Consider the following 144,179-nt stretch of genomic DNA (forward strand, 5'->3'; position numbering starts at 1 on the left):
CAGAGGTCAAAATGTAGCCATTTTTCAATCTTTTTTTGGCTGTCAAAACATTTCCCCATGTTCAGTGCTTTGAAAACAGCTGTTAGAAATACAAAAAGCCAGTAATTTTTATACTTCATTTTTTATTTTTTATTTTGGGCTTTATTATCTTGCTCTACTAGTGGTTGGTGTAACTACATACTGAAGTTTTTTTTTTAAGAATAAAGAATTGTTGCTTGGAGAATTTGTTTTTGAATTCCAAGGCACAGGAACTTCTGGTTTAAAAGTAAAATTAAACACTTCTTCAGAAAACCTTGCTTGGTAGCCATAAGACAGGCTATTTTTAGCCACAGCAGGAGTGAAGAAAGGATAATTACACATCATGTAAGATCAGAAATTCCTGTCTATTCCAGACATCTGTCCCTGCTTTTCTACTTCTAACAGCTCTGTCCCCTCCTGGATGAGGAGATGGAGAGCACTGTGTGGTTGTAGAGAAGGGATACATTCAGCACACTTGAGTTACTGAATGTAACCACAACCAAATCATCTTTCAGGATGTGGACTCTGTAGAGCCCAAAAGAATGGCAAGAGTGATCTTCTAAAGGGAAGATGGGGATGGCTGGGATAAAATGTTCCTCAAATGGGGATGGCTGGGATAAAATGTTCCTCAAATAGGGATGGCTGCATTGCTGGCTTAAAAATATCTTCCCCTCTTGCTGCCTTAGGAGGAGAATGATGACTCCTGAGGTTTGATCCTAACTCCTCTACCCAGCAGGGCTACAGACTCCAGATAAGGAGCCATTATGGTGACATGTGTACACATGGACCAAGATACCAGTAATCAAACCTTCTGCTTCTTGAGTGAGCCCAAGGCACTTATGATTAATCTCACTTACTTTGACAGTCATGAGGCTGAGATAACCTGACTTCTAAGTTTTTCTCCACAGGCTGTAACCAGCTTTCTCAATGGTTACCTGTGGGAAAGAGTAAGTGGCACTGCCTTTAACAGCTGGCTTATGTAACCTTACCCCTCAAATATTTCTGAGAGACTTCAGAAAACATGGTGATATTCCTGACTGGGGTGGAACACCATGCAGGGCTGGTCAAATCCCAGGAATAAATCATAAAAAGTTGGCTGTCAGAGCTGCAGCCTCCAACTCAGACCAGAAAAGTACAAAAGACTACTGAAAAACAAGCAAGGGAAAAGAAAGAAGAAAAGCACCACATTTCCCCTTGATTCAGTCAACAAAAGTGCACTTTATGGGCTTCATGGGCATGTTTTAATTTGCTGATGTAGGCAATGGGATGAGGCTCTGCAGCCAGAGGAGGAGTGGAGACCCAGCTGGAGCCTCCTTGGGCCATGGGGCTGATTCTGGGGCATCTTGCAGCACTCCTGCCAGCCTTTCCAGGCTGGCACACGTGTGTGTCCTGGCAGGTGACAGGGATGCTAGTGGCCTGGCAGGTGGCTCTGCCAGCAAGAGAGCTGCAGGAAGGGCACTCTCACAACCAGCCAAGACTAAGGATATCACTTGGGAGATCAGCATACAGGATTTTATTCAACACAGTCTTTATATGCACAATGAAGCAAATCACGTAGCTCAAGGGTTTGCAATTTAGGTGGCAAAATCTTTTGGTTTTATTTTTAAGAGGAACTGTGCTTGCACCAGGCTGATTTTAGAAGCTGGTACCTCAATTTGGCCTTTTTACTCTTTGAAATCCAAGACAAAATTTAATGAAGAGCTGAAATGACCAATCCCGCAAGATATGACTATCAGGAAAGATATGAGCTGAGCCTATCAGTCGTTGCCCTAGCCAAGACAGAACTCCGACATTATTTAGGAATGTTTGGGAGATTTAGTATCTGCTTGGACTCTAGTAGCTAATCCAAAGTTCTGTGCCTTTACCTTTACTTTACCTTGCATTGGTAGTAACTGCCTGAAGTGATATTAGGATTTACTCTTATGCTAGAGCTTCACGGGTCACTGGCTTGCTTTATAGTCTGAAAGAATGCCAAAAGTATAGTAGTGAAATCAGGGGAAAAACTTAAAAAAAAGCCCAAATCCAGAAAATGGAATGTAGCAAAATAATTATTAGGAAATCTGAATATGTTTAAGAAGGTTTTATTATCTGTTTTTACAAGATATCTATTTGGCAGTAGTGAGGTAATTACTGTGTGCAGGGACTGAATGATTTCAGAAGTCATTTAAGAAAAATAGTTTGATCTTGCACAGAAGCAGATAAGGAGTGCTATAATGTTTTCTCCCTGTAGGTTTCCTGTGGAGACAGTAAAAAAGGCCTGGTAGATAATAACACCTTCAAATACAATTAAGGATCTTTTCTCCCTACTGTATGACTGATCTCACCTTCATTAGTTTTCATACTAAGCTTTATAAACAACAACAATCAGAACTATACAAGTTTTTGTTTTTAAAAACAATGTTTCTCATTCAAAATGAATGTGATGTAATCAAGTTTGTGACACATCACCTGGAAGCTGGAAGGTTTTGGCTGGGAATAAATAATAAGCAAAGTCAGCACTGGTACTTTGCAGGAACATCACCCAACAAAAACCAGTCTAAAAGTGAGCTACTCTGAGCCATCCAATGTCCTCAAACTGCAGATGTAGGATGCTCAGCAACAGTCAACATGATAGTTTTTTCCTGTATTTTTAATTATTTGCGGATTTAGTTTAAAGCAAATGGCAAAAATCAATTCAAATGAATCTTCTAGCATGTCAAACTGTACCTTTACAGAAAAGGGAGCAGAACAAAGGTTTTTGCTGTCTAGGTCAGAACAATCCAGTTCACCTCCACTACAGTCATCACATTCTGCAGGCTATATCAATATTTCAGAGAAAGGAAAAAGACCAAAGAAGTAATTTAAGACCTCAGCAGTTTATAGGAAAACTCATGTATCTTCAAAGCTTTCCAGGTTAGCAGTGTTTGCAGGATCAGTCTTGAAATCTGCTGCTGACTTATTTGGCAAAAGGGAGATAAATCCACTTGTGTGATTGAAATGCCATTTAGCCACACAAAAGTAAACCAACCACACATACTTGCAAACCCATACTTATGAAACTCTCAAAAGAATTTTCTTGCAGGATGGAGAAATTTGGGATTCAAATAAAGAGAAGGTTAATTGTGCCCATTTGCAGGAGATCCTGTACAGGTGCCATCAACAGAGGGGAGCAGAGAATAGCCTCTGCCTAAAGGAATACAAACATTTTTATTAACAATCCAAGCACTAGAGATGGCACAAACAAGGCCCAGGTCAAAGTCTTCCCAATGTCTGTGAGCTGGGAGCCTCCTCAGTGCCCCCACCCTCTATCACTGGCATCATTATCCTACGGTAGTTTAGGATCTGAAATATCTCTATATCTCAGAAAGCTTTTTTCAGACCACTTTTTTTTTTTTTTTTTGGAAACTGATGAATTAATTAACAAAATCATCATATGAGCTGTGAGATATTTACTCACTGACTCCTACTAAATGAGGCTTTCCTGAAAACTTGAGAGGACGGCTCTGTTGTCCCTCTTTCCTCTGCACCTGAGACAGCTAAATGCACCATGAAGACCTTACTGAGTTCCTGCTCCAAGCCTCATCCTGGTCAACACAGAGATTCCTTTTGACCTTCCTGGAAGTTGGATTAGGCCTTTAAAAGTCATACATTTTAAAACATTCCATGAAGGTTATGTTTGCTTTAAAACCACGGTGAAGTAAATGCAAAACTGTATTAATATTTAACATTGGCTTATAAAAACTAGGAACTTGTAGTCAGGACAGCTGGTAAAAGTTTAATCCACATCATCATTTCAAAATGAAAATGCAGAGGAGGAAAAAATATCACATTTTCACTTTCAGAATCTAGTTATTTTTCTTTTATATCCAGTTTTGTTATTTCTATAGCCATATCTGTTAAATAGCCATGAAAAATATTTTTCATTTATGCAATTTTTAAGACGTGCTTTTCTGATTTGGTGGTACTGATTATAAATACAGAAATCAAAACAGGAAAAAAGGGTCAGAGAGGAACAAAAAATAGAATAGATTAGTTAAAAGGAAAAAAAACCCACAAATATAGTGCTTGTGGACTGTATTTAGGAGTTGGCCAGAAGTCTAATGTCTTGATAGATGGTTCTGAGTGCACAATTTTATTGCTGGTACACAGCACACTTTGTTCCTTTTGTTTGACTAAACTTGCCAACTTTGGAAATTAGTGACATGGGCATTCAAAATGTTGGAGAAGTGGTCAGACTCTGATATACATATTCATATCCCAGCAGTAAATGATGTCAGGAAGTTTCAGATGCAGGAAAAATGCATTCTTTCGTTCAGCACAGCTTTAATATAAGTTTCATAAGTACTTTCACCGTTCGAGCTAGAGTGCCTCTTAGATAGCACACAGGGGAGACATCATTTACAGAAATGTTTCTTTGCTTGAACCAGAAGTCCAAATCTGCTCAGTTCATTTAAAATGTTTTTTTCCTCTAGAATAAATGAATAAGCAGTTCCTTTTGTGGTTTTTGCTTGGTGATTTGCTATTATTCTTCTAGCAGAAAAAGGATTGGATTGTTATATGAACAGATGTGTTCCTCCTCCCTAGCCCCTTACCCATTCTCTCTCTTGGAAAACAGAGGTGACAGGCCTGGTGTTCGACTAAGAGGCTATAAATCTTCTGGGGATATGCTGTTATATCTTTGCACATAAAAAGTATTGAGGAGGGGAAACAGGTTAAAAAGCAAAAAAGTCTTTGTAATAAATCATACGCTGTGCTTGCTTTTTAACCCTTAGAAGCACAGGGCTGCTTTAATAAATTGCCAGCGCAGAGACCCTTCTGCTTCGTGGCGGCCGGGAGTCAGGGGCGCGATCGGGTGTGTGGGACGGGAGCTGCCCGCACTCCGCTCCGCGCGTTCCTCGCAGCGGCCGGGCACAGCCTGCCCAGAGGAACAGGCCTGCGGAAAGCAAACGCTGATCGGGCCGCAGCTTCCCTCCCTCCCTCCCTCCGCGCCCGGCCCCGTCCGACCGACAGGTACCGAGCGGGACCGGCCGGGCCGCAGGGGCCGGGGCCATTGAGCGGCGGGGGCGATGCTGCGGGGGCGCAGGAGGCGGCGGGGCCGGGGGCGGCAGGAGAGCGGCGAGGCCGAGCCGTGTGTGTGCGTGTGTGACAGTGTGAGTGTGAGGGTATGTGAGGGTGTGTAAGCGGGGGAGCATGAGGGTGTCTCAGGCTGGGTGTGTGAGTGCGAGGGTTGTGTGAGGGTATGTGGGGGTGTGCGAGTGCGAGGGTTGTGTGAGGGTACGTGAGGGTGCGCGGGTGGGTGTGTGTGTGAGGGTGTGTGAGGGTGTGTGTTGTGGGAGCTGCCTCCCAGCCCCCGGACGCGGCGCAGGAGGCCCCGCACGGCACCCGGGGCCGCCCCCTGCGCGCCCCGTCGGGGCGGGCGGGCGGGCGGGCGGCGGTGGCGGGGAGATGGCGGGGCGGCGGCGGGCGCTGCCGCGGCTGCTGCTGCGCTGCCTCCTGCTGGGGCTGCTGGGCGGCGGCGGCGGGGGCCAGCCCGGCGGCGGCGAGTACTGCCACGGCTGGGTGGACGGGCAGGGGGGCTACCACGAGGGCTTCCAGTGCCCCGAGGGCTTCGACACGGCGGCCGCCACCATCTGCTGCGGCTCCTGCGCCCTGCGCTACTGCTGCGCCGCCGCCGAGGCTCGCCTGGAGCAGGGCGGCTGCACCAACGACCGGGAACCCTCGGAGCCGGGAGTCACCGCCCGTGAGTGCCCGGCCGCGGGTCCCGAGGCGGGCGGGACGCGGTCCCCGCGGAGCATCCCCCGGGCCGCTGCGGGGTGGGCTGGAGGCGGGCGGGGCTCCAGGTGCGCTCAGGTGCGGCTGCGGGGCGGCCCCGAACCGGGACGGACCGGGGGCCGCAGCTCCGCGCTCCTGAGGGCACCGGCAGCAGGATCCCTCCTGACCGCATGGTGCACTTGTATTTTAAGTTCGCATCGGCAAATTCTGCTGTGTCTGTCTAACTTTACTGCTGCCGGAGGTGTGAGTGGGCCCCGGGGCTCTGCGCGCACAGCCCACCGTGCTAGTGGCCGTCAGTTTCCCAAACAAAAGAAATCCGGCAGCGCATACGGAGACTGGTTTCCCAAGTCACACGCTCTGCGCTTATCTTCCACCTTAGGAAAGGAAGCGATTTAGTAGCATCTGCAGCATTTGCGCTTCACCTGCAGATTCAAGCTGTTACACTGCACAGTCCCGGCGATTCGGGGGATGAGAGAGGGGGAGAGGAGTGAGATTCTTGAGCCATACCTAACAAGAACCAGTGAAGGGGACACGATGTAGACAGCTTTTACCTTTGGTAACTATTAAAACTGTAACAGAAATAAAACCCCTACGAGATTTGAACTCTGATTTTGTTTCAATACTAATGGTGTTCTGTCTTCTGAGCAGATTGTTATGTTATTGGGACTGAAATAATGTCGGGCTTCATAAACACTGTGGAGTTTATTTCTTCACAGGAGACCTGTTACTTAAGTGGGCTAATTTGCATGGCTTTTCTTCTTTCTTCTCCCAGAACCAATCTACGTTCCATTCCTCATTGTTGGATCAATATTTATTGCCTTCATTATCGTGGGCTCGCTGGTAGCAGTTTACTGTTGCACATGTTTAAGACCTAAACAGCCATCACAGCCAATCCGATTTTCTCTGCGGAGCTATCAGACCGAGACTCTTCCCATGATCTTGGCCTCTACAAGCTTCAGGACCCCATCCAGGCAGTCCAGCACCGCGACCAGTTCCAGTTCGACCAGCAGCTCGGTTCGCAGGTTCTCCTTCCCCCGGGCAGAGCCAGGCTGCCTTGTGCCGTCCTCACCTCCTCCCTACACATCTGGCTGCTTCCAGACAGCCCACACAGTCCACCTGACCCAGCCATCAGGATTTCTGGTGTCTCCACCATACTTTGGGTATCCTCTCCAGCCAGAGCCTGCCCTGGTTGGGAAGAGCTGCTCTGATTTTACTCAGAGCTGAAGGAACTTGTGAAGAAGTAAAGCAACCTTTGCAACCACAGAGGCTGCTGCTGTTGGGTGTCACACTGATGTGCTCTGTGGCTGCAGAAGTCAGAACTGTTCCTGTGGGTGAGTTGCCCTTGAAAAGTGAGGGGTCTCACTTGAGATTGCCTTTCCCAAACTTGGATCACACTTACAAAGGAATTGTAAAACACTCCAAACAGTTGCTCTAAAACTGGACTGCTCTGCCTAATTTGTGCAGAATGTGTTCAGAGACAAGTAAAAGAACCGTGTTGGGATGAAGGTACTCACTGTTATAAATGACATTTTACCCTAATGCAGTTAACTTAGTTAACAAACAGTGGCTGCTTTCCACTGATAATAATCAGACTAGTTCTATAAAGCAGCAATAAACCTGAGAAGTAACAGAGGAGTGATACTTACTAAAGAGGATTCTTGAAAACATGCTGCTTACCACTTCCATGAGCAATGAAAGTAAGAGGAAGAATTTTATTAGATATCAAAATGCAGAGGTTTTTTAAAAATACACATAATCTACCTGAACTTACACTGCATATTTGTATTAGCAAACTTTAACGATGGTAGATAAAACTAGTAGTAATTAGGCTAGTTGAAGATCAGACAGTCTCACATAGCCAAATTATCTATGAGGAAAGCGGAATGTATTCAGCAATATCACCAATAACTTCACATAAAACTCTAAAAATAGCGGTCTACTAAAGCATTCTTCAGAAGGAAGTATTTATTGTCAGCTTTTTGCTCAGCAAGTGTAAGTTGGACAAACTGATCATGAAGTTCTGTTTGTAAAATTAGCCATGTATAAAATGTAAAGACAAGTTTGTAATTTAAAATGTATTTACACCATTGACATCACTAATTATTTAGTAGTAGCACACAAAAAAAACCCCAATAAACTGTGTGGTTGAAATGCTGTGTCATCAGTATGACTCTGTACAGGTAGTATTTGTTGAATTTGGTTGGTGTAACTCTTTTTGTATTTTTTTCCTGTTAAAATAGTTTATTCTGCTTTTTAAAATTATTTACAGCTTTAACTACACCTGTTGTGCAGATTTAATATAATACGAAATTTTGACTATATAGCAAACTAATAGATTCATTTATGTTTTTTACTTGCGGCTGCAGTGAAAAAGTGTTGAAAACGCCACTGATTAGTTGGGTATTTTGGATAAAACATCCTGTGCTAGGAATAAATTCTGTTTGCCCTTCTACATTCCTTCACCTAAGTAAACCAACAAACCAAATGGAAGAAGAAAAAAAAGCATCTAAACCAAATACATGCAGTAAGCAAATGGAAAATACACAAGTAAAAAATGCAGTCATTAAGGGGCTTCTCTGTATACTTGTTTTTTGTGAAAAACTGAAGTCATTCTGTGGGTCAGAATCTACAATATCAGAGGCTGATCTTTCCTATTTTATCAGCCTCAAACTCCCTGTGTTTAGGATTTGTCGAAGGACATTATAGCTGACCTATTTAACAAGTAGTTTAGAAAAGCTTCATTGGTTCTTTCTCACGAGTTGAATACATTCTCATAGAAAATATCTAGTCATCAGTAGTTATGACAAAAATTTTTCAAAACAACCCTTTTAGTAAGTTTTTAACCTCACAATTAACATTATAATCCAGCAGACAATACTGCTAGAAATGCAAAAAGACAGGTTGTATACAATGATGTTTTAAGTAATAGGCTCTAGCTTGAATGATGTAATTGTTAATTACAACCCAAATCATGATACACAGCTGTGTATATGTTTTGCAAGATACTAAAGTTAAAGTATTCAGGATATTAATTGAAAGTTTAGTGTTCTGGCCTGTAATTTTATTGTAGGAACAATCTTCAAGAAAGAAAATTTTTGCTTGCCTTTTATGAGGTTTCACAGGACTCTTCACTGCATATTTTGAATGGCTATGGATGGGACTGTTTGTCAAGTAACTTTTTTAAAAAATCATTGAATATTTCAAGATGTATCAGCTGTCTTGTTCAGAAGCATACTGTGAGATGTACTGATCACTCATGTATACAGCAGAAACAGCAAACCAACTCAACTGTATTTTTACAAATTATAGTTAGTCTCCAATTAGAAGAAATCTTTATCTAGTAAACCAAGGCAATGCAGACCCATTCTGGAAGCAGAAACTTGATCATTTTTAACTAAGGAGGGGCAATTTATGTACCTTTAAAGAGCAATTAGTCATCAGAGCCACTGACACAGGTGGTGAGTGGCTGAAATTCAGTGTTTTCCTGAAAGAAAGACTGTACACAGCAAAGTTGTGAGTTTGGCTCAGTCACTGCCCGTTACCACTTGGTGCTGTACAGGCCAGGCTGCTTCAGTGTGATGGTCTCAGAGAGCTCTGCAGTCAGTTATCAATGCTTTAACACGGGGCAGATTTTTGCTACACTTGCATGTAGCCTTCAATGTTAATGACTATTCAGCCTAAGAAGAGCTGTGAAGTTTGCCATGTAGCAAGAAACTCAGCCTAGCAGGGAAGACCCCTCTGAGCCACTTCCTTTCTTCCCCTGATGCTGCATAATGGGTTTGTCCTCATAGAATGGTTGAAGAACTTGACACACAGGAATAATTTCATTGAATCCGACGTAGATTGTCTGTAAGTTTACACAGTGCTAAGTACTTCACAGATCAGTAGCCAGACTGCAACAAATCCTGCAGATGTGGCTCTTAGGGTGGGAAAGATCAGCTGTAGTGAAAATAGCTGTGCTGTGCTACCTGTAAAATAGTTGAGGTGGAGATTATGCAGCATCTGCAAATAGACTGACAAAGAAGAAACTATAAACAAACAAAAAAAGTTTGTTATTGTTCATGTAGTTACAGTAGCAGTGACCTATATAGCTGAAGGGGAAAGGAGGTGGCCAGAATAAAGCCCATGGATAGAAACAATTCTGCCTGTGCCAGTAGTTTCCGACCCAGATGGATTTGGTGTGCAGGCGAGAATGCTGAATTTCCTTCCTAATGGAAAGAGCCTTTTGGCACTAGATACTCCTATGATTTATAGGAACAGGAAATTTTCCTAAAACTTGCAGACAGAACAGAAATGACATTGTGATAGCACTTTAATGACTAATGAAATGGTTTGAAGGGCTGGATGTATGCTTGAACTGAAAGCAATTGCTTACTATCAGAAGTAACATTTACAGGCAGTACTTGCTTTACTGCCATGTTAACAAAGTAGATTTAACTATTTCTTTTGGAATTCTGATTTTAGTTCATACTCCTTTTTACTAGCACTACAACAATCTAAAATCAAAATGAAAGAATATTCACACTCATTAAATTGATTACTGTCATTCACACACAATGCAACAAATGCTTTGGTTGCCATTAACTGGTAATGACTTAGATGAAACCCAAGCCTTCTGTGGATAATGAGCAACAGTGGCATGCCATTTATTTTGTGTTTCCACAATTTGGGATTCTGAAGTGTGTATCTCCAAAATGCATCAAGACTTTCCAGTGCTAGGAAAAAATTACAAGTACTTGCAAGAATGTCTGAAGGATTCTGTTTGAAACTAGGTAAGCAGTACAGTATGTGGCTATGAAAACTCACGGATTATTTCTAATACTAATCCCACTGGAATAAAAAAAAAAAGTCACAATTTCAAAAGTATTTTGTCATTACTGCTCAGTTACAGCTTGACATAAGGACATTAAGGAACATTAAGGAGTTGAAGTTGGTTTTCAGTGCTGTTTTGCTGCCTATTGCAATGTACTGTCTGGACTTGAACTCCTCTGAACAATGAGGGAGCCACTGCCCCATAATATCACATAAAGTTTTTGACTCACAGTTACACCAAGGCTATAATTCCATGCTATCCTCTTTTCATTAGCAAAGGCAGACAAGGAAATGCCTTTCTGTTCTTTTTATTCTTTCCATCTATGGCTTGTGCAAATTCAGGAGGCTGTAGTGTAAATCAGGTTAGTGAAATGATTTTAGCTTAAAAATAATGTTTGCTGTAAGAAAGAAGGGAAAGGATTTGAGAGGGAGCATGGATCATTATAAACTGGATTACAAAATGAATAATTTCAATGGCCTTATGACTGCCAGTATAAGAGAGATGGTAAAATATTATGAGGTGCAATATCCTTAAACCACCTCTGCTACTACAGGCTTGATCTTGCAAAACTAGCACTATCTAACATGCATGTATTATCAAACCTGCTTGGACCGAATAAAAAATAAATTCATTGTCTAGTGTATATATAAAAATCAGTCACTCAGCTACTAACAAAACTCAGTTAAGGTTTGGATAGATTGATTTCTTTTCAGTGGTGGGCTCTGTTAGAGGAATGAAATACCAGCTACTATCAAAGCCAAAGGATACAGTATTTACCACTGTTGTCTGAAAAGGGGAGTGATGTTTCCTTATTCTTACTCTTATCATTCTTGAACTACATACTTCTCTTTCAAAATAGGGTATCACCACCAGAATATGTTAAGGCTTGGCTAGAAGTCACTAAATTGCAGACTCCTGTGCTCTTTAATTTTTTTTTAAACTTTTCTAGACTTCACATGAGAACTGAAAAACATATCTCCAAAAAGGCATTAAAAAAACCAAAAACCAACCCCAACAAACCTTATAGCAATTTTCTACTTTTTGAGTTTACCTTAAAAAATGCAAGAACTTGATGACATTTGTGAAACAATATTTCTGGTATGTCTCATTTTAAAGCATTCAAACCCAAGAATGATAAGATATGTTTTCCTCTGAAAGTAATCCCTAGCATTTCCAACCAATAAAGTCAACAAAGCTTCTTAATTTAATGGCAAAGTTTATTCATTTTTTAACAATTAAATGACAAAACATTTAAAATTTGCAGTTCAAAACATGCACATTCACCAAATGCCAAATGACATTTAACACTGCATAGAACTGAATGTGTTACTAAAAGAACTATTTAAAAAACACAGTGCATTTAACATCCAGTTAAAACTAAACCTGAGAAACTACCATAAACACCGAGTCAAAAAATCTTCATTCATGCAGCTTCATAGTTTCCACAACAGTTTCAGCAGTAATGGCTTAGTGGAGCTGTAAAACCTCACTTCATCTTGAATGCAAATTTTGCTGTTTCAGACTGACCGCTTTCTGCAGCGGTTAATACATATCAAACACTGAAAATCGTTATGAAAAATTATGTTGAAGTAGAAAAACAATATTAACGCATTTATGGCTTCTATGCTACATTAAAAAAACACCATAAAATATGACTTAAAAAAACCCCAACAAAACAAACTTGTTCTGGTCACAGCTTTGCAATTACAAATCACACTCTACATGGAAATACTTTTATTTCAGTATCAACCCTCAAAAGTGCCCAACTTTGCATATCCTTGCTCAGATGAGTAGTCCTTATACTCACAAGCAGTCCAGTTGAACCCTATAAGAGTAGTGGTTTGCATAAGCAGGAACCAGGTTTGGAATGCTAAAATATTCCTTTGTTTAATAAAGATCTGTTGGTTAACAGCGAGGAAACTGGGGGAGCGAGGGCAGAGAGGGGGAAGGAGAAACTCATTTGTGGAGTTTTGTAACCAGTGAAAACACCCAGTACCAAGGAAGCTGAACTGACAAACTCATTTGCTTACACGGCACTAGCTTCTCAATATATTATGAGCAGACTTTTAACGAAGGCATTAAAAAACAGGGATAAACAACCACCATGCATCGCCTCAGAACACTTAGTGCCTCATGCAGACAGAATGATAAATTCATCAGAACTACAACTGCTTTTACACAATACACAAGAAAAAAAGGGAAAAACTTTTCTCCTTAAATTTAACACATATTCCAAATTACTCTTCATTCAAGATGGGTTCAAATGTCATGATACACATCTTAAGACACTTAATGCTCATCTTTGTAACAAGGTGAATTTTATGGATGCATGTGGACATATAAGAATCTTCAGCTATCTCTTAGCGTTTCAAAATATTTTATTTATCATTTTATACAAATAGAATGATGACTAAGTATAAATCTGTTGAAACTGCTTTGCAAAAATATGTGTAAAATTAGGAAATGGCAAGAAAAAATTCCAGATACAAATTGTCAATAGGTTTGTTAAAATTTTTTCCAGTTACTCTTTCGAATAATTTCTATATATATGTATGTATATATTTAAAAATAATCAAGCAAAAGTATTTATATAAGATACCCGATTTTTTAGTGGCACAGGTTCATCTTTTAGATGGAAGTTTTTAATATTAACTTGCAGTGCCCATGAAAGAGATGGAAAAGTCCACGTGAACTCTCTATTTAATACACTTTTGAATTTTGGAACAGTAAGAACAGAGGCATTGTTACGAGCATTTCCGCCTCAACTGTTCTTTTTTCCTTTAAACAAACATCAGCAGAATCCCCTTATTTTAACAAAGGTATGACATACTAACAGGATGGAACTAGATTATATTACTGTGTACTTAATATGAAAATAAAGTGCATATTGTATACTTGGCCTGATTTAAAAATGGGCACACATAGATAAGATAATCTTGTATTTTAAAATGGAATTGTATGAGCAATCAAAACCCACTATTTTTGCCACATTTGTCTTTTCTGCTATTTTTAAGAAGTGGTATCTTTCAACCACTAATTATCAGAAAAAGTACAAGACAGGGGAAAAAATCATCAGAAGTAGTAAAAAAATGCACTTTGTGAAATACTCTTTCAAATTCTGAAAAGATGTAAGCATGAAATTCTGTGATAAGATTATCTTACAAACCTTTAAATTAGTCTAAATTTAGGATCTGGAGTTGTTTCAGTAATTTTCTTCCTTTTTAAGGTAGTTAATTTGGGATGTACTGTGTGTTGTTTTCTTCAAACTGTATTACAATGGTAAGACAGAATTTTATTTCATAGGAAGAATAAGAGACCATGTAAATATCTCACTGCATGTATTTCACAGTGTATTCTAATCCATATCTGCATAATTAGCAATTCAACCAATTAGAACAGAAAAAAAATTTCCCATGAAGAGACTATGTATGGATTAATTTTATATGAATTAAGTACACAGAAAGATTATAAAGGAGCAACAGTGTCATGGTTAATTTCAGAAATGTTTTGAAGGTGGTCATTGTCCCTTGGATGACAGCAAGTAGGGATCCCTGTTTTAGGAAAGGGGCATGCCCCCGAATTTTTTCTTGCCTTAGGTCAAGTGATTTGGCCCTCCCATATTGATCCATCTATTTATCTATGCCTGCAATGGCTTTTCTGAAGGCAGTTCTTGTCTGCATGACTGACTAGCAGTACTGTTTCTAGTTCCCTTTCTCCTTGTGCCTGCTGTTTAGAGATCACTCCGGGCTAGTGAGAGGAAGACACTGCATAGCAGGGATATGAAATGCAGACTGCCTTGCCACTGATACACCTTCCTAAATACGGACTTTCATATACTGCCTTCTGTTGGGTTTTCTCTGTGTAATTTTAAGTTTCTCTCAGAATGGAGGATAAGAAACTTGGATAGTGAGATTAATTACATGTTAAGCATTTAGCTACATGAAAGGCAAGGAGGTAAAGTCACCTTTAGTATATGACAAATGAAGGAGGGCAGAGAAAAGATGGGACCAGATGACTTGTTATGATTTGGAGAGCAAAGAGGAAATACTCAATTAAACAGATCACTGGGGATATTGTTGTTCTGCTTTTCCATCTGGTTGATCTCCATTGAAAGGAAAAAAAAGATAATTCCTATGCAATTCACAAAAATTTACTTAACAGTATAACCAACTGCTACTATAGAAAATAGTATTTTTAATGTAATTGTGGTGGCCTTTAAACCCAGAATTAAACATGGACTAAAGAGAGGCAAGAATTAGCTAAATTTTAAAGTTCAAGTAGCCTTTCTTAGTTTGAAACCTGACGGTTGTTGGATGGTAATAGAGATATACCAAGTGTAACTAGTTAAAGCATGTATCACAATGTTCTCATTTAATACCGTCCTCTTTTTTTTTCCCTCATACCAGGTGTGTATCTTTTCCTGAAGTCACTTCCTCTCCATTTTAATTAAAGGTGAGAGTATATAAGTATTCTGCATGACCAATAAGTTGTAAAGAGACTGCTGCAATGTATTTCACACCTTTATAGGAAGTGACTTTAGTGCAAATAAACCAGTACATACCACAGACTAGCAAAGGGCATGCTTTGCTCTGTATTTCAATGTATGCATTTCAAATAATCCTAGTATAAAAATGTTGAAAATTTGATTAATTTTAAAAAATAAGTTTAAACAAACTTTCTTTTGAACCTACAGTATAAGCAGATACAACTAAGCATCACAAAAATAATTAAGTTTGCTAAAGGGAAGTAAGGCAGAGCAATTCTTAAAAACTGAATAAAGTATTACGTGTACTCCATCATACAAGTTGGCAGCCATATTCAACATACACAATACTAAATGAAAATAAGGGGAAAGCTTGTATAAGGCCAAAGGTGCAAAGACTTGCAGTTTTGAAAGCAAATGCCAAAAAGGCCACTCAAATTAGACTCACTATACCTTCTCCTCAAGTGTGGAGACTCAAGCATGCAGTTCTGAGATCAGGACTGGAGATAGTTTCCTTTCAAACTGTTTCTAACAGAAAACATTTATGGAACTTCTTTGGCAAATGTTTTTAGATTAGTTTGACACAAACATCTATGAGCATCTTGACTCAAAATCGTTCTTAAAGAAGGTGAATTAACACCATTAAGATACTGGGTTTTTTTCAGCACTTGTTGAAATCAAAGGCTTGTTATCAAATATATTTAAATATATTAACACTTAAAAACCTTCACAGATGCTAGTTGATCTGTCAATGTAAAGTACATTTAGCAATCTGACCACTGCCTTTCTAGTGTATGACCAGTATTGATCCAATTTCATTGTAAAATAAGCAAGCTGGCAAGATACAAGGTAAATTCCAATCTGTTTACAAAGGCTAAGCAAATACTTGTTAAAAATTTAGAGATGGTGTGTTACAGTATAGTTGCACAGTGCTTATGTCTACTGAATACACAAATCCAAACTTTATGGAACAAGACCATCATAGATCTTTCAATGTCTGATAACTGGACCATGGTCACAGCTCCCAGCAAAGATCTAGTAGCCTGTCTCACAAAAGTAACAACTAAGGCCTAGATGTCCAGCTGTGTTCCTTCACCACTCCTCAGGCCTTTGCTTTGTGGTATCGTAAGCTCTTATGACTTCAGACTGGGAAACAATCCCATTTTCATCTTGAGAGAAGGCGTAGCCATCTGCAGATATAAAGTGAAATAGAAACAAATTAGGTTTGATAATTTTAATTTTTTTAAAAACTTTAATAAAAGCAACTTAACAAAGGTGAACAGAAGGGAATAAACCTCTTTTCAACCATAAGTAAAATACTGTGCCATTTCTTACAGAATTTTGCAGTTATAAAACAGCCAAAAGAGCTCTGCACAGTACCTTAGGTATGAAGGGCAACTTAACCACAGACAAAGAATATGGTCTAATGGGTTTAGGATATTAATATTTGTCAGTGAACACTTACGAAGCAAATTTTGCTGCAAAGAGTCAGAGCGATACAAGTTCACGTGGTTCTTCTTAAAAACATTCTTCAGTAGTTGGGCTCTTTCAGTTAAGCTAGAGACAAAGTAGACACACAAAAAATATTTACTTACTAATTACCCTATCTCTTTATGTTTGAGTCTGCTCAATGGGAATTAATTGTTAAATGAGAAGTGTCCACCCTCCTATTTCTTTCTATATTGTGCCTAATGAATTATTAAGATGATGATTAAAAGCTTGCACGAGGACAGATTATTAAGTTCTGACCCCTGGTAATGATTTTACTTGTCATAGTGCGGGCAAAATATCTGTCTGAAACACTGCTGTGTGCTGACAACACAAATAAATTAATAATACTGTGAACCTTTGAGTGTGATTCCTTTAGAAACACACAATGTAAAGGGAAGGCACTGTCTTCCTTGATGTAGCACAGCTTGAATAGTGCCAGCCTGAATTAGTCTTTTTTATCTTCCATAGAAAGTGTTCCCAGCCTCTATTGACACAGTACCCAAAGGGATGGGAAATGAGTGGAAGGCAAGCCACGTTCATGGTTATCAGCTGTGTGTACAGAAACATTATTTCCATTAAAAGTGTTCTAGAAAGGAGCTTTCCCCAGGAAACTCTACAAGGTGTTTTTCTGGAGATCATACCCAAATAAAAGACTACTATTGCTGCTAAGGTTGACCACCTCAGCCCATCTCCTTCCTTCCCAGCACTACTGAGTTTGTTGTGTTGTATGATTACTGTGCTTTAGTGTGACTCAAGGTACTCCCCATTTCAGCCCAAGTGGAAAACAGGAGCATTAAACATTTTTTAAATTGAGGCTCAAGAGTCAGCCAAATGCTGCAAACTATAGTGAAATGAGTAGCAAAGGTATTGGGTTTCCTTTCTGTCTTTCTTGCACTAAAGTTCTCTCTAATAGGAACATACATTACTAAATAAATACCAGGTACATGAGCCATAGCTAAGAAAAATTTCAAAATCTGACAGTTTTAATAACATATTAAACATGTGCAAGGGACTGTATTAAAAAAACTCAAAAAAACTCTTCAGTGTCCTCTTGATTTGTTATTCACTGTGAATTACAACCTGCATTTCAAGAAATACCAATCTATCACTTAAACACTTCAAATGCTGAAAAATCCAGCCCCCTCTCCATGTAAACTGGTCTAAAATTAGTTCAATTTAAAAAGAGATGTATCTTATGTATAATGTGAATAGACAGTGATTTGATATTGCTACAGTTTTGCTGGATTAGCAAAGTTGTCTCTTGTGCAATGATGTAGTAAGAAAAACAGATTTCACACACCTTATGTTACCAAGTTTTGACTACTCAAATTACTTCTTAATATTATTGTCAATTAGCTCAACAGACTTACCTTCCCAGACTATCAACCAGACTAAGTAGTGCAAGGAAGGGAACTAGACTGCTTTCCTTACTAGATTACCATTCAAGACACTAAATTAGAAATGTTCATTCTTTCTGTTTAGAGCTGGAGAGACTAATGGTTTATCTCATCTTTCTGTTCCCCTCTAGTCTGGTGGTTAAAGCATATGGTGAAAGCTTGGCTTTTTTAAGTTGGAAAAGGAAAATAAACCTACTATTTCCACACCCATAGAGGAATGCTAACTGGAAAATCTACAGGGTAAGATGATAGGCTGGGGAAACTGCTTCTGTGGCCGTGTTTTGAATGAAAAGATGGAATGAGACTTCCTTGTAAGAAAAACAATTAGGTACCAATTCCAGGAAGGTAGTTGGCATCTACTGACTGAATTAAGAATGGAGAGGCTGAAGTACTGCAACACATCTTACTCTCAGTGCTTTCCTAAGCTAACTCTCTGGAGATTTTTTTTCATCCTGCTTGCTCCTCTATGCTGTGTAGGAGCTTTCTTTTTTAGTTCAGAGCTGTAAACCGTTTAAGTGACAACATTAATAAAAAATTAGGGACTGAAATCAAAACTGTAAGAATACAGAGACTGAATAAATAAATCAGTATTTTCATGTAAAACTGGAAGCCAAGGAGTGGAAGACTATGGATACACTTAGTTACAGTTATCAGCTGCATCTCCTTTGCTATACATCTGTGAAATCCTTATTAATGTGAGCTGAAATAGAAAATTTCTATGAAATGTTTGACATAAATAAAAAATTCTTAAAAAACTAAATAAAAATATTTTATTTAAAACATTATCATGTCTATTGTACCATTCTTGGTACCATCATTCCTTGCTTGTATTCCTGAATGGAATGTTCAGATTGAATCAGAGAATCACTAGGCTGGAAGAGACATTCAAGATCATCGAGTCCACCCCATGCCCGAACACCTCAACTAAACCATGGCACCACAGGGAGTGCCACATCCAGTCTCTGTTTGAACACATTCAGGGATGGTGACTCCACCACCTCCCCAGGCAGACCATTCCAGTACTTTATCACTCCTTCTGTAAAATCTTTTTCCTAACATCCAACCTATATTTCCTTGGCACAGCTTGAGACTGTGTCCTCTGGTTCTGTCAGTTGCTGCCTGGAGAAAGTGACCAGCCCCCACCTGATTACAACCACCTTTCACGAAGTTGTAAAGAGTGATAAGGTCATCCCTGAGTCTCCTTTTCTCCAGGCTAAACACCCCCAGCTCCCTCAGCCGTTCCTCACAGGGTTTGTGTTCCAAGCCCCTCAGCAGCCTCGTTGTCTCCTCTGGACACCCTCAAGTGTCCCAACATCCTTCCCAAACTGGATATAGCACTCAAGGTGTGGCCTCACCAGTGCTGAGTACAGGGGAAGGGTGACCTCCCTGCTCCTGCTGGCCACACTGTTCCTGATCCAGGCCAGGATGCCTTTGGCCTTCTTGGCCACCTGGGCACACTGCTAGCTCATGTTCTGGCTGCCAACGAGTACCACCAGGTCCCCTTCTGCCTGGGCACTGTCCAGCCACACCATCCCCAGCCTATAATGCTGCAGGGCGTTATTGTGGCCAAAATGCAGGACTGGGCACTTGGACTTATTAAACATCATCTTACTGGACTCTGCCCACCCATCCAACCATTCCAGGTCTCTCTGCAGAGCCCTCCTACCCTCCAACAGATCAACACACATTCCCTGCTTAGTGTCATCTGCAAATTTACTCATGAAAGACTCAACGCCCTCATCCATGTCGTCAATAAAGGCATTGAACAGAAGTGGCCCCAGCACAGACTTCTGAGGACACTGGCCCCAGCTGGATGCAGCAGCGTTCACCAGCACCCTCTGGGCCCGGCCATCCAGCCAGTTCCTAACCCAGCACAGAGTGCTCCTGTCCAAGCCATGGGCTGCAGCTTTTCCAGGAGTGTGCTGTGGGAGACAGGGCCAAAGGCCTTGCTGAAGTCCAAATAAACAACATCTACAGCCTTTGCATCCACCAGCTGGGTCACCTGGTCATAAAAGGAGACCAGGTTGGTCAAACACAACCTACCCCTCCTAAACCCGTGCTGGCTGGGTCTGATACCCTGGCCATCCTGTAAGTGCTGTGTGATGACATTCAATATAAACTGTTCCATAACCTTACCAGGTACTGAGGTCAGGCTGACTGGCCTATAATTGCCAGGATTCTCCTTCCCACCCTTCTTGTGAATGGGCATCACATTGACCAGCTTCCAGCCATCTGGGATCTCACCAGTGAGCCAGGACTGTTGGTAAATACTGGAGATCAGGTTCGCAAGCTCATCTGCCAGCTCCCTCATCACTCTGGGATGGATCCCATCTGGGCCCACAGATTTATGAACATCCAAATGGTTCAGCAGCTCTCTGACTGCCTCCTCCTGGATAACAGGGGAACTATTCTGCTCCCTGACATCATCAACCAACCCAAGAGGACAGTTGTCTGGAGGACAAGCCATCTTCCCACTAAAGACTGAGGCAAAGAAGGCGTTAAGCACTTCTGCCTTCTCCTCATCTGCAATTACTGAGTCCCCTCCCTCATCCAATAGAGAAAAAAGGCTGGTCTTACCCTTCCTTTTGCCATTAATACATTTATGAAAACATTTTTTATTCCCCTTTACAAAAGTTGCCAAATTAAGTTTGAATTGACCTTTGGCCTCCCTAATTTTTTCCTACATGCTCTAGCAATCCCCTGAAATACTTCCTGAGAGACCTGACCCCCCTTCCAAAGATTATACATCCTCTTTTTATTCCTAAGTTCCTTCACAACCTCGTTGCCCATCTAGGCTGGATGTTTGCCTTGTCAACTCATCTTTTGGCACACAGGGACAGTCTGTTCCTGTGCCCTCAAGGTCTCTGTTTTGAAGCACACCCGCCTTTCCTGGACCCCTTTGTTTCTAAGGGCTGCTTCCCAAGGAACTCTCTGAATAAGTCTCCTAAATAGGCCAAAGTCTGCCCTCTGGAAGTCCAATGTGAAAGTCTTATTGATGTTCCTCCTCATTTCACCACATTTCATTGCTTAAATGCTAAGCAGTGAAAAGACTACCTTAAATTTTTACAAGAACATGAAGTATGCACATATCTTAATTAATGTATAATGAAGTTCCCACTGCACAGATCTGATTGCTGGTAAAGAAAACACAAAATACATAGGAAATATACTTGAGAAAAGTATTAAATTCTGCTCCTTTTCTATACTTGAAATGCTGTGGGCTCTCTATTACAAATCACCCTGTTGCCATTCAAAAGCATATTTAAATATCTACTTGTGAAGCCAAGAAAACATGGTTTCATAATTAACCAATGTTAGATCACAGTAACTAAATGCCTGTGGCTCATTATGTGTACCTATATGGACAAGCAGAATAATTACTAATTTTGAACATTAGATGTATACCTTTACAGGCAATTAAACACAGTTATAGAAAAAATATTATTTTATGAATTCCTGTAACCCTCACAGTAAAGAATTTCTTCCTAGTATCTAAACTAAACCTACCCTCTTTCAGCCCTATCTCTACATGCCCTTATAAAATCTCTTGGCTTTCTTGTAGATTCCCTTCTCAGTAAACATTCAGATACACACTGATTACAACAGCTATCCAATACAAGAATCCTGACCTGTTATCTGTGGAAGCTGAGGCTTCTATTTTGTGTTGTAGTATTTCTAAGATGGGAGTGGACAGAGAGGAAAAGTTTCTGAGTTATCTTTCTCACTGTTTCCCAGTTATCTTTTAATCATGCAGTGATTTATATATTCTTAGGTTATTCTGGCATTTAATGAGAATAAATCCCTTCTGCTATAACAGAAAAAGGTACTCCCACAGATATGCATACACTAAAATAAAAAAGTCTCATGTCATCTCAAGCAGATGTAGAGGACATTCCTCACCCATTTAACTACTTACTCTGTACTGGTAACTAATAATCTGAGCTTCTGCAATTTAGAAGACTCAAGAGTGTTTACAAAATTTGAATCAAATTTTAGATGCAAGTAAGTCAGTTCATCAGACCATTTCTTTAACAATGAATACTTTCTCTATAAAAGGTAAAGTTTTGGCTCTATCACCTGAATTTTAATACATTAAAAAAATAATGGAGGGAATAAAATCTTGAGAGATATTGACTTGTGTAACATCCAGTGATTTGCATATAAGGTGGATGCTTGTATCCTTCAGAAATGCTTGTCAAAAAGTAACTTTGTGGAGAAGAATTAGATCTAAGAAAGACATTCTGGCAGGTAACTAAACAGCTGTCATGGAGCCTTCATAACTATTTAACTGTGGGATAAAAAGATAATTACAAAAGTGGTGGTGAAAACACCAAGTTCATTTTACCTATATAAGAAGGGATTTGGAAGACATGCTGTGTGTAGAATGAGGGAAAAGCATCCTGCCTAGACAGCTGAAGTTAAAGTAGCTGAATTGGAATACAAGGGAAATCTTGTGAATGCAAGTATAAAATACTAAAAAGGTAGGTTACCTTACTTTTTTCTATACCCACAAGATGTTCCCCTTTTAGCACCATATTTGCTTTCTTTTCTGCAACTTATTCTTCTACAGCTTTTGCTCTTTGCAAAAGAGGACAGAGCATACATTGCTTCAAAGCTCAGCACACTGATAGCTGAGTGGGTTAATTTGGAGGAAGAGATTTCCCTCAATCTGATTGAATGACCATTGCCACCGGAGGAAAGCATCTGAAGCAATCAATTTACAGCACCTTTAAAAGCAAGAGAACTTAATCTTTCAAGCAATGGTTAGGTCTGGCAATGATGAAGGAAAAATAAGCTTGAAGGAGGAATTGCCACCAACTAGGAGATTCTACAGTACATCCAGTGTGAAGCTGCTGCTACAAAGAGAAATATAGAGCCCGAGAGGAGACGGCATGCAGGTGTGTCCTCTTCTGTAGCCCACCACACTAGACTAGGTGCTCCATGGGTGTCAGGATGAGCTTCCAGGCCTCTTGAAACCCCAGTTCCTTGTTACCAGGAAAGATGAACCCAACTAGAGACAAAACATTATTGTGAAAGTGCTCACACAAACCCCATTAAAAATGATGGTTATCACCTTGTATCTGATGTAACTTGATCTCAACCTGGTAAATCCTAGTAAACTGATTCCCACTGGACTGGAAGAGGGATACAATAAGATTGCCAAAGTAGCTTTATGAACAAAAGGTACTTTCTGAAAATTGAACCTATAGTAAAAGAAATGGCTGCGTTTTTTCTGGTCTCTTTCTGTGTATAGCTTGGTAGGAAAAAAGCCTTCTTGGCTATGCTTTTTGCCATGAAGATACTAAAAGAACAGCAGTCCAAATAAAAGAAAGAACAGGAAAATCAAGTATCAGCAGTTTTGGCTTTTTTTTAGACTTCACAAAACTCATGAAAATGAAGACAAGAAAAGAAAGCTCTAGCTCAGCCAGACGGCACTAATGAATTGGAAGGGGGGGAGAGGGGGATTTTGTCATCTCATACATTCAGTGAGTGCTTGCTACAAGTTCAGCTTGGGGTTAAAAAGTCTGAAATATTTTAGTGAGTGCACACCTTTATGCTGAGTTTACATGTAGAAAATGTCCAGTTTTTCAGTTTTACCTTCTCCCTTTTAAATTATCTGCCTGGTTCATGAAAGAGGACATAACAAGGGAATTCTTGTGGAGTCTTAAGTTAAAAATTTTACTTACTTAATATAGGTTATTCAAATTAGTTTGCTCTGGACTGGAATTAAATAAAAAACCAGCTTGTTAAATTCAATTTCAGAAAATACTAGATACATTTTTTGTTTTTTCCTATGCTACTCAGCAGCTTTTATAGAATTTAATTTTTGTTTCTTCTGCTTAGGCCCTGTTTATGGCTATACTAGAAAATGATGCAGATTTAAACTCATTTTGTTCTAACCCATTTTCTTCTTATTTTGTTTGTGATTCAATTGTTAACACAGTCAAAAGTCACAGAATTAAAATTGCACCTCAAGCTTGTTTTATACATAAGAACCAGAAACCAGTCAGCTACAAAGAAACACATCAGTTAAAGCTTTTGGTAAAACCTCTATGTAAGCCTATGAAAAAACACATAGGTTCAGTAGACCTGAAGGTCCTTCACAGATGCTTTTCATTTGTACAGCTTTTGAAAACTTTTCGCCTTTGATACATGTATAAAGCTAAAAATATTTAGCTTTGTTTTTTAAGACAACGTTCTACAGATTTTTACTGTACCTCTTGCCATGCACAACTGCCCCAGGATCCTCAGACTTTGCTTCCAACTCCTGAACTTCATCTACCAGTGTCTTGTAAGTAGCTCTCTTTACTCTGTAAGTACATACAAAATACTGCCACACTTACTCTTCTTGAAAGTAGAACAACAGATAATTTTAATGCTTGTATAAATATTCAATTTATAAATCCATCTCCCCCTTAAAACTAAGGAGAAATATAAAAAAACAAATCTAAAGAACATATTTTATCATCTGTTCTTGCAAATTAGAAAGAGAAAATATTTATTAATAAAACACTACAATTATTTGAAACTTTAAAATAGCTACAAGTCTTGTTAATGAAGTTTTTAAAAAACAATGATGGTAAAAAAGAATTTTATAAAATCACCAGAATTTATCTTAATTTGTTTTTTATTATATTAGTAATTAGAACACACATTTAAAAGTCAGTACTCTCTTCTGTAAACACTGGCATTTCCGTACTCACACTTTGTATACTATATCAAGAAGTAAAGCTGTCATAGGAATACACAGAAGTCCCATCCAAAACACTCCAGAGCTGAACATCATAGCTGCCTGAAGAGAAAATGCACAAAATGCGATGTCATGACAAGAACTAGCAAAAAAAAAAAAAAATCTTAGAAATATCAAGTAGTTTGTGGAGGCTATCAAAAGCAAATTTACATGAATCATTCTAGTCCGACTAACGTGAAATAGAACTTGAACTCCTTTCTAAAATCCCCTGAGTAGCAACATAAATCCAGTAAATAGTAAGCACTATTTCATGTCAAGAAGCTGGTAGAAAGATACACTGCTTAGCTCTTTGCATGGGGGTATCACCCCTCCACAATGCTGCTCTATGCCACTGATTGCAGGCTTTTCCATTAAAATCAGATTTATGAAAAATCCACCCTTTTCCAACTTTCTCAATACATCACGAGCATAGTTTTTCAATTTGCAATCTACTCTAACAGGATGTAACAGTTTCTGACCCTTCATTTGGATACTGGACACTGTTACAATTACCCTGCAATATAACTTGGATCAAAGTTTTCTCCCACAGAACTTGCTGTACCACAGTTCCCACACTGCCAGAGACTCCTGTTAAACAGATTGCTTAAAAACAAGAAATAAGGAAACAACTATTTATGTAATTACGAAAATATGCAACATATTGTTAAATGAAGATCTAACACCTTAATACATGGTGAAATATTTGAAAACCACGTAATCGTTTTTATCTGTGTATTTGTTTCTTCTGTACACCACTATATGTAATACATAGGAATTTCTTCTGTTCACAACTTGTAGAAATACTAAAACAACTCTGCAGAAATACTAAAAACTAAAACATATTGAATGGCCAAAACAAACATCACAATATATGGACATCAAAGAAAAAATCTCTTTACCCTTGTAATTCACACTGAAATGTCTACATTGATAATATGATGGATGCAAAGAGTATGATAAATACTTACTGAAGCATGTTACTAGGGGTTTGAATTGTAGTCAGTATTAGAAATAATTTTATAATGTAATTTGATTGCAGAGAAGTTGAAAGTAACACCACTACACAACAGTAGTGTAGTGTAGTTTCAAATCCTTTGTTTCATTACTTGGAGACTAATTTCTTTCACAGGTTAAGCCTCAGTATGTAAAATAAATAAGCCGAAATTTTACTAGTTTTAATTAGCAGACAAATAGTAGATAGTTTGCAGTAGCTGAAGTCTAATTTCTCAACATGCATACATGAACATTTAAGAATTATACTCTAGTTAATATATGAAAATAGAAGTTAATTATTTTCAGAAAAAAACCTAATTCTCATATAAGCAAAAAGTTCAATTTTCCTTGTTTTTGTATCCAAATTCCTAATGGCATTGATTCTTTGGAAAGCATTAGAATGTACTTTAAAAATATGGTAACCTTCCCATGACTATGTTAAAAGGACATAATATTGCTCTGAGATTCTACTAACTACTTCTGTCAACAGCTGCCAGCAAAGGTGTAAACACTGAGAAGTGGCAGGTTCAGAATAAAACAATTCATATTTTCAAAAGGGGAAAAAAAAGGAGAAAATTTTGTATCAGGAGGAAATGTATTAGAGAAAAAATGTATTAGCAGTCACTTTATAAGCAAAACCTGACTTTTGACATATTTGATGAAATACTAATTTTCTAGAACAGGAGCTAATATGAAATGTCTATCATAAATGCATTTTGCAAGACATTTTATAATTAACTAGCAATTAGACAGTTCCCTTAAAAAAGAAAAAAGCATAATAATACAATTTGAACTAATTATGATTATTACTTCCTATTATTAACAACATTTTTTTATTTATAAGAATATGGCAAAGAGCTGTCCTTGTGTTAGCCACCCGGTATTAAATGTTTGCTGGTGAAACAGCAAAAGTGATAATGTAGGTCTTAGGATGTTAATTCTGACCATTGTAATGCTAACTATGAATGAAAGAACAACTGGCGCCTACTATTCACTCCATCCAGCCTTTGGCTTTACAAATGAACAACATGAATTGAGGTAAAAAAAAAAGTTTTTCTGCATCATATTTGAAAGCCTGTCAGATTTTTTTTCTTTTACAGAGTTAATCCAAACCTAAAAGATTTAAAGCCGACATTCGCATTAAAGACAGAGGCCCTCTTTGTATTTTTTGGATGAAGAGGGGAAAAAATAAAATCCCACAGAGGTATTTCCTTCCTTTCTGTACAAGAAAGCTCCCCCCTCACTCTGTAGAAAACATTTTTGTCTCTAACTTTTCACATCTCTCCACACATAGGCAGGTCATCTGGGAAATGGCAAACCAATCCCTCTCAGACAATGGCACTAACAGGAGCAGCCTGTTCTGGGGACGGACTCTGGCTGCCTCTGTTTGTGGTTTACAAATTGTTCCTAATGTGAGAGATTTGTGGTCTATGCCAAGTCTTCCCCCTTTAGGCCTTGTGAAACCAAATGGAATCTGCCACAAAAGTGGCTCCCAGGGGAATTCAGAAGTAATCCAAAATGAGAGCTGGGAAGCCCAGTTTATTGTAGGACTTACAAATCCCGCAGGGAAGATAAATAATTTGTTGTGTGTGTAGCTCATGCTCAATATTAAGACTTTCTAAAATAAATTAACATTTTTTTAAGTTTAGATTTTTATATAGGTTCTCATTTTTCAAAAAAGAAAAAATTGCTGAGGAATGCTCCTTTTCATGATTTAGTGGCAGACAAGAAATCCTGGCTGCAAAACATTTTTAAAGCACTACTGAAGATGTAGTGTTAGGAAATTACATGTCAGAATGAACAGAGAATATTTGCTTTTTCCTCATTATGAAATGATCTGCCAAAACAGCTGGCTCAGATTTTAAAAAGCCTTTAAAAATAAGAAGAGAAAGATGAAAACAGTGGTAAAATTCTTGCAGCAGAAAAGTTCACCCTTTTCAGTTTATCTATTTCAAGTATCATCTAGGTATGTATCTCCTTCCTATAAACTACAAAGCTATAAAATACCTCAACATCATCAAACCAGCAAAAGTTTCTATTTTCAACCTACCAAAAAAACTTCATTAGTAGTAGTTATGTGCATGTGTTCGCCTTCATATACGCCAAAGTACTTACAGTTGTAGAACTAAAACAGATCTGCATTAACTTCCAGTGCAATGAAGCTCCTACAAGTAAATTTGTGTATTGCCTCTGGTCTTTGCTATGTAGAGTTTAAAAAATGTCTTCTAGCTCCTTTTAATTGGGAACTGTGTTACTTAGAATTGCAAAGAATTAAGTTCCTCTCTATTAGGATCTCTGGTTATTAGGTACATTAACCAAGACAGACCACTGGAAGCAGAGAAGATAAATTGGGCAGTTCAAAGATCAGCTCTGCTGTTCCTGTTTGAGAGAATGAGAATGTAACTACTGAATATGGAGAAGGATCTTTGAAGTATATCTGGGAATAGCAGATTCTGGCTCACAAATAAATGTCTGCTACTAGACCAAGTACAATTAAACGTGAAGGTTTGAGGAGTAAAAATGGAAGTTACCTATTGGGAATTAAATGGAAAAATAAAATCCCCTTAGAGAACCCCTGAAGTGAAAGACAAAAAGAAAACTTTAAATATAAATTATTAAATAGTTAATATATGTTAGTATCAGAATGGTAACATAATTTTAGGCTCCCAGGTGAGGACAGATGACTAAAATGGATATGTTTTATGTGATGAACTCTGATTAAATTAAAAAAATAATCAATAAATCAATTTTTTTTAAAAGTAATAATATTCTCCACAAATGTACACTGGAACTTTTTTCCCTAAACAAGATGTTCACATAGGTATAGAAAGGAAGACATACAGACTACTGATTTTTGTTTTGTAAAGACTCATAGGTCTTAAAAGACAAGCTGGGAAAACTTGGAAGGGGGATGAAAATGTGCTAAAACTGTAGGATAATGCCTCTAAGGGCCTTCTGCTGAGGATGGGAAATATTCTGGACTAAGAAGGAAAAGCCTAGCTTTTATTGTTGAATTCTTTCAATGTTCTTGCAAATTTAGTACACCAGTTATTCCCCCTGAAATGAAGACACAGAATTTGGATAATATTTTAATCCAGACTGGTAAAAAAGCAGTGCAACAGGAAAAAAAGACTAAAAAAGACCAACTACCCTAGACACCTAGATATTAGTCACTGAAGAATGACTATATTCCACATATTCCACAAATTTTGTGATAATGAAGTGATGAAGTGAGAATTGATAGACTTTGGTATTTGCTTACCATACAGAGCTCAAAGCCATTTTTTGAAATGCAGATTGCCAACTCAGTTATCTGCCAGGTTCCCTTAAAAGCATGGCACAGTAATTCTCTTGTTTGGAGGAATTTAGAGAAATCATTACTTCCCAAATTTTAGGGGTGTTATTTATAACTCTCCCTGCTAACACTGAGGAAAAGCACCATAGAATTTTTTCTTAAATATACAACCATTAAAATGTATTTATTATGCTGTATTCTGCAAAACTTATTAAAAATATTCAACTGTTTTTTAAAAGTGCAAGAGACAAGTATGCATTAATAGCACCTTTTACAACTGGAGGGACAACACAGCAGGGTGCAAAAGCTCCAAGATCCTCACAGAGAAGCTGCTGATGTATGGGCTGGATGGACTCTGAGATACACTGAAAACGGGCTGAATGGCAGCTGGTGATCAGTGTCAGGCTGGCTGGAGGCCAGTAACTGAAAGTATACCCCAGGGGTCAATACTGGGTCCAGTTTCATTTAACATCTTCATTAAAGATCTGGATGAGAGGCAAAATGTACCCTCAGGAAGTTTGCTACTGACACAAAATGGGGGGAGGAGTGGCAAAAGCAGTAGAGGATTGTGTTGCCATCCAGAGAAACCTCAAAGGGCTGACAGGAACCTCATGCAGTTGAACAAGGAGGAATCCAAAATCCTGCACATGGGAAGGATCAACCCCAGGCAACAGTATATCCTGGGGGCCACCCAGCTGGAAAGCAGCTTGGCAGAAAAGGACTTGGACACCAAGCTGAAAATGAGCCAGAAATGGGCCCTTGTGACAAAGGAAGTGAATGGTATCTTTTGGTTTCATCAGACCAAGTATTGCCAGCAGAGGGGAAGGCAGGTCCCCTCTACTCAGCACTGATGAAGTCACACCTAGGGAAGTCTTCAGTTCTGGGCTCCCCAGCACAAGAAACACAGATATACTGAATTAGTCCAATGTCCTGAAGTGTCTCTCATACAACAGAGAAACCTGAGGCAGTTGGGACTATAGCCTAAGAGAAGGCTTAGGGGGATCTCTCACCCTGAGTGGAGGGTGTGAAGACAGAGCCAGGCTATTTCCAGTGAAGCCCTGTCATGTCACAAGAGGCAAGAAGAGCAAACTAAAACTTGAATCTGAACATCAAGAGAACCTTTCACTGTGAGGTGACTGAACAGGAACACAGGTTGTTCAGAAATGCTGTAGTGTCTCCATCCTTGGTAACACTCAAAAGCTGTCTGGACACAGTCCAGGGCAACTCGGCGTAGTGTTGGAAGCATTAGACCAGATGATTCCGAGAGACCTGTTCAGCTGTTCTATGATTGTATTCTATCCTAAAAACTTTGCTTTGTAGGCTTTGCTCTACATGAGACTAAAACCAATTCCCACTTTTGGATCAAACTTTAGACAAACATCTTACTAGAGAAGACCTTTTCATTAGAGACCAAACTATCTACATTTAAAAAAAAAAAAAAAATTGAATGTGTTTTTGTGTAAAAAACCCCAATGTAGTAAAGGCATTAAAGGATGCATATCTAATATTTTAATATGCATGATTTCATATAAACAGGATACTTGGCATAATATAGAGAGAGCAATATTTAAGAAACCAATGCTGTCAATGTAGTATATTCTAATACACCTTTCCTACACAGTGCAGCTAAATCTTCCCAAAAGAAATATTACTGTTTTTCACAAGACTTCTGAAAACCTCAATCAAATGAACTTAAATTCTGTAAAATACATGCTTGGACCTTAACTCCAATTTCCGCCAGTAGTTTTATAAATCCCCTGGGTCAGGCAGAGCAGAAACAGATGGTGCTCTGAAGAACTTTACAGCGCATTGTCTACAGTACAACCATAAATTAAAAAGTTCTGTGGATACTCAACTTTTGCTTTAGTATCCATATCATACTTCTTATTCAAGTAAAGTATTATTATTCTAAGCTATCTTATTAATCATATAGGTGTAAAAAAAAGAGGCCTAACAATTCAGAGCACAAAACAGTAACAAGGAGCATTACAGATTGATTTGTTTTTCACCCCACCTCAATTACAGGTTTGAAACTCAGACCATAACTAGATTTTTTCAAGAAAGAGATGATCATATTAGTTTAGAAAAGTATCTATTTTTATAATTTAAAAAATTAGTCTGCTTTTTTTAAGAGGACTTAAAGGAAAAGTAGACCTATTAACTGGAAGCACTAACGGAAGGTTCTTGCAGCTTTACAGCCTACTGACACATGAATGGAGGCTGCTCTTATTAGATGATGTAAGTTACAGAAATGTCATTAGTTAAAGCAATTATTGCAAAAGGACTACACAGATATAAAAACATAGAAAAATCTAATCACAGCTTCATTTATTTCTGCAGTCATTATATAGATATGACAAAACATGGACAACAGGAAACTTCTGGCAATTCCCTGAAGATTAAAAATCCATTTGGTTCAGTATCACAGAACAGTCTTCTGTGTACTGAAGAGTTTAAAAGAAAAAAGAAAATACACCTGCAAAGCATTTATCAAGTATGAACAGACTTGGCATTTACTTTAAAAAACTTATGCAAACTTCATTTGGCCTAAACAGAAAATACCATAAGTTGTTTAAAATATTTTGAAAATGTATTTAAATTATCTATTTGTTAATATTATCTATAGAAGTATCAACCTAATTAATATCAATGTAGTAGAAAGACAGACCCAGGCAGCTGATTTTTTTCAAGTCCACAATAAAAATTTTCTTCTATTCTGAAGTGACATCTTTCTTTTGAAATTAAATGCAACTTTTTTAATGCAAGGGGTCAAAATATACAGTATTAAATCTAGCCAAAAAATGCCTAAAAAGAATTTTATGTTGTTTTTCCCCCTTTCTTTCCTGTGCATCTGTATTTAAGAGCACAGTCTTTACTAGTAAAATATTAAGAAAATAACCCACAAAGTTCCTTGTTCACATGCTTCCATACTAGACAGTACTGACAGAAAGTAAATGCATGAATAAACATTCCTGCAAATGTAATGCAAATTTTAATATAATAAAATATCCTCTGTATGCTATTATAATATTTTAATATAATAAAAAATATCCTCTGTATGCTACAGAGGATGCAAAGTTGTTATAAAATCAATGAAAGCTTTTGAAATGTTTTCAGTATTTCTCTCTCAATAAGCTGTGCATCCCCATTTTTTCCCACAGAAATAGTGTTTTGCTACTACTACCAAAATTCTCCTTGCAGAAAAGGTATTTTAATATTTTGTTATAAGTAGATAGAGGCTAAATTCCCAGTTTTTTTAGGATCTGTGTCTAAGACTAGAAGAATATAGTCTCAGAATAAACTCAAGGAAAGTAATTTTTAAATCAAGCAAAATAATATGAAAGTAAACAGTAAGTTCCACTTAATTAATGATAAAATATTTATGTCTTGTTTCTACTAAGAGACTCATGATGTTGATTTGCTACAGTTACACATACTATACTACATAATTAATTACTTAAGTTATCACTCCTTTTTATCATATATCCTTCTTCAGTTTTATGGCCTATTTTTCCATTTTCTTCAGCTTCATAAAACCCATTGCTTCTCTCATAGTTTGCATCCATTTTTCCTTCTAGCCTGTGTCTGCCAAAAGACAATAGTGAACTGACAGTTTTCATCTGAACATCATCAATCAGGGAAAATGAATTAAGTTTTCTTCACTTGGAACTTTATTTCTTTAAGAAAAAACCCCACAACTGGAATAGAAACTGTTTTAAGGTTGGCAAGATGTAACTGGTTTCAGAATATGGAAAGCTACTATAACCTAGACACCTACTATCAATCTCTAACAGATAATCAGCTACAGAACTACCAGTTATATCAAGAGAACACCTGTGACAGGATATCTTATTTATGTGAGTCAAAAGTCAAATTGCAACTCTTCTGGTGCACTACCTGTTTGACAACAAGTTATCACTACTTACAAGACTTAGGACTACTACACCATGGACAGCCATGTAGTTCCCACACTGTGAGAAATAGTACTCTATAGGTGGATGAGTTGGCCTAGTATAGATAAACCAGTCTTGAAAAAACGGAAAACAATGGTCTTTATGCCAGAATTGTCTCAGCATGCTAGATGAACTGGACATTTTGGATCAAGGGGGGCCCTGTGTGTTTTTGTTCTGGGAAAACTCAGAGCAGAAGAGAGAGACAGAAAAATACACTTGAATATACTATTAGGAACACGTCAAAGAAAGGGGTCTAGTGGCCTAGACAACAGAGAAAAAATGCTGTAACTTTCCTAATTTTTCATTTTACTGTATTTTTTTTTAGAGCACAGCATTCTGCAATCTTTCCTTCTGTGATACCAACATACAGCAACCTATATGTAAAAGCCAACTTTAATTATCTTCTGTATAATTGGAACAATACAGTAAACACCAACTTTAATTATCTTCTGTATAATTGGAAAAATACACAAAATGATGGAAACAATTAGCGTAAAAAGTCAGAAAAACTTGCAAAAATATATGATATATTTGTTTCTTTCTTCAGTAAGTGACTGGATGATGCTTGGATAGTAAAAGATGAACAGAAACCAACAACTCTTATGCTTTAACTTTGGACCACTAGCTTTAGTGCTCAAATGTAAGAGTATTAGGAGCATGAACTGACTTTTCTTCTGTTACAACTCAATTTTTTCTCAAGTCATTACCTTGCATTGTTCTCCACTGAAATACATTTATCAGAGTTGAATATTTTATAGGAATGGATACAAAAAATAAGTTTTGAAATATTTAGATTAAAACCTTCCTCTGCATCCAATTAATGAATTTTCCATCACCTCCATATGCTTTTTCTCTTCCCCTCAAGAGCACTAGAATTTTATTTTCTTGGAACAGAACCAGAAATAAGCAGGAAGAACCTTACTATTTTCATGACATTAATATGAAGAAGAACTGAATCCTTACCAGAATGTTTTGTTAAGTGCCTTTCTATCTCAAAGAAGACATGGAAAATCTATTTGCAGAAGACTCTATCTAGCTGGAACTTAATTGTTGGACCAATATTATGTCAAGAATACAGACTGGAAAGACTATAAACCTACTAAGACAGAATTGTTACCAGCTCTAAGAAGAATAAAGAGATTACCTTTAAACTTTCTAAGGAATATAGTTATGTAACCTGCAACTATATGTCCTTATAAATCTTAAGTTTATTAAAAAGGGGGAATTTTTAATGAACACATTTGATTAAAAAAATGCATGAAAGTCCCCTTCAGCATAATTTCTCAGATCATACCAGCTAAAATGGACAAAAAGCTAAGAAGCAGACGTCAGCTTTTGACATCCTCTAACTTTTGCCAAGTATAGTTGATGAATTTTTCAAGTCTGACTCACACATTTGAAGAAATCAGGCAAGCAGTATTTGCACATGCAAGTAGAATTGCTTATATGGATTTGTTTCTGTCACATCACATTTTTTTTGCACAGATAAATCCATGACTCTTTTAGTTTCAATACTTTTGGAAAGCCTGATTTGCTACAGAGAAACTCAGTGAAATCTGCCCTGCCAGAGACTACTCAGTCAGTAGTGGGGCTTCCAGGAAAGCTTACGGAAATCCTGCTTCCAGTCTGAGCTGCAGAATGCATCAACAGCACTTTTAGCCACACAGAGTGCAGCACAAAAAGCTAGACCAGAGTTTTAAACATAAGCTTTAACAGCCTATGATACTTTCAAAAGACTTTATTCTGACATCACAGACATTGAAATATATTCCTAGAAAGAAAACAAAACCAACCTTCATCAACAACACCCCCCTTCGAACAACTTCATGCACATACACACATCAAAACTACTATATACACACACATGCATAAGCAAACACACTAACAAATTAAGACTACCCATTTCAAGTACAGATAAAGTTTTATCACAACAAATAAATGACTTTAGGTTCATAAATCAGACTATTTTGGCACAATTTTGAATTCAAAGCCTATGAGCATTATTTTTGTTGACAGATCTCTTTATTGAAGAACTGTTTCTAGAAGATCACAGGAACTATACTCCCTCGAAACCAGGTGTTTTCACCGTAACTCCAGGGTCTGAAAATGTACTAACTATAACACTGTTATTTCAATAGTGAAGTATCCACCCTTATGTCATACCAGGTATAACACACCATTTTGTTTCCACTGTGCTTATCACCATGAAAGTTCTGCTGTCTTAAAAGCTATAAAGGTTTTACAAAATCTCTAAAACCACCAAATTCCAAAAACATTGTTTCTTCTATAAAATATAGTATATATGAAGAAAAATGCAGAAGTATCATAGATTTGATTACTTTAATTTAAAATAATATACAGAATTAGTTTTGAGTAGTGGAGGCAATGTGGTAACATACAAAATCTACCTATATACATACGTTAGACACTATCATACAGAGGAAAACCAGACAGAAATTGTGTAATTTCAAATTCTTTTCCTTAGGAGTCCAAGTATTTAAGGTAACACCTTGTGCTTGCCTTTAAAATGCAGTAGTTACAGAAATGCCTATGAACAATTTTTTCCTCTAACTATTTAAATAGGAGGTTGGATTTATGAGTCTTAATTACTTTAAAGAGAGGGAGAGATATGCACCAACATTTCCCACATCCTACATAAATTTTTAAATTGCTGAATTGTATCACAGTGGTGGTGGAGTTAAAGGGACTCACTCTTTTACTGGTGTAAGGCTTGATGTAGTTTGTATGCTTTGAGAACCATTAGAAGAATATCTTCCTGATACAAGCAAGTATTCTTGTATCTTGTATTCTTGTAAATTTGATGTGCATTCTCAGTGGGAATCAGTTTCTGATTCCCACTGAGAATGCACATCAAATTTCTCAGCTCAGGAGGTACTGGTCCTGCCCAGAAGCAGACATTAGTGTCTGGGAAATTAATTCTTTGGATGTTTCTGGAACTGAGTGGTATTGAGAATGTGGGACTGCAGTTCCAATTAAATCAGATAAGGTAGCAAATAAGGATCCTTTACAGATTCAATCCAATCTGGAATATTCAGATCAGGTTTACACAAATGCAATTAAAAATTAATGAGAAACCACTAATTACTGTCAAAAGGTTAAAGATACATTACAATAATGCATTCCAAGCAGCACATTAATCAAAAAGGAAGTGCTCATGACAAGCGGTTAATGCAATGTTATGGCACCTCAAATTTTTTTGAGGCATTTTACAGAAGTACTTGGAAAATCTGTAAAATTCAAGATTAAAAACAGCCTTAACCAGGCTACTATTGGTTACTTCATCATAAAAAAATGCTCCAGAAAAATAAGCGCTGTAATTCTGAGAACTGCATTTGGTAAGACTTTTCTTCAGAAAATTAAAGCTTACCTAAGAACTACAAAACAGCTTACCTGTCTATTCTTTCTCATTAGACCATATACTCACAGCCTGTTAGCTGAGCTCCATTTTCACAAGAGTAAAAATTTATTCTATTTTAAATAAACATGGTTGCCATATCGAAGGTATAAAAGACAGAATGACATATGCACCTCTAGTTAGCAGAAGGATCCAATAAAGATTAGGTCTGTACTACAGACTGAAACAATATTTTTTTCACACATTTGGATGGTAGTTAAAATATATTTTTACCTCTCCTGACATATCTGGTGCCATAGGAATGACCGGCCACAAAGAAGAGTAGATTCCAAAAAACACTACCCAAAGTGCAATGCTTCCCCAGATTGCTATATGGCTGAACTGTTGAAACAAACCAAAAAAGAACAATTATCACAGATGCATTATAACATAAGATCTTTGCTACCTAGTATTTACAATGCTATTTTGATATATTGGGTTAAATTTCCCTGCCTTGTATTAATTTAACTCTACTACTTCAGTTAGCTATTTCTTAAAGGAAAATGATACTATCAGCAACAATATTACTGCATTTTAAGCCAATTTCAATTCAGTTACAGTAAGTCCAGAGTAATTTGATTTTTCTACTTTAAGTATTAAATCTGTCGTAATTTTCAATATTGAACATTATTTTTTGTATGTGGATATTCTGTCCTTCCACACAGTAACCACAGCTTGCTACTGACAAACTCTTAGAGGGTGCAATATAGCAGCTAAGAAGAAAACAATACAATTATTCATCCATCATATTTCACAAAACATTTGAGAATATGGTAAAGACATTTGCTTACCAAAGTCCAATATGAGGTCTCTAATCCAGCCTTCAAACACACAGTCAGAACCACAAACTTCAGGAGAGAAAGTCAAAGAGAGGATTCTTAATACGGGAATCTTAACACACAGAAATTATTAGTTTGGTTAAACTTCCAGGAGAAGACAAGAAAAAGTGAATTGCTACTAGAAGATTTTAGGACACAACCCAGTAATAATCTAATAATAGAACATTAAGAATTACTAGACTCCATTAATAATGGCCACTCCCTTGATCTGGACAACTCTTCTTTTGCATTAGAAATCTTATCCTTGCTTCTTAGAACTCTAAGTCTGGCTCTTACAAAGGTGTTGGCATCTTTATTGACAGTATTTAGGTTACACAGAAAGGTTTGTGAAAAGGGTAGTAGTCTTCTTCAGTAGAGACTGAAGACCCTCTAGTTACAGACGATGACTGCAACTTTCTACACCAAGACAGATTTAGAAGACATATGCTGGACTGAAGAAAGCTTGCAATTGTTCAAGTTTACATTAATCTAAACTTAAAAAACAACCAAAAGTTTTGTTCACTTCATCAGTAAATGAGTCATCTGCACCAAACCCTGAAAAGCCCAAGAGTTAAATGTTGGTAATATAAGACTTATGTTCTGCATACAAATAACATGTTGAGTAAGTTTGTTATGTCATTTTCATTATTCCCTCTGATCTTTACCCTTTTCTTATCTTTATACTTTTTATACAGTAGTCTCTGAAAACATCACGTTTGTATGTTCCATTTTAGCTTACAGATGAGCAACAGGAGAAAGTTTAGAATCCCATAGCAAGGAGTAGTTGATCCAGAAAAATTGTTTATCTCCTTCCTTTGAAATTCACTCAAGCAAGTTTTCTGTTTACCACAAATATAGTTATGACATTCTGTAACTCACTCGTGGATGTGTATCACAAGTTTTGCTTTACTTGTAATCTGAAGAGTATCAGGCTGATAAAAGAAGTCACAAAGACCAACCTCCAACTCTAACAGCGATACTTTAAATTCTAGCTTGTTGGCAGCACTGGTTGTCAGTGAGTCTGTTTATATCGAACTTCAAGCAGCCTCAGAAATTCAGAAGAAATGTACTTCAATCAGAAGCTGAAGCAACTAGTTAAATATGTATGACAAATCTTTCACTCTGGTGCACAGAAGAATACAAACACTGCAAGAAAGCTTTCACCTATAAGCTTATACTTTCAATTCTGAAATCCTGAAATCTCCTATTTCAACTGGGCTATTAAAGACCAAAAAAAAACCCACCAGAACCTCACACCACCACAATTTCATTATCTAAAACATGTATGAAATCTAATTAGAAGAAAATTGAAGATTATTATGAGTATTATAATTTGCTTGGTCTATCCAGTTTGGGTTCTGTATTTGAATGCATGAAAAAAAGTTATGGAAAAATAACCCAAACAAACTCCTTTGGTACACTTGTTTGCTTCTCAGTTGTAAGAGAAGTAAACATCCTTCAGGATAAGATCAAACATTGCTGCTGCATAGACAAAATGTATTCACAAAACAAACACTGCAGATCTCTATAAAAGGAGTGAGTATAGAGCCTTTACTGACCTGTGATGGGATCAGATCTGATACCCCTAACAAAATCACCAACTACACACAGCCACTCCCTCAAGAATATGGGGTTTACTGCTCCCTCCTCTGCTTCAATAGTGCACTAAATCCTACTCAGGGACCAAGAACTCAAACTGGTATTCTGTGTGAAGACTGAGCTTTTTTTTACAAAAAGACTCTTAAAATGGTCAAACAGATATTTTCACAGCACTCTATTCCTACTTGGAATTTATGTTTAAAGAAATAATTCCAGGACATACAATGAATCATTGCATATTTCTGAATTTTACTTTTGGATCCAAAGAAACTAAACTATATCAACTTCTGAATTCCTTTCTTATTGACTTTCGAAGAACTGATGACTACAGACGTCTGAAAACCACATTGTAAACAGTATGAGGAATGAGAATTACCTTAGCCTCAGAATTTTGATATGACTGACAACTGTTACTACTCATACACTTCACATGAACAGATTAAAAAAAACGCAAAAAAACTCTCCACCCTCATTTTGAAAATCTCTCCAAAAATCACGTATGTACCAAATTTCCTTGAATTCCCGTGCAAGAGCAGGAAAACATCAATTGCAACTTCTATATTTCCCCAGACTTTTAACCTGAAGTGCAGGAAATTAGTTTTTTTGGGAAATTCTTGACCACTCTGCAGGTTAGTAGCAAGAAATTAACCTCTCAAGATGGTCAAGTTTCAGCTGTGCTAGTTGAGAAGCAGTTTCAGAATGTGACATATGAGCAGCATTGTGACCTCTGTTTTACCATGTGTCTAGAACAGTTTCCTTCTATTTCAGTTGTGGTGTTTCCTTATTCCCCAAAGAAGTGATTTTGATGTGAATTCATATTACAGTCCCCTTACTTTATTGGAAGAAGTAACTTCTTTTTCGTACCTACCAACAATGAGGAACTTGAAAAATTAAACTTTTAAAATTGAAGAACAGAGGACAGTAAGCATAAATCTAATTTTACTTCTAAGAGAGACCTAGGAAAACCTGCTACTGCATAACATTCACATCTAGTAAGTGAAAAGCACATATTTAGCTTCACTAATTTATTCTAGGAGATAAAAGATTAAAAGGAAAAAAACAATTATGACTACTATCTATGAGGGCAACAGAAGTTTACTGTTAGGTATAGATCAGGTGTATTTCTGGTGGTTTGATTGCCTTTGAAAAGGCATCCCACAACGTTTATTCAATATGGCTCAATGCCTCTTTTAAGGCCTCATAATAAATTAAGAGAGAGAGAAGAGGATTGTATCATCAGAAGTCCACAAACCACTTCTATAATCAACAACCTGAGACTTCTCCAATGCAAATGCTTAAACTAAATTAATAAGCATGCTAATTAGGGAATTAGAATTCCCATTATTTAAAAAAAACAGACAGTTAAGAGTAAAGAACAAATGTATCTTCTGCATCTTTATTAAACTGCTTTGTTTTAAAAACTGGAATTAGAACACAAAGTGCACTCCAAATCTTCTCAAAGAGTCATTCAAGAGCCATTTCTTAAGGCACTTCTTAAGGCACTGCACTAATAAAGTCTTCCAGGAATAGAATTAATAGTAATAGTAGCAGGATATCTTTAAAATAGTTAGAGCCAATGTAGACTTACAGTGTATACAGTGTTACCCAGGAGCAGGTAATCAGAAGTTTTGCCATTGCCGAATACAGTACCTGGAAAAGGAAACAGGGATAAAAATAAAAACATTTAAACATCCACAACAGGACTATATATGATCTTAATTTTGATACAAAAGGGATGGCAGCATTTTATACAGGGTACTAAGAGATTTCACCTTGAACTGCATTGAACACTAGAAAACTGTGACTTGTATCATGTTTAGTGCTCTAAAACTTTCAGTGACTTCAGGGATTATGCAGGAAACAGGAACATTTTGTGACACCATATACCAATAAAATCAACTTCGTACTCAGTAACAGTGCAATTATAGTTTCTTTTAATATCAGAGATATAAAATCTTATCTTCAGAAAGATGTGAAATATAATGGTTATAGTATATATTGATTGTAACATGTAAGTAAGCAGAAGGCTTAGAGTCAGACTTTCATAAATTCATAAATTGTTATTTTTGGTAGGGAAACTTATCTTTGCCCTTATGCATATTTCTGAATTCAACTTCAGTAAAAATACAAAATATACTCAGTTTAAATTCTTGAGATGCTTGTCATTCATAAAAGTTTCAAAATTTACCCAACTCAAATATGTGGATTCATATAAGTACATATCCATTTGGCACATATGGAAACACACCCACACATCACTTATGCAGAGTCAGAGCTCTCAAGAGACGCATTTTCATAAAAAATCGTATTTCCATAAAAACCACGTTTCCTAAGCTTAAGATTCTAAAGCAGTGAATTTTCCATAATTTATCAGAAGTTCATGAGTATTTTTACAGCATAGGCTTTTCTGATCCCAGTTCTGTCAAATTTATTTTTAGACATGGGATGATCAACAACTGAAATATTATGAGGAAATTCCTCATTCTCAATTAAAAGTGATGAGGTGGCTGCATTTTCCCATGTTTAGCTTTGAAATGCTTCTAGCATTCAGGGCTGTTCATATACAGCAACTAAAACAATAAAATTATAACACTGCTGTAGAGGTTCTAACCACTGGGATATTGCTTTTTACTGTGTTATTCTGAGTAATCAAAATGTTGTGTATGTAGTAAGGATAGAAGTAAAAGACAATAAAAAAAAAAGAATAATAATGAAGTATTTTTTAAAAAAGTTGTATTGGGGGAAAGAGAAGAATATAGGCATTTCTCTGTGGGGGGAATGAAGGGATGGATTTTTAACTCCTCTGACTAGGCTGGACAGAGGAAGGTGACAAAAATGGTGATAAATGCTGATAAAAACAGGCTGTAGTTGGAAACACTTATTTTCCGTTATCTCAGCTGGCACATGGTATATTAAACACTGCTAATTAAGTATGTTTTCATATTTGTGTTGATTGTTTTTCCAGCCTTCATATCATCTTTATATATCCTTGAAATGAAATCCATTTTGGTTGTGATGAAGAATGCTCCTCTCTAAAAGCTTTTCAGGACTTGTGAAGATAGTTTAACAAAGAAAAAAAAATTATGTATTTACTGATATTCTGGAAGAGACAGCAGGGGACAACTTCATACAAAAATACTAGGATAGAAATCCTCCATAACCTAGCTGTCTCCCATTCCATGATGAGGAGCTCACAATGGCTGCATCCTTAGCTCTAGTGATACTGGCTGCATTTCTGACACTTCCCCTATTTAACTTTCTCCCTGGACAGACTAGCACACCAAGAAGGACTACAGGAGCTGAAGCCTGAAAAAAAAAGCCGAGACTATAACTTATTTTAACGATTATACAAAAGAGGGAGCACCTGTGAATTTACTAGTACATGCAAGTTTGGCTTCTCCCATTTATGTTGACAAAGTTGCATCTGAAGAAGCTTCTGTGAAAATTTATGGGTCCCTTTTTGTATCCACATGACAGTACATAGAGTGTAAATTTTTTGTACTGTACAATGGTAAAGTCCCATGGAGCTAATTCTGACAAACAATTCTTACAAATCCATACTTATTCTCTGATCACGTATTTCTTGATAGACTCTACTATGACATGCAGTTTGAAATTTTCTACTTACAGATAAGAAATAGGTGGACAAGCAAGACTATGACTAAACAGTAGAATTTGACCAAGAGAAGGGCGACAAGAGATTTTAATAATCTTCAAGATTTGGTTTTCAACATTCTAATAAATACCTGCTAATATAGCAGTGCACTGCTTTGCAATATATTCCTAGCAGTAAAGAGCAAAGTGAGAATAAGGCAGAGGAATAGGCAGGCAGCTAAGCCTATTTCCACCACTCAGAGTGCTGGGACTCAGCACTCTAATGCACAAAGCTAAGCTATAACTTTCATATTTCAGGATCTATCTGCACCTCTTCTTTGTTAAGAGAAGGTGGAAGCAGGGACTTGTTCTCAGAAGTATCCCTTAAGTTTTTAGGGGATAAGCAGCTGTTACTCAGCTGACCTGAGCTGCTAGTCTAAGCACTTTCAGAAGTCCATGAGAACATTTCTGTACCCTATGCCAGGGCAGACTGCTTGGCTACATCACCAAAACTGAAACGGGACTAATTTTCAGAAAAGCTGCAAGGTACGCACTTGTTTTTTTCCTCCCCACAAATTTGAAACAAAACAAAACCCCACCTTTATGAGAGCTCACACAGCCCCAAACATTCCCACAAAATGGAAGTAGTGCTTTCAAGTTTCCTTTAATTAGCACCACTTTCCTCTCAACCACCCCACCTCCTTCTGCAGCTCAAGCATATACAACAGTTGAACTAGAAGATGGACAGGACTGAGCCATCCAAGACGTCACTGTTCCTCTGCCACAATCCCACTGTTAGAAATATAAACTAGCAGATTAGTATGGCCTTGAACTAACAGGACAGAATGTACACACAGTAAAACTAAATGTTGACAAAATGTAAGAGGCAATACAAGGGATCATAGCATTTTAGAATTGTGTAGGTATTTACCGTGGTGGTGTATTTCATAAAAATTAGCATGATTAAATAGCTATGTCTTTTTCTCCATCTTGTTTGCATTTACATCCACACTACTGAAATAGCTAAATGTACATATTATTATTCCTGCTTTTACACAGATCTTAAATAAAACATCTTATGTATATGGCATCTGGTTTAGTTCTAGAAATGGTATCTTGAAATTTAATCACACTGAACTATTATTATTTATAAAGCTTCTCTTAGAAATAAGATAATATTTAGAAATTTTGTACTTTTCAACATTTATATTTTTATTTTTCATAATACTTACCATGCTGGAGGGCTTTTAGTGGAAACCAAAACAGAATGAATGAGTGGAAGAGGCCATTTAAACAATGAACCCAGAAAACCTAAGAAAGAGAAAACAGAAAATCCATGAGAACCATTTGCAATAAACTAGCTCTGTGAACCCTGACCTTTCTTTTTATCCGTGTGTTAGATTCACAAAATGTGTTTTTGTTAGGCCACCACTGTGAAGTAATATAACTGACAGGCACTTTCTGCCTCTTAGCTCTTCATGGGTCATTTGTTTATTTTTATGCTTTGAAAAAAAGTGTGTATTATCTCCTCCTTTTAATTTCAATTCAGAAGGGAAATTAAAACATAAAAATATGGGAATATCATCAGAAAAATGAGACTAAACTAGACAGCTGGAACAATTCCTACATTCTAAGTGGGGAATTAAAAAGGACTCTAGCTTTTATAATTTGCATTTAGTATAAGAATAAATTTAGATAATAGAAAAATTAAAACCTGAGTTACACATATGCCTAACCTACATATTCCCACACACAAAGGAATTTAAAAAGGACAAATATCAGTTTTTTCCTTAGATTTCTCCTTGCATACTCCATTCTTGAGAAGCACAATTTGATCATATTAAAATTCCTTTAATGTATTTGCGAACAGCTGAAGCTTTACTTTCAAACTTATTTTCATTTGTAAAAGATGCCTTCTGCAAAGGATTGTATTAAGTTTAAGAAAAAACACTCTATTAACGCTGCCCATAATATATTGCATAATGACACAAAAAGACAATAAAAATACGTAGCCCATTTCCTTCAGTATGGCAATATTGGTTTTTTCACTAACAATGCTTTTGACTGTTATACCTTTCATTGTAACTGAATGATGTGTATCTTGATTGTTAAGGTGTTCAAACAATTGAAATTAAGTTGCCTGTCTCACATTTTCCACAATATCTCAATGTCTTTTTTTAGATTATTCAGCTACACTTGGTTGCATGGTCCAATTTACACTCTAATACTTTGCACATTTTAACTTGTGCTACTCATTAACCTTTGTCTCTCCTTCTTGCTGTGTCATTACCAGAAGTTTTTATTTGACAGAAAGCACAGGTGGGTGCAAGAAAAATTAGTTCTACTTTTCCATTTTCCTGACCAATTCTTTTTGTCCCATGCTAATCCTTTAACCTCTGTCATGACCTCATAACCTTTGATCCCTTTTACCATAACAAATATCTGCATCAATATTCAAGGCAGTAATGTTTCCAAATCTTTAACACCAACTATTCAACTTATATAGGTGGGAATTTTGTAGCTGGTGAGTTTGTAGACATTTACTCATAGCAAATGTTGTATGGGAACAGTCACAGAATTTCCAATTAAGTCAAAAATACATCTGTGCAATAAAAAAAAAACAAATGAAAGCTTATTTTAAAAGAGAAAAACAGCTATTATAACTCACACTGCTTATTAAAACTATCACAACACAAAAAAGTGTATGTATTTATGGGACGATGAAAAGCCTCAAATTTGGAAAGCATTCATAGGGACACAAGAGACTCTGTTACAGTGTCCTACAAACTTTCAGGGTGGATTTTGAAGGGATGAAATGAGGAAGAAGGAGAAAAATCTCACCTATTTCAGTGAACAAAGATAGTTTAGACAAATAATTATGTATATATTGGGGTAACTTGAGTTATATAGCACAAGTGGTGCAGATATAAGAGTTAAGTATGCTGTATCAGCTCTGCATATTTACTACAGACCATCGATGTAGGCACTGTTAATTCCAGGATATACTGAAAATGTCCCCAAGTTCAACGTAAAAGGACATTACTTGAAATGTCACAATTATATTTACGAAAAGTAAAATCAGAAGAATCTTTTACAAAAGTCAAATACTCATGAAATCACAGATTCAGGCACAAGTTTGACTTAGTTTTTTCAAAAGAGATATTTTATGGGCAATGCTGTAGAAATTTTCTTATTTTATGTATTAAAGAGTCCTACATTCTTTTACTACTACTTATGCTAGTCTCTCTAAGATGAACATCACCCATTTCCCACCAAAAGTAGCTTCACATTCTTTTTGATCCATACTGACACATTCTTGACTTTCAAGTATTTTTTCCCAAAACTCAAAATTAAACCATAAAACCACAACTCCAAATTGACATAGTACCACGTCCCTCCCTCTACAAATCTAGTGACAGTTCTTATTGTCCACTGCAACACTTCTCCACAGGCCTCAGTAATCCATTTCCATATAACAGTACAAATACATACAGCCCAGCAACAGTGAAGTCTAATCACTTCTGCCTACAGAAGACAGCTTTATTACCAGCAGGGAAAAAAAAAGGGGTTGAAAAAATGAAATCCTTGTTGTCCATTTCCATACTTGGTAAAAATGAATATATATATATACAAATCATATATATATGATTTGTACCATTCACTGACAAGTGTACACCTGGAAATAATAGCAATAAAAATCCCCTCAATTTTTAATTATGAGCAGTATAGGACATAACTATACTGAATTCCTATGAATTTTTGCTTTATGTTTTGATTTTTACAAAGATCTACCTTAGTATTAAAGTCCAGTGCATTTTGGGAAGTCTTGTATAACTCAGGGTATTTCAGCATGTTTTCTTTTCGGCAGGATCTCTCAAATATTCCAAGAGTTAGAGGAGGCATTGCTGTAAACATCTAGGTGGTTTAAAAAGAAAAAAATGCAACATTTTAGAGGTGAGGATTTGCTTAAAGATTGCTTACTCAAAAAACATTCATGGTTAAATGTACTTAAAGGCACACAAATTGTCTTACCACATTGTAAAGACCTATACACCATCTTTCAAAAAGAATTTGTCCAGAAAAGCCATTGACAAATGCAAACCAGACCTGCAAAAGATTAGAACTGTGTATTACTCAAATGTCTTGCAAGGTACAATAAACAGATTTTTCCTCAGCCTCTCAAAAAGGGATACCACTACAACATATTTACAACACAACTGAAAATGTTGTGGTTTAAACCCGTATAAAAATTAATGATAAACCCAACTTTCAATCAAGAACAGACAGCAAGCAATCTAGCCAGATACGTGAGCAATTCCATGTAAATAGGAAAATGTTCTAAGGAGGTAACTATTTTCAGAAGAAATGACAGGTTCTTTAAGGTTTTAAGAGTGATTTAATCTCACTTAATTCTTAATGAAATAAAAATTCTGACAAATATGGGCTGCTGGAGGGGAACCCACAGATCAGTAGTCATCATCTTCCCATTGTTAGCAAACTTGACTAACAGAATTCATAGACTAACCTGCTGTTTAGAACTTAAAACTACCAATAATCCTTACTCATAAAAGGATTAGGCTTTACCAGAGCATTAGAGCTACTTAGTTAAGAAGCACTAACTCAGCTACATAGGTACTGTAGAGAGGGAAGTGGACATCTCTTTAATTGCATAATTTTTATCATTTTTTGCTAAAAGGTTAAATGAAAGCAGATTTAATTTGAAACATGTGATAACATATTTTTTAATGTTTTTCAGCACAGCATTCTGCATATCTACTTTCTCCTATTATTTTCATCCTTGAATTAGTTCAATGACAAAGTGGAGAAGCAGCACGTCTGATGAATCTTTATGACCAAGTTACACTGAAACTATATAGTCTAGGAAAAACGTAAGCTCTTAAGTAAGACATGTCAAAATAATTTGAACAGTCTACTCCATTTAGCACTCAAGTTTTTCAAGTGAATTTTTAGATGCTGCTTTCTTACAATTCACATTTCACTGAACTTCATTAAGGAAGCATGAATTACTACAATCAATATGTATGTTTATTGTATGTACCCAGACTGGCATCCAGACTGGATTCTATGACCAAATTCAGATTTTTTTAAAAAACCATATGGTGCAATGTCTGAACATGTCTGTGACTACTTTGAGATGGAAAACTTCCTGAATTTGGCAACTATTAACACTAAAAATGGAAAGTAAAATCCAGCCATAATTGCTATTTTTACAACAGATAAGAGTAAATTTTTTTTTGGTGGTCACTTGTTAAAACAAGATTGCATACAAAGTCATGACTGTTCAAGGCTGCAATACAGAAAGAGAATACCCTGAATTTTCCAAAATCTTCTAATGCTAAATTTGTTTACTTTGGTAGATTTAAGTGCAACAAGCACAATTTTATAACTTTTCAGAATATAAACTGAAAAGACATGGAATTACTTTATTTTAGCTGAATCAGATTTTAGCAGCTCTTTTGTATTTTGATTTTTGAATTTCAAAATATTAATTATTATTTAATTGTGATGAATTTGTTGGCAGCAGGAGCTGACTGTAAAGGTGCAAGTTGAGTACATAATCAATTGTGCATTACAGAATAATTAATTATGCACTCAACATCAGTACAATTGATGCTTTTTTCCCCTTTGTTTGTATCAAATACTGGAGTAAACTTTAGAAATACTGATTTGAAAGGGTTAGGGCGGTGGAAGATACATGACTCAATAGCTGGTCATAAATATGTGTACATCTCATTGCTGGTAATTGCAAAGAGAGTAAAGAAAAGCATCACACTCTAGGAAGAAAATAGAAGACCTCAAATACACATAGGCTTGACCCTTCATAACCAAGGAGTATATGGAAAAGACATTAACTTTCCACTATGATTTAACTAGCAGGCAAAGTGTTATAAAACACTAATTTTAAATGAAAGGCCTAAACACATACACTGAATCTATTCCACATGTTGACTGCTCTTACAGGTAAATGATGTTAAGCAACACTTGGAAATGTTTTGGAGTGACTTTTAAAAAGCAAGGCAAGTATTTAGAATAAAATTTTAATTTGCAATGGAATGTTGCCTTCAGCTTATTTTGTACAGAATTTAAGTTAGAATTTTCAAGGCCTTTACACTGAAAGTGGTTTTAGTATAAAATTGTAAAGAAATCCTTTAAGGCATAGTATTGACTTCCTGAAATATTAGCATTTACTTTTTTCTAAAGAAAGCATGCAAGTTTTAGGCATTTTAGTTCATTTTAGTGTAATAAGGGACTGGTATGTATCTTGGTCAGAGGCCTAGATGCAAACTAAACAGAGATGAAATTTGGTAGCATCTCTAAGTCCTCAAGTTCTTATGGAATATATCAATAAATGTCCATGAAGAAGAAATCTTTCAGTGTGGCTAAAAGCAGTGGTCTCTAGTAGAAACACTACTGTTTAGTGGAATACCACATATTTAACTTCAAGAGACAAAACATCTCTAGTATCTAAGCAGAAACATTAATTTTATATTACTTACAAGATTAAGAACAATTGGCTCATGCCATAATGGCTCAAAACTAAAAGAGCTAAAAGGCGGAAAAAGACAAAGGACAAATAGAGCCCTCACCTCAAACTATAAGTGAAGAAGAAAATAACCTACCTATTTGCCTTCTGAATCTTGGGCCCTAGAAAATTACACTCTTAACCCTATATGAAAAAAGTAATATGGAGCTTACTACATTATTATTAGTGACAAGAAACACTTGCTATGCAGTGGGCAATTTATTCAGAGATAAGTGTGTTCCATCCTAGTTATGATGGACAATGAAGGAAGTTGTACCTGCAAAATAGGGTTTTAGGATGCTGGACACTAATTTAGGAGCAGACTCAAACACTCCTCTCTTAGGGTATACGTCCTACTCTAACAACTCAAATTACGAATCCAGGTCCCTTTTACAGAAGAAGAGGTGATGGGTCCTTTTAAAAATAGTATTTTAGTCTATATACGTGAACAGGCAGTGAAAATTCAGACCACTCTGTAGTTCAACACCTACAAAATTTTCTACTGAAAAGGAAAGAATTAGGTCCCCAGCCTGTCTAAAATGAGATGGACCTCAACAAAGATCCTTGTATTTCTAAGTTTTCCAGCCATGTAATGCAAAAATGTGGGCATGCGAATAATCACTTTCTGCTGTGTGTGTTTCAAACTGAACTTGGTGCAGTTTGCACCCCTCAAGTAAGCCATGGCACAGTGAACCACAGCAGCTGAACTGTGCAGCTCAGACCCAGTGTGAGTATGCCCAGAAGCCTGCTCATGTTTGGGGTTATGCATTACATGGGTTATGCATTATATTGGTTATGCATTATATGATCATGGCTATTCATCTGATATGTGAGGCAAAGGAAATAGGAACACAATGTTCAATTCCAGTTATGGATATGAACTGCTTGGGGGAAGGGGGAAAATAACCTCCCCATCATCCAAAGTTTACGGAATAAAAAAAGTCAGTATAGCTCCAATTACTTAATAAATTAATTATTTTCATGGTGTCACTTAAATTGTTATAAATTGCCATGTTTAAACATCTGTGACTGAAATTTAAATCTCAACTCCACACATCTGTTTCTTCTGCTTGTCTTGGTCTTTTATCACTCTTACTCTGATTCTTACTGTTATTCTTACTCTTTCATTTGATGTTTTATGTTGGGTAAAAATAAAATATTCTTATTTTTTAAAACTGTAAATCCTTTTTATTTAATATGAACCAGCTATTTTACATTATTGCTAGTTGTTACTAGATAGCAAAATGAGAAGTAGGAATAGGAAAATTTTGTTCCTCTGATGTCAAAGGGTGATTTTCATAACTTCAGAAAATGAGTAGTTTAATGACAGAGCGTATACAGTAATGGTAATTATAAAAATAAAACCAATCCACAAAGGAGTTCTCAGTCATGAGATCAATCTCAATCTCAACCACCTTTGTAAAATAATATCAGCTCCTCCAAAATAGGTATGAGACTTTGCATAGACTTATCCTACATGAGTGTGATGCTCTGTACAGGCTCAATAAAGCACATTAGTGATCTATTAGAGATTCAAAGTTTTCACTTGCAATTTAGACTGATACATCAGAATATAACCTCTCAAGCTATTGTGACTAGTCCTATACAAAAGATGAGGCCCATATTTAAATAGCTATTGCATCAAGACACAGAGTAGAAAAACATTATTACAGACCACTTCTAGTTTCTTATGAATAGGGGTTTAAATGTCAATAAGCATTGATCACTGTGCTCGAGTATTACTATAGACCTTCAGCATTTTCTGAATTAAGAAACCAACTGACATCAATTTCATATCAGCCCATGAATGCCTAGGATAAAGGCTATACTTTAGATTAAATGGAATATTTTTCATTATTTTCTTGATTAGTACTGAGAAGACATTTAAAAACAGGATACAGATCTATTAAGTAGAGGTAGGTATTTTTATTATTGTCAGAATAAAAGGAAACTTGTTTAAAGTAACTTCCAGACGTGCCTTTCACAGTACTATTTTCTAAACTCCAAGACAGAGGAGGTGTGGCCACAAAAGCCTCACTGAAGTTTTCCTGATGTAGCATTTCTGCATATTAAGCAGCAGCTTACAAATACTCATTGAGCTCCCTGCTCCCACGCCTGATCTGTACAAAAAAACTGAAAAGAGAGACTCAAGACTGGCAGTTGTCCTTTCTGGAGACATTCAATGATGAATTTCTGCCCATTCACTCACAGTATTGACATGAGCTATTAACATCTCTGAAAAGTTTTCTGAGCTGACAAATGTGAGGCATACAGGAATTCAAGTAGAATTTATTTTGTCTTCCAGAGAAGGTGTACATGGCAAAATGATTGCATGAATTATATATAAAGGGTCATAACAACCCATATAAAAATTATCTTTTTGCCCTTCAATCTGCTCAGGAAGAAGAGACTATCTGTTCATAAAATTAAAGTTTTGATCTTTAGACTATGATCTCTCTACTCTGCATTTAACTTTCTGTCTCAAAAAATACAAATAGTGGGATACTTATATCTGATTTGTTAAAATTTACAACATGTTTGCAGGTGACAATGACAGAAATTTAAGAGAAATAAGTTGATATGTTCTAAAGCCAACCTTTATACGCTTTCTATAGGCAAAGTATACATTAATACTGTTTTTTTCAAATACTTCTAGAGCTACTGCTAATCAGTACTTCTGGAAGTCTGATCATGTAAGTAGATATACAGCCTTTGGAATACAGGCTCTAAAGTCTGCCACTTCTAGACAATAAAGGATCTTTAGTGGACTTGCTTTTTCTATAGCTTCCTACTTTATCTTTTTCTTAAGAGGTTACAAACTTTATATTTTTCTTAAGAGGCTACAAACTTGCTGCCACTTGCATAGAAATCTATTTGCGGCTATAACACAGTAAGAAGAGAAAAAAGGAAATTTAGAAAATATAAAAATATGGTAAAAAAGTACACTCTTTTGGCTACAACTTTTGTACATAAAAATTGATTAAAGTATTTTCAAATATTACAACAATTAAGGTCACATAAGTAAGTATCAAAATTGGAAATATTAATCTAATGTTTACATCAGATTTAACAGAAATAAAGCATTTTTCTTCCAGTAAAGCTGAATACTTACTTTGCAAGTTTAAGGTACTAATATGAAAATATATTTAAAGAAACTATGAAAATTTAAAGAGTATCTGTTAACCCCATTAACATACAAAATACATAAGACTTTCAACAAAATTTATTTTATGGCCAAGATTTTCAAAAATTAAATATTTTTTCCACATTTTTAACCCAAAGTTTCACTGTGAATATAAAGTTTGAATCAATTATAAATCCAATTACTATATGTGTGTGTATATATATATATATATATATATATATATATATATACACACTTGATTGTAAAAGATGCAGCAGCTGTCAGAAGAAAAGGAAGGGAAGGGAGAGAGTAGCTTTAAAAAATTATTTAAAAATATGTTCAAAACATTTTATGGTTGCTGTGTGGTGATGAAGGGAGTGAAAACTACAATTATACATTCTGTTGTAACCATACCTACCAATAAATGTACATTTATTACAACACAATCCTCTCATACCACTGTATTTTACACAAGATTTCACTCCTTAAAATCCCAGGTGAAAAAACTAGGTTAGCTTCTTTCAGGAAAGTATCCCTGTTCTTGAACAGGAGCCTGAGGATGCATGATCACCCCATTCAGGAAATGAGAGTGCCCAAGAGTGGAACTGAACCTGTCTGTAAAAGCCCTGGGCACTGCTCTGAGCAGCAAGAGCCCAGCAGTGCAACAGAGACCTTCGGACGAGCTGCAGACTCCGCACCCCACAGGCCCTGACAGCAGCGCAAGGAGCTGAAGCACACACATCTCTGGGTAAACTTAAGGCAAACTTGTAACTGGACTCCTTAATTACTGCAATGATGTTACATGTACAACATTTCAATAAGCCAGCAATATTGGAAACATATTTAGTACTAATATTTACCATGCATTTTTAAACAACTGTGGTTTTTTAAAGTAAAAAAAAAAATCATATTAATCAGTTTATTAAAAATTTCAAGATTCAATACTAGTAGGTATTTATTTACAGTTAAAATATTAAAAAAAATATATATCATAACCAAAAGCTCAAAATTAAGGTTTTACTTTCAAGAAGTGACATCTCATGTGCTGTAAAATTACCTCGATAATATAAAGGACTATATTCTTGTAGAAACAATATAAGATGCATTTAGCTACTCTGTTATAATTCCAGGCTCCATGAACCAACAGCAAGTTCTTCAAATACTTGAACTGCAAAAAACATGAAAAATGAACAAACATACAATTAAAACATAAGTAATTAATATTAATAATATTCTAAAATATTTTATTGTAGTATTTTGCAGTGTAATGACTTACCTGAGCAATTGAGTAGTCTGAAGAATTAGCAGCCTGTAGACCTTCATTCCCACTGATACCAACACCAACATGTGCTGTTTGTATCATACTAACATCATTTGCTCCATCACCAATTGCTAGAGTTACTACCTTAACTTGCTTTTTAACCATTTCTACAACTTCAGATTTTTGAAGTGGTGATACCCTAAGGGATAAAAAACCCAAACAAGTTTAATACAGGACTTTCAAATGAATGTACTTCAAAAACATACTTTATATTCTGTGAAAAGCTAATAAACCCAGGCCAATTAACATCCTAGTGAGTGACATGGTCTTGTTATTGCCCTTCAAAGGTATATGCTAAAACCACATTCACAGAACAATTAATAAAAAACAACATTTATGAACTTTGAACTACTTAAAAGCTGAAAGAGGATCCTATGTTGAGGAAGTCACCTTACAAGTGTGTTAGAGGGAACTGTTTGAAAATGTATTTTAAAAAATAAAAGAATGAAAAATAATACAGCCTTCAAATTGAAGGTGGCTATGTGATCCCATTATTCAGTGGCCAGCACAACACATGCACAACTATTGGACTTGTAAAAAAGTGGTGTGGGATGAGTCCACAGCCTTGTGGAAAACCTGGGTTGAAAGTTTCTGGGCAACAGCCCTTCTGAAAAATTCTCTGGTGCATCTATATGAAAAAATATCTTTCTATGATCTTTTGGTACATGTTTTATTTGAACTCTGCTGTTGAGAATTGTATCAAGACTTGCTACAGCCAGCTTCTACAGAAGATTCCTGACCCGAGTACTTTTTTTTCATCTTTTTAACTTCTCAGGAACAGTGCCTTTATTCCTTTTTAGACAATGTTATAGGGGCAGCTGGAAGATGGCACTGTCAATGCCTCAAGTTCATGGTGAATCCAGTAAAAACTATTTTTCATTCATGTTGCTCACTCTTAGCTGTACATTTTTACTCCAGAATAACCCATATAACATTCTTCTTGCATATATTACTCTGAAACCAACACAGAGTTGGAATTCAGTTTGCTGAAGTCTTTAAGCCAAACATCTGCTTAGAATTAATAACATACACAGATTTTTTTTTTAAGAGAAATGTCTACTGAATATTTGTCAGCATCATCTGTGCTACAGCTAGTCTTAGTAAGAATTCATTGGTAATAAATGCTTCTGCACAAGTCAATGCAGCCTGCAAATTTAAAAGTGGTGTAATTTGTACTTTTAGAACAAAGGAGAATTTTAGATGTTTACTGCCTTTATATGGATGAAGAAAGAGCTTACATTTTTGTTAAGTCTGGATTATATATATGTATTTTTTTTAAAGTGATTTACCTTAATTAAAAACTACTATTTAAAACTTTTTTTTCAAGTTCATAAACAAGGAAATTCAGTTTTTTGGTACTAAAGACAAAGCATTTAACAGAAACAAATATTTTGGCAGAATTTTGACTTTTGGGAAACATGGGGTATTAAATATGTTCACATTAAAACAGTGTGTGTTACGAGCAAGTATTTTAGTTTTAAACCTGTAGCCAATTTTTAAGCAACTACAAAATATGTCAGACATATATCTAGATATGCATTGAAACCAACTGACCTAGGAAAATTATGGAAGTGTAAAATGAAGAAATTACAGAGAGAATACTACTAGAACAGAAACTTTCATTTTGCACTTTGCTGTTTCTTTACAAGAATGCCAACAATAAAAGACAGATTTATGTACAGAATACCCCTCAATGGTTCCCCAGTTCAACAAAACCAGAAAAATTATCTCTTCAAATGGAATAAAATGTATTTTGTAATCAAGGAAAAAAAAAGAAATATAGCTTTAAAAGATCAGTTCTACATGCATCTCCTGCTTGTTACTGTATTGAGCAAACTCAACCTAGTAGAACAAGCACAATACTCCAACTTATCTGTCAGAAAGACTACTGCCATTAGGAAGGTGTCTATGCACAGTATAAACTGTTCATCAGAGTAACTTCTCAGTTTAGAAGACAGTAAAACCTTAGTTTGAAATTCAAACTGTTTCAGGCTGAAGCATGGCTACAAAGCTTAACCACAAAAACATTAATTAAAAAATCCCTTGGCAGCATGACACTGCTTTTCAGAAGGGATGGAAAGACTAGAAAACCGGTGATTATTTGGATATTGTAATATTACTTCTTTTTCTGTGTCCTTTTGCAAAGCAGAAAAATAGTTCCATTTTGAACAGATTTTTCACATAAATCTCACTTATTTTAATGGAACAATGGAAGTTTCTAGCTGTAATAGTTGATATTTACAGGAAAGGATGACAGGGCTCATTGTATAAACAAATAATCAGGCACAATAATGCTTAAAACGGCATTTCCACCAGCTTCAGGTAACAAAAATCACCCTGAGTAGTACTTTTAACATTTTTGAGCACTTCTTATACAGTGTAATCCACATCTTACAGAAAAGTAGCCTGTGGAGAAAGATCTACAGATGACTCTAGATATGCTAAAACCTGTGGTTAACTGTAATATCAATTAAAGATCAAGATTAGTGTCTCAACCTTATTGAGACTACTCTTAATGGATTACAAATTATATTCCTGGAAATAGGCAATCTGAGTGACTCTGACAAGTACACTTTGTTGCAGACTGCTCTACAGTGATACTTCACTTGAATGACTGTATTTCATAACTTCAGTTTCTTTATTTTTATATGTCAATAAAAATAGCATGGAGAGAGAATAACGCAAACCTTACCTGCAACAAATAACAGCTTTACATGACAAAGCCAAATCCAGGAAATACTGTCTAACTCCAAATGTCAAAGCATACTTCAGAGATTTACCATCAATGATGAGAGCAAAATCATTTTCCTTCCTTAAAGCATCACCAAGAGTACTGCAATGATGGCTAAGTGTCTCTCTTGTTCCCTGTTGCACAAAAAAATGGTGTCCATTATTTTTAGTTCTTAATATTCTTAAATTCAAATTTTTCAGTGTGATAAGAAACACTGGCACTCAGGTTTTTGGAGAAGTTGCCTTTTCATTGTGCTACCAAATATTATAAAGTAAAAACAATATTTGCAATAGTTGCACTATTAGAAACACAGTAGAAATGTTGTGTAGGATTGTTCTTTCACTCTGCCAAAAAAGAAGTGTATAAGTTGAGGTGGAACCTTCAATGCTCTTTGAACAATAACAGTAGTTGCATAAATATTTGCCAGAAGACATAGGTATAAAGAAAACTGATATAATAATACAAAAGATGATTCACATATATAGAGATATTAGAATTTGCTATTATACAAAATGTTCCTAAATATTTAGAAAAAAGGAAACACAAATAATTAATGATATAAATACAGGCATTATAATTGATAATTCTATTACATTAAATTCATATTTTAACATAATTTAACAATTATAACACAAAGTACCTGTTATATCAAGGAACACATTTTGTATTTTTCAATTGTTAATGACAGTTTGAATCATACCTACAGAAGTCACTATTTTGTGATCTAGTACTGAGAACTTCAGATTACATTCAGTAGACAATACATTCATATATATTTATTTATGCAGTAGCCTGCTTTGGGAAGGTCAGTGACATCTAGTTAGCTACAGTGCAGTTCTACCATGGAGTGTCATGAGGGACAAAAAATATTGCTTGTTGCCCTTCTTTCTTTTTGAAAGACCTTTACAGAGCTACAACACACTTTTCTTCTGTTTCCTGCTTCACAGCCCAAAAGTAAAAAGTATTTTAGAGGAGAAAGGAAGATGAAAAAAACCTCTTCTGCTTGTAAAATATTGACTTTGGAAGCTAGTGACATCCTATGACAACATCTTCCCATATTTTTTTACAAGTTTACCAACCAAATAATTGTGCTACTTCAGTGATGTCAGGCATACATAAACCAAATTTGGTGTAACCACCTAAAAACAGAACACTGAACTAAAAATCTCAAACCCCTCTGAAATGAAATTAAAGGATACTACTTTGCCTTTTCAACTCAACTTACTCCTCCCAGTTCCACACATTGCTGTTAATGGTTATTGGACTTATTTTGCTTTTACTGGCCTTCTAAAGATTCATTGGTTTATCTAAAAGGAGATTAGCCTGTTGGGGAATTCTGCACTTGTTTCCTGGCTCTCACCTGCTAGAAACTGCAACAGAAATGAAGTTCCACTGTTTAAAATTACATGCTAGAAAGTCTTTAAAATGACAACAGTTTCTGTAACTATTTTTGAGAGCATCTTCTCTAATTAAGAAATATTGCAACATAAAGAAAGTATCAATTTTTCTCATCTCTGTGGATTATATAATTTCTATCAAAGTTTAAACAACACAGGGAAAGTCATATTCCTCCCATCTACTGTTTCTTCTATGTAGTGAAATCCCCATAATCCAGGAGTAAATGGTCTCTGCCACTTTTAGATATGAGCCCCAAAACATTCTAAAGAGTTGAGATACCTAAATACTTTCAGTTCTATACCAGCTAATGTCTATTGGGGATTGGGGAGGTGCATGGGGTTGAGATATTCTTCTTGTAATTTCATGAACAAGGGTACCTGTTCAAATTAGAGGATCTTTTATTTTAGCATATTCTTTGTAAGCTCAGTTCACAGAGCTGGGATACAATCGGAACAAATACATTTAATTCTAGGAAAAGCCACTGGTATGCAATGACATATACTACTATTTTAACAGCAAGGGGAAGAAACATTCACTTAATGCCACTGTTCTCAGTGCAAGGTTTCAGTGTTTCTCAGAAGAGTATGGAGACCAAGAAAAGTCAACCTCCCTAACTCCACTGAACCTATCAAGATCTTTATATAGCCAAGAGGCGGTACTTCAGAGATAAGGAATTATCTTCTTCAAGCTTTCCTGGCTGCTCAGTTCCTCTCACAATGAGGAAACTGGGTTGTCCAGCCACCCTCATGGGTGCATAAAGTCCCAGTACAAGAGGTGGACCTATGCTACTCAAAAGTCAAAGTCTCATCCTATGTGATTTCCTTAACAGACAATATTCCAACTAATTATTACAGTCTCTTGCCAACTGTTACTGGTATGCAGAAAGGAAAGAGGAGTTCATCCACCTCTGCAGCTGCACTAACTCAGCATTCTGCAATCACAGCAATCCATCCCTCTCTTCATTTCCTGAGACCTGACCCACTCCTCTATTAGAACTTTCAAGGTAATTTACTCAAGGTAATGAGTCGCACTAGAAATAGAGACTGACTTGTCGTTCCAACCACACTAGCAAGCAAAGGTAGGACACAAGATATACATTCATCAAACAGTAAAATGCACACCATCACATGAGGCAGAAAACTTCATAAATAGTCTCTTGTTAAAATATTTGCATAGAGCTACTTTACGCTTTATTTTTTGAACTGCCTCTCAGACTACATTTACCTGCTGCTGAAAAAACACATGATATATGTTATCACCAAAACCAGATTTGCAAGTGACCAGTTTGCATGTACAAATTCAGCTGGCATAAGATATTTGCATCTCTTTTTGTATAGAGATTGAGAGATCCTTTCCATACATGCCCAAAGTACTCTGTATTTTGGGCATGTAAGGAAAGGATCTCTCTCAATCTTTATACAATCTAGACACTCCAGTTTGAAATAGAGAGTACACTGCAGTTATCATTGCAGCTACTACCATTTATTCTTATCCTATACATATATAAATTTACTATAAAAATAGATTGCTTGATAGATATTTATTGAAATTTTGAATCACCACACTAGAGGTGGTTAATCTGTAATGCTTGTATAATGTGAAACTCCTGGCTTTGAGCTGCATGGATGAAGTCTACTACATGGAATTTGTTTGCTGATAGTTGTGAAGTTCCTTTGTGTAGTAGCTGCACTGTGATTTCAGAAGGTGTAGACTGTTTTCCAGTTATTCAGTAACATTCTGTCACAAAGATCATACAGTCTTCCAAGAATGGAATACTAAAATTAAGAAAGCAACCCCCCAAAACAAACATAAACAGCATCCTCTCAAACCATGGTTTTGGCAGAATTTTCTATGTTTGTCCAGATAAATAGACACTCTAACTTATTTTTTACACTAACCTCACCATGATGTCAGGATATTTTAAACAATAAAATAATGTTTCATTAACTGAGAACTTTAAAGATTTTACTTACGTCAAGAGAGCCTTCATTTATAACAATTAGTCCCATGTTCTTTCTCAAAAGTTTACAAGAATGACCTGTTAGAAAAGATTTTGTTTCTAAAAATCAGTTTGACAAAATCCATTATAACAAAGCATTTTTTTCCTGTAATAGGCCTACAGACAGAATTAAAAATAAAGATTTCCCTAACTGAAATAAATGATAAAAAAAGAAATTCCACTGCATTTTATATAAGTACATACATACATACATAAGTCAGAACAGTTAGAATTTCCCTTGCTGCAACTTGCAGCTGTTCTGCCTTATTCAGAGGTGCTTTAAAGAGAGTTACAGAAAACAACAAACAAATCTCTCTAAGCCCTGTCAGTTTTTAGAATGCAACTTGCATTTCCTTCAAAACCCACATATATACACCTTTTCATTCTTTCTTTTTTTCTTTGATGCATTAAACAGGATGCATTTTCTGTGCTGATTATGTAGGCTGCCTAGTCAAAAATATGAATCACCATTCTTAATAAAGTGGAGATATTGGTATTACGCGTATTGCCTCAAACCTGAAGGTACTAAGGAAAATAACCTTAGATCAACGGTATTGTGTGCATATGGAGTGTTCTTTAAGGTTAGAAATAATAGCATCCAATAAAAAGAATATATATGACTAAAGTAAGGCTTTATTTTGGACATGCATCTACATTACAGTAGTAAGTATTGACGTGGTCACATGCAAAGACTATTAAATGTTAAAAGCAGCTTTCATGTATAACTTTGTAAAGATACAGTTTTATCACTGTTGAAATCAGTCTTTTTTACCATCCTTCATAATAAAAGGAAAGAAAAAAACCCCCATTGTTAAAACATTAAAGTACTTTAATTCACCTTTCTGGCAAAGAAGCAAAAATAGAGAAGGGAAACTAAAAATACTTACATTCTCTTAATATTATTCCCTCTCACTGTCAAAAGTCAATATATTCATTTAAATTCATTTTATATGCTATAAAAAAGTACAATTTCCTATTTTTTTGCCTCCTCTCTAATGTAACTTTTTCTTGCTCTTAGTATTTTAAAAGAGGCAGAATCCAGCATTTCCTATCCTCCTCCTCCTATCACTGACTAAGTTCACATTCAAATTCTGGAGTGACATATAATATTATTTTTACAAGACAACTTTCCATTCTGAAAGAAATTTTACTGCATCAACTGCTAGTTTTTTTAAACCTGTAACAAAGACATCAAATAAATGCAAATATAATACCAATATTAATGGCAGTCTCTTGTTTGTCCCCAGTAAGTATCCAGATTTTTATGTCTGCTTTCATGAGTGTCTCTATGGTTTCAGGCACTTTGTCTTGTAGTTTATCTTCAATTGCTGTTGCTCCGAGCAGCTGAAGATTCTGTGAACATAAAATATTTCATACATACAGTTTTTTTTAACTTAAATTCAATTTCAATGTTCCATTTATTTTATTTAACTCTCTGTATTTACAACAAGATTAATGCACTCTAAACTCATTAATCAGATTTGGTGTCAACAAATAAAGAACTTCCACATTATTCCATGAGCTTTAACTTAGATATCTGTGTGGCTTGACAAAACTGCACAGTGTGACCACTCAAATTTCAACCAATTATTCTCTCAGTAGCTCAGTAGCTTGTGCAGCAACAGCTACCTTTTCCTGAGGAGTATCTCTCTGATTTGAAGGCTTCAGGAGTGCTAATACCATGCCTTCTCTCTTTTAACGATTTCTCTTCCCTTTGTAAAAAAATCCAAAACACCTGTAAATTTATCTTAGTATTTTATGTTTGGTTTTAGCTTCCTATGGAGCAAATCTACATAGTTTTTGTGAATACAGCCATTTTTTATATTTCCTATTACTATATCTTTAAACTAGCTAAATGTTAAAGACACCATTATACATCTAATAGTGTGCAATCCTGGCAGCAGCATGGCCTGCATACTACGTCCTGAGGAAGTACTTGCACAGCTTACACGCACATTTGTAAGGGTAGCAGGGTTGTCACGGTATTAAAAAGTAATGTAGTTCAAGACTGTTTTGTCACAAACAGCAATGTTTATTAGTGACTGAAGCTCAGCAGTGTTTATTAGTGACTGAAGCTATATACCCTCACCTTTCTTTTTCATGAATTAAACACTACAGATTTGTGAGGCTCTGAATTGTAAGCAGTTTCATCAATCTAATCTCTCTTATACTTTCCGAGGAAGAAAACCCAAAAATAACCCCCCCAAAATTTAAATATCAAAACTTCAGGCTCTATTGGTCTCCTGCAATCCTTTTTCTTATAAATTTAATAGTCATGGGACCTTTTTTTGTTGAGGCAGGGAAATCTTAACCTCACGCTTGGCCACTCCAGAAGCAGGGCTGCCAAACTTAAGGCTCTGCTCTTGTGATGCTGTTTCTGGGTACAAGCTTGCTTTACAGGCCTTCACTAAAAAAGAGGCTGACAAAGTAGAACAAGTCCAACAAAGGGACACAGAAATAGCTTAGGGCCCAGAGCACCCCATATTAAAAACACCTGAAGAAGTAGGATGAGTTTAACATGGGAAAAAAAGAAGACTAACGGAGGAATTCCTTCTGCTAACTGAAGCTTGCAGAGCAGCCATCCTTCTCCAAAATGCATACTGCACAGTGAAAGACCAAGAGGCTCTTATATAATGAAGCAGATGTTATCTGTTATTACAGTTTTTTACATACTAGAAGAACTCTGAAAAAAAAGTTTTCCAGTAGTTCAACCCATAATTGACATTTTCCAGCAGTAGCACTTTAGTGCTACTTGCAACAAAAACTTTGTCAGATTAATTGTTCTTTCATTTTGATTGTTTAAACTGCAAGGACCACCTGACACAACAGTCAGTATATGACTAGATTTCGTTTTTCTAGCTAAGTGTTATTCCTCAACAGTGATTCACTTTTCATGGTATAGAAAATAAGGACAATAATTAAGAACCCACTCTTCTGCTCATCCCTCTGCCCACTCCATCCTCCCCCACAACCAACCCAAAGCCCAGAAAGCTACAACAAGCTGCACATACTTTTTCAATTAGTTCATAGCTCTCCTCAAGTTTGAGTACTCTGTTTTGTATAGCTGTAGAAGCACGGTGATAGACATCCAACCATTCTTGATAATCACTTTCTGAAATCTCAGCCACAGCAAAACACAGAGTTCTTAAGCCTAGAGAGAAAGCAGATAATGATTCAGTATTTGTTAGTCCCTTCCCTGATATGCCTGCAGTGAGTACCTTTTGAAAGCTGAAATTATTCTGTATTTTATGTATGCTTATGCCTGATTTCAAATTACTGCTGCACATCTTGAAGAACTTTTTAAATATACATAAAGTAAAAATGAACTATAAATAGGAATTTATTCAACAGAGTAACAGTTTCAAAGAAGCTGAACGTAATACAGGCGATGTATTTCACTGGAAAAAAAGAGTAAATTTTTATGCAAGATCTGACTTAGGTTAAACTGTAAAAAAATATGAAGAAACCCCAACACTTGCTGAACAAGTATGTACACTGAAACATTTAAAGTGTAAAATTGAACTGTATTTCTGAGAAAAAGATTTATAAACTTACAAGTTGCTATGCTGGAAGGAAGTAAAGTTAAAATATATCAGCACAATGTTACAACTGGTCTTTTCACCCCTCCTCAATATTCTTAGTGAATTCTAGTTTAAAGTTTATCACCTAGAAGCCAACTTTGAATCCCCTCATTTAACTTTCCCATCTCACAGATTGTTTCAGCTTTCCAAATTCTTAAAATAAAATCACTATATACCATTTGGCAAATTTACTTACCAACCTTTGACCTGGTTGATATTATTAACAGATTTTTTCCTTCAGCAAAAATCTGAATCAAGCATTACAGCACGAATTTGAGACGGCATGATTTTAAGAAATATCTATTTTTTGACAACACACATTTAACACTCAATTTAAGTAGCTAGGTGTGAATTTTCTAACAGCTCATTTTCACATATCACCAGATTTCTAGAGAATGAAGTTGACATAACTCTTTATATACTAGCCACAGTTTGCGGGCCAGTAGATTTAGAAGGGGGGTAGGCAGGATTAATGTAGTTACCTTTGGTCACTTGCCCACTCTGCTCTAGGAGACAAACAGCACCACAACCAGGGATGCTTAAATGTAACCTTTATTTGGCCACAGGTTTCTGGGGCATACAGCTCAGCACCAGTAGCAATTTTGAAATTATAAGAGGTTGGGCATGAAATAATACATGTCTTAGATGTAAGTGTAATTTAGCATCTTCAGGATAAAAACCATGTGTAATGTGGGTATTCTGACAACTAAACAGCATTAGGAATGGAGTGTCTCACCATTTAGACTTAGACGAATAAACTCAAGGCTGACAACTCAAATGATTTTTTTTTCTCTGCATAATAAGGATATGCTTACAAGGTCCAAAGCAATGAATATAGGTGAAGGGGAGGAAAGGAATCTATGTCTGACTAACAGAGATACTATTTCCACAATGCTTTCAACATATTTTCTGCAGACAATAAAATGAAGAAGAGAAATCCAAGTGTATGGAATGTCAGCAAATAGTTTTTTCAAGGTATCTGCTTTCTCTTTTTAAATCACTGCTTAATTATACTTTTTAAAAAAATTTATTGTGCTTCTTTTCATTGTGATTTAAAAGAATCTTCCAAATAAAACGTGGAAAACAAAATAACATTAAGCCCGTTGTTAACAGACTGGAACAACACAGGAAAATTACAGAGGATTTTTCTATTTACCCAAGCAGGCATTAACACTCCAGCTTAATAAATGCTTACATTTAAATGCCAGCCATGCTAACCACTTCATTTTTGAACAACACACCAAGAGCAGGCAGCAAATGCCAAGGACATACTGTCCTGCCACATGAAAGGATACTCATGAGAAACTTTGCAACATAGTTGGCTGCAATTTAAATCTGAAGTAAAAATAAATACCAAATTTTTAATCAATTCCAGAGATATGTGATTTTTTAAAGATTGAATTTTATGCTTTTTAAAAGTTAGAAATCCTCTCTTCTGAACAGTAAATCTTTCAATCTGTTGAAAAGAAGGATACAAAAAATATCTGAATAAACTTCCTAATCCTATCATATGTACCGTGGTTCTAAAGACAGATGGAATTTTTCACTTTTTATGTTGATTTATTTAGTTCAACTTGACTGCTGAGGAGTTGTACTACTGATGCAATGAGAATGGTAATTAAGAACTGGGTTGAAATTTTCACATCAATTCACACAGGATAGAAGACAGTGATCTAATTTGGTCTTTTCTGTAACCAAATATATACCTTATGGCCCAAACTAACTTCACACCTAAGTAACTTTTTCTAGACTAATTCTGGTTAAGCCTTTCTAGAACCCCAGTGTGTGTCTGAGGCTTTGGACTATACCCTCAGTCATTTTTTTTGGGGTATAGTTCTGCTTTCAACTTTATTGTAAAATTTATTCTAATTTTTTACCTTAAGATTCTTTAAGATTAACCAAATACTTCCTACAGAGATCTTGATATGAAAAACTAACAAAAGAAACAGATCTGTGACTTGTTTCTGCTGTCACTGGTAGAACTAAGGGACTGAAGCTGCTGAATACACTAGCCAAAACCCTAAATTCCATGATAAACCAGAAGACAAAACCTAGAGAAGTCATATGCATGACAAAAAAATGACCTTTCATGATAACAAAAATATCTGGCCAGAGATCAGTTAACAAAACATAAGCAATGCTTTTTAGTTTTCTTCCCAGTGTAAGTTTGTTTTTAAGACACATTAAAGATAATTTTAATGTTCTAGTAGCACTGCATTAGAAAAACAAAGAGGTACAAACTCTGCAGTTCAGATTCCCGTAACTCTTATAATTCTTCTTCCAACCCCTCTCTACCTCATTGATAAACTGTAACATTATGATACTGCACAGTACAACACTATAATCCTCCTGAGATACTATGGGGGTACGGCATGGAGAAACGTTTCTACATTCTACTTTTCTCATCACATCTGTACTGTGAAATCCAATATAATTAAATAACTAACTGGCTGCTTGTATCAATCATCTTAATTTCACAGTCTTTTAAATTTTACTTACTATTCCTACTTCACAAACCCTCACAGAGAGGTTCCCCACCTCTGGCAACTGTTTTGTAAAAGCCATTATTAAAACTGTAGACACCAAAACAAACCATATGGACACTGGCAATCCCCCTTACTGGGACTGGTGACAGAAACAATACAGCTAAAAACTACCTTAAAAGCACTACACTAATAATTTCCAACCATCTTTACTTTGGCTACTTCTTCCTGTGTGCCTACCCCTACAGCATCACTGGGTATGGGACATGAAAGCAACCATGGGAAATGAGATCTTCACAGAAACAATGTGCCATGTGTTTGCTCTCTGGAAAAATATGTTTTGGTTAAAAGATTCTACTGTATACTCTGTGGGTGTGTGGGTTGTTTTTTAGGGTTTTTTTAAAGCATGAAGTTATTACTCAAATTTCTTAGGAAGAAGAAGACTTTCTTAAGGATACATTGCCAAAACATAATTTTCAAACATAACATGAGTAAAACACTACAGCAAGACAAAATTTAAAATATGGGAATTCGAGCAGTAACTGAATTTCATATTCATTTTCATACTGAATAATATCACCCACCTTCAGTAGCAAACTGCTCTAGATGTTTTAAGGTAATTTCTTTGTATTTTGAACTTTCAGCAAGACGGTCATAAATTACAGTATCCTACAAAACAAATAAATATAGCTCAGAACACTTTAATAGAAAAATTATTTCTGTTTTGGGTAGACAATACAAATCATGTAGGAACATTGCTGAAAAGTAGAACTGTATTTTTTAAGCATCAAAAATTAATAGACATAATCTTATTTCAAAAGTTAGAGAAGGACTTCTTAATCCTCAGATTTTCTAAATTTAAAAATTCTGCTATAATGCAGTCTTTTTCTTCTACATTTTTGGATGTTATTTCCCCTTATTTTGAATAGTGCCATAATGCTGTTCTCCTCGTCTAATATTATGCCCACAAAGTAAAATTAGTGCTTCATAACTGACATTCTCAGATTTTTTTGTAGCCAGCTTAATACATGGAGTATTAACAACAGGTTTGGAGTTTTTTCTTCCCTAGAGATGACATAAAATGGACATTTATATTCAAAAAACTTCCTTTCCTTAAACCATTCTGGAGCTGGATTTCAATTCCTTCCTCCTCAAACTTGACTTGACAGACTGAGAACTAATGAGCAACTCTGCCATTCCCCTATGCATTATGATACAGATACATTTTCACAGGTCCTGCTTCAGGAAAATTTACTTCTGCGTTATGTCAATGGCTGGCTAACATGCCCATCTAGTCAGCTATGCTAGATTACTATCTCTATCTAGTGATCCATGCCCAGCTACTCCAGCAAGTAATTAATACATGTTCATCCATTTTCTTGGGAGTACAGAAGGAAGCAATTATTAGGAAACATAAAGGTATTAGTCCAGTACAAAGAACAGGATGAACAGGTCTGTCATACCTTCCTAGGCAGTTAGTAAAAAAGGATATTAACCAGTTCATCACATTGAACAGCTACATAGCAAAACAACGTAAATTGAAAGAGGTACATCAACATTCCTTCCCCCACATCTTCAATGTTTTGACTGCAGTTATTACAATCTTTTGCTTTTGTATTTTTATTGGTAGCATGTATTCTTTGTTCCAGTGAAAAAGAATAAAACTCACAGCTCCTTTGCAGTAGAGTCTTAACTTCCCTGATGGTGTGCGAACTATCACAGACATTCTCTTCCTAGTGCTGAAAGAGAAATAAATTCTCTATACAAGGTGGTTCATAAATATCAGTATTTACCAATATTTTACCTGATAGTATCAGTATATATCTTACATTACACAAAGAATAAAAAGTCAGTGCTATCAATTCTAAATTATGCTCTCAGCTGACTGGGATGGAAAACAGTTTTAGTGCCTACCAATTAAAATGAATGTTATTTCTCTGTGCATACTTCTGTATGCCTTTTTCCCATTAAAATGATATTAAGAATTTTCACCTTCATCTAAATACTGTATGACAAAAAAGCACCTTAAAGCACAAAGCACTTATCATGAATATCATAAAGAGGTAGTGTATCACGGACTGCTTCAGTTTTTTCTTCCTTCCCAGCCAGCCAGAGTCACTCATACACTGTACTGTGCTGCAATCCTATTGCTGTTATCCCAGGGTTTCATTTATCATGCAAAGTTTTCAGTATGCTAAGAGCTGGAAAGGGGCTGGACTAATTTTAACTACTCTCTGGCTCTCAGTTGTTAATAAAATCCAAGTTATTTTTTCTTTTTGTCCTCATAACTGAGGTAGAAATTGGAAGAAAACATGGAGAAGACTGTCACGGTCTGCTTTCTGTCTTCTTCCCTTAGAGGTTTGCCAACAAGCATTCCTTAGGTGCAAGATCATGTCCTGTCAAGATGTGTATTTATATCATAAGTCTTTCAAATTTCAACTTTATAAATAAATCTACAGAAACTATTCAGGGAGCAAAACACTTCTCATAGAACTGTTCACAGTAAAACAGAGATGGAAATAAGTGGTCCTTTAACAATTTTGGTTCCAGTTGGAACTGGATCCCATTTATACATCATCAAGGAGCATTATTGTATAAATGGTTCCTGAAGTTCAGACTCCCACAGAAAACATTCTGTAAATGGAATGTGGACATAGGTGAAAGAGAGAAATTTATAATTATAGGTCAAGTAACAAGCTGAAGAGTATCTTCAGGAAAACATTTTCTAATTCCTCCTGGGTGTGCACTCTGCTTCAAGTAAAAATTTCTGAAAAGCAATATTAAATGACATTGTTACTGTGAATACTGCACAAAAGCCCATACAAAGCCGTTAACTACTGCAACTTCTTTTCCATTTCACCTCTAAACCTCAGATAAGTAGAATTCCAAAAAGCTTTAGACAGTGTCCAGTTGTGAATCTACTTAGACAACACTGGAGAGATTAGGATCATCTAAACTACAGTTAAGCTGCCTAAAATAAAAGCATGTCTCAGATCCACATTGATTCTAGCCAAGATTATCTAGCTTCTGCTACTTGAATTCATTACACTCGCCTGAATGTTCAATTCAGAAATAGTGAAGGAATTACAGTAGGTTAGGGGGTGTATAAAACAATAATTTGATCTATTTACCCTTTACAGGTAAAAACTCAGCAGTTTTGTACTTGTCTTGCAATACCAGAAGATTGCAACCTTGAAGTCCTGTATGGAGCTGCATATTATTCTACTGAAGATGTATCAAAGAATAACCGACTTCCTGTAGCATTCTGAATTTTAGCTATACAGACAGATATTGAATCTTGACTGACATAAACTTTCTTAGTAAAACTGCAATAAAGCTAATGACCAAGAGTTACTCTCAAGGACTTCTAACTTCTTAAAAACCTTTTTATGGCAGTGACAGATTTATTTCCTTTTCCAGGTGAACTACAGTAAGCCACTAAATTGCACTAATACAAATAACTGTAATGTGAGACCACTGTTTTGTTCTGCTTGCTCTCTGTAGAAGCAATGTGAGCAGCCATAAAGGTGACCTGGTTACAATGGGAAAAAATACTGAACAGAAGATGTTTGCTGAAATAGTGACAGAGAAAATGCCTGCAAGCCTAGAAATTGGAGGCATCCTGAGATACCATCAATATGCACAAAACTTAACTAGAATGCTAGAATTTTTTGTCTGGAAAATGAAGAAAATATAAGAAATTAGGAATTGACAAAGATCTGGAAAAATAAAAATTTGTCTTGGAGAAAAGAACCCACCATCATCTACCGGCAGTCCCAAGTGAAATACAGAAATTAGGAGCATCTACTGATTGCTGAATGTGGTTGCGTCCTGCATTTCCTTATGTCTGTGCCCCACACAAATGACTTACCAGAGAGTCAGCCCCAACACAGAGCCTCTCTAAGAGTCAGCCCCAATCAAATCATCCTCATCCTCATCCCCAAGCACACCCTCAAGCGTGTGCTTGTATACATTCCTTTGCTAACAGTAATTTTTAATAATCTGCAATTAAAAAAAAAAGTAGGTAAAAAAGCCCCTGTGTCCTTGTGTGCTATGGGATCCTGCAAACCCACTGTTGTGATCTCCATGGACCTGCAGCCTGGGTAACCCCTTGGGCTGTTACTTAGAGGCAGAATAGCTGGTAATTCCCAAGGAGTTGCAGGGGAATTATAAATAGACAGAAGCATCTTAAAGAGACAGAAATACTTCCCTAAGTCACAAGATTACTTCCCTAAGTCACAAGAGCCAAGCAGCTCTTGGTAGGTCCAGTTATTCTAAAACCTGACTTAGGATTAAACAACCACAGAAAAAAAAACTGCTACAGAGGTTTTGGTACCTCCTTTGTCAGCCACTAACTCTTTTTTTACTTTTAGAAGCATCATGACTTCAGTCACAAAATCAGTGTATTCTAGAGCTCTCTGAATGGATGAGAGGAGGTAAGGCCCCAAATGCTCTAGGATGCCTTCTGTCTGCCCAGTAGAACAGCTAAGACACTGTGGATTACTCAGGAAACCAATCATACAGGAGAGACTAATCAAAGTATGAATTTCAGATAAATACTGTAAATACAGGTAAAGACTTCTCTTTTCACAAGCACAAGCACAATCACTGAAAAAAGAGAATATCAGAAGTGACAAGTCTATCAAGCATTCCCACAAATTCTACTTCTGTAACATGCTTCTCTGTAAGACTGTCCCATCAAATCGTGATGCTGTTGCACTCTACTTGCAGAAGAGTCTTAATCTAGCCAGTACTGGAAAGTGGCAAGGAATTCATTGGCATTTTTTCTGGGAAAAACTTGGAACACCTGCAAACTCTTAACTCAACACTTTATTCAAAACAGATTACTTCTCTGAAGGTACATGCTCCTACCCATACAAATAGTGTTGTTTTGGAGCCAAAATTTCTCTTGCTGTGGAACACGGGTGACCTCTAGTGCTTCCAACAAGTCAATTCCAAGCACAGCTAAATATTGCCGAATAAGAACAAAAGCATCTACAAAAACTGAATACTTAAAAAGATTCTGGGATCAGTATCAACCAAAAAACTTGTATCTCTGAAAGTTGAGATTTAGAAGCAATTCTCTCACCTCCATAAAGCATCACTGTTTAAATTACAATTTTAGACTTATGCAGAAGTTTAAAAAAATTGATGAAATCAAGACAAAATCAAAACCAGAAACAAAGCAGCAATCCTTCACTGCTACTCCAGAAATGCAGTATGAACTTTCACAGAAGTCAAATTAACAGCAATGCACTTTGCACTACATACTTGCTAACTTACAAGAAAAATAAAATGCAAGCAATGCCTGCAAAAAAAAATGAAATCATGACATAAATCTAAAAACTTCACCTATGTCCTCTACAATATAAAAAAACTCCATTAATTGCAAACAGACATTAAAATACATTCAAAACTATAAAAATTACTTTCTGTTGAATCTTTCATTGTTTCATATTATTACTGCTATTACTATAACTATAGGCAACCACTCTGATTTCACACAACTTATACATCTCCAGTCTGTCTCTCATGCATTGGATTGTTTATTTTTTCCTCCTTTTTTTTTTTTGTTTTGATCTAAGCTTAAGGGAAATATAATATGACAGGAAGGAAAACAACAATCACTTGCCACAAGCCCAATTATGAGTAATCATTTTAAGAAAAAAAGGAACTTCCTCTACATGCAAATCTCTTCCTTATCCTGTGCCAAAGTAAGCAATAGGCCTACACAACCATTTAGAACACAGGCAGCATGCACAGATACAATACAAACAGCTCTGCATAAGAATTGAAACTGCATCCATAATTCTTATGGGTACATTTATAACTTGAAGAACTTTACCATAAAATTTTTACTGAAAGCAAAAGATGTGATAAATTCATATCCCAAGTAAACCAACTGGTCAACTACTGCAGTGATGCTGCTCAGAAGATAATAAATCTCAGTCTAGAGTATTTAAACAAACCATAATCATCCAAGCATATTTAAGGTCAAATGCAAAATTTCATTTAGCAGTAATGATAAATACATTTACTTTTTGATAAATCATATGGTGTCAGGACTTTCAGAAATACATTTAGAAGTTTGAATACTTTCCTATATTATTTTCTACAGATTTTTAAAAAGTTTTGATATCAAAGGTTTTTTAAATCTTTGAACAAAGGCAAAAGTGAAAAATATAAGTCATAAGGTAGACAACAAGGAAAAAAAAAGTCTCCAAAATGTTTTACAATAAACTGGGCAGTGTAATCTTAATCATGTACTCTGCTTTGTCTATAGTGTGTTTACATATTACACAGATTCAAGCTACACAACTGCATACTTTACCTGTAAAAATATAAAAAATGCAAGCATTTTTATCCATGAGAGAAGTGTCCAAGTATTTTCTCAAAAAGACACCAAGTACAAATTTACCTTGTAAATTCCAGGACATTTAGCAGTTCATATCTCTCTTCCTGTCCCAACTGAAGAATAAAAAAAACAAACCAGAAGGGTAAGAATTTAAAAAAAAATCTCAAGCAAAAGAACCAAAACCAACCAAACAATGCCATTATTCAGATTATTTAAACTAAAGCATAAGCAAATGCAGTAAATTATAAAGTTATTCCAAAGTACTTACAGATTCAATGATTACTGAGTCAGGTGTCCTTCCAGTGAATACAAAATGAAGATTCCTGGCTGCTCTGACCAACGCTCCTTCATCTGCAGCAAGTTCAATAGTTATTTTACAGATGTATCAGAAAACTGTTAATCACGATTTAAGCAACACAGTCCAGGCTTTTCTACTTTTCACTTCCTTTTCATTTATGGATTTTAAGATTAAATGTGGCACTGGAAAGAACTCTTTGTTTCTCCTGTGAAAACTGGTGAAGTGAGTTAACAGTTCAGAGAAAATAGGCCCTGAAAGGAACACACCTCTCAGCTCAGTAATGAGAGCACCCTCTTCAAAGCACCTAGGTTAGCACCTTCCTCAGGTCACTGGACAATGTTCAATGCTTTCTGTTTAAGTTCTGGTTTGGAAGAGAAGAGTGGTAAGTCATTCCTGTAAATAACAGATACCTTCAATGCCTACATTCAGGAAACCAGCAACCACATCTCCAACAGTCATCAATTGCCTCCAAGTGGCTCAGGAGGTCAGAATGGAGTTTGCTTGCAATGCCCAGTGAAACAGTGCCATGACCCAGTTAACCTTATTTATGGCACTACCTCTGCCCTTGCCCTTGTCAGTACAAACTGAGTAAAATTTACTTGTTGAGTTGATAGAAATAGGTTTGCTGAGTTATTTGAGTCTCACCTGGAGATGCTGCTTGATATATAATTTTATCACCTTCTCTTTCTGGAACTGCTGTATGACACACTGCCATCATTGTCAAGAACTCACATATTATAGGTGCAGTTGGCTAAGAAAAAAAATAGGTCAGAGTGTGATTAATCATTTAAGCAATAAACAACCAAAATGTAATAATAGATATAGACAAATAATAGCCCACAAAAATTTAATGAAAGGTACCTCTTTAAATACTATCTGTAAACTAATTTCAGCATGCAGGATAACTTATTTCTGCTGTACTTACATACTGGTTATATAAATAGAATTTAGTGGCATTTGCTACCATAACAATCAAAATTAGATAACCAGAAACATGGAACAGTTCAGATAATTACTTTTTAGGGAAGGTAAGTATGGATGATGTATTGAAAGAATTTTACATTATTCACAGAAGTGTCTTTGGATGTTGTAATTTTTACTAAAAAATAGTCTCTTTTTACTTTTGTCTAGTACTGTGTTTGACAACACTTTTTGAGAATCTTTAGAAAGATGTAGCAAACAAAAATCACACGGAAAATGTTGCAAGATCAGACTGCTTTAAAGATGAATATATCAGGCAGTTCAAAATGTTAAAAGTGGAAACAATTTAAAATTATTTAGCCAAAAGAGGGGAAAAGAAACATATAAGTAGAATAGTTGATTGGACTTGACAAATACAGCTAAGAACCTTATTACTGCAGCTGGCATTTACAAAATGAATGAACTGACAGGTTTAAAAGAAACCCCAGCATTCCCTGTGAGTTCAAAGCAGCTGCCACCTCAGCGGAGGGTTTCTTGTAGCATGCTTACAGTATTTCAGTTTTGTATTTCAGACTAAGAATAACATTACAATTACCTTATAAAAGACAATAATCTCTGAAAACCTACTTTAATTCTGCAGTGCAGAAACACTAATGGGAGCAAGTTCTTATTCTCTTCCACTGATGGCCCCCAGATCCTCTAAGATGCATTCACAAAGCTGAACTACAAATTCTTTTCCAAAGCACTTCTGGATACATTTAAAATACACTGTTGAAACTTCTCTTTGAATGCGTACTTGAATTTTTAAGATGCATACAGACACATTTTTATAGCATGCTTATATTATATATACTTAATAATACCTATCTACCAGAAAAAGCTCCTTCACTGTCTGTCATTTAAACTGGAACTAGCCTCTTGCAAGGACAAAATTTAAGAAAAGAAAAGCGCAATTTACTTTAACTCTTCAAACAGTTACATTGTTTAAAGTAGGTGTTGGTTATGACAAGGTAAAAAATCTCTTGCACGAACAAAAAGCAGAAAGTGGTAATGATGGTACTGTTTCCTAATCAGATAATAAATAACTTGTTATTTTCCTGAGAAATGTATTGTCTCTTTGGGGCAAATATAAGTCTCCAAAATGCCTCCTTCATTTAATCATCTGAAGATCTAACCTTATGGAAGCATGCACATAAACCCAAGGCATACAGTTAACTCCTGACTCCTGTCCAAGCCCAGGTAAGTCATGTCAGGATGTTAACTTGGCTTATCCTGAAAGCTTTATTCGACGTCATGATATCATCTGAACAGCAGGAGCACCAGTAAAATACCCAGAGAAAGAAGAACACAAGACTACTCTAAACTAGTAACATCTGAACCATAGCATCAAAACAAAAAAGGAGGGGAGAAAATAAGGGTTGGATGTAATTAACATATATCAGCAACAATTACAAAAGTATTCATGACCTCACGCTGATTTTGTATAAATACACAATTTTTTTGTTTTCCCTCAAAGGACATAATCTTTTGAATTATTTTTGAATTTGGAAGCAATGGCTTCATGTCACAAAACAATGATAATTGTTTCTATATAACTTACATGGTTGTTTTGAAGATTCTCCAGTAATGACACATCACTAAATGTTTTTTCTTCTCCATTTTGTGGGCCTTGCCTAGAAATAATTGAGTAAAAAAGAGATCACTCTTAGCATGATTTTAACAGTTTATATACAAATCATCCAAACACAAGTTTTGGGCTATAGCTGCTACAATAAAGGCTGCAATCATGTATTGCGAGAAAAAGAATTGAAAAGGTAATTGTCTCGCATTTCCAAAGTTTATTTAATTCAAAGAAACCTTGGGTTATATAAATACACATAAATCCAGCAAAATCTTTCTGCTGAATTCAGGTAATGAAGGATGAAGTAAAAATATATCCACAATGTAAAACTGAGGCTTCTTGTCTTCTGATCTCTAGAATGAGATTATAGAAGGGGCATAAAAATATATATGCACAAAGAGATCATAGTTCATCAAGAAATTAGCAGTTTTGGGATAAGTTTCTAAATGTCTACAGAAAAGCAAGTCTGGAATCTGAAAGAGATAAACAAATGAGTTCAGACATCAGAGAAGTCTACATGCAGAGAATTTGCTTTTTATTGCTTATAATCAAAAAGGAACATATGAAATTGAAGGATAAAGAAGACACAACAGTAGTGGTGAAGTATGGACTTAAGAGATGCAAGGAGGAGATGGTTCTGAAGAAATAAAGGCATACACTAACATCTCCCAAACTGCACAAATATTCTGGCTGAATGAGAGAGCTCAAATATGTAGATACTTCTAGGAAGATTTGTTACTGCAGCAGACTACAGCAGCAGTCTTAATACTACAGCTAAGTACTAAGACAATCTAGATGACTTTGAATTTGAAAACAAAAACAAAACAGTGCTGAAAAGTAAATCCAGTTGAAGGATTTTTTTTTCTCATTTACTTTGGATTACACAGTCTTACAAAAGAATAAATACATTTGGCAATTTAAGTTGAAGAATAAGCCATATACATCAAAGGCAGTCTAAAGATTCTATATGAAAACAAGAAGTGAGTTGTTTTAGTCCTCCAGTAACTACCATGGAGGAATATAAAATGCAGAATCTCCTCTGTACCACCATGCAAGGAGTACTTTTTCTAACTTTGTAACTACAGGAAAAATTTGAAGCATTCTTCTTCACCAAGACTTCTTTTTTGAATGCAAGGCAAATAGATCTTGAAGTGCCAAATATTAACACCTTCAGACACATTATATTTGTTTAGAGTCTAAGCTTTAAGCTTTGTTTGCTTAAAGCTTTCTGATATAAATTTTCTGGATTCTCAGTGTTAAAATACAGAAAAATATTTCCAGGTGTAAGTTTTAATGAAGTGGAAAACAAATCTTTCTAATACAAAAAAAAAAAAGAAGATTTGGGATTTAGTATATTAGTCATGTTAGGGCTAGAAGTGTTACTGGGAGAAAGAGATTTTATTAATTGCAATAGATTTACACACACCAAGAAATTTCAAGTATCATATTTTCTAAGTATTTCTAATATATTCTTCACCTAGAAGATTTGTGTTGTTTTTTTTTAAAACTACTGTTCAGATATCAGTTTATCCATTTCAGATGTGTTCATATTTATATGAATAAATACTTATTCAAAACCAGTCTTTTTTCATTAATCCTTTATAAGCAAGCATGCTTCATTTCATTTAAGCACTGCATTGTTTTAATGAAATTACTTGTATGCAGTTAAGCAAATCTGTGCATCTTTAGGAAACATTTTCCTTCTACATCAAATGATATTCAGGTCAGGTAAGATTTTGGGGTATGCCTGTGTACTACCTTTTGTATGTTGCAGGAGGATTTTTTCTGGCTTTGGTTTTTTATCTATCTAAACAAAGAATTATTAATTCTAATTTAGCCAAGATTTTTTTTCCTTCAAATATTTTCAACAAAAGACAACAACACATTCCAATTTTGTGTGACATTGTCTTGTTGTCACTTTCAACAAATAAAATAATGATAATTTAAAGACTGTAAATTACATTTTTTTCTCTGATATATCTGAGCTTACTTTGAATGATATTGCAAATATTTAGAGCAAGAAAGTATGATGAAGAAGCACAAGGCTTCATGTAGATGACAGCAGAAAGGAAGCCAGGACCTCCTTCCTGAAGACCCCATTAAGACATTAATTTTAGTCCCAGGTGTATTTGGGTGCTCTAATCTCAGTTCCAGTTAAGAACTATGTAGTGCTAATATTCTAAAACTATCTGGAGGAAGTAAAATAGCAACAATAACATTACATATTTTTCACTCTCAAATATGGATTTTTTTCTAAACATATTATTGATTATTACTAACATATTACTGACTACCAGTAGAAAAGTGTGATTAAAGTTACCATAATACCAGATGATAATAAAAGACAAAACTTTCTCTCCAATAAGTAGTTTTGAATTGCACCAGGACTGTCAGTATAATGACAGCAATATATTTCAGGGACCCACCTAGAGATTCTATTCCACAGTACGCAACCTAATGCCATAGGATTTGGCTGGCATAACTTTGTGTAAGGTTGTCAGTCTGCCTGAATTCAATGCTAAATTAACTTCTGAGCAGTAAACTATCTCACATCTAGCTCCATTTTTAAATATATTGCTCAGTATTTTTAAACCTGAATCTTCAAGAAACAGCAGAAGCTAAATGATTTTTAGAGCTTACCAATCATCTGAAGGAACACTATAATCCTCAGGCTCAGGGCAATGGCTGCACAAGAAGCAAGGAAAAAACAGAACAGGGAGAGGAGAAAGAATCACAAATGCTAAAAATTGGATCATGTGTTAAAAAAAAGTAGTTAGTTAATAAAACAAAATTACTAAAAACCCCTGCTTTGCAGCTATTTTGCTAGTGCCTAGATTGCAATGAAAATTGCAAAAATATGGTCTTTCTATTCAGACTTCATAAACTATAACAAACCAAGTTTTTGCAAGTCTCCTTCAGGGTTTTGTTTGTTACAACATTAAAAAGGGTAAATGATGACAAAACCATGCATATTGAAGATATTGAAGTTACCTTACAGCAGAAAGCCTGCGATATCTCAACTTTATTTTGTTCCTCTTTGCAAAAAGAGACGTTGTGACAAAAGTGATCCTGTCTCTTATGAGTACTATTTTATAGTCACAAAAAGCTGACTGAGTTGTAGATATTTCCAGGTGTAAGTTTATTTTAACTACAGTATTAATGCATGAGTACATATGGACAGGCAGAGGCACACAGATGAAGAAATATATAAAAATACCTACCCATATGCAATTCCTGCTACTGTACACTTCTTAAATTGCATGACATTGCATGTCAGGGTACCCGTTTTGTCAGAAAATATGTATTTGACCTAAATGAACAATAAAATCCATTATACATCAATATTCAGCAGTTAGTGACATATCTAGTACAATTTATGACCATCAACATATGAAATATTTTTATCTGTTCTGCAATTTTCACAGTTTATAGGAAAAAATCGAACAACAAAATCAATACATAAACACTGCAGATACACAGCCTTCATATCCATTTCCAAACAAATCAATCAACTGAGATGTCAGGAAACTTAAGCTTTCTTCAGTGCACAGTGGTGTAATTAACCATCCCTCACTCTTCATTTTGCTGAAGTGCAAGAAACTTGTGAAGACCAATGAATTTGCCAGTAAAACATTAAACTTTGGACAGAAAGCAATATGCTTTAGAAAAGTATCTATATGCATTTCTGAGCCAATCTTTTTGACCCAGAAATATCTTCTTAAACCCAAAATGTTAGTAAAAGCACAACAGTTCAGAAATGCCAAATTACAGGAAAAGGAGAAATACATTCCTTTCTACCTACTCTATTCCCCTGGCATTACAAACCCTTCTGTTCCAGAAACTACTAGGTAGAGCATTTTAAAATTCAAAGCTGAAGTACATAAACCTGTGATATTTTTAAGTTTTGTTTAAACCTAATCTTATGAAAAAAGTTAATATATGAAGAAATGAGGTCGTTTGTGATGAACCAAAAGTTCTACGAGTCACAGGTAAACTTCAATTCATTAAATTTTACTTCTAATTAAAAAAAAATCCAAGAATTCTTAATTAGGAAGTAACTACATTATATCTGGGACTAATAAAGCTATGTATTAGTAAAAATGTTTCTGAGGAACTATGCCTTAGTAAAACCAGCAGTTATAAGGAATCTTTCTGTGTCAGGTTTATGCTGAAAATTGTATATTTTTTTTTGTGTGTGGGCACAATGGGAAAGTGGGAATTGCAGCTAAAAAAATTCAACCTTTTTTCCCAACACCAAAGTTTTGCCTTTCTTAAAACCTGAAGATCTCTTGGGGCAAATATCTTCATTACATGTGCAACCCTCATGTACTTCAAAGAAGAAACCTGCTCTTTTTAGTAGAGTCCTATGATCTCTGTACAAAAATCTGCTCAAATTAAGAACCTGCCAAAAAAATTAAAGTGGAGATCCCAAGAAGCCTGACTAGCTCTTGATGGTGAAGGAGAATTTGATGAGAATCCTAAGAAATGAAGACAAAAACTGCTGAAGTCAAAAGGAAAGAATGTGTCTCGGAATGTGAATAACAAACTAGCTGCAGAGCTAGAAAAAACAGACAGTGTAAAGTGAAACAGAAGGAAAGCTAAGATTCAACAAAGACTCTTCCCCACTCGAGAAGCTTGTACTCCCCTTCAAAGCCAGCAAAAGAACAAAATTTTCTGCACATACATATTAAACCAAACAGGCAAAGGCTCTGTACTCCTCTAGGTAGACTAGTCATAGAACATGTTAACCTTCAAGCAGTTTTTCCAAAAGACACCTAGGACTGCTTTACTATATGGCTAAATCTCAGCTATTGGTTTTGGAAAGCTAGAGACAGCTTTTACATGCTTATGCAATAAAGTATTAGTTATGAGAACTTCTAGGTTAGGAAATACAAGAACATGCATACTTATGTTCATAATACAATTCAATTAAATGAGCACGTAATTTATTTTCCACAGCAAGAGCTGCTCACCACCAGTGTACCAGAAAGTTCAGCATGCTTTTAAAGCCAGACTGCAAATACAACTGACTGAAAGAGCAAATACCATGTGTAGTTCTTGTAGAAGCATACCCTCTGCCCCAGGCACACTTGCACTAAGTCATACTTCCCAATTATGAACAACATATAACAAGTGATGTCTTGTGAAAAGTCCAACTGATTTTACAGTATTAAAAGAGAACTCCAAAGCACAAAGAATTAAGCCGAAATTTCCAGGGTTTAATTCAGCCCCCATTCCATTCACAGGTTCTAGTTTTTAGTGGCAAGAAAAGAGGACATTTATAGAACTGATTCAGCCCTAAGATACTCACTGTCACTTCTGAGGAATGCAGAGAATGTGAAAAAAAATTACATACTGACAACACACATTATCATACATGTATATACTGAGACTAAATTTTATGCTACAGACAGCCTTAATGCTCAAAATTCCTTTGATTTTGTAGCTTTATTGATTCACTTCAATCTTCTGTGATTACCACATGCACACTGATACAGAGATTGTTCATGTAATACTAGTTTTAATTCACTGATACTGCAAAGTATTTTTAAAAGTATCTGACAAAACAAAGAGAATAGAAATACGCAAATACTAAGGCAAGAGTATATTTTTTAAAATAAATCCTCACATGAATAATTTCAATACAGAGTTAGAATCAGTAATTCTTTTAACTACCTGTCCAAGTTCTTCATTGAGATTGGAAGTACGAGCCATTGCAGCAGTGTCCGTAGGTTCATAGTGCATGTCTATGTCCTAGAGATAAAGAAAGGTACATATATTTAAAAATCAGTCTTCCAGAACTTCTCACAAAAAATCTAGCAGATAAATAGAACAGTTAAGTGTAGAAGAAAAGACCACACATGAATAGATCTACCTAAGATTGTTTCAACATGGTAAGCTGCAGACACTATCAGATCACTCCCAAGAGTCCCCAGAAGAAGTAAGATTTTCTCATGGGTAATTTTGCTCAGATTATTTCTAGTGATCAGTATATTGAAAAACTGTTGACCCACACATTTAAAATGACATCGGCAACAAACAGAAATTACTCTTGGAGAGAAGTGAGTCTTACCTACTTCTATTGTATGCACAACCAGTCATTTCTAAATAGCAAGATAAATATATCTTGAGATAAAAACAAGAAGATATATTTGAGAATACACAATAAACATAAGATATGATTCATATGGTGTGAGTTTTTTTTCCTCTTACTTGTTAAATAAACATCAGAGTTTGTTTTTAAATACAGTAAAAGATTAAAACATTGTCAAACATGGTAACCTTGTGCAACAGATTGCAGACAACCAACTTCCCCATACAAATATAATCTACACACAAAGAGAAATATTACTTAAGATAAATGTCCAGAGTCCCGGATTAGGATCAATTAAAGGCAACTAATCTCTTATAATGAGAAACTGGGGCAGGAAGAGAAGTTAAAACTGCCTTTCTGATTTCTTGTATAAACAGTGGCAATCTCCACATTCAAGATGGGTCTTTGTTGAATATTTATTTTAAAATACAGAAAATTATGGAAGAATTTCACTGCATTCTCCAATTTGTGAACAGTTTGTTTTACAGCACAAAACCCCTCAAGAAACTAAAACCAGCTGACTGCTCACAAAGTATTTAACTTCTAAAATAAAGCATACGTTTCACCTGCTACTTCACATGCATTCTTATCTATATGTCCATAACATATCTCACACATACAAATCCATTTCACACATATGATCAAGGAATCAGATTAAAGTGTTCAGAATGCTATGATAAATTTACATATGGAAAAAAGGGAAAAATGGAAGGTATGTTTACATGGCTTTAAGGAAATCAAATCACACCCACTCAGAGTAAACCCTTCATTTTCTCCACTAATTCATTAAGGAAAAAAAAATGAAAGGATGTCAAAATGATTTTTATATATTTCATAAGGGATAATACTAGCAACACTGCCTTTGTACAATGAACCCCACTCCATTAAACTAGGGTTGTGCTCAGGAAAAAAAAAAAAAAAGCAAAATGCCAAAGCAAAATGCCAAAGTCTGGAAAGAAAATATGAAACTGGACAAAACTCCCCAGCACTGCAAAACACATTCTTCTGATCATTCTGAATGAAACTGATACCTGAATACCAAAAATGAGAAAGTAAAAAGCAGAAAAACACTGTCAAGAGACTGAAATGCTATAGTTCATGGATTAAACATTGATGCGAAAAGCTGCATCACCAAAGCCCACCTTGAATGGGTCCCATGAATGAAACCTTGGACTGTGAGTTAAACCGCCTAAGTGAACTTGAGATAAGATAAAAGGACATTTTTGTTCAATCATCTCAGGTCTGGGAAGAAACAGATAAAGCTGGGAGAGCATCCACTGGAGAGCCAAGCCCAGCAGCTGTCCTGAAAATCATCCCTCCCTAGCTTTGGGCTGGGGGAGGCCACAGCTCCCAGTCTTATCTCCTGCTGCCAGGTTTGCAGAGACTCCTTCCCCACCAAGGGTGGAGGAGGAGGAGAAGGGCCTTGGGTGTGTGGTGCAACCTCTGGTCAGAGGTAGTGAACACCCATCCTCCATCCCACAAACTGGCTCAGCTGTGAAACAACCCCCCACCACCCCAGGAAAGCCACATCCACAGGACATTCATGTGAGGAGCAACCCAGGGGGTGTCACAATCATCAAAGACCCCCAAAGTGCTCCCCAGACTCATTCCTGAGGCCGTGCCTCAGAGCACTGCACATTATGCAAAATGATGCAACCCATCCAGAGTCTTGCCAGAGACAGCGTCAAACTTGCCCTGGACATTTCCATATGGCCCAAATCAGGCTGGTTAATTAAATATTGAATTCCATGCCTTTCAGAGGGGGACCCTCACCACCAAGAAGACTAGGTGGAGAAGACCAATGACACGTCATTGGGACCCACAGAGGTCTGATGTATTTCTACTTAATCTGATATATTTCTATTTAATCTCTCTCACTCTTCCTATCTCCCCACCCCCTTTTTGTATTTCCTTCTTTCTAATTTACTGTTAAATAAAATGTATCAATTTTTTTACTATCAACATTTAAACTTGTTTGGTTTTAACCATGTTTGTGGGAATATTTGAACTTCAAGTTTCTATCTGCAATCCACAGAAGGTTCACTTTGCTCCTCTACAATTAGTGAGTGGATCACAAGAAACATGCTCCAAAAATCAATCTGGTGCAGCTATAAGCACACTAAATGAAATAATTTATAATTATCTCCTCAGATTCCACTAATAATAAATAAACAGCATTTAGAAAAAGTCTGAAAAAATGTATACATAGACAAGCAATGCATTATTTCACTCACTTTTGAACCACATGATTTTAGAAATCAATATTACAAAAATAATATTTACCCAATTTATGAAATATGCTTGGATAAATTTAACGACTTCAAGTGTAACCAACAAGCTGATTGGAATAAGATTATTGAAGAGAATGATAAAAGTCAAGAAATTCAATCCAAAGTTGCTTGCTCCACCATCTGCCAAAAAACAAAGTAATCAAATAAATACTTGAGACTGTAGTTAGAACTATATATATGTACTCTATTCAAAATATTGCATTAACAGCTGATTTTTATTAAAGTGTTCTAAGAAGAATCTTTGGAATTAATTACAGTATCACTTGCCTATGGCTAAGACCTTCCTTAGAGTTAAGGATCTCAGTTATAATAGTGGAGTTCAAATTCAGCAATCTTTGCAATCATCTCCAATTTCTGAAGAGCAAACTTACCAGCCATTCCCTCTTTTTCTCCATTTTAAGATCAAAATCTGGGAATATCTATATAAGCAACCAAGTTCTAAACTCAAAATATTATAGTTTAATATTTTGAAAGGGGAAATACACAGTGGAATGATTCTTTTCTCCATCCACCTTCATACAATCATATAGTCTCCCTCAACTGAGCAAAATGCTTTGGAAGAGGTAAAGGAAGATGAAAGGAAGATACAAAATTAGAGAGTTTAATGGAAGTTCTAAACAACTGGAAATGTGAATATTAACATATAAAACAAGTAGTTTTATACTACTTTTTCCTTTTAAGTTTTAAATTTTTCTTACAAAGATAACTCTAGCAGTAGCACCTCAGAGAGGATGAGAATGGGAAAGTCTGCTGTGCAGTACAGCAGAAGGGTAGAAGATGGAGCCTGCCTAGCTCTATTTAAGGTATCTCAAAGAAAATCAGCCTCAGATAGGTTTCCACTGTCTGTCCAACGTGGATTTGGTTGTTACTACAAGATCCAAGAAAGGAGGTTTTGGAGACTTTCATTAATATCGATTCCAGCATCAAATGATGTACTTGCCTAAAAGATCAGGGAGCTAAAAAATTAAATAACTAAGGGGAAAGGGGGATAAAATGCATACACATATAAATTATAATGCTTCTTACATATCTGTTATCAGAACAATTATATGCTGAATAGAGCCTTACAGGACATACCTTACAAAACCCAAAACAATTTCATTTAATCATGGGACATATATCAGAAAAGAAACTGACATGGATACTCGGTTCAGAACACACAAACCAAAATATCAGTGGCCACTATTTCATGTTTCTTTTTTCAGGAATAACAACTTATGAAGTGCTTCACTACTGTGCTAACCACATATAAGTCACTATATTCTTAAAAGTTTTATATTTCCCAGAAAAGAAAAAAAATGCACAGATGAAGCGCATCTGATGTCTTTCTTTGATATTACGTAAAATTGTCAATATTCTATTAACTAGTTCACTTTTTCTTACCTCACTAGGAAAACACAAAAGTTAAGTTTCTTAATTAATAAAAAATAAAGTTTCTTTCTCAGCATCGAAAAGAAAGGAAACAAAGGTCATCATAAATGCAGACATAGAAACTTTAGGAGTGCCTTCAAATCAGAACTTCAATATTTTTCTTTAAGAACTTACCAAAACCCCAAAAAACCCCTCTTTGTTGACTACATTCAGAAGCCTTGTACTCAGGAGCTTTGTTTTAGTTCTGGTTCTGCCTAAGTAAAAAGGGTCCTAAAAATTCTGAAAACACGAATAATTGACTGCAAAGCATGTTCAGGAAAACTTCCTTTATATCCTGTTTTCTTACAGAGGGTCAGACTCTGTTAGTATGTTCCATGCTGCTGTGACGGCCTGTGCAACATCACACTGCCCTACATCCACCTTATGTACAGCTGCCCTGTACAATATATTAAAAGAGACCTGTGGTGTCTCTTTTATCTTCTTTAGGAGGAGTCTATTAAGTTCTGATATGGATTAGTTAAAACCCTGTAAAAATTATAAAGCCACAGCATCACTTCCTAAGACAAATATAAAAATTCAGAAAAGGCACTGCAGCTTTAAATGTAATCTATTAGTAACAGCTCAAAGAGGCTTCAGACTGATGTCTAAGAAGCTGACTGTTTATGCCAGTAGAATGTTGATGCAGACCTTGTTGAGCTGCAGAGATGGAAAGCCTGAAAAAAGCAGACAAACAAATCATCTTGCCCTTCCTGAATTTAGCAAGAGCTCAGATGGCACAGCAAGGCAAATTTTATACTTGCTGTGATATACCTAGCCTAAGGACTTTAGTCAACAAACAAAGAAGAGAGATTGACAAAAAAACCACACTGTGCAAGGTAATTATCCTCTTTTCCAAATATGAAAGGCAACCAAATACTAAAATATTAATATAATATTTTAGATCTTACAATTTAGATCGAGATACCAGTCTCTTCCAGTATGCCTTCGGTTCCATATAGCTGAACCAATAGAGCAGATCAAAGACATGGCAATAAGGATGCAGAACAAAATCAAAATCTGAATATTTGTAATTCGTTCCACATTGGACATTTTAAGAGGTGGACTTGTTGAATTCTGCAAAAGACAAAAACCAACAGTGGTATTAAATATTACATGAGGTAACATGGTTCTTGCTTTTCAAATTACATGTTATTGTATCCTTTTCTAAATATTCTCCCAAATACATCATCACCAAAAATGCCCCAACTCTTTTACTTCAAAAAAACCTCAAAACCAGCAGCTTATAAATCTATGAACTGGGGCTTTAGAATTGTGACACAAGAAGTTTAAACAATCACACAGAACAGTGGTAACACCAATAGTTAACAGAAAACATTAAAAATGAATGTGAATACACCTTGTCAGTGCAATAGAGACAGCTGCCGATACGTTCTTTTTCAAGTAGCTGTTTTACAAATTAGAAAAGCATTAAATAATGCATGAATAACCAATCTGAAATTATTTTTTCTCAACAGGTGCATCTCAGTTGTGATACTTCAAAACACATTAGGCAAAGTAATTTCAGTCTCTTCCCTCCTCATTTTGTTTTCTGACAAGAATGATTATCTTTGTACTGGAAAGAAAGCCCCACAACAGGACAGCTTTAGGAGCAGTCAAAAAAAAAAGACAAACTGTGATAACAGAACTTGCTAATAAAGAGTTTTCAAAGCACAACTTACAAGATAAAAATCAATGAATATGCTTACGAGTGGAAAAACTACTTTGGGACTAAGTGACTAAAATAACAAGAAATTGCTTTATTTTTCTTACTTTTAATTGATATGAAAGATGCTCTGTTACTGACATTTTAGTACTGTATTGAACCAAGTCATGCTTCTGTACCATGGAATGGTAAATTAAGGTAATAAAACAGACAGGTTGGACAAAATCCAAGGGACAAACCTGCATAAGTTTTGTGTCATGTCCAGTGTAGACAACTATCCCATGAACCCACTGAGTATTTCTCAACTGAGCTCCTCGTAGCAGAATCTGATCAGATCCCAATGGAACAGTACTAGAAGTAAGAAGTTTTACATTTTAACACTAAACCAGTCAATGTCAATGACTAAACGTAATCAACATTTGTTAAAACTAATTTCTCAAAATTTACATTATTATTGTTAATAGTTTAGGAATCTAATTTTCAGTTAACTTTTTGGGAGTTTCGACAGAGAAAACTTGAGAGATAAAACCAGGCCAAAAATTGAAGGTTTCAAAAATATTACTTACCGCCTAATTTTTATTATGGACTACTAATTTTGATATGGTACCACTAACCAAGCATACTGAAAGTAAAAATATCTAATTCTCCTCTGATTTATGATTATCAATTTTTCTCCTAAATGATCTCTTACAAAATTGATTTTCAAAGCAATTTTCAAATGAAATAATTTTGTGAATTCTTAACTTAGTCTATTCTTCTAATGAAATAACCATCCTTTATGAACACAGTTATTTAACATTCACAATAATATTTCATGCATTTTAATATTTTAAACTGCAAAATCAGGTATATTTTGTTCTGTTATTCTTTTAAAACTATGTATAGTTAAGGAGCAACACACCCTAAAAAGACATAGGAAACATTTAATTGTCTTAAATTCAGACAGTGTCTTTATACATATAATGTATGTCAAATTTTTCTTAAAACACAAAATTTTTCCATAATTATTACTCTTTTCCATGGAAAAATGTGTCCTGTTTTGGTACCTTTCTTTCTATAAATACCAGCTGGCAGTTCACACTTGTCAAAAGTGCTCTAGTGTTTGGAATTCTTACCTAAAACCACTAACTCTATTTGTTTGAAAGCAATACATTATTAATATCACAAATTAACTTGATTAAGGACAGCAGCTGTATCTCTGATATATAAAATATAAAGCATCTGAAAAAGTCATGATATAGTAACATTTTGGGTAGCTCAAAGAATATAGTCAGGGTATGGAAAGCCCAGATCTGCCAGGTAACAAATACTCAATATTGTGATCACACTCTGCTCTCATAAAGTGATGGCTTGACAGAGATCTCAAGTCTCTTATTTCCCAGCCTCAGCCTTCTTAAAACTGATTCAACACATCTCATTTCTCTTGCATTTTACTTAACTACTGACTGTCACCAACATGCCTGGGTTGTATTCAGTAAAGGGTATTTTCAGTGGGGGAAGGTGATTTTAGAAAGCTTTCCTGGCAGAGGGTATATCAAGAGCTAATAATTTCTGAGACACATGTGAAAACTTACACAACAAAATGTTTTTGTTAGTAAGTATAATTCACTCTTACCCAAAATTTTAAGAATGTCTTCAAGAAAACATATACTTTAGGCCTGGATAACTATAATTAGACCTTGTTTTGCACAATCACCAAGCCACTGTCTAGTCACAGGTTCATATAAACCAGCCCACAGAACTTTTCTCCTTTCTCTAGCTAATTGTCTTCATGGACTAAAACCAAGCTGACATGCTTCTGTATACTCATAAGCATAATAAAGAGCTGCACGCTTTGGGGATAAGGGTTAGCTCACTCAAAGGCTGAGGATAGCCAGAAAACTTTTGCCTCTTCTGGTTCACAGATTTAGCCAAAAGGCAAAATACCTGTAATGGTGTTCTGTCTCCTTGAATACTGGATATCCAAAAGGAAAAAAAGAAAACCTTTTTTTTCTTTTTTTTTGAGTTGCTCTCCCATGAAGGGCAAAAGAAAAGACTGAAAAGGTCAACAGCATATAACATTTATGGCACTCCTGTGACTTACATTAAGGGAAAGAAGAGGGAGACACATTTTCAGTATCCTCTACCTCTATTGCTTTTGCAAATAAGATGGTAATGCATAAAGTGTAAATCACAACTGCTGCACCTACATAATGTGGTAGGAAGGTCTAAAGATCTGGACAAGTAAATATCAATTAGATGAATTTGCACTCCCTATATAATGGGCAGAAAAAGAACAGATCCCTGATTTTTCAGGCTGAAGTAAGGACAAGATCCAAAAAGAGTTACTTACCTGTAATTCTTTTTCACTGAAGGTAAATATTATATTAGAGCCACACTTTTGGAACTATCCCACTGCACAGGAACTATAGGCAAAATATTCCAAAACATAATTTCTCAAATGAAAAATTTCTTGACCAGCAGATGGCAGCCTCTTACACATTCTTGAGGCATAATAGCCATCAGCACATTCAATAGTCATTTTTTAATTCAAATTTTAAAATTTAAATTATTAGATTTAAAAGGAAAGTATGTTTTTCCTTCTAGCCAGGGAGGAAGAATGAATGTGTGGGTCTGTTATAACTATTACCTTCAGAGCAGAATTACAGGTAAATGTTTTTCTCTTCTTAATGACAAGTACTATGGAATTATAATAGATCCACACTCTTGTGACTGAAAAATCCCAGAGTGCATCTGTAAGAAATCAGTAAATAAAAAACTGGAATATTAAGGAAAAAAAGAGAGCTATTTAGTAATTAGTACTATATGTATCAGTCTAAAACCACAAACATGAACAATATTGGATATGGAGAAATAAATATCTACCAAAAAAATAAGAAATACTGTAAATCTTTGGTAATGAAGGATCCAGCAATTCTAGATCTAGCAATAAATCTTTTGTGAATTCACAGAGTGAATGACTGACTATCGATATTTGGTGAGCATTTCAATATTTTAAGAATTTTAAGCAGTTGTACAAGCATGTGTGTTCTAAGTGCACATTTTCTATTTTTAAAGGAACATACTTTCAGTAAACTAAGGTATTAAACATTTTTCAGCTACCAAATTAGAAGAATTTGAGGTATATAGCAATGGACTTTGTTCCACTCCACACTTAGACAAACAGAAGAAAAGAACAATTAAAACAATAAAAGAGACAAGAAATTATTTATATTCAGCTTCTGTAATAAATGACATGCCTAAGAAGTGAGTTACTAGGCACATATTCCAGAATTTGATTAGCAGTCTCTCCTATTATTAATACTTAATGCTTTCTGAAGGACAACTAGTAAAACAACTCAAGTTGTAGACATTTAGAAGTAAGGTTTTATGCTTCTAGTTTTTCAAAAGAGTAAAGTCTAGCAGACAATACATAAAAGAAGATTTACTATTCATATTTTTACTTAAGTAGTTTAACACATAGCTGTTTACTGTATAGACTGAATCTCCCAAGACCTTCTTCCTGGTATTTACATACCCATGCCCATCCAGTCTGATGTTTCCAACAAAGTCATAGAGATGTCGGTTTGGGCTCTCACACTCAATTCTGCCAGAGAGCTGCATCAAGCTTTCTGTGTCCTTGATGTCTGATGTTAGTGGCAAACCCTGGAAACAAAATTCATTTGTCATGACATTAAAAAACACTATCCAATAACAAATCTACATATTATAAATCTAACAGCAAGACCGGGAAACAATCATCCCTATGGGAGCAAATGGACCAGCTACACTTTGCTGTCGCAATTAGGTACTACAGTGAAAAAGTCACCTTGGCATCTGAAAATACCATGACCAAGACAGGGTCATAATCCCTCAGAGAGCTCAGCAAGAATGTCCCTGCATAGCGACAGGGCACTCAGTCAAAATCTGCTCTTCCCTACCTGTCCCTGAAGGACAATACTGGCCCCATCAGCTGCTTTCTGCAGGGCTTCTGCCCCATCATCTGCTCTCTAGAAACAAAGCCAATACCCAAACCACTTATGTTTCTACCTATTCTCCCAAAGAAAAACCCCAAAACAAAGCACAAAGAATGACTTAGAAGCAACCACTCATTCCTCCACTTTTATGATGCCAATAATCCGTAGTTTTTTATTCAAACCACTAAAATTTCAGTCTTCTAGAACATCCATCAATGTAATAAAATGTTTTTATAAGCATTAATAGACAGAAATAACATAAGCAATATTCCCAGAAATTAAATTCCTACCTGTCGAATTTTTAAGTTAGTCTCACCATCTAAGTTAGATGTTTCAATGTAGCACATGGCTTGTGGTTCACTATTAAGAGAAAAAAAGTCCTGAATTCAAAATTATAATAGGGGGCAGAATCCATTTACTTCCTGTAATCTTGTAATACTTATTTATACAAACAGGTTTGTCTTATAAACTCTTCAAAACCAGAATAATTTACAGCCAAAGCTATAAAAACTAACAGTAGTTTACATTTTCAGAGAAGTTTGCCAAAGCCCATTTTCTTAAAGGAAACATTGACAAAATCACTGTACTCAGCAAAAGTTTTCTGTCTTTACATATGAGATTATGATATGGACACAGTGCAGTGCATTTGTAGTGCTTACTAGAGCAGGCAGCAGGAGTTTAAGACAGAAACAAGACAGAAAGACAGTTTTGATTCTGAAAATGATCAAATAAGTCATAAAACCACTGTAAAACTTAAAAGAAAAAAAGTTTACTCTCTATACCACTTTAATGCTTCTAGTGTTTTCCTTCATTCTAGCATGAAATTCGAGCATCAATTGTTTTTAAAAATTCTTTTATTAATGGAAAAGTGGCTACAGATAAGTGACTTAATTTAAAATTATTTGGATATGTTAAGGATAATGTTAAGTAGGTTATTTTAATACAATTTTTAAAGTATAAGCATTAAAATGTCAAAAATTATAATAAAGTACATTCAGGCTACTGTTTTATTCTTGGCAAATTTCTCCAAAAATATAAACAACTTTTATTTAGCCTGCTTGGATGGAACCACCTGTGTAAGACATTTTCACAATTCTAACATTTTTATTAGTTAACAATAAAAACCAAACAGTATTTTTGTAAAGCACTTTTAAAACAAACTAAGGCAGCAAAGATATTTCAAGTGAGACACATGCTTAATTGCAAGAACTGCAGCAGACTACAGTGACCTCCAAAGTAAGTTATTGTTAGATCAAGGCAGGCCCATTGATTAGTTAGGGAAAAAACAAAGTGTGGTAAGAGTGCAGACAATAGCATAAAGCTGACATGTCTAAGAAACATGCATTTTGTCACAGTACACAAGAACAATGCTGCTTTTGCCACCACATGCAGCAGAGATTGTGCAACATCCAAGTTTGTGCAGAGGGTCCTCTACCAGTCCTACCAATGTTAAACTATATTCTTTGCTGAAAACAGCAAGTTGGTAGCAACATGTATATTCCTCTTAAACATATATTTAACCTGGTGTTTAACTGTGTTTTTTCAATGTTTGATAAAATTCCATGGGGGTAGTGTAAAAACCAAGAGGAGTGAAACAATTTTAACTTCTTAAAGTGTTCTTGCGCATTTTCACTTTAATGGTCTATATTTGATAAAAGAACCCTTTCTAATTTTATAAATATGTAGGCCTTGTTGGAGAAAGGTAAATAGCAAAGCAAAGATTATCAACATGGCAGTGTTATTCATATTTGGTATATGAGGACCCACATACACATATCCTGTGCAACTACTTTATTCTAACCTTGATGACAGACTGATGAGATCAGCTGGGAGATGTTCCCCATTGGTCACTTTCACTACTTCCCCTACTGCCACCTACACATCCCAGTTTGAAATGATTAGAACAGAAAAATAAGTGACAGGGGAAAAAAAACCAACAACAAAACAAAACAAATGAACAAAGACAAAAAGACAGAGTTTGAAATTATTATTCAGACAATACATGTTAATTAAAATGTCTGATGACAATTTTTTCAAAATCTATTTTAATCAGGTCAGAAAGAAAAGAGCTAGAACACTTTCATTTTTACTCAAGTGGTTTATTTTACTGTAAGGCACAAACTTTAAGCTGCAGAACACATAGCCATTGTATGTAAACATAAAAAAGTGTTATGCTTATTTCTCAACTCACCAAGTTTCCAGCCACTCCATACACCAATTAAGAAAATAAAACCCACAACAACCAACTTTTCACCAGCTTTTCTGAAGAGCCAGGTAACAAGTACCTTTTTTATGTAGACATGCTGAAAATTGTTTTGTATTTTTTCCAGTTTCGCAAATTTCAGTGTACACTGAACTAGCAAGAACCATGCAGATTTAAATCTCAGAGGTTTATGTCCTTCACTGTAAGAGATTATAGTTTCCTAAAATAATTAAGACCCTCTTTTTCTCCAGAAACTGCTATTGCTGGTAAAAAAATTCCAGTCTTATTAGTTTGAATTAAAATCAGGCCCACACACTCACATTGCTTTTGGAACCTTAAATGTAGCTGGGCATCAATAAAGATATGAAAGCGAAATTGATGAGAGTCTTCCAAAAGAAACATGGCCACATGGAGATGAGAGATGGAGGAGAGCACATGCCAGTATGCAGGGAGAATTAGAGGTCATGTAGTAGTACAGGGCTCTCTCCTGGAAGCAAGGCTGGAACAGGATCCTAGTAATTTAACTAGGGAAGATGTTTTAGCTGGAAAAAATGCCTGAACTGGGCCTAGAAAAGCAATTGTTATTCAAAGAGTCCCCACTGCAAACTGGATCCTGGAAGAAAAGCTGACAGAAAAATCCAATGTGAGTAATAGTTGGATACACATAGTTGGACACACATAGTGTGTTCTAAAACGGAAACAGTCCTGAACAAGTCCAGTAGCAGCTAACTATTATTTTCACTGTCAACTCATGATACAAGATTCCTTTAGGGGTACAAGGATTGCAAAGTAGGCTTTTTAGGCAGTTGGTATTTTCCTGTGTGTAAACCACAACTGTGATGCAATGTCCTCCAAATCTGAAAGGGCAAAACTGTGAAGACATCTAGGAACAGACTAAAATTTAAGGGATTACTCAGGAAGATTATGAAGAAGCTGCTCTGAGAGGATGTAATCTCTTCCACCTGCAAGACACTATGGTTAGCATGACAGAAGCTATCATCAGGTCAGACAGAGAAAGTGTCCTTGCTGCTTGGTGTATTGCCTGCAAAGTTCTTGCTGGAGAAGGAAAGATCTTGGTGGAGAATTTGTAAAAGCTTCTCAATGTACAGAAGTAAAAGGTTTACAGAGGACACTCAACACAAGCTAAGTTATGAATAACACTTGCACTGAAGACAGACTATGAGGGAAATTTGTAATATTTTCTGGGATCTACTTTACACTTGATAGTAATTTATTGGAAGTGTTTTAGAAACAGTTGCACTTAATTTTGAAATATAATGGAAGACAGAGAAACGATGTACTACTCTATACCACAGTCTGTCAACAGAAATGCGTAAGATCCCAACTTTATTAATTGTAGGCATAAGTAGATTAATTAACTTCAGTGGGGTCACAGAGGGTTCATATCTAAATCATAGTCATACACATAACACTTCTGCTTGTGCCAGAAAAAAAAAATTACAATACATTCACATTTAGGTAAAATCCATTAAAAAGGATTCTTAGAATATGTTGTCTGTTGACCTGATCAAATAGATGTTGAAAAACGTGCATCTCCCACTTAAGATGTGGATTTCTTAAATAAAACTGTCCAAGGAAATGATGATAAACAATCTCTGATTGTCCATGTAAAAAGGGTCACAGCATGACATGCTAAAAATTAAGTCTTGCTTCCAACTGATGAAATTATTCATAATATAAACATTAGATAATAAAGTGAGTGTTCAGATAAGTACTAATTTGATGATTCACATATCATGTTCACTTTTTTCCGTGATTCAATTATCAAACTGGAGACTATATAATTTAGAAACCATTTCTGTTCCCTGCAATACATCAATTTCAATTTACTTATGGGATGAAATTTGTTGGGTACATATCAAAAAGCCAACATGGCTAAATATGGCAGTTGAGGTCCAATTTTCAGACAGAGAAGCAGCCTTTTTTGTATTATATTCAGCAACAAAATTAACATACTACATTTTTCTTAGGAGTAAATTGAATGCCTGTGTAATTTCAAAACTGCAATTGTCACAGTTGAAAAAAAAACCCATTGCTTTAAATGACAAATGACCAAATGAACACAAGACTACACTTCAGAACAGCAGCTCTTTTGTTTATTCTTTATTTCCTTGGAGCAATCACAAATAAATAAATAAATGCAGGGTAGAGAAACCAGCCTCTACACTATAAGTATCAGTGGGCATCTCTACCTTGATGAGAGCAGTACAGTGTCAGCAGGTATATACTCTTTGCCTTTTATTATAACTATATCTCCAACATCTACCTGAAAGAAAACTGGGAATTGGTTAATGGTCTCAAACAAAATGTATTATACCCTTGTTTTAAGCATAGTAAATATTTACCTGCTGAATTTGCTAGCAAGACTGTTAGAAACTCACACACTTAGAGAAGTCAGATTGTACAGCTTGGAGTTCTGCCAAAAGTTACTGCAACTCTTTGGAAATCTTTAGTAAGCCTAATTAGCTAAATAAGCCTAATCTTTAATAGCCTTCTCTATGCATGTCTTTAATTTTGCTGGTTTTGTAAAATACTTTACTGAAAGATAGAATTTGAGTTAAAGAAGAAATTAATCTCACCCAAGACCATTGTTTTGTTGCATCACACTATATCCTTGCTTCTTCAAAGGTATAAACCAATTTCATCTGAACCTTACCTCCAAATTACGGTGGATCAAATTTTCTTCAAGTTTTCAGGTATGGAAACCATTAAAATGAAGTGACTAGATGATAGCACAACATTTAGTTCTTGAAAGATACCTTTAAGAGTCCCTTCCTTGTGGTACCACTGCGCATACACCTTTAAACTTCTTATGATTTAAGCCGATGAAGTTCAACAAATACAGGAAGTAACTAGTTTCCATACAGAAGTTTCTGCCTTGGCAAACCACATTATACTAAGGAAGTGAGTAATTTTGCCTCAGTCATCATATTATTCAGCTTATTCCCACTGACCTTGACCAGCTTGAACTCATGCCATCAAAACTGACTTGACTTCAAAGTACGTTTTGAGAGACAAATATCAAAAAAGAAAAAATAAAATGCAAGAGATTATACATTTCCCATAATATCAGTTATTTTTATCATTAAAAATTACATGGAGAAATAAAACAAATATTAAATACGCTTTATGCTCTAAAAGTGACCAATAAAGACACACACCTTTTCCCAGTGGACAATCTCCCATGCACCATTTCGTAGTACTAAAAGAAAAGGAAAAAAATAAAGAATTTTCCAGTCCTACAATCTAACTGCAGTATACAGGTATGTGCTATATTCCTCATGAAAAGCCATACAGACACATCTGATTTACATAATATTTTAGAGCATGCCTTGTTTCTATGAATTCAGCTCAAGCATTTCAAATATATGGCACATATTCTTGATAATAGTTTTTGTATCATTGAATCTTATTACAAAGTCAATGAGAACATTTTACAGGGCTTGAGAATCAAATAAATCTGATACAGATTTTATGATAATGTGTTTTCCAAAATAAATCAGTAATTGGAATAAAAAATTCTGAAGTTAAAAAATTTTGAAATTACTTAAGGGGTGAGAGGAATACATTCAATATTCATTAAAAGTGCCAGGAGGTTCGCTATAGTTTATCTCTTCTGTTGTTATTGTCATAGAAGAGAACTTAAGGATCACCACAGTCACCTCCGCCACAAATATCCTGAAAATACCCCATGCTATTTAGAGCAGTATTTAGTATAGTTTTTCCCTGGTAGTAACAATTAATATTGAAACCACATTCCACTATTCTAGTTTTACATGTTACTATTATGATACAAAAACCATGTCTAGTTGCCAGTTAATTGCCAAGATTGTATTTTCAGAGAATAATAAAGGTAATGGTTTTTTAGCCGCAGTTACTGAAGATGGATGTACAAAAGGAAAAAGAAACATGTTGCTATGTATCAATACTCTGATAACTTTAAGAAATTGCTCCCTTTCACTCTGTTTTCCAGCTTTCAAACCATCAGGAAGCTTCAGTTCCAATCAGGACCAAATTCTTGCACAGGAGTGTGCTGACTTCAAAAAAGTGGATAAAAATCTGGGACTACACATGGGCTTTACATTTAAGTCTTCTTGGAGGTTCTGTCCAGACTGACTCCTCTTTTTGTGCATCTCAGTGATATCTGCAATCATTATTTAACCTGCTTAGTAAGTCTTCACCTTCCTTCCCCCAAGTTTATTAGTGTTGATATGCTCAGGGCAATGGTAGATGGGGCAGGCTCCTTTTCTGACAGTAAGCAAGACATTTTAATGACTGCCTCACCAACCAGTTGATCATTATACAAAATCTATTTTGACAAATCATTTCCCTCCACTGGTAAAACTACAGGTTCAGCATGATGACTGGTTGTACCACTGTCCTAAGGAACCCAAGACATTTGATAATTGTGCTGCCAACTACCTATTTCCATCCCCTTGTGTCAGCAACACAGCTTACAATACAGCAATACTGATGGGGCCATGGCACCAATCAGATGAAAGAACAGACAAGAATTAAAAGTATACCTTGCAGCAGTCCAGACAACTACATTTCACAAACAGTTACAGTTTAATAAGTGCCACTGGAGTTCTGCAGGTCTGCAATAGAAGTATGTCACCAGCTGTGGCCAGGGACTTTTTAAGAAGGTGATTCTGCCTGCAGAGCAAAGGTCCTGTCCTGCTGTCACCCCATGCCAAGGTGCGTGCCCTCACTGTTTTGTGCATGCTGCCTCCTGGGTTTGCTGGGCCCTTTGATGAGCCAGCTTAATCCACTCCATGGAAGGACACTATCATTTTTTCTTTCTGGATTTGTTTCTTGCTGGTTTAAGTGGTTAAAATCAGCTCAAAAACAGATGAGTCAGACTCTTGAAAACATGCTGAGCCACCTGAAATCTCAAGAGTACTCTAACCCTAACCTTTGATCTGGTAAGCTTTTAAGGACAATTAGCACACACTAACATTCAGTTAAATAAATTTTCTTATGAGAACAAAAAAAGAAGTGGTGTTGTTATGCACCTTTTATATAATGGTCAGAAACTTGCACCATAAAGTCTTCTGCAGTCTTCTGACTTTCTCATTTGTATCTCCCACTTTTCAGCTGTCTCTTACAACTGATTTTCAAAAGCATTTTCCATCTGCCCTACAGAAGGCTGCTTCACCACGCTACAGAAATGCAGATTTCACCCTGTCAGAATATCTGACAGTGTCCTCCTGGATCACACATGTATGCAGCCTGAGGCAACAAAAAATTATCCCCAATGCAGCCTAATACATCCAAATCCTTTGTAAAAGGTTTTTTTATAGTAAACTTTTAGAAAGTTAATTGCTTATGCCTGACTGAGATACAGATCATCACTAAGTAAGAGAAAGTTGAATGGGCACCCATATACAGAATCTACACATGCTTATGTCATTTCACTAACAATTCTCTGTGTTTAAAAGGCAACCAAAGGTGGAGGTGCACATACAATGTACTATGCACATCGCTGCTTTCCAGGGTCACAGAACTGCTGAATACACAAAAACAAAGTAAGAGAGTACCATACTGATTAACTTTTTAATTATTGCTTTGACAATAGATTGTACTTGACAATATATTTAAAAATTGATTTGTCAGGATGCTAGGATCAATGCTGCACATATGTGAATCCTGCATGAGCTTAAGAAATGTTTCTCAGTGTGAGCAGTATTTCATTTATCCTCATCGCACATTTAACTTCCCAGATACTCTTCTACATGCATAGAACACTCAGGAATCCTAGGAACAGCTACCAAAGACCTTGAGGAGAGGTAACCAAGAAGAAGATTCAGAAAATACAGTAAAACAAGCCTTTTATTAAAACTTTGTACACTGTGGACAAAAATTAAAATTGAAAAGGCATTTTAAGATTTCACTGCCGCCAAAACTGCTTGTAATCTCAAAAGCTATGAGTGGTTGGTGATAATTTTGGATGTCGATATTAAGTCTTCCTTTGTTTTTTATGTATTGCTAATAGGTTATCTGTTTCTCCAGGCCTCTGGAGATTTCTATTTCTGTGACTTCAGTCAATAGTTTAGTTTCCCCATCCTAATCTCTCCCTACCTGCTATTGAGCTCAGTAGTTTCTACATGCTCAATAGTTTCCTAAGCTACCTTGCCCTCCAAGCCTCCCTAAATTTTACAGTAAAGATTTACATACAATTTAGGTAGGCTTTAAAATTTATGTTTCCAGTATTATGCAGTGCTACACAAATTTTTAAGTGATTACTACATTTCTCCCTAAAAAATAATGGTTATTTTTATTATATATTTAAAAGGATTCCATGTAAGATTTTTCTCTTTGTGGTATTTTTCATATTTTCTGGAATCAAATTCACATGACACTCATTCCTCCTCCTGTTTATAAAAACAGGACTGATTCCATTAAGAGAGGTCTACCTCAGAACAAGTAACATGAAAAGTTGAAGAGCAGCAAAGCAGGAACCTAAATTTTGACATACTACCTGATAAACATGTTTAGGATATACTAATAACTCCCTCACTTTCTGAGCTAAAATAATCACAGTTTTATACCACTTTATCAAAATCTATTAAAAAAAATTACATGCCAATATTTTGGTTAGGGTACACTGGCTAAATATCTCATAATTTCTAATCAAACTGGTACATTGATTTAATAAAAAACCCCAACAAATCAAACCCAAAATAACTCCATTAGTGTTTATCCACAGTTTTGAAGCAGCATAGAAAGACAGTTCTATTTTTTTGACGCTTCCTTCCTATTGCTGGCTGAAAAAAATTATAATTAAAAGTCTGCATTTCTGAGTACAATTATAATGTAGGTCCATTAAATATACAGGTGATTACAATCTTCTAATAGTGACAGCATCACCTGTGCTAAATGAATAAATGCTTAAGTTTCTTAGGAACTTCACAACCTTAATCTAGAACATATTCCATTTTGTAGGGATAACATCACTGCAAATTATTAGTTCAACTGTTTACCTTAGAAATTTTGAAGTAATCTGCACATGTGATTTCCCAGTCAATTATGTCAGCAGTTTGAGTTGTATTACTACCATGTGCAAAAATTCAACAATCCCCCTAAAAAGGTTAAAAAAATTTCTTACCTTGAGTTTGTTTCTTGTTCACCGCATTATCAGCTTTATGTCTTTTCTAAATTAAAAAATGCAGAGTGGTTAAAGACTTTTGTTGATAAGATAAAGCGTTCATACTTCTAATAAAAAAACCCATCTATTAGCCCCTCCTACTCATCTATTCACTAAACCACATAAGTATTTAAACAGGACTATTAATTACTTGCATAGTTATGCAGGAAAGTGACATCCAGTTCCAGGCTAATTGTACTGTACTAAAATATCCTTTCATGTGGGCAATCTCTATCTGGACAAGTTCCTTACATAAGGAACTGGTGCATTTCAATGCTGTAACTTTGTCCTTTCCTGGAACTGGGAGACGACTCTACCACAGCAAAGATCATGGAACAATTCTTCATCTGAGGGTCTCATACAGACATCTGAAGTCAGGCAATGACTGTGTAAACATAATGACTCCACTTCTAAAAAGCTGCCTGCAGACTTCAACAACAGTAACAGATAAACAAAAAATCAACAGCACACCCCCACAAAAAGGTGATGATGCCCCTCAGTTTTAATGTAGCTGTAAGACATCTTTTGACAGTAATATTTTGATACAGTTATTAACAGCCAGCATTTTCAAGGTACGACCAAGCTCAGACACAAAAAGCTTAGGAAAGTACTACTTTAAACACACTATTTAGGATTCGTGAACTCAGTTTTTCCTGAGCAGGAACATGTTTTAGAAAATTGAATTTAGCAGAATTAACTGGTTTAGGTGCACTTTTTAAACAGACATTCAGAGTTCATGCCTTTGTGATACAAACAAAATCAGAAGCAATCTTGTAAAACGAAAGAAAAATAGGTCAAGATACTTGAGTGATTTATTGCCAATAAAATGTTGATTTGACTCTGAGCTAGCAGCTCTTAAAAGGCCACCATGTAACTGCAAAATTGAAATATTATTTTTACTAGATTTTCATAGATAACCAGCAGATTCTCCTTTCAAAAAGATGGCTGACTGTACAGATAAATAACCTCTGATCAAAGGGAAAGCCTAACTTGACCATAGCAGATGTCTATTTGCCCACAGGGTGAATCTCCTCCATTTGGAAAAGGCTAATATCCAGCGCTTTCTGAGGTGCGACAGGTGAAAATTATTGGAACCAGCTGACAGTCTAACACTGCATGTTACAAATCCTGCTAGCACCTTTGAAGCATATATGGAAAACACATGCTGTGTATGAATCGTATCTTCTGCTAACATCTTCTTGGTGTTTCATTCCAGAAAGAGAAACATTTGGTTCTTGAGCTAAAAGTATTATTTTGACAAATGTATTTGTTATTATCAGTATACAAGGTTCCCATCCAAAAGCTTTAATATTAGATGAAGATCACCATTAATGGAGATCCTAGATATTTCACTGTGTAAAAAAACTGAAACATAATGAAAATTAATGGTTAAGGGAAAACACATTGAATATTTTACTATGCAGAAAGTGGTCAGCTTTCTCAGCAAGAAAATGGTACAGCTGTGTTGGTTTCAGGTATCTCTGTAGCATTTGGTAATGAGAACTTTATTTAGCTGGTATATGCAAAACCCACTATACCTGATCCCTGTCTTTCTCCCCTGCCACACCAAACTGTACACTTCAAGTTACAAAGAGCAAATGGTAGAAATAAATAACAGAAGAAAAGCAACTGGATGAGATAATTTTAAAAAGGACACTTTGTACAGTAGCAGCAGCTTCAGTTTTATATTTGCCTAGACACTGACAGATGGTGTAAGTCTGTAAGCATTAACAGCAGAATGGTTAAAAATATCTAGAAGAACATGAATTGATTTGATGGCTTTTTTTTTAAAGGGGTTTTGTTTATGTAAAGAGAAAGCAACAAAGGCATTTAAGGAGAAGCTGACTGTAAAGCAGAAAAAACTAGAAATGCCAAATAGAAGAAAAATATTTAATGTAAACCTCATTGTGTCTTGCAGGACCACTTAACTCTGTGATCCAGGAGCTTCATACAACCTAGGGAGCCAATATCTTGCCTACCATCCATTCACAGAGGTAACTGAGGAGAAAACCAATCAATAAAGGACACATGGGACCAACCACTCTCCATTCCAAACCTCCTTTGCAGCTCAGCACTCTTCCCCTTGATCATGTTTCTGCATATACATTGTAATTCTGCTCAAACACAATAAATCTGATGCTCCCAGGCAGCTTACTATTTGTGTGCAAGGAAAGACTACACTACCTGCAACCCTTTCCAAAACTCAAGCCCACAAACAGGAACACTACTCCTCTAGTAGACAAGACACTGCTGTATCATGACATATCTAATGTCTTGTCCCTCTAAAATACCTGCAGAACTAAAATAAAACAAACACAGATAAATAAATTCTTACTATACAGAGTGATTTGGTAAATAATTAAGATTACTTTAATTCCTTAGATACAAAAGACATCAATTAAAAGACTAAATTATTTTAAGCTAGTTAGAGAGACAGGTTTCTATCACACAGTTTTATTGAAGAGAGTGCAAAAAGGTACTCAGAAAACCTCAACATCTTTTGTATGAAGTGAAGCATAGACTGAAATTCCTTTCCTTCCCTCAAAATAAAATCAATCAGAATGGATGCCTCTGTGTTGACAATGTCCCACCTCTTTGAAGGTTTTCTTTCAATGCAAGAAGAAAGCAAAACAACCACTACCACAGACAGTGACTAGAAAGAGCCTAGGAAAGCCTAACATAGGTGCCTAACAAGGACCTATGTCTGTTCCTGGCCATCAGGAGTCAGCAGATCACACTTGGCACCAGGAAAATGCTAGCATTTAGGAAATGCAAACAGTTAATTGCACTGGACGGGAGCAACAGGAAAAAACTGAAAAGGCCTATTCCCCATTTGTTTAAAAAAACCATGAAAAGTCACAACAGTGAAACTAAAGATTTTATGCACGGGACATTAGAAATAAAGAGGTGCATCAAATGCTTGGACCTGGATTTGACAACCAGGAAACACTTCTGTAATACTACAAATGAAAAATATGATAGCTATTTATAAACTATTGCTATTAAATACTTACAATATCCTCTATTATCTCCTTCACTGCAGCTACAGCTAAAATAAATAAGAGAGGAACCAATGTTGTGTAGCGTCCTGTTGGTGATACATCTGGTATTTGCTATTAAAAAAAGAGAAAAAAATATTTTGCATTGCTGGTTGAAAACATTTTTAATACAAGAAACAGTATTTTCTGTGCAAATAAAGACACATGAATTCACTTTTTAGACACTGTGTTAATTATTTCCAAGAGAGCTTTATAGTCTTCAATTCAGAAGCAGCTGATACAATAAAAGAACATCTGTACTTTAAACAGTACAGTGTTCAATGGTACTATTTCCAAAGGTTTTAGTGTTTGCAGAATATTCACCTTCCTTTCCCATGTTTCAAACTGAATTAAAATAGGCATTTATAAAATATAACTAAACTTTCCAATTTAGATTTTTGTTCATATAGCTCAGTATGTTTTTAGACATTATCCTCTAGAAGAAATGCCAACTACAGGTAACAGTTTTCTGTATATGCCAGATATTTTTAACCGGAATTTTCTTCTCACAAGTCTTTTTGACCCAACAGAATTTCAGCTATACTTAACCTGTTTTACAGAAAAATATTTGTGTGCATTTTGTAATCTCCAGGGAGCAAGAAAGCCACAAACCCAAGCATTTTATTAAAGATATGTCTACATGATACAGCTGTTCTGACAGGCCAGCTAGCTTGGAAAGAACAGTACAGCAATCTCAAGTATCTGAGTATCTCTGTCTATAATATAAATGGTCTCTTAACAAGTTTAAAACATTAGAATCCTATTGTGGATCTTACCTGAAGCAATGCAATAAAAAGAAAAAATGCATTAGCAGCTCTTCTGAACTGGGAATAAAGGAACCTTGGCAGGAATGTGATTATGTTGTACTTCGCAGTGCTGAGAGGAAAAGACAAAAACACATGCTATTATTACAGAACAAAAACTTCTTCAAATGTATTCTTTCCCTCTCAGTTATACAAGCTTTCAAACAAAACAGTTTGCTTTTTGATTCTAAACTGATAAATACTATTAAGTGTGCTTTTGCTAGGCTGGAAGAAGATAATAAAATTTATCCTAGGAAAACAATCTCTGCTAAGCCATCCTCATAAAATGTTTGAGCTCCCATCTCTCTGTCAGCCTTTTACATCTGTTTAAGAACAGACCACCACCCTCTACGGTTCTAAAACAACATATATATAAAAACAATCATGCTAAAAACTTTTAAGAAAAAGGTTTGTAAGAATATTTTAGCTTATTTTGAAGTCAGTCATATTTACTTTGACCTTGCATAAAACTGTCAATATTAGGGGGGAATGAATGTATCCTGCAAAAGCCCTCTACTCTGTAAGCAAGCAAAAGACAGAAGGAGAAGTTGTATACACCAAGAAATAGCATCTAAAGTTTCTCAAGGTCACGGAAAATCCCCCTCCCTCCCCCCATTATTCTCAATGTCTACAAAATTTCTGCACATTTTTAAAGCTACCTTCAGAAAACACACCTACTTGGGACAGAGGTATCTTTGCTGCTCATTTCCTTTGAATTTTAACAACAGAAGTGAGGACGTTATCAGATCTAAACACACATTACTTACGAGTATTTACTGTATGACTTAAAATTCATCAAAAGCAAACAAAAAACCCAGCATAAACCATCAACAAAGTCCCTAAAGCCTGAACCTGAAACTGAAAACTAGTCTCACAGGCAACCACAGCATCTTTGTAACTGGTTGACTGAAAAAGCCAAGTGTTTCCAAAGCACAAACAACGCTGTGCTCAAGTACAGTACATCTGCATCAGCATTCAGCTGCAAGGAATACATTCAAAGACGGACTGAACTGAAACCTGAAGAACAAATCCATTCTCTAGGGACACATTGATGGTACAGCTGTAAAGCAGCTGTATCTTCCCCACTCCATTCTTAAAAATTCAGGTCAGGTTTGTAACTGAAACAGCTTACTTGTCTCCTGATCTCACTTCATTCCTCCCTCCAGTGTCTAAGACTGTCGTTGGGGGTCAATAGAAATGACAGAAATAGAATTAATGTAACCTTTTCAATTTTGCTATTCAGCATGCAATGCTCGAGTGTTTTTGTTAATACCTGACATGATTATTGCAGAATTTGGTTAGCTGGGGTTGATTGATGAATATAGTTCTCACTTCCTCTTGATCAGCTAGGGAAGTTTTCTCTGAAACATCCTCTGTCTTCTCATAGCCTGTAAAACCACAGCATGATTTTCCACATAAATAGATTTACTGACACAAGATTCAAGGCACTTCATGACACAAAAAGGACATTTATTGTGGATGCGAACTCAATGTATTTGCATTTCTCACAGATAATGACCCCTGAAGAAACAGAAAAGTTGTTTTTATATATCTTCAAGATGCTCATTAAAAACCTACACTCCCCACAGACCATCCTTACCTTACAAAGATCACTGAGAGTGGCGTAACTGTGAGACCTGCCAGCTCCCTCTGCATTTATGACTGCATTTTATTAGATTCATGGATTATTGTATTGCCAGTTTGTTTAACTGTTCCTTAAACTGATCATTCTCCACCAAGGTAAGTCTTTTTTGTTTCGGAGTTTCCAACTGGCATCAGGAACCTGGGGTTCCTGAAAGCTGATCTTATCAGTAGAGACCAAAGGGAAGAAGACACTGTTTACTCCATTCTATTGTCTTTTGTTTCAGGTTCCCTGTGGCACACAGCCTAGAGGCACCACCCTTCTCAGTCATCATCTTCCTGCTGTTACATCTGGAAGGAGAACAAGAATGCCATCTATAAGGCACTCACCAGGTTAAACCCCAGGTAGGCTGTGACTTTGCCACCTAAATCCATCTTTCTCTACTCTTCTACAGCCACCTGTTGCTGCTTTGACCTCTTGTAGGTTCACCTTTTTATATGTGAGCTTTGTCAGGGACTCCTTACTAATTCACAGGAATGGTTTGGTTTGGAAAGAACCTTAGAGATCATGTTCCAACCCTCCTGTCATGACCCTTCCAGTCAATCAGGTTCCTCAGAACATCATCCAGCCTGGTCTTGAACACTTCCAGGGACAGGAAGTCTGCAACCTCTCCAGGCAACTTGTTCAAAATGCCTTACCATGCTTATAGTTAAGATCTTCTTCCTAATACCTAATATAAACCTACCCTCCTTCATCTTAAGGTCATTCCCCTTGTCCTATCAATAAATGCCCTTGTTAAAAGTTCCTCTATAACCTTCTTGCAGGCCTCCTTTAGACACTGGAAGGCTGCTAGTAGATCTCCTCTGAGCCTTTTCTTCTTCAGGCTGAACTCTCTCTGCCTGTCTTCATACACGTGTTCCAGCCCTGTGATTAACTTAGTGGCCCTCCTCTGGACTTGCTTCAATAGGTCCATGTCTTTCTTACGTGGGGGGCCCCAGAACTGGATTCAGTAGTCCAGGTGGGGTCTCACAAGAGCAGAGAAGATGGGCAGAAGCACCCATCTGCCCATCAAGATGCTGACACCTACACCTGCTGGTCATGCCTCTTTTGATGCAGCCCAAGATGTGGCTGGTTGTCAGGGCTCCAAATGCACACTGTCAAATCCTGTGGAGCCTCTTGTCCACCAACACCCCCAAGTCCTTCTCCTCAGGGCTGCTGTCAGTCCATACACAGCTTGTATCTGCACTTGGGATTGCCCTGACCCATGTGCAGGACCTTGCACTTGGCCTTGTTGAACTTCATGAGGTTCACACAGGCCACCTCTAAAGACTGTCAAGGTGCCTCTGGATGACATCCCTTGCCTCCAGCATGTCAGCCACATCACACAGCCTCGCATTGTTAGCAGACTTGCTGAGGGGTCACTCAATCTCACTGTCCAAATCACTGACAAAATGTGAAAAAAGGTCAGCTCCCATACTGACTCCTAAGGAATGCCAATTTTCACTGCTTTCCACGGAGCTGTTGACTGCAATTCTTGAAATGCAACCATTCAGCCATTTCTTTATCCACTGGGTGGTCCATCCATCAAATCCATGTGTCTCTAGAGACAAGGATATTATGTGGGACAGCAAAGCAAATGCTTTGCTTCATCCAGTCCTTCTGTCACCCTGGCTTGATTTTGTGCTCATTGTGACGGACCAATCTTGAGTTGGAAGGATGTGACCATTGGAAGCCAAGGCCATTACGCTGGTTAATCTTAATTGGTTGGTCTTGTTACTTAATGAGATTCCTTCACTTGGTCCAGATTTTCTTTATGACACTAGCCAGAGAAGTGGCATCAGTATATTCTTAATTTTGTGTGTGCTTAACTTGAAATAGTTTTATTAGATTCATTGACATTCCCAGCACCTGCCTCCACTTGCCAGTGAAAGTTGAGCTTTCTGTATATTCGTCTATGAAGAATCTTGTGCCAGCCTGCATCCCAACTTTCATCTGTAAAAGGGGACACCCATGTATTCTTCCCTCCCAAGGCTTTTCACAAATGTTTTGTCAAGCAGTCTGCCACTACATTGCTGACAACAGGCCCAAGCAGTCTTCAGGCTGGAGCTTGTAAAGTACCAACAACTATAGCATAAATCAATCACCATAAAATCTTAACATGCTACCAGTAAAGTGTGTATATAGTTGCTCATTAAATATACACTGTTCATTCTGTATGAGAACAAGAAAAAGACACTGAAAATATACTATAATGCAACTGAATACATCAAAATGTATAGCATGTCAAGACAATTAGGGCTGTATATGAAAACTTAATGCTTACTTCTAGCACGTTTCATAAATGCTTGCAAACGTGTTAGGCAAAACCCAAGCCATTATCCAGTCCACTGGCCCAATATATTGCCTCTTACCTATTCAAAATACATTTCAGACACTACTTTGCAAGTTCAAGTCTCCACATATTGAGAAAAGGCTCAGCAGAAACTTTTAATTTCATCCCACTTCCCATTTATAATTCACAGACTCTATTATGACACAGGAAATCCCCACTACTACATTCACCTCTGCAATTTTTTGTATTTCCTTCCTTACCCAATGAAAGACACACACATTCAAACATCAGTATTTATCTCAAGAAGTCTCTTCAGAGGAAGGACAGCCAGCCTAACAGACTGGCCTACCTTAACAGGCACCAACAAAATACTCCAGGAACAACACAAGCTCATTTGGCAGCCTAACCCAGCAAAAAACCCATAACATCTTCAGTAACAACAAATTGCAAATAAATAAATAACCAATGAAACAAACAAACAGCCCTCAAACCAGTTAGAGTTTCTTTCAACAAGAGCACCCATTGAAGACCATATTTTGATTCCAATAAGAAATTTGGAAGAAGCATCTCTCTTGAAACACTCAGTATTTGCAGGGACTCCTCCTAAACCAGTCTTGATTAAAAAGTTTCTATATTAGTAAAACAACAACAGCAAATTCCATATCCCTAATTCTTCCTTCAGGTAGGGTAGTTTAAGACTTTCAGCTTCCATTCCTTAAAAGAGTCTCATTTTCACGACAAGATTGTAATGTTACATACACATATACTATGATGTGGAAATAAAGGGAAGGAAAGAAAACCGTCGACCAAATTGCCAAAAGGATCTTAATACACTCCTCTTCATCATAAAAAAATTCTTTTTTATTCTCTAAGTAGAGCTTTCAAAACCTTTGAAAGCTGATGCTGTAGCCAAGAACCTCTTACACAACTAAGTGCTGTGGTTTAACCTGGCAGGCAGCTAAATACCCTACAGTCACTCACTTGCCTACCTCAAGTGCTGGGGCAGAGAATCAGAAAAAAAGGTAAAACTCATGGGCTGAGATAAAAACAGCTTAATAGAACAGAAAAAGAAGGGAAAATCATGATAAAAGAACAAACAGAACAAGCAATGCACAATTGCTCACCAACCACTGACCAATGTCCATCCAGTCCCTGAGCAGCAGGCTGCCAGGCCCCTGCCAACTCTCCCTGGTTTTGCTGTTCAGGATAATACCAAAAGATCAGGGATATCCTGGCTGTGTCCCCTCCTTTACCTTCTGAACTCCCAGCCTCCTCCCTAGCAGGGCAGTATGAGATGCTGACAAGTCCTTGATTTAGTGTAAGTGCTGCTCAGAAACAGTTGAAACATCAGTGTGTTATCAACATTATTCTCAGCCTAAATCCAAAACACAGCATTGTATCTGCTGCTAGGAAGAAAACTAAGTCTATCCCAGCCAATGCCAGAATAGTCTGTTCGCTAGCTCATATTTCTGAAGCACGTGGTATAGTTCAAAGGTGGAATCACTATGAAAGTGTCTTCAGAATTATTTGCTGCAAAGCCATGACAGACCTTCAGTGACAGAATAGGCACTGGGAATCTGACCCATCAGTCTATCCTTCCAAGGAGTCAGAGCACAGAAGGACATTTAAATGACCTGCTTGAACCTGCTGGTACCACTGAGATGGCCAAACCTGTCCAGAAACTAAATCAAGATTTTTCCCTGTTGTGAAACACTGGGATCAAAACACACTTGGCACAAATAACCCCCAGACAAAGGGACTATAATGATCACTGCATCTGGTAAAATGTTATATAGTCCTAAAGACCATAACCAGAAATACCTAAGGATACATTAGGCACTACAAAAACTGATAGTCTGCTGAAGACAATCTGATGACCACTACAGAATTTCAAAATACATTCTTCATGTGAAAGACATCTCATCTTACCCCAGTTCAGCTTTACCTAGATTTTGTACAAGATGTGGTGTTTTGTACAACACCAACGAGAACCAGTTATTACCTACTAGTTTTGGTAGGCAGCATCATGGCATCTCAACTCTCTACCCTTTCTCAATGACCTAATATAGTTCACTGAACTCCACCAACACACAGAAGAAAAGGATTAATGCTTCAATCTTCAGAGAACCCTAATAAGACTTGAGAAGAACAATTCCACTATCCCAGAACCTCTCAAAAGAAATAGAATTACTTGAATGATCCAATTTCATATTATTTAATAGATGCATATATTAACTGTGAAGCTATATATAGCTAAAATAACCACAGTTAGTTACTGTATTTAATAAAGCTTTATGTAGGCCACACTGCTAAAAAATTCCCCTCGTGTTTTGCAATTGCAGAATACATGACACCAATTTCCTATATTTGTTTAAGAGGGCCAGATCTTCTGTGCCTTGAGAGAGACTTAATTGGTACACATACCACTTCAGAATGGTAAGCAGCACCTATTTCTTGCAACAGGATAACAGACTCAAAAACCTATTAAAACATGGTTAAACCTATTAAACCTATTAGAATGTGCTTGGTTATCCTTCATCAGCCATGAAGAATTTGCAGAGGTTTGGAAGAATAGCACAAAATCAGTAGTTCACTTTTGCTCAAATTCTTTTTCTACACAGGTAGCATGTTGGCTAAAGACCCTAAAATACCTATAATTTTTATTTTGCAATAATTTACAGACTGTAGTGTCAATTCTTCTGTGCAACTGTTGACCACTTCTTGGGAATGCTACATGTGCACATCCTTCTGACAGTTCTGATTCAGTTTGTTTTGGCTGAGCACAACATTTGATTTTTTTCTAATAACACTATCACTATCTCTTCATGTGAGAGAGAGCTTAGTTCTTTCTGAGATGGTGTTCAAGGCAGTCCAGCCTGGTAAGGTGGTTCATTATCCATGGAAAAGGTCTCTGAAGCAGGAATTAGTTGCTGCAGTGACAGGAGAGAAAAGTCAGATTTTAAGCCCAAAGATACAATACAAAAATTCTAGAATAAGGCAAGTAATACTGCCCATCAGACCCCCACAATTCTTAGGCTAAGGAATGGTCCACACCATGAGAGAAGTCATGGAAGCTGTTGTTTGTGATTACAGTATTACCAGTGTTCCAAGAACACAGAGGGACCCTGCCAGTAACGACTCTGCACTGGGGCAAGACTTTGGCAGAGTTCTCTGAAAGAAGCTTTACCATCACTTGGCATAGTGCTTATCTAAGAGACTTGGGCTGTTGCCAGAACTAGGGTTTGACAGTTCCTTTATGTCCCTGTCAAATACACCACAGAGTGTTTTAGAAAACACTCTGTTTTAGAAAAAAAAAAGAAAAAAGTTCTCTGTTTTAGAAAACAGTAGCATTTATAAAGAGCTGTTTAGAAATGGCAACTATGTAGTCTAAATGTATGGCGTAACCGGACTTGGAATCACTCGTCTCAAATAGGAAAAAAGAGACTAATTGATGTCGGTTTCACTGTGAATTATATCTAAGCAAAGACTAACTATAGATCAAATTAATTAGTAAGTGTCACATTAATATAAGACTAAGAAAACAGATTTCAGATTTTTTTGAGTAGTACTATATATACAGTAAAGTACAGTATGAGTCATATAGAATCAACTTGACTGGTATAATGAAAAAACTATCATGTCATTTTGCAAAAGTTAAGTTTCTTAAAAGATGCTTTATACCTACTGTCAGTCCTAAAGAAAGTAGTTTTGGTAAGCTTCTTAAATCCACTATTTAACTGCTTCACAGTCATTCAACCTTGAAAAATAAACCAGACTTTTTCTTTTTTTCCTTTTATTGCAATTGTAAATCTTAGATAGCCAGTTACCTTTAGGGAACACCATATTTATTCCATTAATAACCATTAAGAGTTCTGGAATTAGATAATTTTAAAGAGAGCATCAATTTTCCCAATTTATTTATGCAATGCTCAGCTTGCAGTGAAAACCAATTGTCTGGAACAAGGGCAAGTGAAAAGGAATTGAAATTAAGCACTGAAAAATCGGACGTTTAACTAGTCTCATTATGTGCATCTACTAATCACTGTGAGTATACAGGACTGCTGCTCTGGTTGTAAACACATTTCAGAAGTGTTCCTGATAGGATGCACTTTCTCCCTTTCTTCTTAGAAAGATGCATCCTTCTATTTCTTTGCCATTAACATTTCCTAGGCAGAGGCAGAGCCAGACCTCCTACAAAACTACTTTTGGTGGAGGAAGGCATAAACATGGTAAAACTGGAAAAGAACATCAATCTAACAGCCCACTTCTAATCTATGATTCTTTGTGCTTTTCCTTGCACAAAAGCTAAATAAAATATTCTTTGTTTGAAAGAAGAAAGAAATATACAAGGAGGAGGTTTCTGCCTACCTATACCAAACAAAGCACAATAAAACAAACAAACAAACAAACAAAAAAAAATCAACTGGATAGATGGTTTAAGCAAGGAAACTTTCAGACAAGGGGATAAATCCAGCATAACTGCCTCAATACTTATGCCATTACCGGGACATTGTTATTGTTACCTACAGCAACCAAAAACCACAGGCAGCCCCAACATACCGCTGCTTTGGGGTCCACGATTTCAAATGTTACTTTTGCATAAAATAAACCTTATAGTATTGTAATTCTACAGGAACGATTCTTTCCACAAAGCAGCTGCTGACACGTTACCTGAGGTTAAATAAATCCACTTAGGTACGAGACTTCAGCGCTGTCCGAAGCTTCCTGGCACAAGCCATGTATCAGAAACGCTTATTTCTGATGATCAGCGCACACGTACATGTCACACACAAAAGAGGGATTCCGGCTCATTCCCGGGCCGAGAACCCCAGGCCCTGAGCCCCGCTGCCGCTTGGGGCCGGCGGGCGGGGCAGCCACACACCACGGGGAAAACGAAACCACCGCTGCCATCGCTGAGGGGCAAAATGCTGCGCGGGGCTCACCGGATACTGACAACCATAAATACGAGGCCTCCCCGAGAACACCGGCACCGCTCACGACCCAGGCCGGGGTCGCTGCTGCCGCAGCCCCACGGGGGGCGCACGGCACGACAGGAGACGGGGGTGAGGAGCGCGGCGGCGGCGCGACACCGGCTCCCACTGCCCCCTCCCGGCCAGGCGGCGCAGACCCCTCCACGGCTCCGCGCCGGAACGCCGCCCGGGCTCCCCCGTCGCTCCCTGCCGGCGCGCAGAGGCGGGCGGCTCTTACCCTCTGCGCGGGAGCGGATCTCGGACACCGTTTTCTGCACCGTCGGCATCGCCGGGGCGGTGGCGCGGCCGCTTCCCTCCAGCGGCGCGCCCTGCACCTGCCGCCCGCCGGAGCGCGCCCTGCGCCGCTGCGAGGCTCGGGGTGAGGGCGGCGGGTCCCGACGGCGGCGGCTCCGGCAACCCGAAGCAGCGCCTCTTCCCGGCTGTGCCCGTCCCCGCTGGCGCCGCCGCTGCTCACTGACAGCCGCGGCGCCCGCGCTCCGCACTCGCCGGCCCCCTCCGGAACCTACCAACTCCGCCCTCCCCCCGCGCCTCCCTGTCCCGAGGCGTCCCGCCGCTATCTCCCTGTCCCCCGGGCTCGGGCTTGTCGGGTCACCGCGCCTAACCGGGGAGCGGCACTACGGCGGTCTGTGTCCCGCCTCTGGAGCGCGCGAAGCGCTTCCGATGCGACCCCCACCCCGTGACGCGGGGGGAATGGAACGCGCCGAGCCCTGGGCCGCTGCCCGGCGCTGGGGGCGGGCGGGGGAAGCCCCGGGCAAGGTCGCCCGGTGTCTCCGGCAGCCGCGGCGGGCGGGACCCGTGACGGGGCGGGGAATGCCGGGGGCCGGGCGGGGTGACGGGGCCCCGCCAGGCGGGCGCAGCCCGGGGCCTTGCCGGGGGGCAGGGGCGGGGGGCAGCAGGCCTGGCGGCGAGGCGGCAGAGCTGCTCAGCCGTGTTTATGTGCAGATCGGACTCCCCTCCCTCCCTCCCTCCCTCCCGTACGCTGCTGAGCGAGGTGTATATGGAGCGAGGGGCGCGGGTGGGGGCCGGGAGGCGTTCATCCGGAGAGGGAATTGAAACCGTGTTCCATAGCCCTCATCCAGGCGAGGAGAGTGTTTGTGCCACGCTCTGCTTGACAGGCAGCCTTCAAACTCTCGCCCGACTTTTTATTTTTAATCTCAGTCAGGATGCCGCAGTTTGACAGCCGTGAGTCAGTGTGACTCCAAGCGCTGCTCCCGAGTGAGCTGTTGGAAGGAGGTCCCCGCCGCAGATGCCTCGGGCGGAAGCCGCAGCAGCAGCGGCACTTTCACTTCGGCGCTGTGACTCTGGGGTGACGGCAACAGGCTGAACAGTGCGCCTGCTGCATGCTGCCCCCCTGCCTCCGCAAAAAACAGACACAGTGAAAACAGCAGGCAGGAGAAAATAGGAAAGGTGAAGGGATTTGGAGGCAGGTCTACTCGGCATAATTATGTCTTGCATCTGTTTCAGTCGGGCATAAAGCATACTGGCTGCCTAGAGGATGATGGAATGGAATAAAGCTACTGTTGTCTCATGAATCTTGAGAGGATTTGAGGCTGACGTGTCCCCGAAAGGCCACCATTGTGTCCTCAAGAATGTAAACACAGATTACAGATGTAGGATTGCTGCTGTTTTCACTACAAAGCATATACACCCACTAACTATAAGAAAATAAGATAAATATATAGTTTTTCTTGACAGCAAAAGAGTGAATATTTGATAAAATTGTATAAATTTAACCTCTGTAAATGGATTAAGCAAACCGTGTAGATGTTGGTGCTTAGGGTTTAGTGATGGACTTGGCACTATTATGTTAATGTTTGGACTCAATGGTCTTAGAGGTCTTTCTCAGCATTAATGATTTTATGATTCTATGAAGCAGTGCTTCATTCATGGAGGAAAGTGGACCAAGAATTTGTTTTTCTTCAATGCTGAGCTCAGGTATCAAGGAAGAAGAATACTTTGGTTCAGAGAAGACTGCATTAGGAAATAAATACTGTGGGTTTCTTTCAAGTCACAGGTCAGAAAACCTGTTCAAGAGTGTCTTTCAAAAGACAATGCTCTTCTGCATCATCCTGTGCAGCAATCTGCTTGGGTTGGCTGTGGTTTTGTGGGTTTTGAGTTTTCTCTTTCTTTTCTGAACCAGAAACAAGGATTGTAGAAAGATGCCTCTTCATGCATTTTTCTGGTAAAACAAAATGCCTGGAAACAACATGCATTGCTCATCCAGATTTAAGAAATAGTGTGGGTCAGTCAGCCGTGGGCAGTCTTGGCTGGTGCAAATTACTTTCAGCAAGAAACAGCTTCTAGTTTTCTATGACATTCCATTGAAGCCTGACTGAAGCAGTCATTTAGGGGACCCATATATATATATATATATAAACCTCCCAGCATCAATAGGGCCCTTTTGTGAAAGAGAATCTTGAGTGGTGGTTTGCAATTTGTAGCAGCTTCACTATTGTTAAAAGGCTGCAACAAAATTGTGAAATTCACTATAAATCAATATACATGCCAGTCAACATGCATTTCCCCCCAAATTACTGCAGTGCTGGTGACAAATAGGATTGTCACTTAAATCCACATTTGGATGCTGTTTTATGTCTAAACTGGGTTTTTTGGCTGTAATATCCCTGGCAAGTGGTGCTTATTACTGAAACCTTTGGGCAGCTGGAAGTGTACCCTCTTGAGAACAGAAGATACTATAACAATGCTGCCAAGCGTTATTTAAAATTGTGAATAGTTATTTTACAAATAAGGCCACTATCCACCTCATAAAACAGCATAACAAAAAAATTACTAGCCTAAATCTTCGTATACTTTTTTGTACTCTGAGTTACTGTGAAACCTTAAAAGTCTTAAAAAAACCCCAAAACAACAACCAAACCTTTTTTGAAGTTATAGCATGAGTAGTGTTTGAAAGAATGAGTAAGGTTTTTTAAATCATGCTATCAGTTAAGAAACTCAATTTTTTCAGGTTTTATTCTACAGAGTCTCAATGGTAAGATAGACATGTTTAACCATTTAGTTACACAACAGACAGTTAAACCAGATGTCATCCAAATGAATGAAACTCAGCTGCTATATTTCCTAACAGTCCCCATCCACTTGCAACATTACTCCAGGAGAAGCACAGTGGTGTCTATTTCTTCTACATTTCCCCTACATGATCTGCCAGCAAAACCAGCTGGCCCTTGTACTTATTTCTTTCCTTTGGAAGACAACTGTATGAGCTCCATCCTTTCACCTCTTCTATGTAAATGGAACCTGTGTCACTCAAATTTCCATCTCCACATTCCACCCTTCCTGTTTCGATACAAACAGGTCAGAAAAGGCTTCTGCAGCTTTTTAAGCTGAGAGTATGCTTAGTTTATGCACTTGAAAATGTGCTCTATATTTAAGGAATCCAATATTTAGCTTTGGATCATCACTTGTTTGGAATGTACATGACAGGATTGCAAAACAGAAGCAAGTCAGTCTGCTTTCCAATACAGCTATAAATTAAACAATACGCCTATATTCTGCTTTAAAGATTAGATGACACTCTTAATTGAGTTTTCTCTTCAATTTCAATGTGTATTTTGAAATATGTGGAAGCTCTGGTGGAACAGATAGAAATTTATTAGCATGAATTTATTAGCACACCCTACCTTTTGGAACAAAAGATGACAGAAACCTTGTTTTTAAAATATATGCAGAAAAATTGCATATTCATTGGGAAGAATAAGTTATTTCAGACATAAAATGTCTTGCAATGACAGCTGAAATGTTGAGCTAGTAAAAGAAAATTGTGAAAGAATACACGTTTATATATATGTCAAAAATATCACTTCCACTATTCCATAGTTTGATGATTTGACTGAGCTGTGATGATCCAGTCTTACATCACCATTTCATCTGTAATGGCTTTCAGGGCTTTCAGCTTTTCAGACTACTTAACCAAACTCAAATCTGTTCTTACAAATGGTATAAACATTTACTTTATTAGAAAATATAGAAGTTTCCATTCTTTCTGATATGCTAACTGTGCACTGTAGTAGCCTACCAGAGTAGGAAATACTCCGTATAAAATAACTGCATATATAAAGCAGGATAAATTAGTTCTGCAGGCTTGAAGTTTTCACAAACTTGACATACATAAAATTTTAGTCTAGATTTCCCCCGTAATGCTAATAATTCATATGAATTTTCAGGGTGCAGTTTCCCTTTGTGATATATTGATAAGTGGCCAGGTTTCATACAGTAGTGGAAGGGAAAATTAATACTGTAACTTTTGGTGCTTTTCCAGAGCTTTGTGAAAGGATTTCTGGTATATGTCTTTTTCTGCTTCGTAGTGCAGCAACTGATGGCTGTGGAATTAATCTCAAACTCTCATAATTCTGAACCATTACTTTTGTAATTGAATATACAGGATACTCCCACAGCATGGGAAGTGTCTAATGAAATTTTATAAATAACTACATCTAAAATTCAAAAAGGTATGGGGAAGCAACCATTTTAGATCAGATGAGTCTGTAATTTACTAGAAGGCTATGTATGATATTGCTGAAGACAACTAGTTCTGTGCTCAATGGAGCAGTAGGTTTTTTTTTTTTTGCTTTCTTTGACCCTCTGAAAGGTTAATGCTTACAGATTTTGTGTACTGATTTTTAAATCCATTCTGCATATGTTTAAGCATAAGCTTCTGCTACCTATTCTATAAGAGATCAGATTAAATGCTTTAAAATTCTTCCTGAAACCATTAAAATGTTAATTAGTTTATTTACAAAATTACATGTTAACTCATTATTTTCTAAACTTTGGAATTTCTCATGCTATGTTTTATCTTCTCAGGTAAATATGTCTCCAAGTTTTTAAAAATATTTGACTTTGTGGATATTTCAAATATTTCCAGTGAAATTCTTGACAGTTATTTTGGTGGTTTAACAGAAAACAGCAAATCTTCTGTTTGCCCACATGTTATATCTGTGAAATTTTCATTATAGAATGTGCTTTTTTCATACAAGCCTGTGTAAATTTATGTTGATCGTATCCTTTATGATTATGAAATACAAAACTTCTCCTTTTCTGAGGCAAAACATGTTAATAAAAGAAACCTCAACCCCCTGAAGTGGATATTTAGACATAGAACATGCCACAAATCACATTAAATAATTCAATCTCTAAGCTGATTTATAGAAACCTGTGAAGGCATTCCTGTTAGTTTCTCCCTCAGCTGCTGTAGCAGTACCTGACTGCATAAACAAATCATAGGAAAGCAAGAAAACCCCAGACAAACAGAAACAAAGCAGATCCAGAGTGTAACAGGTGCTACATATGTATATTCTGTTCTTTGTAGATTAAACTCCATACCTGACCCTAAAGATCGTTTACTCAAATTTTCTTTATACTCCTATAGATTCACGTTCATGGCACTGAAGGAAAAATATACTTACTCATATACAATTCCATGGGATAAAACCAAACTCATGGTTGCTTGCAATGGAAGTCTGCAAGAACATCATCTCTGGTGTGCATCCTGCAACACTGTGTGGCAGCATCATTTGCTGCAAGCACATCAGACTTGCAAGCTCCTGGAAAGTTATGATCTCACATGCTAAAAGGAATTGATGTAGTTGGAAGCAATCAGCCTAGATGTCCACAAGGGTGCAATATGGCCAGTTCTTAGTCTGTTTTGTAGCTTGGCCTTGAAAAACAGTACAAATGCTATTAAATGTGCCATCAGGAGCATTCCTTTTGGCCAATAAAGTTAGTGTATCAGTACTTCTTTAAATCTACCTCATTGTCCTTTCCTTTCATAACTTCATTTTTACACGTGGAGGGAAGGGAAGTTACTCTTTATCTTTTCCCAAAATAGGCCTTGCTAGAACTCAATTTGCAATAATGAGGGATGGGTATAAACAGAGAGAGGCTATGTAGGAAGAGATCTCTGGAGACCTCTGCTGTCTTCTGTCTATTGTGCCATATACTTTAGTAGTTGTCACACATGACTTCCACATTTTCAGCTTTGGAAGCTTTTATTTATCTTTTGAACAGATTTTTTTTTTTGCAAAGGCATGTAGTAATAGGACAAGGGGAAGTGGCCTTAATCAAGAGGGGAGATTTAGATTAGATATGAGGAAGAAATTCTTTTCTGTAAGGGTGGTAAGGCACTGGAATAGGTTGCCCAGGAAGGGAGATTGTGGACTCCTCATCTCTGGAGGTGGTCAAGACCAGACTTGATTAGGCTCTGAGCAACCTGGTTTAGTGGAAGGTTCCCTGTCCATGGCAGGGGGTTTGGAACAACGATATCCTTAAGGTCCCTTGCTATTCTTTTTTGATATTAACATGAATAATGCCAAACCTATTATAATGAGGCTCTGACCTCAATATTGCTAAGAATAGTGCTTAGCCCTTCAGAGGAAGTCACAGAATCAAAGAATCAGATAATAAATTCAGCTGGAAGGATCATTGAGTCCCATTTCTGATCCTCCCCCTGCCTCATCCCCAAGAGTGACATCATGGGCCTGAGAGCATTGTCCAAATTCTTCTTGAACTCTGTCAGGCTTGGTGCTGTGGCCACTTTTCTGGGTAGCCCATTTCAGTGCCCAATCAAAAAAACTTTTTCTAATGTCCAACCTAAATCCCCCCTAATACAATTCCAGGCCATTCCCTTGGGTCCTGTCCCTGGACACTACGAGGAAGAGATCAATGTCTGCCCTTCCCTTCAGAAAGAAGATGTAACTGCAATGAGGTTTCCCATCAGTGCCCTCTTCTCCAGGCTGAACAGACCAAGTGACCCAGCTGCTCTTCATGTGGCTTCTGCTCAAGGCCCTTCACCATCATTCTTGCCCTCCTTTGAATACTCCCTAATATTTTAATATCTTTCTTATATTGACCAAAACTGCACACAGGACTTGAGGTGAGGCCACCCCGGTGCAGAGCAAAGCAGGACAATCCCCCCTGCCCTTTGCCTGGCTGGCCATGCTGTGCCTGATGCCACCCAGGACAGGGTTGTCCCTCCTGGCTGCCAGGGCACTGCTGACTCACATTCAACTTTCTGTTGACCAGGACTGCCATGTCCCTTTCTGTGGCACTGCTTTCCAGCATCTCATTCCCCAGGCTGTCTGTACATCCAGGGTTTCCCCATTCCAGTTGCAGAGTCTGGCTCTTTCCATGTTCAATTTCATTTGGCTGGTGATAGCCCAGTCAATACTTTAGAACTTCATATGGTGGGTGACTGTTCAGTTTGTCAAGGTCTCTCTGCAGGTGTTCAAGACCATGCAAGGCTGGGCTGAAATGATCATTGTCTTGGGTTTCCATTGTCTTAAGTAATAAATATAGGTCCACAGTAGAGGCAGTTTCTTACAGGACTGCCAGTACCTACCTGCTGGATCTCACAGGACCTTGTCATGGTATAACTGGTAAACTGGGTAAACAGGAAGAGCAGTCATGCGAGAGCAGGCAGTTAAAGGGGAACATGAAAGTGAAGGTCTGCATGTGACTCTCTTGATAGTTAGTCACAGCTGAAGAAAATAAGGAAATTCATCATGCCTGAAAAAAAACCAAACCAAAAAGGCAAAGATTTGAACTCTTGTAAGGCTACTTGGCCTTCACAGTGGGTTCAAGGCTATTGTAGCATTCTGCAGGCATTCCTTGATGTTTCTGAAGCTGTGGCAAACACACAAGTATACTTACTGCTCAGCAGACAGAAACAGTCATGCTGATAGTTTGGGTATAGTGTTGTGGTGAGCGGATTTATCCACAAGGAAGATGGCACAGGAGCAAGCATTGTTGGCACATAAAGAAAATGGATCAGGGAGAGTGTGGCCAGCCAGATGGCCTCTTTGTGGCTGATCACATGCTTATGCAAATACTAGATTAAAACCACAGAAAAGAAACAAAATGCAGATGTTTATACTAAATTGGTTTCTTCTGTGAGGGCAAATCTTATAAGAAAATGCTAAAAGGGTAATGACTGGTAGCACACACAGGTCTTAATTAGACAGCATGACCATTTAATTCTGCTGTTCAGTGATTACTTTCACTTTAAGAAATCAGTGCAAATTAAAGTTATATAATTTTACATTGATAAAAATAGTAGAATTCATTGCTATTTTCCTCCATGTCATGATGGGCTTTAACACTTCCAATTTTAAAGATGTTAAGACACTGCGTATGGAATAACTGGGTGCTGAGGAAGGCTGCTGACGTTTAAATTGAAAGCAGCTGGGATACTTTTCCAAAAGACACAGTTAAAATACTTGTATCCAATTAGATACATGTTTTTGGGAGAACAAGGGGGAATAAAGAGAACGTATACCACAATAAATGCTTTCAGTTTTACAGGCAGTCAGTTACAGAAAGGACTGATAAGAGATTTAAGTATCTATCCTACTAGATATCTGAGAGCTCTGATAGCAGGCATACTCAAATATTAATAAAGAGAGGGAAATCATAAACCAGAAACTCATTATCAGTCTAAAATCCACTAATGAAAAATCTGTTAAACAAAGCAATGTAGTGCATGAGTCAGCTCTGTGTTTTGAGGAGAGTGAGCAGGTGTCACTCTCTGTAGTAGCAGGGCAGTACAGTGGGCACTGCCTGTAGTGCCCTCCTGCAGTGTAACAGATTTGAGGTTGGAAACTGCTCTCTGTGCCTTTTTGTTGCTTCCTGATTTCATTGCATCTAAACATGAGCAGCCAGCCTTTGGGAGAGAGAAAATGGTGTGGTGAGGGATTCCTATTTTAAATATTTTCAGATTGTTTAGTTGAGAAACTGCAAAACCTTTGCAGACGTGCAGCTATCTGCCTAATTGTCAGAGGAATGTTTTATGACATTGCTCAAAAAAAGCTGAGAATAAAGTCAACTTGAAATTGGACGAGTCATGACTCCAAGCATCTGAGTTTGCAGATTCTCAGTGCAGGCAGTATTTGACAGCCAAATCTCTGGAGGTTACACCATTTGCTGGGATTTGAAGGACAGAGGAGGATTCCCCTCTGTGCTACCTTTTCCCAGTGTCTTTCCCAGATCAGGAGGGAATGTACTAGATTAACATTGAATGACTAAAAAAATTAAACTTCCTGTTTTTCAATGTCACTTTTGGAGAAAATTGCATGCAAGGAGGATGTGTGATTGCAGCACTGAGGACTGGAGTCAGGAAATAGTTGTAGATAGGGAAGGTAGGAGTAATGAAACATTGTACAAGGCAAAGGAAGAGAGGAGTTAAAATAATGGACAAAGTGTCTTAAGCTATACAAGTACACCTCTTTTAGGACACCAAGAAACTCATGCTTTCTACATATTCATGGGCAAATGTCTGGTATTTGACATTGAGGTTGGTACTTGTCCTAGTCCTGTTAAGAGCTTCAGCTCTTGAGCTGTGGGTAATATTACAATTTCCAACTCTTATGACAAATCAGATTTGAAACTCAAGAGTGTCAGAATACTAATGATGTTTATGGCCCACTTCATCAAACCATTCCAGGAGAATGTTAGTCTGCCTGTAAAAGAATAACTTTGACATTAAAGTTGTCAGATGGTTTAGATTGAAATCTAATAATTTTAAAGAAAACTGAAAATAACCTGCATGATGATTTTTTTTAATCTTTGGCTCTAGAATGCCTGCAAAAACCTGGGAAGTTTTACTGTAAGGGTTACAGAATCAGTTTGTCCTGAGTTGAAAGTCGCAGTATCCTGGCTGCCTGTTGAACCTTACAGGCTTTAATGCACACATGAAGGCCTGCTCAGTTTAGACTTTTGTCACAAACCACTTTTCCCAACTTCCCAAAGTTTTGTTTTCCTATGCTTTTGCAATGTCTATTCCCTTTTATGTAGGTGATAAAATACAGACTAATCTGGGGAATAAGGTCATTGCTCATATACTCAAAACCTTGCAACACCGGGCCCTTATGAAATATTCTAACCATGTGTATTTATGAAATAGTTTTGTTTAAGAGTGTACTCAGCCAACGTTTGCATGACCTTTAAACAAAATAATGTCACTGTGCTGGTTTCATTGTAAAATGAAAACATGCAGCATGATGGGAGTCTCTGGAAAGCTTTGAAGGAGGTTCTGATACAGAGCAAGTGAATGTGTAACATGTCAGATGCCCCTTCCTTTGTATTGGCAGTGAGAATTCATGTTTTATCTTTGAGATGTTTGACATGTTAAAAAATATCCATCTTTTTTGGGTAATCAGCAGTGTAAAAAAATTATTTAGCCCATTCTTCTACCCCCTTTTATTTATGTATCTTCACACCATAGCAATTTCGCACCATTCTATTTCTGATTTTCAGAAATAGAACTTGCTACTATTAAATCTCTATATGCATGTCCTCTATTACTTTATTTATATCTTCACAAACAAGATTAACTCCAGATATACTCAAATAAAGTGGAATGAAATCAAATTAAATGAGCATTGACTAGCAAGTGTAATGTTAGAAATGTATGCAAGAAGCCAGGTGTATATCCTCCATTAGTCCAATGCAGTGCTGTTACCTGACTGGATGACTTGACAGAAAAAAGTGATCACAGCTGTTATTTACTGAGTCCTTAGGACAAGTGGCTGTACTTTATGTACCTCTCCCCAGGTGTAGCAGGTTATCTGCTCTAAATCTGAATTTAGCTGAGAGTGACAATTTTAACATAAGAGACCTTAGAGGTAAATATGGGATTAATATTCCTGTGCAGATGGCATCACTCAAGGGTGGAAGCTTAGCAGAGTTCTTGGGATTGAAGCTTAAAATGTCAAGCATTATCTGGGGCTATGCTTATGATAACTCTTCACCAGAACTCAGAATTTTATAATGGTGTTGGGAATGTATAAAATGCTTTCTAATCTTCTGCAGACATTCAGCTAAATTCCTGACCAAATTTCTGGTATCAAATGAGATCTACTTCCTGCTGTAGTACAACTGTACTTTTTCAGCAGGACCTCTAAAAGCTCTTAATAGTCTTTAGTGAGGCTGCAGAGGTGTTTTATCATGAGCAAGGAAATAGGACTTTTAAAAATCATCAGCAAAGAGGTATTTATTTTACTTTTTTGTTTTGTGGATTTTTTTCCTTCCTACTATGAGCAAGGAAGCATTTTGTTTGGTTATTTTTTGTTGTTGGGTTTGTGGGGGTTTTTTTCCCCTTGTTTGTTTCACTCTCTAGTTGGGAGTTTTGGGTTTCAGTTTTTCTTTTGCTGAGTTAGGAAATGTTTTTTTTTTTTTTACTGTTCAGGAAGTGAATCTTTTTTGACAGGTCACAGCTACAAACTTCTGCAAGTACATGTTCCTCATCTTCTGCAGTGCTTTTCCATGTAAGATCTGAAAAGGTCACAAAAGTGCATGTTGTGTGCATTATGCCTGCAGGATATGCTCTACATCAAAATTTCTTTGCTAGTGTCCCATCATCTACATTGGAGGGCTTCTGTGTTGTAGAAATCACTAAGAGGGTAGCCATGGAACCTGAGTGCAACATCTCACTCAGAGTCAGGGCATAATGGCATTACAAGGTCTGCAACAGCTGCTGCAGAGATATATCCGTGACTCATCTGAAATCCTACTATGAATAAAGCACTAATCCAGCATCATAACCTCTTCTGCTAGCCAAAGAAAAATGCTAAATATAAATAAATCTGTTATAGAATGCAAATGTAGGGGAAGGTTGGTAAGATTGCAAAAAAGTCAAAAAGCTCTATTATCCCAAAAAAGGGAAATTGAAGGAGAAATTAAGTTTTCTCCAAGTCTTCTATTTCCATTTCTCTTCTAGATCTTTAGAAATACTAGCATTTATTTAGACACCAGGAGACTAATGTTTATCTGAGAGAAAAGGATTGTAAAAGGTAGACTACCAGGTGAAACCAGTATTACATCAGATGTTTGGAAATTAAAACAGATAACTATTCAGGTTTTGAAATACAGAACAGTATTTACCATGGTGGGAGTTCAACTAGTTCATCTAGTTGCTAAACCTCCACCAGCACCAGCAATACCTGTTGTACATTTTATCTCTCTTACCAAGCTGAATTTGATACAAGGATATAAAGACAAGCTTCCTCTAAGCCAAAAAGAAATATTTTGCTTTATTCATTCTTTTAATTCTCAAACATTAGCCTGATGAAAAGTAGCTGTTCCTACTCAGAGAAATATGTACTGTAAACTTAGATCCAGAGACATCACTTTGACTGTCACCTGTCTGTGCAATGCTATGGAATAACTGAATTCAGTGTTCCTGAATGGAAGGATAATCATTAATAGAACTGAATGCAGTTTGTGCCATGTCTCAATTTTAATAAGCTTATTTGTAGCTTTAAAACCTGCTGAGATGGTGATCTATTTATATCTCAGCAGTACTGCACACAGCTGCAGTGTAGTTAGGACCCAGAGAACTGAGTGGTCTTGAACCCAAATGGAACTCTGTGCAGAGCTGATTTAAGGGGAAAGTATAGTTTGCCAAAGCAAAATACAAGAAAAACAGGGAAAAAAACTGTGGTTTTGCTAAAGCAGATGCTTTTCTGGGACATGAAAGGGAGAAAAGTACAGGTGCTCCATTGTGGAAGAGCAGCATGTGTCCAGTTGATAGGATCGCTGTTTCATTAATTGTTTCCTTCAGTGAGCTAGAAGGCAAACATAAATATAGCTCCACATAGCACCTCTTGCTTCCTGCAGTGATTTCCACAATTGTCTCTTTACTAGTAAACTGTAGCTGATAATAGCTTTTGGAAACAATTATAAAATACTTAGTTTAGAAAAAAGTGAATAGTATTGCTTACTTTTCATTCTTCTCTTGTAAAGAATCAAATATAGAAAACTAAATAGAACAACTTTTAAAAATAAAAGTCCATAAAATTATGTATTATTTTACAGTCATACTAAGCATTTCCTGTATATTTATAGAGAATTATTTTAATTGTGGATAAGTTGACTGTAATAGTTGGCAATGTCACATGATTACTCAACATGCAGGGATAAAACAAACTGCAATGGGTGCATAAATCAAAGCAGTGACTCAGCATTCAGCACATGACCTTTTTCTTAGTTTCCTAAAGGAAATGTGGCAATGAAAATAAATTTATCCCTTTCTTTCATAGGGAAGGAAAAAAGAGGAACAGAAACCTGTTCAGGTTTCTGCAGGTGTTCTACTCAGCTCTTGTGTGAGTGGCCAGCAGTTTCACTCCCAGAACTTTTGCTCTTATTGCCTTCCTCTTCCACAAGGGAACTGCCTCTTACCACCTGGAAAGAAAACTGGAGTTTCTACTAGCAATGGCCACAGAGGGTGTCAGATACATTTGGGTAGTACGATCACAGGCAAAGATAGAAGCAGGACCCATCTGAAGACCCCTCTGAAGGGGAAGCAGAAGTGTGCAAAAGCACTGCATGGCACAAGTGTGCTGCCCAGTGCAAAGCTCCTCTGCTCCAAGAAATGTTTTCTTGCACAAGGCTGAGAGAGGCTGCGAGAGCTGGATCCTCGTAGTAATGCCTGAAGAGTGGAGATAAAGCCAAGGAGACACATGCACTAATTGGATTCTTGTTGATTGCACAGGAACATAATCTTTACTGGGCTTTGAGATTAAATCATTCTGGGGATAGGGATGCTGTCACCGAAAAAGCACCTGCTATAAACTACATTTGACAGGTAATAAAATTGATATTATCAGCTGAAGTCCCTGCTTTGTACATGCAGTTGAGAGTAAAAGATGCAGTCCTGAGTTTAAACACAATCTCTAACCCAATCAACAGCTTTAGCATGCTCTTTTTTCTGTAAAACGAGAATTTGGTTTCAGTCCTATGCATGAAAATCTTCTGCTTCCATGGAAAAAAAATGTCCAATTGTAATGCAGCACTATTTTTGAAAATAATACAAATTGCAAGACCAAAAAAAAAAAATAGCTGACAACAGCATATGTTCCATACATATGCTGTTGGCACAGAAGGAAAAAAGTCCTTCTGAGTGGTCATTTATAAAAATTGAAGGAAAACATCCATTCATAGTGTAAAAGGGAGTACTGGGAACCCCATGCAATGCTGGTAATCACTTTCACAAAGATTAGTGTAGCAAACTCATTCATTCCCCATCTGCAGCTCTTATGAATTATTCAGTTAATCCTGTTTGAGAAGATAAATGTTGGATGTTATAGGAGCATATGCTATGATATTTGTTAATTTATTTTGATATTTGTCAATTTTGCTTTTCCAGAATGCCAAATATTATTGCTTTAGTTCCTGTATTTTGCTTCTTACCACTGAGTTTACAAGAACCCCCATATGTGTTTCTACTTGACAAGACTTCTGAAATGAATAAATTTAAAAAGGTTTGATACTTTAAAAAGCTATTGTAGACATTTTGTCTCAAATATTAAGAGTATTTGTCAATCACCAAATAAACATAGCTTATTTGGACTTTTTTTCCAGGCCTTGAAACACTTTCATTAGGTTTTAAACATTTTTAATCTATGTGTTTTGTCAAGAGCATAGTTAATTCAAACTGAGATATGTTTATGAACTGATAAAAATCAATACAATTTGATGAGCAGCCTGCCAAAATACCAAATAAATACTCGTTAATTGTTTGGGTAAAGAAAGTTTGGCTGATTTTAAGGTGCTTGCTGGATTATCATGCAGTGATTTATGGCATAGGTTACGGCTACCTTGTGCTTTGTCTCAGGGCTGCAGTTCTAAGACTTCAATGCATTGAAGATCCCTTTAAAACAGTCCAAGTATTTTACAGAATACTCATTTCAGTTCTTATTTCAGCATGAAATGTGCAGTGTATTTGTTCAAAACCACTATTTATATGCTTAAAGTGAAGGTGTCACTGCTCTGCTGAGTGCCTTAATTACAGTGGGGACAAAAGGGTTGCAGTGAAGAACTTTTATTACACAATTGAAATGAGAGATGCCCTTCACCTGATGTGATTTTTTTCTTTTGCAGTCCTGTACTCTGCAGCAGACAGTTGGGTGGCTGAAGAGCAGTGCTGCCATGCTGTGAACCCCTGTGCTCCACTGCAGCACCGCGACTGCGCTGCCTCTGCAGCCACAGCCAGCCAAGCAACCGCAGCTGCCAGCTGCGTGCTGGGACCAAGAGCCAGCCTGCTGACAAAAAGCCCAGTAGTTTTCCTAAGCACTTGCCTTCCAAGAAGAAAGCTGGCCTTTACTCCCCCCTAGAAACATCTCTCATTTTCAGTGCTCATTTTCAGTGTGTGCTTAATCTGTCATCATCCTCTTGTCAAAGGATAAGTGAGGGTTGTTTAACCTGACACAAATCCTGTCTCTGGAACAGCAAGGTGAATTGGCTGAAAGAATCCCTGTCAAGACGAGTTTTTTGATATCATCCCAATGTGAATGCACCTGATTATTCTGAAAATGTAAGGGAGAGCATGCATATCAGGAAAGTGCTTGATAATTCTGCCACAGATTTAACTATATAGGAGTATTCAGTATCTAACTGAAAATCCACCTGAAAATCACATAAGTGGAAAAATAGTGTATGTGTATGAATGAATTTTAGCAATCCCAGAGGTTACTATTGTATTAATAGCAGGTCAACAAACACAGTTTCTCCACAATCTTTTGCTTGGTGCACCCACAGGACAGCAAAGCTTCCACCCAGGGAACTGCTGCACATACACCCCATCAATCCCTGCCCTGCCAGGCCTCCCCAGCCCCACTTCCAAAATCACATCATTCTTCTCGAGAGCTTCCTCTGTCTCTGTAGGAGAGAAAGGGCAAAGCCTGAATGCTCAAAGTGTGGTATAAAATGGCTTTTGTGTATGTGCATACGTGTATATGTATGGAGGACACATAGGAAAAACAGGCCCATATTTTTTCATGATAACAAAGAAGGAAATAACTTCAGATGATTTTGTGTGCCCAGGTCCCAGATATGTTAATTATTAGAGGTAAAAACCAAGAATACATCTTCAAGTAAAGTACTGTTATCCAAGATATATTTTGTAGGAATTGCTGTAGCTACATCTGAGACGCTGTATTTATATGCTATGCTCTGGAAATTCTCATTTCTGTGGAGAAGAGGAAGAGAATGATGGATGCTTTAATGCAGTGATAGTTTTCCCTTTTGTGTTCATGAGTAGGCCTTGAATTCTACTTCTGGGGTTTACATCATTAGAATTCTACTTGACCTGAATCTTCCTTGCATAGTTTGATTTTATGACACCATTAAGTTTATTTGGCAATGGAATTACTTTCATCCTAATTACTTTTCCAGTCTGTGTTGTTTTCACAAAATGAGACACGGACTAGAAAGCAAAAAAAGTAACCATAGAAGTCCTAATAGTTTCCTAATATTTTATTTCATTAATTCATCACCTCTCCACTGTGAGGCATGCTGGTGAACAGTGTAGGACCTGGCTGGAAAAAAAATCTGAGTTACAAGTTATGGGACACATTAACAAAGTTCCTTTAAGAATGCAAGAATGCAAAAAATGTCCAGCATCCATGTAGGTTAAACTACACTTTTTATAGAAGGACTGAAATATTCTTAGGCTTTTTCCTACTTGTTTAATTTTTCCCCATCAGAACAACGTCTTGATGAATGTGTGATTTTTGCAAAAATGCATTGCTTCAGTTATCTTTCTTTGTTTTTTCCTGCCATCCCTGAGTAATATTGGATACTTCTCTTGTGTTAAATATTTTAATATGATGTTGACCCTGCATTTTCTAACCTTGCCAAATTTTTATTTGTCTGTGTTTTCTTTTCTTAAGATTTTTTTTATCCCTTCTTCTAGAACACAGGGAAAATCTGGTCAAATGAGCCAGCTGTTTTGCTTGGCCTATTGACTCTGCTTCCTTTAGAGGACACATTTGAAATTTATATACTATTGGATAAATTTTTTTTCCCCATTTCCTGTATTTTATGTGGGAACTTTTCTTTGGTCTGAAAAAGTATTTTATTGTTTTTAAGTTTTTAAGTTTCTGCTTTCTTGAAACATATTACACACTATATCAAAAGGGAAAAACAAACAAAAAAAAAAGACAGTAGTAAGTGAAAAATGTAAGCCTCAGTCTAGAAAGGGAACCTGAATTCAAGTAGTGATTTTGCCTTATCTCCTGGCTTTGCCTGTTTTGCTCTTTTATGACTCAAGAAGCTAAGATAGTAGAACAGCACATGTTTGTCTCTCAAACATAATGGAATAAACATAGCAATGGAATTCCATTGTAATTTAAACTTTTTCTTTTAAACTGGCTACTAAATGACCTTGGAAAAGAAATATCCAGGGAGCACTGGGAATCTGGCTGTGCCAAATTAACTGACCAAATTAACTGCACTCAAGAGTTCCAGTTTGAAACATTTGATTCTTCTTCCTACCTCCTTCACCCCTCCTGCCCCTGATTAACCCTCTCTTGAACTTATTTTGGCAATTCAAAACCATAGAGCATCTGACACAAACAATTATGCACAGAGATTGAAGGAATTATATCTGAGATTTTCTCCTCCCTTTCTTTTTAAAAAATAGGGGTTTTTTGCCCTCCTGCTGTTTTGAGTGTCTAGCAGATGATTATTTCACTTTCTTGAATTTCAAAAGGGAATAGGATATAATCTGAATTCTATTGTACATTGTTCTAGGAAGACAAATTCCAATTTATAGTTAAATTTGGTGAATGGCAGTATAAAACAAGAAGAGAAAAAAATTAGATAAGTTTAAAAATTCTGATTAAACTGGTTTTGTAATGGGTTACATGTCAAGAGAGTATTATTAGACTTACTCTTCTATTTTTGGCTGCCTAGTTTCTAAAAATACAGAAAACTCTCTTGACAATATGACAAAGAATTGCTGTTACATTTAAATACCACCCTTGAAAATATGTGGGTTGATTTTGTGGGACTTTAAAAATTTTTTTAAACTTTCTTGCATTAGGAAAGGTCTTGCTACAAAGCACTGCTTTCACAGACACATGGTAAGCATGTAAGATACAGAAGGTGCTCTGGTGGGATTGTTCTGCCCAGCAGAACAGGAAGAAAGCAGAAGCAGACATTGTACATTGCACAGGCTCCCCTGAGAATAGAAGAGAAACATTCCACTGAATGTCACAGCAGCGGATTCCTGTGGCTTGATTATAGAAGTTTTGAGCCTTCTTCATTCTTTTGGGCTTATTTTGTTTTCAGGGAGACTAGTAATATTTGGCTTTGGTGTCCAAACTTCCTCCAGGGTCTGTGTATCACATGCAATGCTGGACATTTCTGCTGTGGAGATAATTGGAATCATTCAGTTCTCTTGAAAGAACCAGCACGAGATAGGTGAAACTATCCACAGAGAAAACAATATTTCAGCCTTTGTATCCATATTCCAGATGAAGGGAGTAGACAGATGTACAATCTCTAGTGACCAGCCCATCACTCCTCTCACTGCAGTCTGTTTCTCTGATGGGTCCTGCATAGGGAACAGGGGAAGAGCTGGTACAAGCTGTAGGAATCTATAAAGTTAGAGGGTTTCAGGTTTGTGGGAAAACAGGTTCAGTTCCTTTCAGACTTTTCTCTTCAGTATCTCACCTGCAGCAACATGGTTACAGATTTTTTTTTTACTTTCAGAATAATTTAATGCTGCTGGTTCATTTAAGTAGTTCTTTACATCTGGAAGATGCCAATCTGCTTCAATTGGTTCTCGAGGAGATAATAAATCTCTGTTACAAAAATAACTAGAAAGACTGGAAGAATTTTTGGGTTTGTGCCCCTCTTTTTTCTTTTTCTTAGAAGAGCCTTTTCTCTGCTGTTTGCGTCCTCGTTTTGCTACAGGCTCTAGTAAGAACAGAGACATGATGATCTAGGAGCAAGATCTCAATAGTTAAGAAATTCAGGATTATACAGCTTGGGTGCAGAATGATACCTCTCTATCTTCTGAGCCAGCAATAAGGTTTATGACATTCAATCCAAAAATTGTATTTCAAAACAGTAGAATCATCTGTGCAATTTTTCCACTCCAACCAATAAGAACAGTTGCTTTAAATCTGTCTTTTATATTGCTTTGACTTTCTAGATTAGCTGTTTCATTCTAACCACTCAGTCATTGGCATCACAGTCACATTTCTTCCCTCTCCCCTTCCCTGAGGAAACTTATATCTAAATATTAAATTAGTGTTAAGTGAAGAATAATTTGAAATGTCTGGGAAATTAAATTTTAAACACTGATCTAAGCTATTCCCTCTATGTCAGACATTACCCACATTACTTGAAGCAATCCTGTGCCACCTCACATCATGCACCACCACAGATTACTGGTTTGAATGTGTGATCATTAAAGACAGAATGAGGGGAGAGACAATAATGCCCCTTAGTGCTTTTCTCATCTGTCAACTCCCCAGCCAATATGAGACAGGGACTGTACTCCACACTGCAGAAAGACAAACCAAAATGAGACTGTGGTCGGTCTTCTGCTACTGTCTGTGGTATTCCAGCCACCTCTCTTCTCCCCAGTCACAGTCAGCATGCAATCTTAGCCCTAATATTGCTTGGTTTTATGTAGTTGTTTTGCTCACAGACACTGTGAACTTCATACCTGTAGACCTGATTTGTGGGGAAAAGATCAAATATGAAACAAAGCTTCCCATTACAGGGGAAAGGAGGGATAGAATCTAGCAAATCTGTTAGTGCAAAGGTTGTCATATGTTATTGTATTATAGCAATGTCACCACCATACTAACCTTAATTTGATTATTCAGATATAACTTTTCCTTCCTAGAGAATTGCTGCACCATTTCATGTAAATACATGTGTACTTTTTCATAGTGGCCGTTGTTAAAACCTCACTTTGTTTTACCTTTGTGTATCAAAAAAGTAACAGTAAAGTAAAGATTTAGGGTACTCTTAATGTTTCTCCTCACATTATTTGTCTGGAAGGAGAATTTATGATTTATTATTAACAAAGCACTGTTATGGCTTTGAGTATAGAGAGAGGGTTTGATCCAGGCAAAGGGCAGGGTAAAGTACCACCAATGACCTGACCCAGATGTAAAATGAGGCCCTTCGTGCAACTTGGGAGGAACACTTGAGCAGAAGAGGTGGCATGCTTTCCTTCAATTAGACTGTTTGTCTATTTTAGCTGTTTAGGATAGCAATTCTTCATTTGTGTTTGGCAGCACAGAGCTACAGCTAGTTTTTCCCAGAGGAAAACTGAGTACCCTGCATGCCAAGTGCAAAGAAATTGTACCAGGCAATGAGTGTCACTGTGAAGGAACTTTGATAAGGTAATGTGCAATAATACGAACCACTCTAGATTGACAAGATTTTTATTTCTAGGTAAATTGTCTGATTTTAGACTAAAGGCTATTCCAGACTGTCAAACAGTTGATTTTAGACCTTTAAACATAGCTGTATATTTAGAGTGTACTGTTTAACTTATAACTTACATTTGCACTTTTGCCACAGTTTATTTCCATACCTTTAATCACAATGAGACAACTTGTTTTTTCAGGGGTCTACAAAAAAAAAACAAGTCTGGGAATTTTTGCATCTTCAGAATGTAAACTCCTTTAGATGTCTAAATAGATTAATCAATGACAGAAAACTGACTACTTTAAATCATCATGCTTTTTCTTTTTCCTATGTTTCTTAGATCAACAGAAGGAATCAGAAAATACTACGAGATGTAAACAATTCCAAGACTTTCTGAAGAGCCAGGTCTACAGGTCTGCATTTGCTGTGTACTCTGGAAACCTGACCTCAGTCAAATATTCAGTTAGTCTGCAGCAGGATCGAACAACTGCATTGCTGTAAGCTGAGTTTGCTTCTTGACACATCAGCTTCTGCAATTTCTAGCCATGCTTGTTTAAAGTGGAGGCTGTCCAAGGCAGGATCCTTCTGCTCTGCTGGTGTTCAGAAACATGCACATGAGGTAGCTTAGAGAAAGACTTAACTCTTCAGTTTCAGTTATGACTGTCTTTTGAGAAGCTAGTCATAAATTTTGGTGGGTTTTTTTCCCCAAATCCTTTGAAGAGCAGAACTTCTCAGAATGTATCCTAAAGAATTGAGCTTCAGCATTGGGCACAAACCTCCTGGCACAGCTCAGAGCAAAAGGCACACTGGGAATTGTGCAAACCCAGCATCCTGGAGCACTGAGGGTTGTGAACTCCTTGATGGACAAAATAAAAGGGTACTGTGATGTAGTTGCTAAAAGCTGTATACCAAACAGTGGCAAGGAGGACAATATCACATTGTAATGCTACTTAAGTGCTTGCAAAAGTGGCAAACAGACCTGTTATGTGGTGTGCACTATTTTGGAGATGGGGAAAATGTTGAAGGAGCTTTTATTTCTCCTCTAAAATTTTTTGTAATATATATATGCTAAAAAAGGAGTGGGAGAAAAAAGAAAATGCTTTGTGATATTCATATTCAGTAGCTGCCCAGAAAAAATCTGGTCACTGACTTTCAAAATGAATTTATGGTATCAACCCATATTAATATGGATAAAATTAATTCAGTACTGACAAAGATTATTCACATAGAAAGAAATTTTGCAATTTCAAAGAGTGGACTACATTCAAAGAAACTTCAAATCTCTTCTATTTCCAGACTCAAATGAATGACTTTTATTTGCAATTGAGTGCATTCCCTTGATAACCACAAGATAGAATTACATGCAATAGCATTAGAAAAAAAATACATGTGTTTACTTTAAATATTTTTTTGGGAGGGGGAAATTGAAATTGCTCAATTTACTTACACTGATACACACTTAATAATTTCCATCTCTCTTTTCCTCTGCTGTATCCCCTTATGCTTAGCTAAAAGAGAAGGGAATCAATATCTCACTAGATAGTTCACTGCAGCTTGAAAATCTCTGTGGTAAGGAACTTCAAGAATAAAATAATGTTTTGACTTTGCCTGTTTATCCATGTACTGATTGAGCTTAGGAAAAAATTAATGACTGTTTTTGAAAGATTAACATAGGTAGTTTCATTATTGATTTAAGTCATTAATTAAATTCTGCTCAAATTTCCCTGGGTTCATTTGGGCTGCTAACCCTATTTGTCACTTACATGGCTAATTCAAATGAGAGCTTTATGTGCTGCATTACATGATAAACCACTTCTCTGCTTCTGCTAAGCATGCAGTAACACTTCAGAGCAGCACCTTCTGCTGTGTGTTGCTTCAGAGAGGACTGTCTTTTTCTGTGGGTTTTCAGTGCCTGGAAGACACTCATACACATCATGGAAAGAAAGAAAGATTGATTAGACCATTTTCTACAAAAAATACCTTTCCCAATTCACTTCCCCATTCTTTTTGAGATGTTTTTAGGTCAGATATTGTTTTCAGGTCAGAAATGCCTCTCACCCGTGGCTCAAGGAAATGAGGTGTTTGCAGGGAATCTGCTGGAAATTGCATTAGAGGAAGAAATGTTCCTATAAAACTAGAAAACAACTGCAGCCCCAGAATAGCAATGAGCTCCATGAAGCCCTTTCTTAGTTACCAGAATTGCTCACCTTCCTACACTAGTCTACTGCAAAACCTGTGTATGCCATTTGCTGTCTCACACCCAAGAGATGCTCCCTGTGTGGTTAAAAAGAGCCCTTCCTGGACAGGGATGGCTAATCTTCACCACCACAAGTTTTTAATACAGCTATATTCTATTCCTTAACTACCCATCATAAGGAAAGAGCTACAGAATTCTAACATCAGCTTATCATGTCTCTGTGGTTTCTGATGGGAAAAGAAATATATCACGTAAAGGGAATAAAGTGCTTTTCTCTGGTTATCATTCCACTCCAGGCTTTTGTGTCACAGATTGTCTGGCAGACTCACAATTATTTCCTCCTGCAGCTTCTGGAAATGATCTCTGCACTAAAGAAAAATATGCCCACAGCAGAGATGGGTTTTATTTGTGGTATTCTTTTATATTTTTCCATTTTACCATTAACTGATTTTTAGCTCTCAATCTTTTTATTGTGTAGGAAAATAATTTCTGTCAAGACTTGTACTGTGCTCTGGGTAATTGTTGATATACCTGAAATCTGTGTCCTATTAATGTATTCATATTGTTTTTGATGAGCACACTGGACCTGAATCACCTCACAGGCTGTACTGAGCCAATGACACTGCACTTCAGTAGAGCAGATCTGGCTGCCGTGAGGAGCTGCACGAAGGGGTGGAGCGGATCCCAAAGATGCTCTATTGCAAAGGTGCATACACAGCTGAAACGAATACTGCCTAAATTGACATTCTTGTTTGATTTGTTAAATTTCATCTCTTCAGGCTGTCATGAAATCTACAATTTGGGGCGGGTTATGAAATAAAAACATCCAACACAACATAGTCAGACTTCGAATCTGATTATCTTTCTAATGAAAGGGAACAGCAGGCACTTGAACAGGACCAGGCTGGCTGGTCTATGCTCCGAGAGTGCTCTTCCCCCTCCGCCTCCTCGTCCTTGGTACTGAAGCAGTGGCCGCTGTTCCCTGAGGCGGCTCCCTAGGGCCGGGCCCTGAGGCGGCTCCCATAGAGCTGTTCTCTGGGGCGGCTCTTTCAGGGCCGGGCTCTGAGGCGGCTCCCATAGAGCTGTTCTCTGGGGCGGCTCCACCAGGGCCGGGCTCTGAGGCGGCTCCCATAGAGCTGTTCTCTGGGGCGGCTCCACCAGGGCCGGGCTCTGAGGCGGCCCCTAGAGCTGTTCTCTGGGGCGGCGCTTTCAGGGCGCTCCCATGAGGCGGCTCCCATGGGGCGGCTCTTTCAGGGGCGGCCCACCGGGCTCTGAGGCGGCTCCCATAGAGCTGTTCTCTGGGGCGGCTCTTCCAGGGCCGGGCTCTGAGGCGGCTCCCATAGAGCTGTTCTCTGGGGCGGCTCCACCAGGCCCGGGCTCTGAGGCGGCTCCCATAGAGCTGTTCTCTGGGGCGGCTCTTTCAGAGCCGGGCTCTGAGGCGGCTCCCATAGAGCTGTTCTCTGGGGCGGTGCCCCTAGGGCCGGGCTCTGAGGCGGTCATGTGGCTCCTTCCTGCTGCCCAGCGCTGTGCCACCTCCCAGACACACCAATCCCCACCTGCTGTGCTCGCCCTCAGGTTTGGGTGCCGGCCTCTGAATTGCCGTAATCTCAGTGATTAAAATGTCTATCACTAAAAATAAGCCTTTTTTTTTTGTCCCTCTAACCAATGTGACTGCAGAGCACATTTCCTTGAGAGCCGGGGAAGAGCACATTGAGCCTGACACCTGATGAAGTGGTTAATCTCTGGCTAGCATCCTTCATTTGATGAAAAACATCACATGGAAGGCGTACAATTGCTAGCTGTTTTCCTTGCAATTCCTCAAGTAAAACTCAGAGAGAACAGGTTCAGAAATGACCATTTGCTGCCTCTCCATCACTTCCAACACCACCACAGAAAGTGTTTATTTTTCAGTTACTTTTTTGAGTGATTTCAGTAGCTTCCTGTGTATGCATTATGTCTGTGCTTGTGATTCATTGCATTGCTTATGGTTGTTTAGAGTCTGGAATTCTCCTGTAAAACATGATTTGTAAATACATCCTCCATGTGAGGGAAGGTGGAAGAAAGGAAAGGAGGAGAGAGGACTGACATTCACTGCTTGCTGCTTTGATAACTAGGGAAGTAGAAATAAAAAAGTCTGTTGAAAAGTCTGTGTGTTCTTTATTGAAAGAGCTTAAAATGGAGGTTTGAAATTAAGACAAATGGTAAATTATATATACACATGCATTTAACAGTAATTTTACCGACTGTTTGGTTTTAAATCATAGATGCAAAAACAATACTGAGCAAGATGGGGGGGAGCAAGAGCCAGGTAAACTGAGAAATGCCCATTCTCTTCCCCTCAGCCCATTGTAGACCATTGGTCCTCTTTGCCTCTGCTCCAAGCATGTAAGCAGAATTTGGCAGCTAACTGCTGTGAGAAATTAAATGGATCAGTCCCATGTGGCATGTGATGAGAAATACAGAGTCAGTCTTTAATCTAGTTTTATATACCTGACTTTGCAATTTATCTTTATGTTTTTTTCCTGCATATTTTTAGATCTAACCGCTCCAAGAGCTGAGGAAACCAATGCTGCTATAGAGGAATCATATTGGCTATATTAACATGGCAGGGTCACAATCAACAGTGTTGAGTATCTCAGTTCCAATACACAAATCTCCATCACTGGGTGAGATAACAACTCATTCTGTTCTCAGAGCAGCCATATGATGAGGACAATATAAGCTTCTGCTAACAGGGAAAGGGTAGGGAACCTGGTGATCTCTGTCTCCATCAGGGTCTGAAATAGAGACTGCTGTCTGGTGCAAGCCCAAGGCTGTGTTACTCACTTCCCCTTTGTCTTTTCCTTCCCTTTCTCTCTTTCTCCTTTCCTCCCTCAAGTGTGTATTCTTTCTGTCTCATCCCAATACTGTGTCCTCCTTCTCCACTGAGAGATACCAGTTTCTCTCTAAATGGTGAGCTAGCCTCTTTTTATAGCTGGGAATAGCCTCACTGAAACAAAACTGGAGATCTGAAGCCTGTTTTACTCAAACACATCTGTTTCACAGCAATTTTCATCATCCAGGTGTTTTTTTCCATAGTCACACAGACCCAGCCACTTGATCAGCTGCAGAACCTTGCAAGGGCTGAGAAGAACAGTGGTAAAGCAGATTCCAGTTTAGTTAATTAAACTGTTTTGGTAATGTGGAAAAAGCAATGCATTCCCCTCCTCCAACTCTGCTTTCTGACACAGCAGAATACTTTTTTCCTTGCAATACTTCCAATAAAACTCAGCCTCAGGCAAAGAACATGGCATAGAACATTTTAGTCCAAATAGTTAGGCAGAGACACCCAAAACAGGGTCTTTCAATGGAAATGTCAGGAGACTGACAATAGGTGATATGACCAGCTTTGTCCACTGCTGTGTACATCCAGCTCTGCAGTGCACACTGTGCTCACAGGGCAAACTCCAAGGACAGGAATATTTGAACAGGGGGGTTGAAGTTTTTCTCTGCAAGTTGCCTACAGCTATTCATGTGTGTTCCATTTTATCAGCACCTCATGAATGCATGAGTATTATTAAACAATTAGCCAGGTGACATTTTTGGATTTTTATTACCTTCTAGTAAATCTGTAATGCTCATACATTAGGAAGTGATTGAGTATTCTGCTGGGTCTTAGACCTTAAATAATTATGTGCCATTTTAAACAGCCAAAGAAACAATGTAAAATGCTTAAACGAAATGGGAGAAAGTAGACAAAGAAAATTCCCAAGAAGACAAGAAAAAACTCATACCAATGACCTGCACAAGCTTAGTCTTGGAAAATACTGATGTAACATAATCTAAAATTCATCAGTATCTGATATGAAAAAAAAGACTATCCTTTTAGTTTAAACCAAAAAGAAAATTCTAATGTTTGAGAGGTACACAAATTCTTCCAAATGTCTTACACGTTTTTCAGAATCTAATCACATAAATTGTCATGGCAAAACCTTAAGTTAAAGTGCCCTTCTTTACAAACCAAGGGGTAAATAATCTCTCCCACCTTTTAGTCCAACAAATACAAATTTTAATCTACTCCATTGTACCAGCTCAGCCATTTTGCCTTTTTAGAGGGGAGTTTTATCCCAGAACACCTGTTTCCCTCCTACAAGGTACTCAGGAAAATGATGCTTGTTTGTTGACTTGAGACTGAAGCAGAACTGCCGTCTTTTCCTCTACCATCCATTTGAGTGTTTACCATGTCAGACTAAGTAGATTAAGTGTACTGAGTTTACATAAAAATGGAAAACTAAGTAGTGCATTGCTGTAAGAATGAGTGCTTTTTACCCTTCACTGTTTGATAGTGGTGAAGAGAGAGACAAGCCAGCTCTATCACAAAATCCACATGTAGTTAAAGGATGTAACAATAGCAGCAACAATGAGAACTACAGCTGGTCTACCTCTGCTCTTCACGTAGGTTGCATGTTCATAAGAACATCCTGAAAGATGATTGAGACTATCTAAAAATTACCTGGGACTCCATAAACCTTTCCCAGTGACATAAGGCTGGGAGTCCCAGAAACAGCTCTCACAGAGGCCAGGTAGCAACAGAAGTCTCAGGAGCTTACCAATTTCAAACAACAGCTGGACTGAATCTGGAGTCCTAAAGGGAGAATAAGAGCAAGGCTTCCCTGCTTGGTGGAGATTGTGGAAGATGCTCTTCTGCAGCGGTGTCTCTTCACCTTTCCTGGGCTGCCTGGCCTCTGATCAAACTTCCTTGCATACCAGTGCACAGGGGATGAAAGGTCCCATGCCACTTTCAGCAAACACAGAACAGGCTTAGCTAAAAGAGTCTCAGATAAATTTCAAGGTGGATTTTTTATAACGTTGACTGGAGGAGACTCTATGTAATTGATCTGTACAATAAAATGAGTCCTGAGAACATTTCAATTTTAAGATTAGATTTAGCTGGCAATCTAATGTTATTGCCTCACTGCTGCTGGTTGGTTGCATTTGCCTTGCTCTTCTTGCTCTATATGTCCATTCCCACCTGTGAACTGCTTAAAGTAATTTTTCAAGCAACACTAAGCCGGACTCCTGGAAACTAATCCTTGATAGATGATGTAATTTGGATTATGGATTCTCATATCTCCTAGAGTAGAGGCACTTTAGCTGTTGTTCCTTCAGATATTTTACAACCAGCAATAACAATAAAAGGAAGAAAGTAAAGGCCTTGAAAACTTGTCGCAGTTTTCCTATTGCTATGGAAACGAAATGTTTTTGGTTTTTTTCCCCACCCATCAGTATATGCTATTATGCTTTATTACAAAACTCTGGTAAGGCTTATCTTCTTATAGTGAAGAGCTTTATGTAGCTTATGTAACCTCGATTAAATTGTTGCAAAAGTGATAAGTCTAGACTATGAAGTAATGTTCTACAGCACAATTTTAACTTGAGATATTTTGCATACCAGCCTCTGTGGTCACGATTACAAGGGTTTCTCTGCCTGCCTGAGAGAAACTGTGTGGGTTATTTGAAGGCACAAGAAAACCAGCTGTAAGTGATGTCTCCAGGCAGCCACTGGAGGTACAAGACAAAGATCTGCAAAACATCTCACTATATTCAGGGAAGACAGTGCTATAGGTATCTCCTTAGATGCAGGCCTCCCTCTGGAGATCCTGTTACATCCTAATAATCTAATTTCTCTCATCTACTATGCAGACTTCTATGCAGTGGTGAGAGTTCTCTTAGTTTGTTTCCTAAGACTGTCTGCTTCTGCTCTTTTCAATATCCATACATAGACTGTCTGTGGAAGCAAAAAACTTTTGCCCTGTAGTATTAGGTAGGTGTTATGTCCTGTCAGGTACTGCATGAATAGATATTTTGGAAAAATCTTTAAATTAATTCATCCTTGTTTTTTCCATGCTTTAAGTGCTGACTTGTCTGAAGTCCTACATGAAACATAATTTTGACAAATCCCTGCCATAAGAGGGAGCTCTGCCTGGTTCCATTCTTAGAGCTAGTAAAGCCCAGGTATATTGGGTGTTCATGGAAAGGTGTTTATAGTGGGTGGGATGCAGAGTGGCCTCTGAGGAGGAGCTGAGCCTGCCATCCAAGCTGGTGATGCCTTGATGAAAACATATCTAAGAAAAGCCCTGTTTTCTGCAGGACAGAAAAATACAAACTGAACAGAGGTGCCTCCTTTTCCCATGTACAATACTCATCAGAAGAAACACACATCCACCATTAACTTTAGCACCACCCAGGAGTGTTTAGGACTATACCTTGAGAACCTTAGCGTGCCAAATCCCAACTACTGCAGGATACTCAGCTGAATCCTGCTCACTCACCTGCCCTAGAGGAGTTTCCAATGTAACTTAGGCTCTCTCTTTGAACATGAGAGGTGACAGATTTGCCAGAGAAGTCACTCCAGCCCCACTTCCCCCTGACACAGCTAGGTTTGCCCAGAATTTATGTCATTTAGCTTTCACTGTAAATGGCAAAAAGTAAGGGAAGGCTCAGGATCAGACCAAATACTCCTGACAAATAGCTCTCACAGCTGCTCTCGATCCAGCTTTCCCTGAGGGCTCATAAACCAGAAACTACTGTTGCAGGGTGGCTGCTGAGAAAGAACTATTTCCCACTTCTGGCTCTAGATTAATCTAATCTCTCTGTTACTGGTGCCAGGCCTGCTGAGTCAGCTCCCTTCTCTGCTGGACCATCATCTGTATCTCCTGACTTTGCAACTCCTGCATTGTAGGTTTATCAATTTTCCAGCATCTTTAAGCACATGAAGCGTGGGGTCAAAACTAGAGACAATATCTTTGTCTTGCATATCTGGAAGTCTTTTGCAAAGCTGTAGAGGTGAGAAAATAAAACAATCAGCACATCGCAGCTTCCTGGACTCCATGCAGAAACTGCCATGCAGCCCATCCATCTCCTGTCACCAGATACAGGTGTAAGCTGATGCCTGGGGTTTTTCTTAGGTGGTGGATATACTGGTGTTTACTGATCATATCAGCTGTCATTGAAGTCTTTTTTTCACAAGCCTCTTGGAATCCATATGGAAACATGCAGCTGGGAGGTTGCACTCCTTTTTCTGATGTGGCAGAGTTAGAGTCTCCAAAACCTAGTCTTCCAGGAGGCTCAGCTTGCTCAAAGATAGGTAGTTTGCTGACATGTCTCTGTCACCCCTACTTCTTACTGTCATGGAAATAAACTGTCTTGGAAACCAGTCTCTGCAATCCTGCTTGGGGGTGGGGGATGGACTGTCTGTGGGTTTTTAGATACTGGGAATAAGCCTTAACTCTGTGCCTTAAATATGTGTGTCACCCCAGGACGGTAATGTACCATAATGTGGGTACTAGGACCAGGATTCTGGCTTGAAGACAACATTACAGGAGAGAGAAATTATAGGGCAGATCTGCCTATATCCATATTATCATTAGAATAAACACCTCAGGTAGTTCATATTTGGGGTAGAATTGCCAAATGTTGGCCAGTTCTGAGACAGAGTGAGAAAGAGAGGGACATAGTGCTATGGAAATGTAGGTGTGGCTGGAAGATCTACTGTGGAGAGCTCAATCCAGGTCATCAGGCTGAAATTTTCAAGAAGTTGATTGAAAATGAAACATGCAGTAAGCATTTTAGAGAGCTGCCTATTTGATGTAAATTTTTGTTCAAATTTCTCTCTTTTTGTTTAATGGGGAAAAGACCACTTAATTAAAATGAATGAAAAATTTCTAATAATACTTGGTGACTAATTTTAACATATTAGAAGTCTGTGGTGTATTGAAGTAAAAAACTTTGAACACTAACTATTTTGATTTGTCAAAATATTGTAATTTCACAGCCTTTAACTTAAATGTAGATCCTTAAATCTCAGCTACACATAAGAAATGAGTCACGAATTTAAATGGAACAGATTAAAGTCTAACCAAAAATATGCATACTTTACACAGGAGATATTGATCTTGTATGTCCTTTCTAGTGAAGCTATATGTGATACAACATGGCCATAACTCTCAGTAGGGTGTTCTCACATGAAAGAGAAGAGATTCCCATAAAAAGACTGTTTTTCATGGTGAAAGCCCATGCATCCACAGAGCATGTATTCTTTTTATATTATCTGTGGTTCCAGTTCCCATGTTTTTTGCGTCATTTGTAGGAGGGAGTCACTTTGTATTCTTTGCCCAGTATACATAGCCTGGCCATTTCTGAAAGATGCATTAAAATAAGGCATATTAGGTACGTGCTAGATAGGAACACAGAAGCAAACAAAAGGGTATTGTTTTAAGGGAGAAAATGTCCCTAAACTTAAGTAATTTAAATTGCATACTTACCTGGACACACCTAGCTCCTACAAATCTTTCTCTTCCATCTCTGTTACTATTAAAACCTCTTTGTACAGACCTCCCACTGATTTCAAATTTGTCAAGATCTCCACTACCTGGGTAACTCCATGCTCCATGTTTTGTTTGATAATGGCAATATTTTGCAATATAATTAAATATATGTATGCTCCTGGTGTGTGTAAATATATATAGGTAAATTCCAAAATCCTGCCTTTTGAAGATTTCAGTAATACACTGCCAGGATAAGGGCTATGGGGAAGAAAAATGGGAGTGTTTCAGGGATCTTTCCAAGCAATCTCCTACTTGCATTTACTCTTCCATGGTGCAGCATGTCTCTTTGTAAGAGCTGGTCTCCAGTCTCTGCACACACCCTGAGGACATGGATAAGCAACAGGCAGGGTTTCAGTTACGTCAGGCTGTTAAGTAGACCTTGCCACACAGAAAGAAGCTGCTGCACATTCATTCCTATACTTACTTTTTAAAAATGCTTATAATATTGCAGAAATGCTTATGCATAATTCATTATCTTCTTTCCTCAGGTCTGGTTTTCCATTTGTTGGCATAGCACTTACAGATAGATGATTTAATGTTGAGCTCTGACCCATTGGTTTTATATTTCATAAAGTGAATCATAGGCTTTGTTTCTCTGAATAAGAAGGGATTATCTCATTTGTTTTTCTAGGACTTGTCACCCTCTGAGCAAATTATCGTTGTGGTTTTGCCACTGACCTGCTCTCATCCTGAGATCTTTATACGGTAAAATATTTTTCTCACACAACTCCCATGCTGTTCTCAGAGGAGTCATGTTAGCATATGTGTATGAGCTTTTGGGGATGTAAGTTGATTCTCATAGTCTATTTTAACTTTGGTGCTGTGTTTTCTTTTTTTAGGTTATTTGGTTTTTTTACTCTCTTTACTTTTTTTTGCTTATTTCCCTTAATCTGAACCATTTTCTCCTTAATGTGCCTTATTTTTGACTAATAATATTTGTAGTCTTAGTTGATCCTCTTCTCTTTCCCTCACCCATTTCACCTTTGACTAGTCTTTTCTATTGGGCAATTTCTCTCTTGTTGGCCTGAGATGAAATCTGCTGATGTGAGAGTCTAAGAAACGAAAGAATATTTATCATAAAATGGCAGAGCGGATGCTGGTGGAAAAAGCCACAGGGATAAGGAAAGACAAGATATGGATCTGTGTACATGGCAAGACTGAGAAGATCCACT

At 37.1% G+C, this 144,179-nt stretch overlaps 2 protein-coding genes across 6 annotated transcripts; one reads left to right on the forward strand and one right to left on the reverse strand.

Annotated features, from left to right (window-relative positions):
• Window positions 1-5,442: 5,442 nt before the first annotated feature.
• Window positions 5,443-8,015, forward strand: SHISA3 (shisa family member 3). The gene is made up of 2 exons (XM_030947480.1): window positions 5,443-5,737; window positions 6,542-8,015. The coding sequence occupies exons 1-2, from the start codon at window positions 5,443-5,445 to the stop codon at window positions 6,991-6,993; spliced, it is 747 nt and encodes a 248-aa protein (XP_030803340.1). The 3' UTR covers window positions 6,994-8,015.
• A 3,766-nt stretch (window positions 8,016-11,781) lies between these two features.
• Window positions 11,782-113,035, reverse strand: ATP8A1 (ATPase phospholipid transporting 8A1). Of its 5 annotated transcripts, none has more exons than XM_030947045.1 (37): window positions 112,475-113,035; window positions 104,626-104,740; window positions 103,326-103,425; window positions 102,526-102,624; window positions 99,473-99,518; window positions 95,526-95,566; window positions 91,942-92,015; window positions 90,431-90,500; window positions 89,702-89,829; window positions 86,424-86,535; window positions 85,430-85,595; window positions 83,104-83,231; window positions 80,403-80,480; window positions 77,948-78,036; window positions 77,367-77,411; window positions 74,706-74,778; window positions 72,830-72,935; window positions 72,155-72,237; window positions 71,950-71,999; window positions 67,201-67,270; window positions 66,116-66,200; window positions 62,479-62,618; window positions 60,682-60,820; window positions 59,442-59,506; window positions 56,032-56,204; window positions 53,295-53,478; window positions 53,076-53,186; window positions 46,383-46,457; window positions 46,143-46,265; window positions 43,583-43,661; window positions 40,345-40,406; window positions 37,131-37,187; window positions 36,574-36,681; window positions 24,658-24,746; window positions 24,172-24,264; window positions 16,531-16,622; window positions 11,782-16,255 (listed from the first exon to the last, which is right to left on the reverse strand). In XM_030947045.1, exons 1-37 carry the CDS (start codon window positions 112,521-112,523, stop codon window positions 16,158-16,160), a joined length of 3,495 nt encoding a protein of 1,164 aa, XP_030802905.1. In that variant the 5' UTR covers window positions 112,524-113,035; the 3' UTR covers window positions 11,782-16,157. The 5 variants fall into 5 exon arrangements, with proteins under 5 accessions (XP_030802905.1, XP_030802904.1, XP_030802906.1 ...); XM_030947044.1 differs by lacking the exon at window positions 91,942-92,015 and adding an exon at window positions 94,557-94,630; XM_030947046.1 differs by lacking the exons at window positions 77,367-77,411; window positions 91,942-92,015 and adding an exon at window positions 94,557-94,630.
• Between the last annotated feature and the right edge of the window lie 31,144 nt (window positions 113,036-144,179).

This window comes from Camarhynchus parvulus, chromosome 4, assembly GCF_901933205.1.
Source record: "Camarhynchus parvulus chromosome 4, STF_HiC, whole genome shotgun sequence".
NCBI lineage: Eukaryota > Metazoa > Chordata > Aves > Passeriformes > Thraupidae > Camarhynchus > Camarhynchus parvulus.

What these genes read in the sequence shown, in the direction of transcription:
- SHISA3 (XM_030947480.1), top strand. Translation starts at nt 5,443, where the DNA reads ATGGCGGGGCGGCGGCGGGCGCTGCCGCGGCTGCTGCTGCGCTGCCTC. An exon ending in GGAGCCGGGAGTCACCGCCC is followed by an intron (nt 5,738 to 6,541) that starts GTGAGTGCCCGG and finishes TTCTTCTCCCAG; the next exon opens with AACCAATCTACGTTCCATTC.
- ATP8A1 (XM_030947045.1), bottom strand. Translation starts at nt 112,523, where the DNA reads ATGCCGACGGTGCAGAAAACGGTGTCCGAGATCCGCTCCCGCGCAGAG. An exon ending in CTCATCAGTCTGTCATCAAG is followed by an intron (nt 90,501 to 91,941) that starts GTTAGAATAAAG and finishes TTCTCTTAATAG; the next exon opens with TGAACCACAAGCCATGTGCT. An exon ending in GCAGTTGTGCATGGCAAGAG is followed by an intron (nt 16,623 to 24,171) that starts GTACAGTAAAAA and finishes CTTTGTCTCTAG; the next exon opens with CTTAACTGAAAGAGCCCAAC.